Source organism: Gymnodraco acuticeps, unplaced genomic scaffold, assembly GCF_902827175.1.
Source record: "Gymnodraco acuticeps unplaced genomic scaffold, fGymAcu1.1, whole genome shotgun sequence".
Taxonomy (NCBI): domain Eukaryota; kingdom Metazoa; phylum Chordata; class Actinopteri; order Perciformes; family Bathydraconidae; genus Gymnodraco; species Gymnodraco acuticeps.
Genome location: NW_022990590.1, coordinates 1 through 144,179, shown reverse-complemented (window position 1 = coordinate 144,179; position 144,179 = coordinate 1). Strand labels below are relative to the sequence as shown.

The window sequence follows — 144,179 nt, the reverse complement described above, 5'->3', positions numbered from 1 at the left end:
ATGTATAATTTATTCTTATCAATGAGAGCTGAGACTTGTGACCTGAGCCGCAGGTCAGGCCCAATCGAGTTAGGGCAGAGAATCTAATCTTTACTCTACAAAAACAATCACTTGCAATGCTACTATTAAGTTAGCTGCTAAGTGGTAAACATAGGACAGCATTTTGCTAAAGAGGCAATTTTTTCCTCTGAATGCGACCAAAACCAGTCAAAATTAGACTCAAATGTACGAGGTAGAGACAAACAGGACCAAATTAATGCTTATGTTGCTCCATATTTATTTGATGTTTAACGAAGTTTTCTATCAAGGTCATTATAAACTTCACAAGCTGTTAATACGTAATTGTTCCGTTTACAAAATCAGTTATTGAAAGATTCATTGAAATTAAGGCCAGACAGAGAGGCCCTATTTTGTTAATGTTTTAATATTGTTGTTTTATTGGCTGGAGATTTTATTATTGGAACACAACAAAAGATGAAACAATTTCCCAAATAGATTAATTAATAAAATGATTTAAAGCTGAACATATTTTGACTTTCACATAGAAATCTTATAATTATGACATAAAGTTGGTTAACAATGCAATTGTTACTCTAACCGTATCAGTGAATCCACTTATCACCAGCATACTTAAGATTCATTGGTTTAGACAATATGTTTCCAACAAGTGAAAGACTAGAAGACTTAAGGTCAGACAGTTTTCACGCAGGTATGTTCAACAACACCGACGCCAACGAGCACAAAGCTGAACAGACTCCCCTGACATTTGTATCACCACCACACAGTTCCATTACTGATTTTAACCCACGGCTATTCTTTTAAACAAATATCTCGCTCTATACTTAGCCTTGACATATCTGAGCCTACCACACACAGAGCCATGTTTCCTTTGGCCTCCGCGGTCAACCCATCCAGATCTGCAGAACAGTGAAGCATGTGGCCTGATATTCAGAACAGGAAAAACCTTGAAAGAGTGAGCTCAGTGAAAAACAACCAGCAGACAAAACAACACCCAGATAACGGTAACTACACTCACAGTTGCAATAACAGTCACAAAAACAGGAATCAACCTCTTTTGGCTCTCTGTTGACCTTACATTTACTTTGTTTTCTTATAATCTTGCCATTGACAGACTTCTTATTCATAAAATGCCACTCAGACATACCTTTAATTCTTTAAATTGGCCAGACTTGATGCTATATGTTCAAGTCAAATCCACCAAAGCTTGAAAACTACAAAAGAGTTTGACTTGATCTTCAAACAACATCCCTTAACACCGTTAAAGAAATTGCCTGTGATGTCAAATAAGCTGAGAGAAACTCCATTAGTCTGCATGGAAGATAAAAATGTCAATGCCAAGTTTGAGTGTTGTTTTGCAGCGTGGCCAGAGCACGTTCCTCTATCAAGCTGTTTCCTTTAGATATCATGGAGTGGAAGTTTTGGCCTTGGTGCTGTGATGACTAGACTGACAGCACACACACACACACACACACACAACACACACACACACACACACACACACACAACACACCACACACACACACACACACACACACACACACACACCACACACACACACACACACAACACACACACACACACAACACACACACACACACACCCACACACACACACACACACACACACACACACACACACACACACACACACACTTTCCCTGGTCTGTTTTGACAGACAAAATACTCCACACACACAACACACTTTCACTCTGTGTTTTTCCTAGATCAGACGTTCTAAAAGGGGTCCCTACTGTACGGCGGCAGCATAGACAGAGAACGTATCCATATTAGGAAAAGAGCTGACGTCCTTATATGGAAAGGCTTCCTCTGTAGTAACAGCCCTGTCTGCTGGCTCCTCTCTCACATTCCTCCTGCTCCAGGTTTCTCTGGGAGTTTTTCATTTCCGATTCGCTGGCTGAAGAAGGAGCAGGGCCGCCTTTCATAAGAGTCTCGCCTGGTGTGTGATCCCCCTTATGCAAAAAATACACAAACCTCCGTCTAGCCCCTTTCCTGCAATCCTCCACTCTGGGGTTTGATGTAGTAAAATAAGCCTGGCCAGGGACAGGGCACACCTGGCCTTTTTAAGTTCGTCATAGACTAAACCTCATTAGGCAGGTGACAAGCCAGAGAACATAGTCTTTGTTCCCGTAATATCTGCCCCTCATGCTTCCATGGGCCGCACTTTCACTTAAGTCGACTCAGGATTTTTAATCATCATTTGTCCTGACTAAGACCCCTGGACAAAAAAACACCCAAGTAAAATCCCCAAGCTTTTGTTTTCAACCGAATCCTCCTTTTAGGTAAAGCAGTCTTATGCTGAATTCAACAAAGATCCATTATGGGAAGAGCCATTACCTGAGAACGTTTTCTTTGTCCCTGAATACCTGCCCTGCATACCTTGGCAGGTCACTCAGCTCAGGTAGCGCAGGAAACAGACCATTAGGATCATCTTGTCAGATTAACTGCAGAAATGAACGACAGACATAGCAAATATTATTTCAACCATTTGCTAAATCCATTAGGTTAAGTGTCATATGACTTGTATCATTTATAAGTATCTGGATGAAGAAGGTACATATTGTAATAGCTCTGCTACTTTAGTCTTCTCCTCCACTACATTTCACAGGCAGATATTATACTCTTTTACTACACTACATTTATAAAGATTAGGATTTCACTTAAAAGAGATAAGCCATATCATGCAAATCATTCTAAAAATATGAATGGATGGTTCCCAACCTTTTTTGCCCTGTATTAAAGAGATATGTCTGCTATAGTTCAGATGCTGAGATATAAACAATTGTTTGAATGACCCAATATTTCCAAAATAAGCAAAAAGAAGAATGAAATGTTTACAAACTGTGTATCAGAACCTTGTTTTTTCATCTTTCCCACTCAAAAGATCATCTCCCGACCCCTTGGACTTATCTTATGACCCTCAGGGGGGCCTCAAGCCCTAGATTGGGAAATACTTTACTGTACACACTGTAGTTACAACTAGCTCCACCTGGACCATTTACAACCACTTTGCATTGCATTGACTTAAAAGTATTAACAATCGTACTGTGTATACAGTCACTAAGGCCAAAAACAAGTATTATTATAGGACTTCTAATAAACAGTATTTTTTACATTATTGTATAGCTGTTACTTCATTAACAGGTTGAGATGCTTCTTATCTTATCTGTATATCCTATACTCCTGCTGCACAAGAGATCATAATGTGCTCATAATGTGTTTTAATATTTAGTGCTTAAAGCTGCAGTTCAGCCACTGATGTCAGTACACAAAAATGCCAAGGCGGTGTCCAAGATGTTACCACAGGAGTACAGAAGACAAACTAACAGGAGGTAGGCAGCGGGAGCCAAGCACCTTGTTAGATAAGTAGCTCAAGTTAATGAGTCAAATGAACTTCCTTTCCCTAACAGCATGCTGCTAATGTATTAAAGTCTGTGTGCCTTTGAAGCTGAGGAATGCTGTAGTGGGCTTACAGTGTTAACCACTCATCACACATCAAGCATTTTTATTTATCCGTCTCATGTGGATGCATCTTTAAGACTTTTTTTTTTTTACTTTTCTTCTTTCATTCAAAGCTTTTTGTGCCTTCACTTTTGAACTGAGCTGAAAAAAAATGTTCTTCATCTTTTTTTGAAATTAATATTTATAGGTACCGGCTGTCTGTTTGTGAAGTCAGTCTCCAGGAATTCCCAGTGTGGGGTCCCAGGCCTCTAACCAGACTTAACCTCCCATTCCAGATGAAAGCCCGCTCTGAGAGAGAGACGGTGTTGTTTGGCCGAGCAGCAGAGCCTTGCCTTCAGACAGCAGGAATGTGGGATGTCTGGAGTGGGGGTCAGGAAGCGAGGAAAGAATGCCAAGTATGTCCATGTTTGTCCAGGGCTGGCTCTCCATTCAGCCCCCAGTGACGTGCTACGAGGGCCAGCGAGTATAAAGGGAGCCGGGCTCCGCAGTCAGAACTCAGATCAACTCCTTCTACCGAAGCTAACCTCTAGCTTTCACCAAGAGAAAGAAAAGACTGTGACCGGAGCTGAAGAGAAACTCCACGAGACAACAGATCAACTTGATCAGAAACGGTTTCTACAGCTCAAACTCTGAGACTAACGGAAGACTTTCTCAACGAGACTTAAGGAAAAAATCTATTTCTACAAGGAAGAAAAGATGTCTGCTGGAATGAAGAAAATTATTTTGCTGCCTTTCCTGTGCATCATGCTCTCACACATGGTAAGTCAAAAACACATTGAGAATTACATCTCACTGCTGTTCTTTTTAAACTTTTAATATAGTCTTAAATTGAGTCTTTAAACTCTTTTCATAGTGACAAAAGCCTAATGTTAAAATGACTGTGTGCTGGATGTGAAACTATAACTTTGAAACACTTTGTGGAGATGATATTTAAATAAGTGTATCTGTATGTGTTCAGGCTGCAGGTCAGGAGTGCAGCAACCAGTGCTCGTGCCCCTCCACCCCCCCTCAGTGCCCCCCAGGAGTGAGCCTCGTGCTGGACGGCTGCGGCTGCTGCAGGGTGTGTGCCAAACAGATGGGAGAGCTCTGCACTGAGAAGGACCTCTGTGACCCCCACAAAGGCCTCTACTGTGACTTCGGAGCCCCCATCAATAGACGCATCGGAGTGTGCACAGGTGAGCCATTGACATTTGTTTTTCTGCGTCGCCCCGCTGTAGATCATTATCTCTCCTTTAATGTTTGAACCGAATCATGACCTTTCCCTTGTCGTTTACCCCTAACAGCTCGAGATGGAGCCACCTGTGTGTTCGGAGGCATGGTGTTCAAGAGCGGAGAGTCTTTCCAGAGCAGCTGCAAGTACCAGTGTACCTGTCTGGATGGAGCTGTGGGGTGCGTCCCACTTTGCGCAATGGACATCCGCCTGCCAAGCCCCGACTGCCCCATGCCAAGACGCGTCAAGGTGCCCGGGAAGTGCTGCGAGGAATGGGAGTGTGATTCTCCCAACAGACACAGCTTCATGGGCTCTGCTTTGGCCTGTAAGTTCTCTTTTGAGCACCCGAAAGTATAGTTCATTCAATGGACTTGACATAAAGAGGAGGCATTGCAGATGATGTTTCTAATCCAGTGTTTGCTCCTGTGTTTACAGCTTACAGAGAGGAAGAGACCTATGGCCCCGACCTCTCCATGATGAGGGAGAACTGCCTGGTTCAGACTACTGAATGGAGCGCATGCTCTAAGACTTGCGGCCTTGGGGTCTCCACCAGGGTCACCAATGATAACCGTGAATGCCGCCTGGAGAAACAGAGCCGGTTGTGTATGGTGCGACCATGCGAGTCACAGCTGGAGCAGAGCATTAGGGTGAGTTTTTGTTCGACAGCACTGCTTTCAAAACCTCAACAGAGTCAAAGTGAAATGGCAAATACTCAAAGAATGCTTAACTAAGTTGTGTTCCCTCTTCTTTTCCTCCTACAGAAAGGGAAAAAGTGCATCCGTACTCCCAGACTCTCCAAGCCCATGAAGTTTGAGATCTCCGGCTGCACCACCACCAAGTCCTACAGGCCAAAGTTCTGCGGCGTGTGCCTGGACGGCCGCTGCTGCACCCCCCACAGAACCACCACCCTGCCCATGGAGTTCAAATGCCCAGATGGACAGTTCATGAAGAAGCACATGATGTTCATCAAGTCCTGCGCCTGCCACCACAACTGCCCAGGCGAGAACGACATCTTTGAGTCTATGTACTACAAGAAGATGATGGGAGACATGGCATGAGCCACTTAAAGAACGACCGCAGCTTATGACTTGAAAAACAAAACTCCATCTCATTTTGCAGCTCATTATATATGTCTATGTTTTATTTTCTCATTGTAAAAGTAGTCCAGACACTTGTCGAAGTGTCGGTGTGTTTTGTACGGCTGGCGCACATCAGCCCATAGACTCAGACAGAGGGTTGCATAGCAGCTCCGAGAGATTCCTGCACTATAACTTCTATTTTTGACAAACCTACTGTCAGGTTGCTGCCCATTCCCCTTGAAACCCCTTTAACAGACCCGTCCTTTTTACTGTATTTTGTATATCTTATCTAAACCATGACCTCCTCTCTAAATGAGGTGTCTAATAACTCCCCCCACCCTAAGAGCCCAGACCAGACCTGGAAACTCTAAGCAGCTGTAGACCACAGCAGGCCAGTGTTCCCCTGAGCAAACAGGTCTGAATGTGTCCTGTGTGTGTGTGTGTGTGTGTGTGTGTTTTGTGTGTGTGTGTGTGTGTGTGTGTGTGTGTGTGTGTGTGTGTGTGTGTGTGTGTGTGCGCGTGTGTGTTGTGTGTTTTTGTCTGTTAGCACAGGCCTGAATGTCGGCCTTGTCTGCGCTGTTCACCTTGCTCCAGAGTAGAGGAAAGGTCAGAGATCCGACCAGCATGTGGATGAGAAAGCAAGCAGCGTGCTGAGTTTAAGGTTAGATAAGGAACACAGTGGGCTTTGCCATGGCACTGAGAAAAAAAGAAAAAAAAGACGACTGTTACCGATTCAGGTCAGAAGAAGGTAACCAAGTGTCTACTTTGCACCACAAATAGAGAAAAGACTGGAAGAATTGTTATTTCATTCCTTTTTTATTGTTGATGTGTAAATAATGTTTATATTTGTACAGTTTAAGTTAATTTAAAATCAACATTTGTTCTGTGCTTCCAAATGTATCAATAGTGTATTTTTTACAATTTTATTGAGAAGTGTGACAAAACTGTTACATGTTTCACTTTGTAGCTGGAAATAAAACGTTATATATTTTTATACAAATGTGTTCTCCGATCTTTCTGTCTTCAGCTTTGACACACATCTCCTCTTTGGTCCATTGGATGTGTTACAAATCATTTCAAACTAAGCATTAAAGGTAAATGCATCACATCACAACGATCTGCATAACTAGAACCTTTTAATGTTTCATATTTAAGTGCTAGTATGAATTATGAATGAATGAACTAACTGATGTTAGTATCACTCTCAAGTATTAGCATATGAGTTCATCAGCAGGGAGTTTTCCTTATGATGAAGCATACAGATGGTTTTATTGCCACCACAGGAGTTACATTTGTTGGGTTGTTGTTCCACTTTCAACTAAGTTCATTTATTTTATTGTAATGCATTATTCAGTAAATAAAAACATTATAAAACACAAAGAAAACATACATGATGCACAAGATCGGTGGCTGTTGAAATTAACCTTTATATGTTAGCTAAACTAAAAGAGGGTTCTTATAATGTATTAGCCTATGCTTGATGCAAGGGTTTCATACTTTTCCAAAAGTAAACTAGTAATTGCATGATTTTAAGTTATTAATAAGAAAAATTAAAATGTTCAAGAGAGACTGTGGTGGCCTTTAAGATGTCCCTCGCTGACAGCACTCACCTTTGGAAAAGAGCATCGAGACTGTGTAATGTCGCCATCTGGTGCCCTTTTCAACGTGCTGTCATGGACTTCTTTAAATACGATTTTCAGCTTGTTTTGATATCCATTACATAAATATTAATAAGGAGTAGACCTTTACAGCCTTACATAAATCTCGCTGTTCCACAGTTGTAATAGTTGGTTAAACAATATTTATATAATATGTCTAACAATGTCAATCCTAGCTTCTCTACCCATCTTTTAAATGTTTGCTCATGTTAATCATGAATAAATACTACCTTTTAATTGATGTGATTTGTTAGCTGTGCCATAGCATATCATGAAGGAAAACCATTTTTAGATTTGCACATATGTGTTAGGTTAGTACATATTGTCCATGGACACAGTTCCTAACAGCTTTCAGTCTGCAGCAGCTATATTTATTTAAGCTGCCAGAGCAAGCAGAACTTTCTTTTGCATTTCCTCCTCCGCCCACACTCTATTCTTGTCTCTCCTCAATCCATTTTTACTTCTGCTGAAGAGCTCTCAAAATGTTGCCGTCCAAATGCAGAGATTATTTTTAATACCGCACTGTGAGTCCAAATGCTGGCTCTTTCTGCTTAATAGTAGCAACCAATGAATCATTTAACACTGACGCTAAAACTAAAGGTTAAATGATGTTGTCTTTAATGTTCTGCATGTACAGTATAAACAGTGATGATTCATACTCTCAGCGTCTTCGCCCACAAAAAATGAGATGTGCTGTGTGAGTAAGAAATACAGTATATTATTATGTTAAACAATTTCATTTAATTGGTCTTTACTGTTTTCTCTTTATTTTTGTGATGCAAGTGACGCCAAAAACGTACATTTCAACAGTTAAACAATCCATTGAGATACCTAGACGGTTGTAAATGGGTTAGAAAGCAGAGTTTATTGCAATAACTCTTTTGCAATTATTTATTTCGTTTAAAAAAACGCATTAAAAGGAATGAACAAAACAGAGATTTCAAGATAAACTATTCAATTTATTGGTTTTCTTACATAAATGAATTACAGTTCATCATCTGCTAAAAATGTTCACTTATTGCCTTGGCATGATTAGAGTAATCTGTATCTGTAATAAGTAAGCATCTACATATCTGTCCCCCATTAGTAGGTACGCATCCCAAAAAGAGCTCTGTACATGTATACATGCCGCTACTGTACAACCTCACCTTGTCTGTGTGTTTCAACCTGCATATGCCTCAACACAAATCCAATTGCAGTGTTAAAATCATTTTGAAGCAGGCGAGATACATATGCAAAAAAAAGAGAGAGCTGATTGTCAAAGAAAAGGGAGAAACATGTTGTCAATCTACTGACAGAGGGGTTTTTCCTTCAGGAGCTTTGAAGTGTGCTCTGAATATTTGTTATGCATGTGTTAGAACGCACAGAACTTGTGCATCTGTTTGTTTTTTAGTATGCAAGTCTTACTGCTATGTGCATCTACTGTATGATAATCTATGCGAGGGAAAGGAGGACACAGAGGAGGCCGCAGCTGTGGGCAAGTGGGCATCCTCTGGAACAATAGCGAAAGATAACCAATTATTGTCACACTCAAACGCTCTATCTGTGTAAAACAGGCAGCCGATGAAGCGGAGGAGGACGAGGGGGCAGAGGAGGTTGCGATGTCAACTTTTTTTTAAACCAATCTCTCATCTCAGCCTCGCCGCATCTCATGGAGTTTCTGGGCAACATTTTCCAGCTCTGACTCGATGGCTGCCAGGCTTTCAATCTCTGGCTCCTGCCGAAATAATGAGGGGAGAGCAGGACAAATATTTTTAGAGTGCAAACAATCATGTATTTTCTTTAACAAAAGCACTAAAAGTATTTAGACACAATCAGCTGCATTTCATTTGCTGTTTTGACTGTTAGCAAGAACACCATATCACCCGAATCGCCTCCTTTAGCCTCATACTATTGCAACACATATGTAACAGTTGGTGGCTAGTAAAACAAGCCCAATGAATAGCAGGATTAAAACTTGCTGTCAAGCAGCGGCTGCGCCATTTTGTATGTTTATGGGATTTAAACTGTAGGAGATATTCTGCTTCATTATTTGTTTGTCAGTTAATCACAGCAACCTTATCAGTGTTTGGGCTTGAGCTAGCAAACCAGCTACATGCGGCTACAACAATTGCTAGTCAGCCATGTAGAAAATCTAATCTTAAATAAAGTAAAATTAACAAAACAGTTTAACGACTTGGGAAATATGTTTATTTGCTTTCTAGACAAAAGTCAAGTGAGATGATAGAATCCACTCTCATATCTGTAGGCTAACTTTCAAGCTAGCTCAAGAAGCTGTTAGCTTAGCTTAATTTAATGACTGGGAACAAGGGGAAAGAGCTAGCTTGTCTTTGTCCAAAACCCCTATAACTTCAAATTAAGTTTTCTAACTTGATATTCAATAAATTAAATCTAGTTGTTTAATCTGTAGAAAATGTTAAAAAAGTGCAGATTTACAAAGTATTTATCAGCCTGACTATGTGTTACCAGTTAACAAGAAAAACAAGATATACCATGTTAAAATATTAGCATAAGCGTGAAAACAGTTACAGTTTGCTACGCTTTGACAGAGCCATCTGTTTCTGTCTTTTAGCTAAATTAAGCTAACTTGCTGCTGTCAGTAGCTTTACATTCACTACACACAGTAAAGTGGAATCAATCTTCTTATCTAACTCGCAGGAAGAAAGCAAACCAATTTGTTTCCCAACAAGTTGAACTCTATTAATTTTAGCTGCTTGACAGAGCCCTAACACTTGTAAGGAGATAAAGGGGTGGATTGCACACCTCTGTCTTCCGGCTGCCGCTCCCCTCCTCCTCCAGCCCCCTCCTCTCCTCAGGTGTCCTTCTAGCGATCATCTGCAGCTCCTTCTCCTCTGGAGTCCTCATGGGTGTTTCTCTTCTTCTCCTCCTCTTCATTCCGTGAGCTCTTGCGAGTGATGTGGCACCTCTGTTCTGTGTTGAGCTCCTTTCCGACTGCTTTCTTCCTTAACGCCAAAGCCTTGCCCCTCTTGGCCCATCGCTTCAGGCCCCCCTCCTTCTTCATCTCTCTTTCATCCTCTTCCTGTTTCTTCTCTGGTGCAAATCTCTTGACATCGTCCCATTCTTCTTCAACAAAGGTCTTCTCTTTGATTTGAATCTGGGAGTATCTCCATTTTCACCAGATCCAGCACCTGAATATGAAAATAAATAATGTTTTTTTTTGTACTGTGACACTTCACTACAGCAGGCTCATACTCTCCAGTCTCCAACATCAGCAAGATTCCACTTCTCCTAATGAAATATGTCTTGCCAGCTGGCAGCTCTGCCCCCCAACACTGATGGCTGTGCTTTATGAGAACTAAAAGCATGGCTGGAGCATATAGATGACTTGGCAGAGGCTCACTTTTAGAGAAAAGGTATTTCATTGTATGTTGCCATTTTAGCTCAGAGAAGAATAATCCCTCTGTTAATCTGTTGAAAGGTCTGGAGATTAAAACCACATCTTGATTTCAGTCTCGACACAAGGATAGAGAGTATGGTTAAGTAATCCAGCTGTAACTAGCTCATTTGAATTCTGGGACATGCAGACTTTTAATCATCTCTGTTGGTGTGCTGTCAGTTTGCCAGCCTGTCGGCCCCCTCCCCTGTCAGGGGGCTGATTTCATCATGCAGATGGAAGCACTTCCATCAATCACACAGTCCTGTGGAGGCAGGCGGTTTCAACTACAAAGCTTTGCACTCTCCCTATCTAAAGAATCTGCTATCTGCCTTTGGTCAACTTTTTTTGCATATTTTAATTAGCTTGGATGTCATTATTCTTGACATAAAAACACAAGATTTGAATGGAAGTGAAAACATCAAGATCTAAATATTCATGTTTCCTGACATTTCTCATTTACATTTTTTTGTTTCTTTCATTCCAACAGAAATGATCTGCAAACATTAGAGAGGCATACAGTGAGTAAAGAGGACATGTCTACGTGCCTTTCTTCTGCTTAATCACGTGTTCCTCCTCTGAATTCGCTCTCTTCTCTTCTTCCTCTTCTTCCTCCTCCCTCTTCTCAGCCTTGCCCTCAGTGGACTCATCCTCAGACTCGGAGGCGTGACTTCCTGGGCTCTCGTTCTTTTCCCTCTTCTCTTTCACCTCTCCAGCGACGTGATTGTCCTCCTGTGACTCTCCATTTCCCCGGCTGTCCTCCTTTTCTTCCTCTCTGTCTCCATTTCCATCCCTCTTCTTCTGGGACAGGATGGATCGTTCGCCTGGGCCTCCTAAAGCCTCCAACATGGATCGATCTGAAAATGGGGGGGGGGGGGGGTTAATTTACTAAAGAACATTGATTTCCCCGTGATGGTAACGGAACAGTTTATTGACGATGCCACTTCCTGTCGTACCTTTCAAATCTGTGTGCTTTCACTTAATGGAGTGGGTTAAATTATAACTGCACAAATGAACTGATTATGTAATAATAGATAGAAAAATGCCAATTTTGATGTTCCAGCCTCTTAAATGTTAACATTTGTTTTGTATTATTGTAAAATAAATGTTGCCCAAATGAAACAACTTGAAGACCTCATCTTGGGCTCTGGGAATTAGTAATGGCCTCTTTTGTTCTCAACAAATAATCAAAAGGTTAATCAACAATGCAAAACATTACAGTAATATCACCTTAACTAATATAAGCCGCTGACGCTATCTGACACTGTGTGAGTTAGTGGCAATGAAAAGCCTTCGTTATACATTACAAAAATGGATCACAATGTAATATAGGTATTACCTTTTTTTCTGTTTTCATCGTTAAGCTCAGATGTTTGTGACAATGACAAGATAACATTATACGCCTTTTTGATTAGTAGCTACTTGTTCTAATGGAGCTTAGGAAGAATTGATGGTATTGTCTCTCCGGATATCTGCAACACTTGGCAACTGACAAAACAATCTTGATGGATAAATACTACTGTCCCTTCAAGGCTCGCTGTCAGAAAACCAACAGGATCAGGGATGGTGAACCTTATTAGTCATTGCTGTACTTTGCTACTCGTCCACTGTGTGCTTTACAGGTAGTATGCCACTAAGTAAACAAAAAGCCATGTGTTGTCAGGTGGAAGCACCTCAGGGTTGTTCTGATTCTTTCAACAGAGAGCATCAGCAAAGTTCAAATGAACCTCAGCATATCTCCTCTGTTTGTCAGCCCTGCTTTGCTGGCAATATACAATAGGAAATAATGAAAGTGATGCATCATTGTTGACAGCTGGTGCACTTTTAAATGCTGATAAGAGATCACCCTGAAAATGTAAGTGACTGAAATGAAAAGAAAGCGTAATGAGTCTGAACCTATGCAGAAACTCACCAGCTAAATCATCCGCAGTCTGAGGAGACGGTGTGGCTGGTTCAGCTGTAGCATCTCTCTGCAACAGAGCTCTCTCCTGACCACCTAGAATTCAAATGAGTTATTGAAGCGTCCTGTTTTCCACATGTAAACAAGCACCCGAACAGACGCGCTGTGTGATGTTTGACTCACCCCGAACAGCGATCTCCTGCAGCTCCTTCAGAAAGTTATGATGTCGTAGAATGGAAACAAGCCTGTCATCTGCGTAGAACACATACATACGGAGATACGCATCAAAACGCGGGCAAATGAGTGGTGTGATGTCCCACTTTGGAAAGAAAGAACAGCTAAGGGGTGAAACAGAGGTACGTGTCGTTCCCCTTCACTTATTCAAAGGACTCAGCAACTTGCTTCAGAGGTTCGTCACTGTTAATTGCCCACAAATGTACTGCTTTCAAAGCAAGAGCACAATGAGTCATTCGGCCCACGGAGACTCCCTGAGAGAAGCAGCAGTGAGCATTGGACTTTTTTGCTGACCCCCAAACGGCACTGCACACAAGCACAAAAGAGACGACTACTGTACAGCGCTGTGCTCTGATAACAGAATCTGCGATCTGATTTCTCGATCACTTTGACTCCCCCTTTCCTCCCCCTTTCCTCTTGGCATCCCTCCGGTGGAGTATTGTTTCCCGCTCTCAGTTACAAAGATTGGTGAGTAATGCTGCCATTGATTTTTTACAACAAGGGCAGCATGAAGGTAATTCACCGGCTATGCAACTGAATACTTAACTCAGTGCTAGAGACCCTGCTGCATTCAAGGGAGAGGGGGTTTTATACCCGGCAGCCATCGCATCAATCCATTAACCTTATGATGTGAGCGGCATGCTCTCCATGAAACATAATAAAGATGGTCTATGGTTAACATAAAGCTGTACACATACATCACCTTCCTTTATAGATACAATAAGTAACATTGACTACATGCCAATGTCTTGGTAGGCTGCAGGATGTTGAAGGTTTACATAACAGCACTGCATTACTGTAATACATGGATACAATAAGAATGACTTGGATTGGATGTGTAATCTAATGTTTATGTATTTCAGCAGTTTCTTGAAAATGGAACAAAATAGAAAGTGGATGACATCATCTTCTGGTGTATCAGTGGGATATAGCTGAAACGTTTTCATTTTTGTGTCACATGAATAGACACATCGACATAACACTTGATATCAAGGAAACCATGTCTGTTCCTTGTCTTTCAGGGCTGGCCCCTTGTCATAAATTCAAAAGTCATATTTAAAGGTTAATGAATATTGTTGGTTGAGTGAACATGTATTGGATATGTATGGAGGCCGAGAACAGTTGTGTTCAGATCACAAGTACATTATTATCTTGAAGTATCAACGCTTGTTTTCATGTAACTGGAGTGAAAACTAAAGATTTCTCAAGAAAGCTATTTATTCATCACGAGAACACAACTTTTGGTATCTGAAGATTGAGGACTAATTATGGAGAGCTTGAAAATAAGTGTCAAGTTCACGACTGTTAGCGAAGTTACATAACTGAACAGTACATCCAGGCATAAATGTGTAATTTAGTTTTCTCCTAAAATGACATGGACAGATCTGAATGTGATCATTTGCTGAAAGACAAAAACAAATCTGTGTTTGACCTTGACAGTGTCATGCGTTGATCAATAATCGCTACTACTTGATTATAGTCCTTTTCTCAAGATTAGAAATGTATTGGCTTGTGATCTCTGTGTGATCTCTTGTGATTTCTTTAATGGAAGTTTAGAAAAGCACTTATTCAACTAATTTTCTATTAACATTCATTACAATTAATAACATTAACATTATCAAACTGAGATAAATACAGTGTCTGTCCTCTGGGTGTGGCTCACCTGTCTTCAGCGTGGTCAAACACTCCTGACTGACAGGTTCGGGGCGGGGTCTCGAGAGGACATCTGCCAACGCCTCCACAATGCATTTCATCACCTGCAGACACACACAGAAACAAAATGACTTCAAAACCTTTTTCTGTGACAATCTGAAATGTCTGATATGCTGCGAATGAAGGATTCTCCTTTTTTTTTAAAAAGTCCTCCACTTGGTGATACGGGAATACATCTCCATGTGCTGAACAGTTTGAATGCTGATCTTCAACCACTAATTAAAATAAGGGAAACTCTCAGAAGGATGATCAAAATAATTCCAACTCCCATTCTGCTTTTAATGTCAAGCCACTGGCTAGATCATATGTTCACTCGTTCATGCTATTCAAAGCTCGCTGTCTTTGAATGTCCCTCAGCCAACTCCCATCCCTCTCTTTTACACATCGTCCATATCTCACCTTCATTCTCTTGTCTCTCTAAACCTCTTCTAGAAACTGCCTCTCTCCCTCCATCAAGATGTGAAATCGCCCTCCATTTCTCTCAGAATGAATGTTTAATGTGGTTATACTGAAATTGCCTCCAGCACAAAATATAGTTAAGTGAGTTAAATTGCCTGAATTAAGTATTCATAATCCCAGATTGCCTTTTGAATGCTGCTAGTAGTCCCACTATGACAAAGAAGCACATTTAATTCACTGCGAAAACACCTTTATCAAAAATAATAATAATGTTGATGATGATCACAAAATCTTTACCTTCACGTCCTCATTCTCCAGCTGACTTGGAGTCACTGGCAATGACAGAACTGCAAAGAAAAGGAGGAACATATGAATCATGATTTGTTATAATGCCCGAAGCTATTCCCACTGTTACTAAAACACAGTGACAGCAGGGGACTCAATGTGCCAAAAGGTGCAGGTGCATTCACTCCAGCTTCCGCCGCAATTAAAGACGTGCGTCGCTGTCCTTGGTGCTGAACCAGTCCGTCTCTAATGCAGGAAAAAGAAACCTACACCTACAGAATGATGTCACTTAACGTCAATGAGCATTTCCTTACCGCAGCTTGACAGTAGAGTCAAAACGAACAGTCCTCTCCCGATCATGTTTGGAAACGAGGTGCATGAAGCTCTCCAGGAATATGAAAGAAGCGAAGCTTATATCAGAAGGTTTGATTTTAACCCCTCTAAAAACACTCGGTAGGTTTTTACGGACGCATCCTGAACTAAAGCCACTTTTCTGTATTTCTGGAGAGCTAAATATCCTGCAGCAGCATCTGAGAGCCGGCAGCCTCTTCTCTCTCTCCACCGACGACTCGCCGCAACAGCTCCCGCTTTTATAGCACGGTGTGGAGAGCGGAAGTGACGTCATCCCGAGGCAAATGATCCGTATCGTACCTGCTGGTTTTACCTACATGTTTGTCAGGGCGTTTACAGGACTTATCAACTATGGAAGTATTCACACTGCTAGTTTCTAAAATCAGTTTTTCTTTTCTTTATGAATGTTGTTCCACTATACTGCAGTCAGTGACCCATTGCATCATTGGAAAATGCCCTTAATCTGATATACATGTAGCGGAACATTTTTAGAAATATAATGTATATTAAATGCAGAGGACCATCTCTTTGGAAAACAGCCTACTTTCATCTCTTTAATATCATTGTTAAAAAATCTGAAAAACGCTTTCATTAGTGAAACAATTACTAATCAAAGTATACTTTATTAATCCCAGGGGGAAATAAGGTTCCTGACAGTTGCTCCATGTAAGAAAAGATAAACAAATATGTATATAATCATAAGAAGTAAAAATATTGAACACAATTCCTTTAAGACACTGGGACACAGCGTCTCAGTCGTTTTAGTGCAACTTCACATAAGCCAGGATATGATCCTTTTTCTTTAAAAAAAATATTTTAACGATTGTTAATATCTATTTTTTGGCTTTCAACCTCTCCTGCACAACTACAGACACTTTTCATTCTTTTTGTTTAATGTGTAGTGTCTTTTTGAATACATGATGTAGGCCTACATGTTCAAGTAAAATGAAAATGATATGTTTGAATTTATTTTACAATTGATGACGTTGCAGTCTTCATTATGTCGTTTTTCCATGCAGGACAAAGCCCTATCATCACACTGTGTTTGCTGATCATGTCTCCTGGCTGCCTGAATGTGTTGCTAGGTGACGGTTTATTAAAAAGGATTGCTGTCTTCACTGTAACTGTTCCTGCTCTGACCATGTGAGCTATTGGCTTGAATACAGAAGTGCCATGAAAAGCAGCATTTACCCTTCTTATCAGAGACAAATGGGAACAGGATTCAAACTTTGTGACATAATAGACTAGATGCAGGATATATGTTGCTATAACTACGTGTTGTAATTGATGAATAGCACTTAATGGATTAGATGAAGTGAAATATATTTTTGCGCACCATTAAGAAATGATCAAATCATCATGACTTCATGGGATTAGTTAAAGGGAAACTATAAACACATGTTCTTATTCTTACATTAGTCCTATGGCCTTACACTGTCCAAAATTAATAGCAAACATGAACACTAAAAATATTAAATATCAAATCCGGTATATTTTCTGTTTCACAACTTAGAACACGTTTAAAGAAAAAACCTAATTTAGGTTATTTATTTTATGAAAAACAACACAGTCCCATATTCATTGTCTATGAAGCAGCTCTGGACTTGAGACAGTTGCTCATATTCACAAGTTCACTTTCTTAGGCCTCGTAAATAACTCATGTACCTATCAACTTAGGTAAATGTTAACTATGTTTGTATATGTACATGTATGCGGAACTGCAGGACGGAGTCCAGAACAAATGTCCTTACGGGGACAATAAAGTATATCGTATCGTATAACTTCCTCAATGTTTCAAATCCTCTAGAAGTTTGAAAGCATGTCTCAGAATGTGTTCATCAGGCGTTGTAATATTTGTATGTACAAATGGGGATTATGATTAGATTTGAGAACTATTGCTAGAGAGTTCTATTTTGCCATACTGTTTTGTCACGCCTCCATCTTAGTCGCTTGGAATTTAAAGATTATTGTATGAAGTCATTATATATGATTCATAACGTAATGATTATCATTGATTTGATTGTGTATTCCTTAAGCATGTCTAGTTATAGTGTTAAAGAGGACATATTATGTTCTTTTCAATGTTATTCAGCTTCATATGTGTATGTTGTGCCTCTACTGTGACATGTCTCCATGCTTTAATGTTCAAAAAGCTCTTTATTTTTCTCATACTGCCTGTGCTGCTGCACCTCTTTTCACCCTCTGTCTGAAACCAGAGCCCAGTCTGCTCTGATTGACACTCCAAAAAGCACAACAGGGCCCGTTGAAGTATTATTAAATGGCCTGTTTAAATTAATCAAATGTATACTAATAGTGCATAATTAAGGTTGATGTTTCTCATTTAAAGGTCTGTCTTCATAAACAGATTAGTTGTACTACCAACCTGTGGAGCATCCTAAATGGTTTGCTCTCTTTTTACCTCATACGCAGCGAGTCCCAGGTGTACTTAGATCTATGAGGTCATTTTCTCTTTTGTTACTGACACATTCATTAAAACCCTGACAGACAAAGAGGTTTCCAGGGTGAGCGTAAGACTGTTTGTTGTTTCACATTTCCTCCTGCGGCGTCCACTGAGATCCCAGAGATCTCATTACGCTTTCAAAGAGACAATAAAAGGACAATTTGCATCAGTTCTATATTTGTCTCGCATAAACCAGCGACGGCTTTGTTTAAACATGGAGAGGGTTTTTCTTTGAATGCAGTCATAATCAAATCCACCAGCTACGTGAATGGACTGAAATGGATCCAAAGGTAGAAATTAGAAAACAACATATTGTAAAAGGGTTCACTCAATAAATTGAAACACATGTCTCCTATTCAAAGTGAACGTCCAAAAGGTTTTCCCTGCTTTATGAGAGACATATTTATCTTAGAAAAACGTCCCATTCTGTTCTTTACATCTCAACCCGACCATGCCGAGTACACACAGCCTGCTTTTCATTTCCATTCAAGAGCTTGATTATCATTTCTGAGCAAACCTGAGCGGAGCTTAATATAGCTTCCACCTGCCCGCGTAGTCATACTCTTCAATACATAGTAAACCGCACGCTCTCTACCAGAAACACGATGAATAGAGATCTAATCTGTAGAAGGTGATGGCACACAGATACGCTGAATGGTCGTGGTTGTGTGCAGATGAACAGCAATGACTCACCATAAGGTAGTCTGTAGGACATTCAGTGTTTCTGTTCAGTGGGGTGGATTACCTGGCCTCTTGGAGTGCTCAGCACATTATAATGCAGGACAGAGCAGTGGAAGTGGGCCAGCAGCAGCCTGGAGATCTGAGGGGACGATGTGTCTCAAACACAACATGAACTGTTTAAGCAATGGAAGACGAGGTACTTAGCTTCAGTAAAATAATGAATATAAAAATGTAAACAAGAAAAAATCCAGAATTTATCTTTACTACAAAAATATCACAAGCCCAAATGTAGCTTGAGTATCACAAGTTCATCTTTTCACTATACAGAACAATTCCCCTTTTAATTGCATTTAAGGATATGTTACCTAATATGTAGAAGACATTTGAACTACTTTAGATAAAATGATGACTTGTAAGGAAGACAATATAAACAATATATTTTTAATTAATAAGCTTTTTCATATATCATATTCACAAGAGATGGATGCATTTTGTCATTTTGTCTGAAATTACAACCCTTTTATTTGCAATTCAACAAGAGTAAACAGAACAAGCTCTGTTAATATAAGAACAATGTATCTGAGAAATGTCATTCTAAAAGAATTCACAATTCCTACAAAAAAAACACTTTCAAAAACATTTTGGTCAAAATCTGATTAGTTTAATGTTTTATTCATTTCATTTCATTTCAAACCTTTATTTAGACCAGTGTTTCTCAAACTTTTTCATACCAAGGACCACTTAACCAATAAAAAAACACTCGCGGACCACCTAACTCCACAAATATCCCAAAACACATCGTTTTTTACAAATTGCCTGAAAATTGTACAAACAAGTGGCAACATGTGTGATGAAGGTGTTTATCTGGGCTATATCATGCAATCGAAAGTGAAACTTAAGCTCGTTCCATTGCGGAGATATTCCCGCGAGAGTGCGAAAAACTTAAATACATTTATTTATTTCAAATGTGAAATTTTACCAATATACTCACGGACCACTAGGGGGCGCTCACGGACCACCAGTGGTCCGCGGACCACACTTTGAGAAGCACTGATTTAGACAGATAGGTCCCTTGAGATCACGGATCTCTTTTACAAGGGAGACCTGCATCAATTTAGTTCCACATGAAACATAAAAACAACATAAAAACAAACAATAGAGGACATCATATTTACCAACACTTACAAACACCCATAGTGTCAAAAAGCATCTCGTGCAGACGTGCCTTAAAAACATTCAGAGAAATAAAATTGCTCAAATTCAATTTGGACTGTAGGCTGTTCCAAGCAAGTGGAGCTGCGCACATAAAAGCTGGCTTACCTAAAACAGTCCTTACCCTTGGTACATCTAACAAGACTACATCCTGCGATCTCAGACAATAGCTGCTTGCAACTTTCTGCTTTACCAGAGAACAGATGTAATACGGGAGTTTGCCCATTAATGAATGTACAAACTTCACAAAATGTTCATCTACATGCTTCTTTACAAAATCTGCAACTTATATTAAGTGATACAGTGTATTCAAAGCAACTACTATCCAGACCTTTGCTTAAAAATACACCTAGAGTTTATTATTCCATTGAGGGGAAAACTGAAGACCACCCCATCCCCTCAGTTAGTGTGTTTGGACTGATAAATCATATAGAATATCAAATATGTTTTTCTTCCAGCAACAGATCCATCCAAAGAAAGCTTCTCACCTACAACAGTCTCAACCTGCCTATAAAATATAATAATATTCAGTATTCAGTTGCAAAGTCTGGCTGACCAACTCTACTTTGCATATGTATCTCTCTGAAACCCCAACAGCAACCAACGCAGCACGGGCAGGCTGGAAAACAGTCCAGAAAAGTGAAAGCTACATAACCGGGAGACATGCCAGAGCCGTGAGGAGCAGCAGGAGGAGGAGGAGGAGGAGGGGGAGGGCTGCCTGCGAGAGAGTGGCAGACTGCAGGGGGGGGGTGACCGGAGCTGGCTGCCAGCGGCCGGGTGAAGATGTACGGGTGCTCCTGCAGAAGGGACATGGAGATAAGGGGATTGTTAGCATTTATGGCTCTTCATTTTCTGCCTGAACATCTCGCTAAATGTGTCACAACTTAAAAGATGGATCTTACTTAACAGTCTACTACAATTCAAAATGATGCCGTTGTGTTTGAGTCCTCCAGATTTGTTCACAAAATCTCAGTGGCTATGCGTTTATCTTGATATGGTATGAATTGTGTACTTGCTAGGAATTAGATTATATTCAACTTTATTAGATTAGATTCAACTTTATTGTCATTGCACAGAGTACAAGTACTAAGACAACAAAATGTAGTTTACATCCAACCAGAAGTGCGAATGATGGTGCTAAAGAGAAAGATATCTTATCCAAATCCATTTATGTAAATGTATTTATGACACATTCCCCAGTGTATTATACGGACATCTATCTGGGTTGTGACCACTAGTTATTTTTACTTTTGCCCCATTTGGATTTAATTATTTATCTTGTATTATTATTTTCATTTTAACCCGCCCCCCACCATTTTCTTAATCATTTTTTTCTTTCTTATTATATAATTGCTGCTTTAATTTCTAGTGCATATCCTAAATCTCCACAAAAGTTGGCCACGAATAAATAAATCAACTTGCTGCATTGTGAGGCAGCTGCGTTCAGGGACTGCTCTGAACTGATTTCCTTGGTGTATTTCAAATATTCGGACAAATATGTCAGTCATTGGAGGACACACAGAAGACAGAAAATAAACAAACATTATGTAATCACAGAGAAATATTTCAGCAGAAACTCCTAGAAAATAAAATGGATATAAAATCTTAACCAGTAACTATCCTGAATAACTGAAATGTTGACTTTAATTAAATGTATTATGTCAACAGATTCCACATTACTGTATTTGGTGGTTATTTGGAAGCATTTTTCAATTTAAACTTAACGTTAATGCTTTCAACTAACCTAATGCAGTTATGTGAAATCTGTTGACATAATACATTCAATTAAAGTCAACATTTCCTTTTTTTCAGTGATCCTGAAAAGGTTTCGGACCTCTGCAAGATTATTTTCATTCTTTACTTTCATGAAGACATCTAGGTAATTATTTCTCAATAAAACACATTATGAAATAAAAAGAATCCTCAATATCTTAGGAAAAAACACAGATTTTATTCTGCCTTACCATGGGAGGACAGATGAGACTGATGGGGTCGGAGAAGCTGCTCACCATCATCTTTCCCCCCTCTGGCTGAAACTGGAAAGCAGAACACAGAGACGAGGATAAAACAAACATTTAATCTTGAAATATTTAATAACTTTGATGCAAAAATACTCATTTAAAATGTCCTTCATTTCTATTTGCCTGTGATCTAGAGTTTCTATTAGAATATTCATTATGTTCCATCCTTTTGTGTCATTTCTTTACACCTCCTGAATTGCAATGGAGGTGATGGTTGACCTTTGACCTCCTGTCTCGTTAAAAACAAGCAATGTGACTACATTGTTCACCATGTTGTTCCACAGTCCCTTCGCCAGCTCTTCGTGTCCCTTAATGGTGAAGTGAAAGCAGTCGTGAGTGAAGAAGGTCATATCGATCTTCCCGTTCTGTGCAGAGACAAAACAAACGCTGTTGGATCTTCTCATGTTTACAAAGCAGCTGTCACACTTCATTAATTAGTCAATAATTAATGTGCGATTTCACACTAATTCATCTCCTCGGATTTCATTCAGAGTGAGGGTGGATTACCGGGAGGCGGGGGGGGTCAGCGTGTTTCAGAAAGGGCTGAAGAACCACGGCGAAGTCGTCCCTGAAGAACCGGTCACTGAACAGCAGCAACTCAAGCCTCTTCTGTGGAATAAAGCACAATAAAACTCAATGTATCCTCTATTTTACATAACAACAGCAATTCCTTCCAGAGGGTTATTAACTGGCCCTACCAGTTTGTTCATTACGGTGTTTTATTCAAATAGGAATTTCCCAAAATCAATCCTGATCTTGCAGGATGGTTAATAATTATTTAAAATGTTGTACCTGGAACTCCAGATTGACTTCTACCAGCTCCCGTAGCTCCTCAGACCGGGCTGCTGGCTCTATCAGGCACGAGCAGAAAGACCTACAGCGGAATAAAAATACAAAAGGAGCATCGGACAACTGAGTGAAATTGTATTAATAAGAGCATACATTCTAGAGGTATGGCCAATAACCTGTTTTGTAAGGTTGCATTGACGTTGACCTGTTAACACCAAAATGTAATCATCTTATTCTTAAATTAAGGCAGATCTTTGTGTGAATTTGAAGCAATCGCTCAACATTTTGGTAGCAAATCCAAGGCTACTGTAACCAAAACAGGAAAATATATTTTTAAACAATGACATTACAAATAAATAGTGCGCTACATGGTTCAGTTAAAATGGGCCGAACAAGGCTGGTCTGCACAAGTCCATTCTCAGTGTATGTCTACTGCAGGGATCCACTGCCAACAGTAACTTCATATACAGTACAACAAGTTGTTTATAGGACCATGATGGCTGCTTAGCTAATTATGTTTTCAATGAATTCTCATTGTTGGACCTGAACTCAGGCTGAAAAAGAGCACTCGTAAATATTCCCTTTTCCTCAGGTGAATCGGAAAACAGAGTAAAGGTCAAACATCATACTTAAAGGTCCCCTATTATACTCTTTGTCAAGAATATCTCTCAGATATACACAAAACATGTCTCTGAAGTTTTGGCTCGAAATACCAAACAGATCATGCATTACAGCATCCCATAAACCCCTCTGTTTCAGCCCTGTTTTAAAAGTGCCGATTGTGTCATTTTAAATGCTGGCCACGCCCCTCTGAGAGATGATTGGTTTATGATATGGGAGGCGTGTGGTGCAGTGGGTTGTGCGTTGGTGTTCGGATCAGGGGGTCACAGGTTCAAACCCCACTGCAGTCAGCATGTCGTTGTGTCCCTGGGCAAGACACTTCACCCCAAATTGCTCCTGTGGGGATTGCCCACAGTATTGAGTATGTCATTCGCTCTGCATAAAAGCGTCTAACAAGTGACATGTAATGTAATGTAATTTAATGTTTAAAAAAACACAATGGTGCTCTAGTTCAGGAGAAGATTCAGGTGATAAGGGCCGCTTTCACACCAAATACTTTGCCGTACTTAGTGCCCCCATGGAACTAAGTACAGATCACATTCACACCGGAATAAGTTCCCTGAGGGAAGATTACGCAAATGAAGCCGCTGACGTCACTTCTTCTGCTTCTGCTTTGGGTTTACTGGCAGGCCGCAAACAACTTCACGGCGTATACTGCCACCCGAAGTCCCCGGCCGGAAGTCCCCGGCCGGAAGTCCCCGGAGTTAGGGACTACTGAAGCCTTCCGAGTAAATCGCCAGAACGCCAACACCTCCTCATCACTCCACCGCTCCCATGTTTTTTTTTGTGTTGCCATAAGTTATTCTCTCTCCGCGGGGCTAATGCTAATAATGCTAATGCCAGCAAATACAATGGTGGCTTCACAAAACTTTTCAGAGTTTTACGGGGCGTGGTTTGCAATTCGCCCAGCCAATCTAAATTGGTACTTTTTTCTCCCCGGGATAGTACCACCTCTCTAGCAGGCACTAACAATGGGGGTAAAAGTCCTCGGAACTAAGTACTCTTTTTGGTGTGAACGCAAAATTCCAGGCACTAACGGAACTAAACGGGCAAAGTACGGGGACAAGTACTCCGGTGTGAACGCGCCTAAGGTCAGCGGATGGTGATTGGCTAATGGTTGCACAACCCAAAAAAAACATAGTGACATCACAAAGTGGCCACAATCTGATCAGCTCATTTTCAGACAGGCCTTTATATAGATGGATCCGGACAAAAAGAGAGATAATATTTGTTCCTATAGGTGACAAGTAACAATAAGTAACAATACAAACCAAACATGTTTTGAACAGAGAGGGGGGGGGGGGGGATTAAAATATTCCTGTTACGAATGAGTGGCTCACCTTTGGAGCCGGCACCCCGGGGTGGGCTTCTGCACCTCCCTCAGGGTCTGCATGGGCAGGATCTGAACCACATTGACGATCATACGAGGAACCTGAAGCTCAACATGGAGGAGAAAACCACGCTGCACTGAAATCTGACTAAACTCTCATTAACAACTAATGTGTAACAATATATTCTTTCACTTTACCTCATTCATGAGCATTTCCAAGGATACGGTGATATAGTGAATGAAGTTATCCACTGAAAATAGAGCCTAGAGAGAACATCGCAGGTGTTCATTATGAACATTTTTCCTTATTTAAAAAGACATTGATCTGTTGAACTAAACTTATTGAAAAGAAGGCGGACCTTATCTTTACAGTAATCACAGATGTCATTCATGCCCATGAGGATGGTCAACAGCTTCCAGTCCTCCTCGAAGTTCAGACCCTGGAGAAAAAGATAACGGAGGGGTTAGAGAGAACATTTGGTGAATATAAAACAGGTTCAGGGACAGCATTTTGCCGCAGGGCTTTTATAACCTGATTTATTAACTCTTTCATTGCTTGGTTGTTACATTTTAGAAGAAAACAGGCAAATACTGCACCTCATAACCTCTCAGGGTGTCGATCAAATGTCTCGTCTGACTGGGAAGGTTGCTATATGAAGACAGAACATACTATGTGTCTAAGCATTATGATCAATAATGAATAAGAATGAAAACAGGAGGATGATGAGTCATTACAAGGTGTTGTGTCCCGTCACAGCCAGGTTGAAGCCTGTCTCGCTGATATGAGCCTGCATGCCGTGGACCGTCTTCCCCGGAGCGGCACCCAGCAGGGTGGGGTTGAACAGCTTGAGGATGTCTAAAAATCAGAAGTGGAAAAGATAAATGTAAAGACAATGTAATATGGAACATGTACAAAACAATGATGTAAAGAGATATTGAAATGTACGGAAGCTCAGAGAGGCAAGTGAGCAAAAGAAAGTTCTGGGGATCAGTTTTTCCACGTCTGATTTAAATTGGTCCTTCTTCATGGTGTTTATTACTTAAAGCTAGGGTGGATTCTGAGCAAATGGTGGTTATTTTACAGATATCAACTAATTAATTAAATGCTTCTACAAGAACACGTTAAAAGAAAAATGTGGTTTTTGCAATCTCAAAAAATTTAAATATTTTCCAATTGGATTTGTCAGGTTTTTTTTCAGAGTAACATTTTTCATGAGAGGCCTGAACGATGAAGCCGGTTCAACATAACCTGGATATGTTTGAGTTAGCCGGTTGGCCTAATCCAGGCATCCTCAAACTACGGACTCCGGTCCGGATCCGGACCGAACCAGCACTGTCTCCGGACTCTGAGCAAATTATACTTTTCATATGTATGATCTCTCTGTATTATATGTGAGACATCGCCACAACGCATTCGCAACGAGTCAAAATTCTCCGCTATGTCCACTGCAAACAGCGCTCTGCATGTCTGACTGTTCCACTGTGTTCCACCTGTGTGTGTCAACGCTTTGGTCCAATCACATTCAGCATCCAGTCAGCGTTTTTTTCCCCCAAACAATCTGCGAATCAGAGGCACAGTAGGGCGGGTCTTCGCGGAATGCGGGTGGGAAAAATGTGTGTGTCTCTTTCAACCTGTCTAAGTCAGAGCGAGAATTAAAACAAAAACAAAAAAAATTCAGAGCGAGAGTTAACAGCTAATCTAGTTCCATCTGTACTGTAGCTAGTAGCCTAGTTTCACCTACCAGGGTGGCAACTGACACCCTAAAAATAGGCCTTGCCACCCCAGCTGCCACCCCAGTTGGCAGCTTTGTTTTGAAAGAAAAGTTGTGGCTCATCGGACATTTATGAGAGAAAGTCTCTAATGTCCGAGTGCAAGTGAATGCAGCACAAGATGCACGTCATGTAACCCCTCCCCCGGTCCTGGCGCGAGCGTGGACATACGATTTGGCGGCGATTTCATTTTTAACTGGACGGCGCAAAACGAGAAGCATTCGGACCCAAGCGCTGAAGGAATGAGGTATTTGCGGTCTGACAGAGAAGAGACTGTCAGTATGGCTGTACTCAGCATTGAATCAAAACGCACTAAAGCTGTTGATCTGAATACGTTTGTGAGGCGTTTTGCTGAACAAGATGGTAATCGCCGCATTCAGCTGTAATAGACATGCCAACTTGATGCTCTGCTCACGGGTGAGCATACACAACTATTAAGATGATGACCTTACGTGTGTAAATATATTGTTTTCTTTGAGGGGGTCTGCCCCCAAAAAACTGTTTTAAGTCCTGAGAAAGTCAAATAAGACGGTGTTTAAAACTACACTGCCCAGACAAAAAAAAGTAACCACTTTGATTGAACTAGGCCAGTAGGTAAGGACTTTCCACTGGATAATAACTGAGTATAAAAGAATGCATGACTGAAGTGATGGAGACCATGTTGAAGGCAAACAAAAAGAGGAAATAACAGGTCAAATCAAGCAAATCCCCTCTCAGATTGCACAGCAACCAGAAGAACATAAATACTGGCTGGTGATTTGATTCATCAGCTTTGTGATGGAATAAAAAATGCACAGTGCATTTCCTTAGCTGTGGGTGAGTCCACTGACACCACTGACAATGCTCAGTTGCTGGTGTTTGTGAGTTTTTATGATGAGGCAAAGGGGGAGTTTGTTGAAGATGTGTTGGGCCTGACGAACCTCAGTGGACACACAAGGGGGCATACATTTATAAAGCAATAATGGGAATGCTGAATGAAAGAGGGTGCAGCTGCCTTTATTCCTAACTGTGCAGCTCTTACTCTGCGACTCTGAGGGGTCAAGCACAGAAACAATAACAATGAAAACTGCTGCATACAGATTATTTTTGTTTTTGCAACCTCGTGTTAAGAATCTTGTTGCAATTGTTTAAAAGTTTGAATGACCGTAATAAACGGACCTTTGTCTTATTGAAACATTTATTTTGGACCTTTAAGATTTGTATTTGAGTACCCCTGGCCTAATCCAAAACATACACGCTCTCGCTAGGCGGTCATACGACGCGGGTTATCAAGTGGATCGCTCAAGCCAGCCGTGTCCTATCTAGTTAGGTGCGCGTTCACATGAAAGGGGTGGTATTTGGAGCATTCGACCAATCACAAACATGGACAAGCGTACTGACAGCGCAGCGTCATACTTCCTGAATGAAAAGTAATTATAATATTAGACAAATACGAAGAAGTTAAACTTTAAACATCCATGACTTAAACACTTTATCCAGGATAAAAGCCTCATAGCTGCACCTGCAAGGTGAATACAGCTGGTAAAAGAAAAAGTGATTGAATGCGTACATTAACAGGTTTATGATATCACTGCCCCGTCCAAGACACGAGTGGATCTGACCTGTTAGACCCCAAGCCTGTTTTTCAGGTCTCAGGCTCGAAAAAGACCTTTCCAGAACAAATGACCATAACTACACTTCTAAAAGGGGAAAATTAATAATCTTTTTTCTCAAAGTAATGATAAACCTGTGTGTTGGATGTAGAAGAGTCAGAATCAATATAGATGTTTTTTATTTTAAAGAAAATTCAGATTGAACATAGTAAAAAACTGTAATTTATACTGTCCGTCCAAAAATAATCTTTTACTTATAGTGAAGACTACCCTTGGATGATGGGTTAGTAGACTAAAAGCTTTAGGAATCCAAAGTACAACATATAATAAGTACCCTGTATCAAGATTGATGCAAAACAAGTGAGATTTGACCTTTTTAGAGAGGTTTAGCAAAACAAACTCCACCTCTGGGGCCATTTGGGTGGAAATGGGCGATTTTGCCGTTTCTCTGGAACCCATTGGTCGATTTTGGTGATTGACATCTCTTTTGAACCGCTAGAGCCAATGGAATCGAGGGAAAGTTCCACATACACACACAGGTTACCAAATCAGGAGTGAGAGTGACGCGTAGCCAAAACCGGAGCTGCAACACACTCTGGTGGCTACCATTAGCAGCTACGTTTTTTTTCTCCGATTTTTGCATAAAAATTGAATTATGGATTATCAATACTTTTTTCAAAGTGACAGACACATTGGATTAACCTATGGATTAACCTTCACTCGTGTTTTTTCTCGTTTTAATGCCATTGAACACGACTTTTGATCAGAATAACAGCTAAAGTGAGCATATATCTGTGTTTTGCTACCTAAAGCTACGTTGTGTGTTGTCTGTATTTGCTTCCCCTGTCACGAGTTCTGATCGCTCAGTGATGATTCTTATACTTCTATAATCTGTGGAGTCTCAGGATGTTATCTAAGCTTGTTTGTGCAGATCCAATAAGTATATCGATCGGTATAGCTAGAGTTCTGTGCTAACGGCGTTAAGATTATTTCGCACAGGGCTAATTCAGAGGCTCAGCGTTAGCCTTGTGTTTTTTTTTTTCAAAGAAAATAAAAAAATCATCAGCTAGCGGAGTTTCTTCCCGTTACATGGATATGAAACATTCATAGTTTATTAAATCTTAAGAAGCCCTCAGACACTGTTGCTTGCAGATGTTGTGGTTTCGGACCCGCCGAAGTGTCCGTGGGGTCTAAGAGGCTAATTTGACTTGAGTGTTTCGTCAACTTAATGTGTTGCTTAAAATAATACTTCTGCATACAGGATGTGACACTGTGAGTGTTGCATGGCCAGATACGGCTCAAGAAGCTGACTCAGATAAGGAAATATATACATTATGATATGATATGATGTGATATGAATGATAATGAGACATCGACTTCTGCACTCACAGTGCCGCGGACTGTAGGCTATACGTAATGTTACTATGATCCGGTTACTTGTGTTGTGGCAGATATTTAAGTAAGCTTTCTTAACGTTTATGTTATATTAGTCAGATTGCTCTGAAAGTGGGAGGTGATATTCTATTCATTTTCACGTTCACACAGTCGGTGATTTTTGCCGGCCGTCTTTCCTGCAACGGCAGTTTAAACTGTATTTCCTTTCTCCTGTAATATGACTTGATCGCTTTAAACTCTGCAAAATGAGCTCTGATTGGTCAGCAGGCGGTGCTTTCACTGAGTTGATCTCTTAGCCTGCAACCTAACCTGCTCCGGACCAGGTTAGCCGCTCAGCATAAGTTACCATGGAGATCTAGCCCGCTAAAAAGAGAACCAGCGTTGTAGGACCGGAAACCCCAAGTTCGGAGCGTGCTTTGAGATCAGCTGCTGGGCTGCAGCGGGGAGAAGAGGGGGAGAAAAAGAGATCTCCGTCCTCCGTGTTTTATTCTTATAGAAGTAAGAAGAGAAGTAACGGGGCAGAACCCTCCTTTTTACGCAGCGGTCCAGACATAGATATCAAACGGCGACACATATTCAGTTGCCAGTTACTTTGGCATTAGGGCAGGGATATCTAGATACTTTCCAAGGTTTGACATAATGAATTGTGCTACTTTTAAAGCAAGCAACGATGTTTTCAAATCGGTAATCAATAAGCTCCTCAAAAACGCTATCTAAGCAGTTCCTGCCATTACTACGTTAGTTCAAACAGTAACAACGGACTATTTTTCTTACATATGATTATATAGAGTCATTATTCATTTGTTTTAAAGCAGGAGGCGCAAACGCTTGCCTCGGGGAGGGAGAAAAAGAGCCACAGCGGAGAATAAACAGAAGGGCAACCATGGCAACTATGCAAGGGAAGTCTTCTTCACTGCTTTTGTGGCAGACTACAGCGCCACTTACAGGCCTGGCATATGTACTACAGCGTCTCCAGCGCTTTCGAGCGGCAATGGCCGGCCGTGGCCCAATCTCTCATTCCCCTGATGAGTGGAGAATTGACCACTAAGCAGAGCACCACTTTTGTGACGTAGAAAAAAATTCAAATCTGGATCACTCTGTATCAGATCCGTTACAGCCCCTTTTTTTTTTTTTTTAGAGATTTGGGTATAGAGGAAAAGAGAGAGGGTTGTATTTTCTGACACTTGGGGACACATATTCATGTATAAAAGACGTACAAGAGTGCATTTTGCATGATAGGTCCCCTTTAAAATAGGACCAAAGGAAGAAAAATAACCCTAGCAACATTTGCTCTCCACATGGTGTACTGATTTTGCTTTTTTTATTAAATGTTTTAAACCTTAGCACAAAAAATATTTATTTGTATCAGATTTAGAAATTGGATCATCAGAACGTTTTTCTTCCTTGCCTTTAAGGGCTTCTGTAGGTTATTGTTGATTAAAACATCTTACTTGCCAAAGTAATGACAGACTCAAATGACCCAAAGCCTCCAATGCTGAAAAATGCAGAAATATCAAATTAGTACCGAAATGACTTTGGTCCCTATATAATACTGGCTTTGTTATCTGAAGAAATAATCTTACAGTAAAACACAATTTAATATAGAAAAAAAGATCACATGAATATTAATTATATATGCTGGCACAGCAGGGTCAAGAGATCCATTATAATATTTTTATACAACACTTCTGTCACCTCCACGACACATGGCGAAACTCTATAGGAATCCCCAGTACAGTGGTGGCGTTTGCTCCGATGGCCGTCTGAAAAGGAAAGACACGACACCTGAGGGAAATACGCTCAGGACCCCTAAGAACATTTGGAAACCTTGATTATGTTTGAGTTTTGAGGAGGTTTTCCTGTCTGTAAACATGTCCTTAATATGGATAGCTGACATTGAACAATTTATTAGTTGTGATTATAAATACTTATCATATTACTTGTACTGGATTTCAATCGCAGCTGAAGCGAAAATCAACAAATACCACCTACTGTCAGTGAATCCCCCAGGGCAGCAATGGCTTTGATATCTGCCGCCTTCACAAACTCAACTAGAAAGGAAGATGAAAGAGAATATATTAATATACAATTTTAATTTAATTGATTTGGATTTGACCTTGACTGACCTGAGGAGGGGACAGAGGGAGAAGGGCTCATGTCCGGACACTGGAACACAGGATGTTTGAAACTCACCGGTCGAGTTTTCTCTGGGAACTCCTGAGAGAGACAACTCATCAATGTCAGATCTAAACCTTTGAATCCATCTTTTTTTTTCAGAAATGCATCTTACAAAATGTCAGTATAGGAACACAGCCTTGAGATGGAAGTTGATTATCCTGTTTTTTTAGGCCCCGCCCACACGGAGACGAAACGGGTGTTATCCGCTATAGTTCTTTATCGCATGAATGGTTCGTCCACATGAGGCCATAACGGAACAGCGGAAACGGAGCCCTCAAACACACAGCACTGTGTGTACGCCCTAAACGATCATAGCCCCACCTCTCCCGCTCACCCACGCGTCATTGCTGATGTGTTTCGGCAACAACAATGGCAGATCACAGGGTTGCGTTCGTGCAGTGGCACCCAAGGCCCCAGGAAGTGCGCCGGACTCAGATGAAAATATTCGTGGTGGCCTAACGGCGGTACTACACTTGCGTTTGGTTGCCAGGTCCGGAAACACTTTTTCCCATTGACTTACATGGGGAAAGAGTGGTCTGTAAATCGTTGGATAATTTTTTTTAAACTAAACTACCCAGTATGAACACTTGTATTGCCCTTATTAAAATCATTTGTTCCTCAAGTTGTAAAAATGTGCTAATAACGTTATTCTGAGAGTTATTTCCCTCTGCATTATGAACGCGCATCTAACCCACGGGACCGCGCCGCCCAGCATGTTCATGTTACGTGTTCAGCACTACATGCGCTTATCTTTACCCATGGATGCACAATAAGAACGGACCCATATCGCCTTACTGCCAGCCCACGGAGTTGTAATAATGGATATATTGCACATGTTTGCTGTAATTCATAATTTGTAAAATATTATACTACATGGGCTGTATGATGTAAATCTTGTATTAAATAAAGTTAATATTACCGACGTAGATTAACGTCCCTGTAGCTTCTTATTGCACTTGCAATATACCATTAAAGGAGTTGAACGTTGCTGTTTGCTATTACTATAATACCACGCAGGGATAAGCCAGAGTTTACAACCTTTGCATGTGGGCACAACACGTTTTGATCCAGATTAATTAGCTATACCATATGATATCGCCCGAGGAAGTCGTCATACTTATACATATATAAATAAAGATATACAGTGGGGCAAAAAAGTATTTAGTCAGCCACCAATTGTGCAAGTTCTCCCACTTAAAAAGATGAGAGAGGCCTGTAATTTTCATCCTAGGTATACCTCAACTATGAGAGACAAAATGAGAAGAAAAAAAAAAATCCAGAAAATCACATTGTCTGATTTTTAAAGAATTTATTTGCAAATTATGGTGGAAAATAAGTATTTGGTCAATAACAAAAGTTCATATCAATACTTTGTTATATACCCTTTGTTGGCAATGCCAATGACAGAGGTCAAACGTTTTCTGTAAGTCTTCACAAGGTTTTCACACACTGTTGCTGGTATTTTGGCCCATTCCTCCATGCAGATCTCCTCTAGAGCAGTGATGTTTTGGGGCTGTCGCTGGGCAACACGGACTTTCAACTCCCTCCAAAGATTTTCTATGGGGTTGAGATCTGGAGACTGGCTAGGCCACTCCAGGACCTTGAAATGCTTCTTACGAAGCCACTCCTTCGTTGCCCGGGCGGTGTGTTTAGGATCATTGTCATGCTGAAAGACTCAGCCACGTTTCATTTTCAATGCCCTTGCTGATGGAAGGAGGTTGTCACTCAAAATATCATGATACATGGCCCCATTTATTCTTTCCTTTACACCAGTGGTCCCCAAACTAAGGCCCGCGGGCCGGGTACGGCCCGCCTCCACATTTGGCCCGGCCCCCTGAACAATACCAGAGACGCATTATGATTTTTATTTTTATTTTTTTCAGTCTGGCCACGCGAATCCTAGACTAGCCCCTGTCAAAATGTTGTGACCTGCTCTATCGAAATCAGTCGCATTGACCCGAAGACACCTTTTGAGTTGTATACACTGTTGGAAAGAGGATATTCCTAGCTTTCTAATGATATCAGGCTTGTTTTTGTACTTCAAATATTAAGCGAAATATGTCACATTATATAATGACTGTCACCGAGTCATCATTTTGAGAAAAAGGCCTTCAAAGTTGTCTCTTCTCTGGAATCCATCGATCTGATTGATTATTAGCGGAGCAAATGATCAAAATACTACCGAGGGAAGATATTTTCGTTTGGAGGGGAAGCTCGCGAGTGTGTGTGTATTGATTGATTGATTGATTGATTGAAAAGTTTATTAACAGCTTGTATATTGGGTACAGTACATGTACAGCTCAAAACATACAATTGTTAAGGGGATGCAGACCAGAGAAAGACTTTCGTCTTGTTTACATCAGTATACGTGTGTGTGTGAGTGTGTGTGCTTGTGTAATTTTGCGTTTGTGTGTATTGTGTTTGTTTCCCGGGGAAAACACTCACGAGAAACACCGGCTGTTGTTATGCCTGCCGTTCTCCGCTTATAATTATGCCGAAGCTTCAAAGTTGTATTTATCATCTGAATTTGCCGAAACAAGTTTAATATTCTGAAAGCCAAGACTTTGTTTAATTGAAATCAGATGAAAACAAACTGTAACGGACCCTGCAGTGTTATCTATGATTACTATACTCTTACATTCATAATTTCAGCGGAGTGAGGGGGGGGGGGGGGGCGGCGCTGCGGAAGAGCAGATTGTGAGTGAGAAATAAATAAATTGGAAATTAAAGTTTCATATTCTGAAAGCCAAGACTTTGTTTGTTTAAAATCAAACAAAACACCCGAACCCCGAAAAAATAGTTTTTTTTACGTAAATCCACGTTTATTTTGAGAGATTCTGCTCTGACAACTAAGCTAAACTTTTACCTGTTAAGATTGTGCAAGGCACAACAGAAAGTTACAGTAATTTTCAATGGACTTTTTTTCTGTGAAGAACCCAGAGAGGGTTATTTGGTTATTATTTATTTCATAAATAGTGTTATTTATTTCATTAATAGTGTTATTATTTATTTCCTGACTTTTTTTCTGTGAAGATCCCGGAAAGGGTTATTAATATTTGGTTATGTGTGGCTTTCTAGAAAACAATAAATGGTTACGTTTAGACACCCATGCGATCGTCACACTTTTTCTGTTACAAACTGACCCGGCCTCCATCAGAGAAGGGAAAAGTTATGTGGCCCTCACAGGAAAAAGTTTGGGGACCCCTGCTTTACACGGATCAGTCGTCCTGGTCCCTTTGCAGAAAAACAGACCCAAAGCATGATGTTTCCACCCCCATGTTTCACAGTAGGTATGGTGTTCTTTGGATGCAACTCAGCATTCTTTCTCCTCCAAACACGTCTCGTTGAGTTTTTACCAAAAAGTTCTATTTTGGTTTCATCTGACCATATGACATTCTCCCAATCCTCTTCTGGATCATCTAAATGCTCTCTAGCAAACTTCAGACGGGCCTGGACATGTACTGGCTTAAGCAGGGGGACACGTCTGGCATTGCAGGATTTGAGTCCCTGGCGGCGTAGTGTGTTACTGATGGTAGCCTTTGTTACTTTGGTCCCAGCTCTCTGCAGGTCATTGACTAGGTCCCCCCGTGTGGTTCTGGGATTTTTGCTCACCGTTCTTGTGATCATTTTGACCCCACGGGGTGAGATCTTGCGTGGAGCCCCAGATCGAGGGAGATTATCAGTGGTCTTGTATGTCTTCTATTTTCTAATAATTGCTCCCACAGTTGATTTCTTCACACCAAGCTGCTTACCGATTGCAGATTCAGTCTTCCCAGCCTGGTGCAGGTCTACAATTTTGTTTCTGGTGGCCTTTGACAGCTCTTTGGTCTTGGCCATAGTGGAGTTTGGAGTGTGACTGTTTGAGGTTGTGGACAGGTGTCTTTTATACTGATAACGAGTTCAAACAAGTGCCATTAATACAGTTAACAAGTGGAGGACAGAGGAGGCTCTTAAAGAATAAGTTACAGGTCTGTGAGAGCCAGAAATCTTGTTTGTTTGTAGGTGACCAAATACTTATCATGGTGGCACCGCGGAGAATAACCAGAAGGGCAACCAGGCAACCATGCTCGGGGGGTCTTATTCGCTGCTTTTGGTGTATTTTGTGGCGGAAGTACGCCACTTACAGGCCCGGCATATGTACTACAGCGTCTCCAGCGAGTCGAACGGTCTCGTGTGGACGGACAGGTTTCTTGTGCCGTTTCCGTGTAGACGGAAGACTTTTGTGATATCGACTTCGGTTCGTTTTTCGTCTCCGTGTGGACTGGGCCTTAATCTTCTTTATTTCTCCATTAAAGATGCTCTATTATCCTACATTAGTACTTCTGCAACACACATCACTACTAACACTCTTGCTTCTATAGGCTAGCGCTCCAACACATTGTATAGGCTAAGGGGCAGATCCCTTTAAGTGGTTGACCAATCACAGCAGAGCCAGCCTGCTAACAGTGATCAAAGCAGACTTGGTTCTGGTTTCAGACAATTCTTTCACACACAGTGACGTCACGAGCTACCCACAATGCAACACGCACCATATATATATCTATAAATACGCCATTTTCCTGGAGGTGCAAATATCCTGGAAGTGCAAATATAAACAGCAAGCTAACGTAGCCACGCAGAGCGCACTAGTTTTTTTTTCTGAATTAACGACCGAAGAAATCGCTGCATGTCTTCGGATTACATCTCTGGACTTGAGGGGTGTGCTTTAGGTTGTTACCAGCGTAAACTAGAGCTGTGTGGGTTGTCGGATTGCCCATACAGACTGCCTGCAGATGTATGGAAAACCGACAGTGGCCTTCGTCGATTTTGGCAGCATCTACGTCTAATTTCTGGAAACACCAGGTGAATACCCCACTTGTCACAATAATATTATCATGCCATTGCATATATGTGGTATTTTAGAGTTGACTAGATATTGATTAAGGCAATAGACTATGGTATTCAGTACAGGAAGCTTAGCAACACCTAGACGGTGTACGGCTGCTTGCACCTCGCGTAAAACGGCGGATACCGGAAGTACGGTGTCGCGCTCGGCCCAATACCCGTATGTGTGTGTGAAAGAATGGGTGAACACATTTGAACATGAAAGCATGTAAACATGTCACAGTCAGTGCTTGAATTGGAATGAAAAAGGTGCCAGTACTCTAAAATCAGCAACTTTTTCAAGTCAATTTTATATATACAGCCCACAAACAAGAATTTGGCTACTATAATGCTGGTGGGTTTGTCTCTTTACTACTGTATATTTTAGAAAGGTTCACTGTACTTAACATTTTTTGTGATAGGCAGCAGATATGGCTAAAGCTCAGTAAGGTCAATATTAACTGAAAATATAGCAATCAAAGTCTAGATCTTCTGCTGAAGACACATGAAGCAGAGACCTTTCAGGTGAGAGCCCCTCTGGTGGTGTTCAACATTAATGACAAGGAAACAAAGCTCTGGTCAGAAGCATTTTTTATAAAAAGCTTTAACAAAATTAAGTATTTCTGTACATTTTGAATGCAATCTAACTTTCCAACTCAGAAAACGAAAAACGAAAAAGTGCCAAAAGTCTTCTCACATGGCTGAGCTGCTTTGCAATATACTTCACCACTGAAGAATACAAATATGTATAAAGTAAACTATGATGCAATCTAACTTTCCAACTCAGAAAAATGATCAAGAGCATGAACAAAGAACATGTAAAAACAAATGCAAAATTTGCACAATCTAAAATGAGAAACTGTAACTGCAAGTAACAAAGTCTGAGCCATGGTAAAGAGTTACATTGAACGCCAAGCTGATCAGATAACTCCCTGGTTGGTCTGAAGTCCTTCTATCTCCAGGATCTGTACAAATCGGCACATTATGCCAAAAGTCTTCTCACTGGGTGAGCTGCTTTGCAATATACTTCACATTGTTAGAAAAGGCTCCAGAAGGCCTTGGGGACATCAGTATCAGGGGCTGGAGCTGGACAGGCTCTTTCATCAGCACTTCTCCTTCCCTTTGCCAGCCAGGACCTCACATATTGTTCCGGATTGAACTGTCCTAGTGATGGTCCATTACATTGAATGAAAACCAGGCTGGACAGTCGGCTGACAGAGAGAGCATTCCTTTTTGCAGTAAGGATATCGTTCATGCAGCTGAATGCCCGCTCACACTCACTAGTGGAGACAGCGATGGTTCGGACTGCTTTCAGTAGAGGCTCCATGGCAGCAGGTGTACGGGATGCCCTGGTTTCCTTGTATTCGCGAAAGCCCTGAACAGTCTCTCTTCTGTCCACTTTCAGCACTTCGCACAAACGTAGCACCTCTACGTCCCCATACTGTACGTCTAACTCTTCTTCAGGCCAACTTCCAGGATGGATAACTTTCATGTCCTGGATTAGCTGATTGTCCCGGGCCTCCCGGCCATGTAATGGGATTTCTCTTGTGCTGACATGAGAGGAGGTTGTGGAAGTCATTCTGTGTCTCAGATTCTCTACCATACTGCGGAAAAACTGACCTGCATGAATCTGTACAAGCCTGCCATTCTCACGCAGGGCAACACCCTTGAAGGACTTCTCAGCTAGAGCTGTATGAACTGTAGTCATGTGTGGGCCAGGCATGGTGACCATGGATTCAAAAACTCGTATTTCTCGAGTTAAGAGCCTATCTGCTGTAGGCAGTGTCATCTCTCTTTTTTGGAGTTGCCGAGAGAGGTCGCTGAGCTCTGTGAGCGCATCGTACATCAGTCCCAGATTGCTGACAAACGTTGCAGATGTGAGCACATCATCCAGGCCCTTGTACTTTGCTCTGTCTCTGGAATCCCTGCTCGTGTCGTTTGCAGCATTTGTGAAGTGATCATGAAGCACTCGGTAGTTTTCCCAGACTGCTCTGACGCTCCTTTCACTTGAAGCCACCCAGCGGATGGACAAAACACGCCCTATCACCAGGAGACGCTGTCCGACTGCTTGCGCACACTGCGCTAACTGCCTCTGATTTTTGGGGGAGGCATGGAACAAGGAATAGAGTTTGTCAAAAAAGATCTGGAAATGATTGAGCCCTGAGACCTCCTTGACCACATCCCCAACTGCCAGCTCTAGACGATGATTGGAGCAGTGCCACACAAACAGGCTTGGGAATTTACTACACAACTGGGTAGCAACGCCTGTTCTCTTCCCTAGCATGACTGAAGCCCCATCACATGCAAAAGAAACGAAACACTGACCTAAAAAGTCCTCGTTAAAATCTCTTCCAAGACACTCCATTAACGCCTTTGTGATGTCATCAGCCGTTGTTCCATCCAACTCGATCAGCTCCCAAAAAAACGTTTCGGGCTCAGCATCAGCTAATGCTGAGCGTAGACACACAACAAGCACCGTTTTACTACTAATAGTGGTAGATTCATTGACCAAAACACAGAGTTTTCTTTGGTTTTCTGTAATGTCTTTTGCCATTTTTTTCTTCAGCTCATGAGCTATGTGGTCGATGATTTCGCCACAGGTTTTATTGGAGTGCAAAACCCTGCCCACGTTCAGCCCATTCAGTTTCTGTACATTCAAATCAATTGGCATGTCTGTGAATGGCCGGCTATGTTTGCCAATTTTATATGCCGTTCGAAAAACTCTGATAGTGGTGTCTAATTCAGATTTATGCATAGACTGCACTTGATGTTGAATAGTTTCACGTGAAGCAGATGTAAGGATGTCAGCAGCTTTTACATGGGCTTGTGATTCTTTATGTTCTTTGATTTTTTTTCTCAGGCTAGCTTGTTGTTTGCCCTTGTCAACACCGAAATGAGACACTGCACACTCACCCCATTCAGTTGACAGTTTCAGTCTTTGTCCAGTGTGTATTCCCAAAGATTTGACATCTCTGCATATCCGACATCCTAGCTTCTTATCTTTAAGAAGGAGCCATGCATTGGTCTTGCAAAAATATTGCACCTTGTCCGTTGTCCAGCAGTCAGGTGCATCGCTTTGCCCGGTGTTGGTGGTGGCAGTTGAGCCAGCAGCAGCTAACGTTAGAGGCTCTGGAGGAGGCGGCGGAGCTAGTGCTAATGCTAATGCACTAGAACTTGGAGCAGGAGGATCAACCAAAGAAAGCTCCCCATCAGACACAATTTCCAACACAGGCACAGCATTCTCTGTATTTGAAGTTTCTTCCGGCGACAACCGGTGTCTTTTTGCACTTTTATTAATCCACGCTAACATTTTAGAAATGCTAATTTGTGACGTGACTTGCTTTCCTTCTCTCGGGGGCGTGCCTGCTCTGTTCTATCACTCTACATAGCCACCCACTGGGTGGGAGTTGCGCTGCATAAACACAACACACGTGCATCTAGGTATGTAAATTGTAAAGCATTAAAACATGGTTTTACTAACAGTTTTCAGTATGTTGTTACTTCGGCATTATTATTATTATTATTATTTTGAAACGTGTATTACTATTAAATCACGGTCAAATAGGTTAATTTTGACATAGTCGTTTCCACCACAGTATTTACATGGAGAAGATACGCCCCGCCCCCTCTCCAGCACGTTCTGTTTGAATGACAGGAGTAAACAGCTGACAGCCGCTGTGAAACTCCAGCGGTTAGAGCGATGAGAATGTCCGTTCGGCACCTCATGACGCATCTACTGAGTACCGGGCGGCTGTATATATATATATGGATGTATAATAAGAACGGCGGGAGAGTGTTGAGTACTGGCACGGTGCATGAGTACCGGAGTACCGCCAGCATGCCGGTACTGAGCAAGAAGTGCCGGTACTCCATGGGTCAGAACCAGAAGTGCCGGTACTGCGTACCAGTGAGTACCGGCCCAATTCCAGCACTGTGACTCACAGTGGAGGCAAAACACACAAATATGAACCTGAAAATGAGCAGAACATGGACCCTTTAACTTGTTGATACCTACGTTATGTTTTCACAGTGTGTGCGCATTCTCAACATGCCTGCTGGTCCGTGTGGTAAGGTCAGTTTTTATAAAATGATAACCTGCCTCTTGTGTGTATATATAAATTTAACGGGTAACCACTTTTTACATTTAGCTTTTGTTGTTTCCATTTTGTCCAATTGTCTTTTGAAAAGCATTTTGGTCACAGTGAGTGGGTGTTCCAAAATAAAAACAGCAACACAATTATAGACTGCCATGAGAAAAATACATATACAATACTTTTGTATCATTATCCGGTGTTTGACCGTGACACATTAACATGTTCAGTGCTGCGACCTGGTGAACACAGTACCTTGTTGAGGGCCTCTTGGCTGTAGTGTCGTATCCCCTCCTCATACTCCCACCACCAGTCGTTGCCTTAAGAGATAAACATCTTTTACTAATCCAAACTGTTCAACTAGCCTAATAAGCCAGTTCTTAACACATGTTCATTGTTTAAACTGTCATTTACAGCAGAAAAAAAGTATTTTTTAGAAAGCATGTCGGTGTTTACTTATATAAATGTATTTTTTACAATATTATGCACACTATAAACACTGTCTATTAACAGGCCCTGTTTTAGAGGCAGTTCAATGGTAAATAGGCACACTGCCCTCCTGCTTGTTCTAGAATTTACCTTTGACACAGCAGGACATGATCATACATGTTGCCACGGCAATCCAAAGCCGCTCCATAGTGCGTACGGACCAGTCAATGGGTTCCCCCTACACACTGCACAATGTGATGCTCAGCAGTACAGTCACTTTGACCCCCACCCTCTAAAGCTGAGTGACAAGCTGGGGGTCCACTGAGAGCCAACTATCAACGTCAGCAAAACAAAACCCAACACAAAATAACAACATTTCATAGGTTTTCCATAAAGTTTGTGAAGAACTTATCTTTTATACCAAACAATAAAGAAAACATTCACATCCATTAAATATCCATATATCATTTATTAATTTCTTTATAAACTTGTATTTGTGATGGTAAAAATGCAGTCTTGTCGACAAATTGAGAACTGTGTGTAGTATCTATGTTCGGAATCATTTCTCATCATGGTCCCTTTTTTACTTCATGCAGACATATGGGCGGATCACCTCTCAATAACCAACAACAAGCACGTACTGTGGAGCTGAACACATGGACTAAACTAAACTGAAAGAAAACTGCATGTGGCAAAATTAGAAGTCCCTCATGTTGTTTGGATAAATACTGTACGGCCTAAACCATGGCTTCATCTCTCAGAGTCCATCTGAGCTGAAAAGTGTAGGCAGAAATCCAACTTGGACTTTTGGTGAGGGGGTGGAATATTCTCACAAGTTATGTAACCAAACACACAGAAAAAAAAGTATCCACAAACAATTCAGAGTTTGAGGCGCTGCTTTCTTTAAGGCTGCTCCAATTTCTGCTAGTTAATTCTTAATAAACTAAAAAGAAGGCGGAAACGGGTTGAGAGAAATCATTGATATGACGACTACTAGAATGAAAATAAAGCCTGTTGATTAAATAAAATAGTAATTCATTTCATTTCACTGTGTAGATCATATTTCATTTGTTTTTTTATTCTTTTAAATATTTAAAAAGCCTATGTTCTATGATTTCACTCCCCAAAAAGACTCATTCATTTTGATCTGCATCTAGGATGAGGATTAAGCAGCTTCTCCTTCTTTGTATCTGCCATTTTGTAACACACTTCAACCCGTGTGCTCAGTATTAAATCATCTATCCTGCACAGATATCCTATCCATTAAAGTACACTGCTTTAGAGGTTACTCGCTCTCATTCTAATGATAATCACATGGCTTTAAAACATTTGAGCACATTATGTTAAATACATTTTCCTTTCTTCTTATTGCAGGTGTAAAAAGGTAATGACCCGACATATCAACTAAACAAATAACCCATTATTGCGATGCAAATTGGTTCACTCTGATAAAGAGTGGCTAAAATGAAAATGTTCAGACGACACATGCAAAAACGTTCTTTACCAACTAGCAAATAAAAATGATCTGAATTGACATTTTCCTGCCTGATATTTTTTTTCTAAATTAGGATTGAGGCAGTTCCGCTGAGTGTGATTTCCTCCAACAAAAAAAACAAAAAAAATGGGAAAGTGCGAAGAAACTAACGCACATTTTAGATTCCAACTATTTTGATTAGTCCAAACGTCCTTTGATCTGGCAACCAAAGAGCTGTTTGTCATGGTGAGAGCACAGGTGCTTCTTCTGGCAGTGTCCTGAGTCACAGACTAGCAAGTCCCAAGTCTGTGTTATCCTCCCCCAGCACTCTGTTCTGTCCAGAAACACCCCCGCTGTCTCTCTTCAGCACAGGACCAGCTCATTTTAAAAGGAGAGAGGGAGATGTGGGACTGCAGAGCTCAGCAGTCACTATCTGTCAGCTGTGGAGCGAAGAGAGGCGCTGAGGCTAGCAGGTATTCAGCTAGTGAGCGCCATCTGCTCCACGGAGAGTCTCTCACTGCCCTCGCTCCGGCTGGCCTCCTCTCACTGCTGCTCCTCCTGCTCCTCCTGGGCCGGGCCCTGGGCGTCCCCCTGGGCGTCCCCCTGGTCCTGGGGCTCGGCCTGGGGTTGCGATGGCTCTTGAGGGGGTCTGGGAGGAGGCGGGGGCGCAGGGGCGGGGGCAGGGGGACGAGGGGGAACTATGATTTGGTGCTGGCGCTGCCTGTAGGCGATGACCGTGCCCAACAGCAGGGCGATGACCGTCATGAGGTAGAGGTCCCACTCGGGGCCCAGCAGCTGGTCCAGGTCCACCTCAGTGATCAGCTCCTTTAACTGACAGGGGGAGAGGGAGGACAAAGACATTTCATTTCCCTCTAAGGAAGTGGCTTTTAACTCGGTTGCATTAACATTAAGGGTTTATTTTTAAAAAGCCAAATTGTCCCAGCTCCAGCGTGAGTACTCACATTAAGATCACTCACATTGAGATCCTGCAGGTACTGCAGAGTGTAAACCAGGCCCAGCTTGCACAGAGCCATGAACACCGGGACCTGAGCATCAGGACTGGCTTCAGCCGCCATGTCGTAGAAACGCTTGGCTAAATGGATGTCCTGCAAAACAACAAGAAACAATTCTCATCATCAATTTCTTTCTAGTATATTTGACAGCATGCAGAGATGTTTTTGTAACTTTTCTATTAGGGAAAATTGAAATGGTATGGTCAAAGAAAAAAATGGACCAATCAATAACACACATTTCCTCAAAAGCTGCACCAAGAGAAAAGGACCTTCTTGTTGTAAAATACTAAAGAACTTCAGCATTGACAACATAATGTGTGTGTTGGTGTGTGTGCATGTATGTGTCTCGCTGGGATGTTATGGTGTGTTCTGCTGTATGGAAATTTGACTGGAAAAATCTGATTTCTGAGACAGACCAGACATGAACAATAATGTGATGAGTGATTATGAGTCAACCATTGAAAACCATCTGATGTGTTAGAGTCCCAGTGCGGCTCTGTTCCCACCTGTTTGATGCCCAGCCCCTTCTCATGCATGTACCCCAGGTTAAACATGGCCTGGGCGCTGTGCTGCTGCTCGGAGGCCAGCCTGTAGTGGATGACCGCCGTCTCATAGTCCACGTCCGTCCCGTAGCCGTAGAAATGGTAGTCTCCTAGTTTTATCCTCGCCACAGTGTAACCTGGGAATGAGAATTGTTTTTTTTAGCAGCCAGGTTCAACTCCTTTTTGTAATGTTAACCAATTATACATGGATTCCAAACTTTGTGAGTGTGTGTGTGTGTGTGTGTGTGTGTGTGTGTGTGTGTGTGTGTGTGTGTGTGTGTGTACTCACCTTGTGCCGCAGCTCGGGTCCAGTGGAGCAAAGCACGAGGGTAGGTCTCATTCTCAGTGAAGATCCTCACACCTTCTGTGCGTTACAATTCATAGAAATAAGAAAGGTTAGGATGTTGTTGCTTCTCCCATAGTTGTTGGCGTGGCAACTGTTTTAGGGAGTTTGCATGATGAAAAACACACAATTTGCCCCAAAATTGGTTTCACTAAAGCAATGTTGCTGCTGCATACCAAGAAGCTAACCAACTCTGATTGTTTAAAGAATGTTTGCTTATAGAAACGTTTTTTAAACTGTTTGAGAATCAGAATTCTATATTTACTCTGGAGGAAATTGGTTTTCATAAAACATAATTCATTGTTATAATAAAATGTTTGATGAATAAGAGAATGTGCAATAAAAAATTAAATAAAGATATATATAAACAAAGGGAGTTCAAGTAAAAATGTGCACATTGTACTACAATACATAACCTGTTTTTTACACTATATATAGTAGTGTCTTATTAAGATATTAATGCTGAATGAACAGTTTAAAATGATTTTGCTGCTAGTGCCAATCTATTGACTTGCGCCTTATGCACATATCATGGGATTTGAACTAAAACACAATTCCTTTCCTTCCTGCCATGATACCAATGTCCTGCTCTCTCTTACTCTGGTCCAGGATGAAGGCCACGTTGCTCTGGGCGACCTCGTAGCCCTGCTCAGCCAGCAGCAGGTACTGCACCAGCGCGGCGTCCGGCTCTCCCTCCTTAAAGCTGCCGTAGGCCGACATGAGACGCTCTGACCAGCGGCCGCGCTCACACACGTTCTTGAAGAGCTGCAACAGAGATACACACACGTGGTATGACACAACAAAAATCGGGGTCTAAGCAACAGCGGAGTCACATCCAACAGAGAGTATATATAATTATAATCACCTCCACAGCTGTGTGGCAGGAGCGCATCACTCCGGTACCGGTGGCGTGCATCTGGGCCAGGTTGTAGAAGGCCAGGATGTGACCCGCCTGGGAGGCCAGGTTGAAGAATTTAAGCGCCTGCTTGTAGTCACGCTTCACACCAATGCCATCTGAGGAACGACAGGAAGAGGAGGATTAAAAACAGTGGATCAAATGAAAGTGTATATCATAAGAAGAAATTCAAGAGAAAGAGATCGAGGGCCGCCAAATAGAAACTGGTTATTCAATCTTCAGATGCAGTTCAATATTTACAGCAAGCAGACGCTATGAAGAGGCCGTGACACATTGTGTACCACAAACACAAGTAAGCACTCACTGTAATACATGGTGCCCAGCTGCAGCTGTCCGTCCACCCAGCCCTGCTCTGCTGCCTTCTGGAAGTACTTCAGGGCCAGCTCATAGTTCTGAAGACACACATCACACACACTTTCAAACATCTCTGATTTTAGCAAGAGGGAGTAGCTTCCAGGTGAGCAACACAGAGTAAAGGCTTAGAATCAAAAGTGCATAATAAACGTAGACATGATTTAGAAAAGGATTGTATTGTGTAAAGTTGCTTACCACCGGTACACCTCTTCCATATAGGTAGGCCATGCCTAAGCCACTCTGTCCCACTGGATTACCCTGGATTTGAAAAGAAATGTAAAAAAGCACGAGTTAATTAAAAAGGAATGCATCCAAGATATTAATGATAGTGAATCACAACTGAATAACATATCAGCTAAGAGTTCAAAGGAACAGAAACCCGTTTTCTCTTGAATAATAACTGTCATTATAACGCTCATACAAACACTAAAAGGGTACATTTTTGATGGTGTATTGAGGCCATTCAAAGGTAAAGAAATAATAATTAAAACTGCGGTCACAGAAGTGCGCGCAGTGAGGGTCGCCGGTCGTCCCGGCGTCAAGCAGAAGCGCGCGAGTCCTCCCAAATGAGCCGTTTCTCATTTCTATAATGTTCGCGTCCCAGACTCCCAGGTCCTCCGGCAGCAACCCGGAAACGGATGTCGGCGGGCCGTCTCGAAGGAAAACAAATTTCTCTAAAGGCTCGTCAAGGATCGATTATCGAGGAGGCTGTCTGGAGGAGGCGTAACCGAGGATACACTGATTTAGAGGAGAGAGGAGTGTCTCTGGAGGAGCTATAACCGAGGGTACACTGATTTAGAGGAGAGAGGAGTGTCTCTGGAGGAGCTATAACCGAGGGTACACTGATTTAGAGGAGAGAGGAGTGTCTCTGGAGGAGCTATAACCGAGGGTACACTGGAGTATTCTCCTGAGACGATTTCAGCCAACAGTGATGTTTAAAAGAGGCGTGACGCATGGCTGGACTTATGTCAACGAAGCACAGCTCTGCAAACTGTTCCTGTTGTGATTATAAGTTATTTAAGATGATCAAATGTGCATCAGACTTTCTGCCCTTTAACGTTTGTTTACTCACTAATCACATGTCCCCTGGATTTTAGGCTATTTATTATACAACTGCTTTCATTGTGAGGCGATGTTTACAGTAAGAACAGCTGCTGAGGTCAGTGCAGAAAGCAGAACAGTGTGTATAACATATATCGCTCAATAATATATGTACCAGGCCTACATTTCACACTTTATTTGTAGGCTTTAGGAGATATCTACAAATAAACAGTAGGGTTAGGGAGTGTATAGGTGTCTGTTGTAATGAATATGCCGCCAGCAAAGGGCGTTGTTGGACCTATTTTGTTCACATTATATAAGCTTCCGTTAGGCAATATTATAAGGAATCATTCTGTAAACTTTCATTGTTATGCGGATGATACTCAACTATATTTATCAATCAAGCCTGATGAAATTAATCATCTAAATAAAATTCAAGACTGCCTTAAGGACATAAAAACGTGGATGACCTTAAACTTTTTGATGTTAAGCACGACCAAAACTGAAGTTATTGTACTTGGCCCGAAGAATCTACGAAACAAATTATCTAAGGATATACTTACTATGGATGGCATTAGTTTGGCCTCCAGTGAGACTGTAAGGAATCTTGGTGTTATATTTGATCAGGATTTATCCTTTAACGCCCACATAAAATCAATTTCAAGGACCGCCTACTTCCATCTACGTAACATTGCAAAAATCAGGCATATCTTGCCTCAAAACGATGCAGAGAAACTAGTCCATGCATTTGTTACTTCAAGGCTGGATTATTGTAACTCCTTATTATCAAGGTGTACCAAGAAGTCAGTCAAGTCGCTTCAGCTGATTCAAAATGCTGCAGCTCGTGTACTAACCAGAGTTAGGAAAAGGGACCACATTACTCCTGTTCTGGCTGCCTTACACTGGCTCCCTATAGAACACAGGATAGAATTTAAAATTCTTCTTCTCGCCTACAAAGCCCTTAATGGGCAGGCGCCATCTTACCTTAAATAACTCATTATACCCTACTGTCCTACTAGGGCATTGCGTTCCAAGAATGCAGGGTTGTTGGTTGTTCCTAAAGTCTCTAAAAGTACAATGGGAGCCAGAGCCTTTTCTTATCAAGCTCCACATTTGTGGAATCAGCTTCCAGTTTGTGTTCGGGCGGCAGACACCCTATCCGTTTTTAAGAGTGCGCTTAAGACCTTCCTTTTTGATAAAGCTTATAGTTAGGGCTGATTAGATTCAGCCCCTAGTTTTGCTGATATAGGCTTAGTTTGTCGGGGGACATCTTACTTCTTCCTTCTCTCTGTCTATACCTGTGTATTCTCATGTTCCGATTAACCCAGCTTCCCCAAATTTCTTTCTTTTTGGTGTCTATATACGCCGGGATCCGGAGTCATAGATGATCCTGCGGTCCTGTGTCCTGCATCGCGAGCCCTGGATCTTGAGTCGTGGCTGTGGTCCTGGATCATAGGTCCTGGATGGATATCCTCGTGGATTAATCTTCCTATTATACACACATGCATTTCCAAACATTTGGACTACCTATGTTGCAAATGTATTATCTTTTCAATTTACACACGGCATCTATTGCACGTCTGTCCGTCCTGGGAGAGGGATCCCTCCTCTGTTGCTCTCCCTGAGGTTTCTCCCATTTTTCCCTTTAAAACTGTGGGTTTTCTCCGGAAGTTTTTCCTTGTACGATGTGAGGGTCTAAGGACAGAGGGTGTCGTATTGTCATACTGATATTCTGTACAAACTGTGAAGACCACTGAGACAAATGTAACATTTGTGATATTGGGCTATATAAATAAACATTGATTGATTGGACTAACAGTAGGTGAGTGTGTGTGTGTGTGTGTGTGTGTGGGAGTTGATGTGCCAGACAGACAGGCATGTCTCAGTAGCTTATCTGACATATAAATGGTCAAAAATTCTACATTCTCCGTTAGCCTACGAGCTCCCCGTTCGAGCGAAGGACTATTCCTTCTCAATGTAGCATGACATTGGATATGCGCTGGAATTTTTCCAAACATTTCCCTAGGAGGAGTTTGCAAAAATGTGCTTAAAATGCATGAAAAAGTCACATATTTGAAAATTGCCGAGTTTTTGGGGGGCGGGTCTAATGGAAGGCAATTTGAAATATGTCCAGATTCATAAGAGCAATGTGTATACAGCTTTTCGTGAATATCGGAAAACTATATGCGAGTAGTTTGGAGTAATTTGGAGTAATTTGTGGCATGTAAATCGTCAAAAATGGAACATTCTCCGTTAGCTTACGAGCTACTCGTTTGAGCGATCAACTATTCCTTCGCAATTTAGCATCACATTGGATATGGGCTGAACTTGTGCTGGATAGGAATTTTTTCGATCATCTCCCTAAGAGGAGTTTGCGAAAATGTGCTTAATTAAAATGGCCGACTTCTTGGGGGGCGGGGCTAATGGAAGCTAATTAGTAATATGTCCGCAATTCCATGAGGAATGTCTTTGCCAACATTTGTGAAGTTCTGAGAAACTATATGTGACTACCACACAATAGGGGGCGCTAGTGAGCAGTTTTTTTGAAGAATTACGTTTTCTTTTTACATTCTTGAAAAGGTCGTGGGCTGTGACGTGTGTCCCAAGTTTTTCGTCCGAAGCTCATTTTATGCTTTCGCAATTTAAAAAGTGTATAGGCCACGCCCACATTCTGCATTTGTTGTGACCCTTTTAATCTCAGTTTGTCCCCAGAGTATGTCTAAAAAAAAATTAAAAAAATTCGTCCATCCGTTCTTGAGTTATAAATTGGTGATGTTTTTGGCACCCCCTATAGTCCAAAATGAAAATGATTTGGTGTGCCTATTCCCCAAGACAGACTGAACCTATCCATCAAAATCTGTGATGTTTGGATACATTGTTGATGAGTTATGAGCATTTCTTTCTAAGCCCCGCCTTTTTGCGAGTACGTTTTGATTAATGGCGGCAATATTTATCGTCTGAACATGCTCATTTTCTACGGTAATGTGTCTGACCCTCCAACGATGCTGTATACGAAGTTTGGTGTGGAAAAACAAGAAATGTAAATGTAAGTGAATATTTCTCTGTTTTGAAAATTATGCTAATTAAAAAAAAGTGTGCAACATTTCAGGAGTTACGGTGCGACATTGTAAATTTAGCAGGTTGGAATATTTAACCCATTGACTCCAGAATATCACATTTTTCACCGGTCCTGGTGTCCGTGCAAAAGTGTACAAATAAGCATTGCAATATGGAATAAGAATAATAAGAATAATACCTAGGATAACAATAGGTTCCTTGCACTTCGTGCAAGGACAGCGTTGGGTCCTAGCGCTCCGTGCTCGGGCCCTAATAATTCAGAGCTTAGATCGTGTAAATTCAAGATTAAAATCTTAAAGTTACGAGTAAAGAACTTGGATGTTAACCGAGATTCCATTGATACATTTATGAGAAGAAACGGAGAATTTGAAGTGAAAGAATATTCTCTGAAATTCTGTTTACACATTCATAAGAATAAAACTAGGAAATAAGTTCGTATTTTTTTAAAGAAACCGAATTGCTTTCCATGCAAAGTAGCATCAGCCTAATTACAACCCGATTTTAGGAAAAACCACCATTGTTTCAAGTGTCTTATACTTTACATTTTTCTTTCTGCAACATTAATCTCTCATTATTCAAGATTTCTTTCTCTTTAAATGTCAAGTCCATTTTTGTTTATTTCTTCAATTTTGGTTTCGCTACAATGGTGGTGTAAATGACCCAGTTCAGATTAACATAGCAGCGTGAGTGCTCACCAGGTCAGAGGCCTTCTTAAAGTACTGCAGGGCTGTCTCGTTGTTCTGATGGAGATACTCGCTGCCTTCAGAGTACATCTGAAAAGGACACAAGGAGGGACAGATTAAATACAAATGCACTGCACCGCCCTCTAATAAACAGAAATGCCAAATCATCTCAGCAATATTTATGTTGGATTGAATATCTTGGGCTGCATCTCTCTGCTCTCCGACTCGCTGACTCGCTCTTATTCAGAATTGGAGACTTATTCATAATGTTTGCAAACTCAGAAGTGAAACAGATTGGTATAGAGAGGCGATTTTGGACAAGCTGAAGTTTGTGTTGTTATGGTAAAGAAACAATGTTGAGCTTGCTTGTCAGTGTAAAAGAAAACAACTGTAACTAAGCTGTCATTACAAACTCGTAAATCAACCCATCACCCTCCCACAGGCTGATAGAGACACAGATCTCACCCACCTTGCCGAGGAAAGCCATAGCGTGTGTATTCCCTGCATTTGCAGCCTGTGTGAAGTAGTCGTACGCCCTCTGTTGGAGAGGAGGCATCAGAAATACATTAAACGGTGCAAAAACAACAAGAACAATAAATTATGTTTTTATTATTTTATGTACCTGATGATTCTGTTCTACTCCGCGTCCTCCATGCAGGTGTAGCTGACCTAACCCCACCTATCAGGGGACACAAAGCACTTGGTTAACTTGTAAGTGAAACATGATTAGTTACATAGATGTGAAAATCCCATTTCAGATTGACCATTAACATTCACACAATGACGCCTCGTTTTTCCCAATTAAATATATGTAATATGGGTTTCAAATATGTATATTCTGACCAAATATTAACTTTCTTCATGACCAATATCAACTGCTGCCCAGCTTCCTTACCATGAGATAAATTCACTGTCAGAAGACACTCCGAGACCAGGTCAAAGTTAGAATTTAAATATACAAAATACAAGGCTACACAATGAGGCTCCGCATTGCACAGTTACATTTCTTTATCTGAAGTTCTAGAAATGGCTTCAGATGTATTGATCGTTTCTTCTCAACAACTAACCCCGATACGACCACTACATTTGATTCAGATCCCTGCATTGCATTGAACAAACACTCATTGGTGATACGATAGTTTACCTGAGCCTGCACGTCTCCTTTCTCAGCTAGAAACTGATAGTACTGGATCAGGTCCTCCTCCAACATCCCGCTGGTGGACCCCGGGTTCTCCACCTCATCCAGCAGCCGGATCCTCTGCACCGCCGAGCCCCCCGTCAGAGACACGTCACTGGCCACTGGAGGCGGGGAGGGGGAGAAGAGGAGGCAGGTGGAATAGAAAGAGTGATGAGCCCAGGAAGAGACGTCACACCTGAATATCTTATTATATCATTGGATTAGATGCTCACCTTGATTTGCCACCAGCCTGTAGTGTGTCAGTGCTGACTCACAGCTCTGAGGAACACCTACACCTCCCCAGTATCTGTATCCCTAAGGACAAGATAAAAGGAATGTCATTTTACCATACTTAGGAAATAACGACAATGAGTCCTTGCTCCACTTAGAAAATAAACTCACCAGGATCATATGGGCTACCAAGTTTCCACCCAGAGCGCCGAAAGTGTAGTAAACCAGGGCCTGGCACACAGAGAATGTAGGAAATATGTGAGGAATGGTTAGAAATTGAGCAATTGTATTACATTATTTTACAGTTTTGTCCAAAGTAGACGGATCAGTTATACAGATTCTAAAGTACCTTAGCCTGACTGGAATTAACTCCAAGTCCTGCTGCGTACAGAAAGCCAAGAGCCTGTGGAAAGGTAAACAGAGCACCATGTTACACAGCTGACTGAGGTCAAAATGGCTTGCAATATCTTTTCCAAGTGACACCTTAACATGTTTATGCGAGATCTTTACCGTCTGGGCTTTAGGCGAGCCTTCTATGGCGAGCTTCTCAAACATTTCTCTGGCCATGGTGACGTTTTGGCTCAGGTAGTCTCCAAACAACATGGCGTACCCCACCTTCTCCATGGCTTTCTGGTGGCCTTTATCCGCTATCTTCAGCAGCTTCTCGTACAATCTGAAAGAGCGGATGTAGAAGCAGAGGTGGTGTGAGTAAAGGCAGATTGACACAGGCATAATACAAATCGTGTGTACATTAACAGAACCATGATGAGATCTTAAGCAAACAAGGATGTGCCGGGCTAAGTCTCGTGCTAATAAAGCACACATAAAACAGGTATGGCCTAAACAACTCCTATAGTGTTGTTTCAACTTGAATTATTTCATAACACCATTTATTATACACATATCCAAATGTTTGTACACAAATATAGACTATATGAAAAGAGAATATTCAAAAGCTTGACAAAAGCAATAGAAACTCACTCTTTCTTCTGGGTCCTCCTGGTGGTGGCGTTGAGCATGCGCAGCACCGTCAGGTACTGCTCATCCGTCTCCTCCACCTGCAGTCGCTGCTGCGCCTCCTCCTCCGCTGAGGGAACACAAGAGAAGCCAATGAAGAATGCAGATTACAAATAAATACGTTTTCAAGTCTTTGGTAGTGAAGAGGGCAATAGTCATTCAGAAAATGAAACCAAAGAAGGTTCTTAAAGGCTTTTCATTTGATGAGGAAATAAATATTAGTAAACAGTTCTAAATATTTATTTTCATTGGGACTTCAAAATACCGGCTATCATTTGGGATATAGCAGCTAAGGTATTAGGTTCACTTACTCTCACAGAATCCCCACTTCTTCTCATAGTCATAGTGGTACTTGGTGGCGCACCACAGCCGCCCATCCCCCCGTCCGTCAGTGGTACAGTCCGAGTACTCCTTGTCCATGAAGCGGAAGGGGAAGATGCAGGGCTCTCCATGGGATGTACCACCATTCACCACAGGAACTGTATGAACAAAATATAAAATGACATGTAAGAAAAAGACAAAATAACTGGATGTTTTATGAAAACATGTAAACATTTATTAAAAATATAACCCTGTGGGGTACATTTGAAATATTATAAATGATTGTTTTAACCAGGATTGCATGTCACATCTCAAATATTGTTGTTGGCCTAGGAATCTCTGTACTGTATAAATCATTAACAAATAATTCAAGGTAACTGCTTTTTTGGGCATATAAAGACCATTACCAAGAGGTGGGTAGCTGGGTATAACTTTATCAAGCCTTCTTTTCTCAACATAAAAATATTGTTATAACAAACCACCCATTTCTCTGGATAAAGGCTTTGGATGGCAGGGTTTGCCCTTCTGCCCCATCTGCCATATACAAATGTTTATGGCAGATATGCATGGTTTGTGCGACAGACATTGGAAGTGTGAGAGGATTTAGACTATAAAACAAGAATGAAACAAGAGGGAAATCCCCCAATGCAAATTGTCCTGTGTTTTTAGAAACATACTATAATAATAATAATAATCAAGATACTCAAATAGACTATGCTGTGATATCCAATACAATGCTCTGTATATACACCTTTTCTCCCCCCTCCTCCTGTGTGTCTGTTTGTTTTATTTAGTTTGAAATAGTTTGTATTGAGTGCAAATAAAACTCATAATTGTAAAAAAAAACACAAATACTGTTACCATGTCTGCTGTGCTTATTTTAATTCCATGAAACAATAATTGGAGATGAATAGATTCAAATGAATCAAACAAAGTCTGTTAATGCTAATAACTGCAGGTAAATGCCCATCTTACAAGCTCATTCGTTTATGTGTGTGAGATGCTAGCAGGAAGCTGACAAACAATCCCCAGGTAAAATGATGTAACTGTCTGCAAGAGGAGCCACAGGTGCGAGGCGCTGTTAATTTCTCAGGGGGTTTAACCGTGTATCCAATCTGCCTCTGCGCTGGAAACCACACACACACACACACACACACACACACACACACGCACTTCGGCTCAGAGTCAGCAAAAGTGAAACAGGTCAACATTCACAATACTCAACAACTCTTCATCCGTAAAAACAGATTCTTATTATAACTATGGGAAGCCTTAAAGGATAGACAACAAAAAACCTGCTTTAAAAGCATCAAAAATAATAATAAATGTATTTTAGTATGTATCCTGTCCTTTTTATACCTGCAACTGCATGTTGAAAGGTCTCAAAGCTGCTCCACTATTCCATCTGTTCCTTGCTTTAAATGGACAGGCAAAAACCACTACTCAAAAGCCGGTGAGCTAACAGTGACAGAAGAAATGCCAGCTCATGTCTCGCACAGACATTTCAAAAGCCAAGAAAAACATACCATCGCCAAGAACAAGAGCATGTGTTCGGTAGTTAAAATACAGAGGTTCAAATTCAGTTCACAACATTCAGGGTAGCACGTTTAAAAAACACAACTACTTATTGTCATTATATTGACCTATTGCAATATGAAACACGAATTTGGGGCTATTAAATGTTTTGCATCATTATTATCAATGACATTTATAAAATATATATTAAATGATTATGGTCTGTAGAATATAGTTTATATTTAGCCTTTAACAAATATTGTACTTCCTGCAATCTGAATATTGCACTTTTATTTTGATCAAAAATCCATTCGTTGTGCAGCCCTACAACAAATTGCACTCAACATTAAGCCATGTTTAAGCATTCTGCATACTTGGTTGAACTGAGTGCAAAGCTAACTACTAAAGCTCTGTTGCTGCACCTAATGAAGCATTTAGAGTTTATCGTTTAAGATACATTTTCAGTCCTTACTCTCTTTGGGTTTCTCCTCAACAGGAGGAGGCTGCTCAGGCAGGTCCTCCTTCTCCTCTCCCTCAAGTCCTTCCTCAGGTGACGGTTTCTCCTCTTCTGGCTGCGAGATTTCATGACGAGAGGTCACAGAGGCACCGGCCACAACCTCCCCTGCCAGGCGGACGTCTTCCTCTTCACCGTCTGGGTCATGGTAAGACTGGAGAGATGACCGAGATGTTATTATAAAGGAAACCGGAAATGCAGGTTGTGTACAGGTTCTGATACTGCAGTCGTGGATGGTTGTGTTACAGAACAATTGATGTACAGGTAATTTGCTAACTTAACATTTACTGAAAGTTATTTCTGGTAAACTTGTTGAATATGTATTGAATCGGCTTAAGTTGATATACTTGATGGCAACTCCTTAGAAATATTACAGGTAATATTTGCTTGCAACTGTAGAAGTTAATCTGTACACACATATTAATATGTTGTAATTGTATACAAAGTTAGCCCCCTTTTCCTCGTCCTTTAATGTACCAGGATATCCATGTAGCTATGATGGTTTTTTACACTAAAAATGTCATAAGCTCTTATTACGGCCTCAAGTGTTTCTCCTTTACATTGTTAACATATGCAAGTGACAGTTCTAAGACTTTTACATTATCAAGGGAAGATAATAATAGATTATGTGCAGATTTCAATCTTAAGGTTTTTTTTGGATGCAGATTAAACAGTGAAAAATACCAGTTTTCTGATGGTTGAAAAGACTAAAAGAAGAATCTTTTTTCAGCAATACAATTGTATTCACAACACCACAAGTTGTTGTTGTTTATCTTTTTCAATTAATTGTTTGTTTCAGTTGCGTAATTGCCAGGTCATATTCACATAACCCTAACAAATGAGAAACAGATCACTGGATTTCAAAGCTGCTTAACAGAAGCACACTCCAACAACATACAGATTAGGGCTGCACGATATATCGTGTCGTGACGATAATCGCGATATTCACATCGCAGGACGTGCGATTTTTTTTTATTATTATTTTTTATATATATATATTTTTAGGATGTGCGATATTAAGTAGGCAAATTAACTCAAACACGTCATGTTACAATTATTTTTGCTGCTTGCTACAAAAGGAAAACTCGCGCGGCTCATGTCAGCGGTACTTGAGTGAGTGACATGCAGGCTCTGCATGCACAGCAAACCACAATCAAATCTCCAAAGCAAACGGACCCGGTGATTAAAGGTAAAAACACTGAATAAAGTAGTTTCATGTGTTTCTCCAGGGCAGTTCGGCGCTGCTAACCGAGCTAGCTCAGCTTGTTGCTCTGATAACTTAAGATCCAGACATCCATGACTAAAATCCTTCATCCGGTTAAATATTGTTGAAAAAAATACTAATTGTATATTATTAAAGTTCAAGAAAGGATGGTTTGTGAAAAAAAACATTAAAAAACGGTCTTTTCTTCAATTCCTGTATGTTTTCATATCGCAATATATATCGCAGGGGGGAAAAAATCGCAATGTCAGTTTTTTCCAATATCGTGCAGCCCTAATACAGATGTACCCGTGTTTTGTTTTGTACTGTGTTAATTGGTAATTATGTGATGAAAGAATATATTGTGTCTTATCTCCAAATGTTTCGAAGAGTTGGAGACACAGGTATATATTAAAATGCAATTGTACCAAAGTGTGATTAGTAGAAGTACTCTGGAAATGTTCCCAAGCATTTAGTTAACACCTAAGTTAAGTATATTTAAAATATATATTTAGGTAGTAGTTCGGATAGTCTTGAATCAATCCATTGCTGTAGTCTAAACATCTCTCAGTATCAACATAACCTTTGCAATTATATCAACAGTTGTTTGCATCACATACAACAGAAACATATTCATTGACCCCCAGGGTTTGATGAGGATCATTATAAAATAGCTTATGACATACCTTTAGTTCTGGCCCGTCGTTCCCCTGTTGCTCTTCATCTGAAAGGTATTAATAAGGGAGAGTAAACACAGTGTAAACTTGAGATGGATGAATCTGTTAGCTAAAAATAAACAGCAGCTTGAAACAGTTGAAGAAACGTAGACACTTCTGTCTGCGCACATATTAAACAGTTGAATGTCACACTTACCAGCTGTTATTCCTTTGACGAAGACTATCAGCAGAATGGTGAACAAATACAAGGTTCTTGCCGTCTTAAAATACCTTTTATAGCCCATTGTTGTTGATGTCGACAAGCTAACGCTCTGCTAGCTGTAGCTGCTGCTACTTCTATCGCCAAACATTTACAGTTGGGTCACACTATAATATTCAGCTTAAATAAACTCTCCGACGCTCAACAAAACGGAACCGTGTTGTCTTGATATAAACCCTAGTTGACTTTAGCTCCTGTGGCTGTCAAACAAGCTAACAGATTTCGATGCAACTTGCGCTAGCAGAGTTGTAACTGACGTTTAACGTTAGCTAGCTAACACGCTAGTGTTACATAGCCACACGAAAGACCAACCAAACAGCGCAATATTATGAATGAGACGCAACTCCTTAGTGTAATAAATGGTTTCCTACTACCTCTCGGTACTCTCAATCATCCAAGTTTTACAGCGACATGCAAGGCTTTTTATTTATATTAACCAGATACTACTTAGCTACCCATGTTAAGCTCCTACTACTGATCGAGACTTCCTATTCCCTCATTTGGACCAATCACAGCGCGTTCCGTTTGACAGTAGCCAATGAGCGGTCACCTACGCTGTATCAGCGAATCAGGTGCGTACACAATTTAGTTTCCAGTTGATGGGTTTGTCCGGTTTGTCCACGACACCAATACAGGTTAAGAAGATAATCACAAGTGCATACACTGTACAGTGAATCCGCATGTAAAGCATGTGTATTATTTTGTTGCAGAAAGGCAATTTTGAAAAAGGACCTGAATTGTTTATTTCCAAGTGTCATATTTGGTTTGTGTGTTGTTTCGAGTCAACAAAATGAGACAAGTACCGTAACAAGTGGGTTAGCAATCGTAAAAAAACTGATAGGTAAAATGTAATCTCTAAACTAATTGTGATATATTACTATATTACATTTAAGCTGTATGATTGCTCTCCTCAAACCACCGTATGAGTAGGCTCATGCCTATGTTTATCCACCTCAAGCATGAGAATAACATCAGACTAGGGCCATTCATTCTCACAGGAAATTAGCATGGCTCTCTACTGGTGGAGAAAGGGAAGTTAATGTAAGGAGGTATGCACATTTAACAGTGGAAATAATTGAGTTAATATGAAACGCAGAAATGTGTTAAATTGAAACACGAAAAATACATTCAAAGTATTTTGCACACATAAACACAAGCAGATGTGTTAATGAATAACTACATGTTTATTTACAGGCTGCTTTAGTGGTCATTCCAGAGGCAGTAATAAGACATTATTATTTGAATAACATTCACAGTAAACAAGATAATACAAGGCAGGGAGATGACACATTATTTGTACCCCACAGCTTTCCACAAGAGAAATATAAGTCATGTTTGACTTTATGGTGCAGATATGATCCTCCAGAGGCAAGGAGAAATCACACAGAATAGGGTTGCATTTATATTGAAAGCCAAGAGAAGCACAGCTATATGCCAAAAAGATAAAACGGAGAGATTTTCCATTCCCGTATTAATACAACCGTTTCCAGAGTATAGAGCAAAAACACGAAACAACTTAAGACAGGAAATGTAGTGTTCTTGAACTGTTCATGTGAAAGTGTATAATTAAAGAAGGCCATTTATACAGTCGGCTATTCATTCCTTTAAAATGATCAAGTCTTTGGTACAAAACTTGAAAGGCAATTGACGAATTTCATGTAAGCAAACACAGAAGCTATCATACATACAAATGTGTTTTTTCACATTTGTACACTGGCAAGTAGCAGTTTTGGATGATGGCTCACACATTAACACACTCAAACATCAACGTTTCAAAAGATGTAATGTACACCAATGTTAATGTACTAAAAAAAAGGTGATGTTGTCAATGCGTGCCCTGGTTAACCGTCAGAAACAACATCATTATGAAAGGTTTTGGAGTCACTGTTTGGCCCCCTCCCTCACTTCTAACTTACAGTACAGTAGTAATTCATCACTTTTCCACTCGATGACGATCCCATCCAGCTTATGACCCTTTAATATACACACATTCACTTTAATGTTCATCCCAACTAGTTACAGTGAAGTGCTTGGATATATTCACATTCAATTATGTAACCATACATTAAAATGTCAGGGCTTTAATATAAATAAATTAAAAGCCAATGTTATCAAATTAGTTATTCATAAAAAAACATGTCATTATGTTACGTAATTGAATCACGATTAAATACATTTTTTATATTTTTTTATTGTCCCAATCTATATTATTCCAGAATATTATTGCAGGCACAACAAAGTGATTAGTGGCAATAAATCACAGTATAAAACTGCAATACTCACAAGTATCACATAATATTAGGAATCACGGTGTGGCCCAAGTGCTGGGACGACCTGGGTGAAATAATGTATTTCCACCAAAAAGAAAAACAGTGGCTTTCAGGCCTCCATAGATGAAATGTATTAAAAAACAAGTGGTTTTCTTTAACCTGGACCACTCTCTGCTACTGTAGGCTTATGGTACCTGAATCCAAAAATGCCAACATGTAGCATAAGGCAGCGAGGAGACAACTGGGAAAGTCTGTGATATTCTAAATCGAAGCACATCATTTTCTTTTTCTTGTCTGAATATGTGGTCAACAAGCAATTCAACATTGACATTGGACTACTCATTGCTCTACTCAAACCAATAAGATGAAAGCATGCAACCACTTGCGTTTAAAAAATGAACACGTTGCTACATGCAAATGTTCTAAGTAGTCTCAAAACCAGCAGAAACCACAGAGAACCAGGTGGTGTCTCCTCTAAAAAGGACCCAGTGGTGAACATTTGGTGCAGTCCATTCTCCAGCAGGGCATGATGGTAAGAGTTATCTGTGCACAGCTCTGATGACCCATTCTGCAGTAGGGTTCAGCTCGAAGAGGTCTTTCATGTATGTTTCTCCATCCAGACATCGCTCCTCTGAGGGGACAACAGCCAGAGAGGAGGGGGGGCAGAGAGAGACACATAATGGAGTTACAACAATGATTGATTACTGCACTTGTCTCATACCTTTACACTCATAACAGGAAGTACGTTTTTCCTCAATCAGGCCTGCCTCGTGGCTCACTAGCAAGGTTATTAGCAGAGAATACTAATGATTGACATTGTAATATATTCGTTTGTAGCAGGAGCTAGACTTACTGATGTTTCCACCAATCTCATAGAGACACAGCTCTTCTTGTTCCACTGCCACTGAACTGCAGGGAAGAAGAAAGAAAAAGCGAGAAAGAGAAAGAGCTAAAAGGTAGAACAGGCATTTTTTTTAGGGGTGGTGTTGAATAAATTCCCTTACTGTATATTATTTTGCCATTTTTTTTATTTAAGTGATCGAAAAAGGGAAACCAACCTGCCAGAATTTGAAAAAATACAGTCCCCCACAATGTTGCGAATAGTTTAAACTGATGCTACTGTAGCTACTGCCTTAAGCAACTGAAAGGCTAAACTTATAGCAACAGTCATTTTCTGTATTTGTAAGTCTTTGCTGATATTGTCAGACTCTTTTTATTTTAGTCAGTCTTACTTTTTAGTCAGCAAACAAAAGGAGCTCTCTTAAATGAGCTGTGATTGGCCAAAGTCTACCTTTTTTTAAAGAGGATTCTATACATCTCTCAGACCAACACAATTCCAATATGCTCAAATCAAAAGGTTATTATACTGCCTACCCCAGATTTAAGGCAACATGAAGAGAGGTCAGGCCTCATATTGATAAGATAAAGTACCGTGTGTGTTGGTACAGTGCTGCATGTAGACATTACCTGTCCTGGCTGAGGAGCGTGTTAAAACATCAGCAGCCTGCAACTCTCCAGTAAAGCTGAACTTGCCATGGACACTTTATTGAACTGTGGAGCTTGAACTCGAATAAATCCCTGTGAGCTCTCCTGGTTGGAAATACCGACGGAGACAACAGAGAGGGAGACAGATAAACATACAGTCCATTATGTGTCATGAAACACGTTTAAAAGGAAACATTGTGGACTCATTACACACACACACACACACACACCCCACACACACACACACACGACACACACCACACACACACACAACACACACAAACAACACACACAACCCACACACACACCACAACACACCACACACACACACCTACACACACACACACACACACACACACACACACACACACACACAACACACACACACACACACACACAACACCACACACCCACACACACACCACACCACACACACACACACACACACACCACACACACACACACTTCACTGCAAGAATGAGGAACTAGGACATTCCTGCTCTGCTGTTTAACAAACTGCAGACTCGGTTTGGTCTAAAAGCACTTAGCTGAGAATGACAAGTGTTTCCCGTGGTTAATCACTATCCCACTATATTGTTAAGGGAGAACAGCAATTGTATTAATTGCTAGGATACGTAAATGTCCCCTCTGTGGGACTAATAAAGGTATTCTGATCCACAAGAAGCGACTGTGGAAGCAAAAAAAAATCGAATGTGTTCTCATTACTATTATATACGTCCACGTAAAATAAATATACTGTATATATAGTTATTGTCAGTTTGTTTGCTCTTAATGCCAACATGTTGCACTAACAGACTGTAGAAAGGATTGCACCAAGAGAACAAAATACCCACATATCATTCCTACATTTCACCACTAGATGTCACTGTTTCTCCACAGGCTATTGAGAAATAGTTCTGCTTTAGTCAGAGTCTGGTTTAAATAGTTTCCTACCATTTCAATTGAACTTCAATTACATTTTATAGCACTGCCATACGTGGTCAAAAAACATGGCCGTCCTGAAAAGTGTTTCGCTTCATTAACATTGTTGACATTGACTCCTTTTTGTAGAACTAGATTCCAGGCTGCAAATGTTTCTGACTCTACAGCATTGGCAAGTCCAAAAGTAAAACTGCATTTTTTATAAAATAGATGAAATTATTTCAGAAATTCACTTGTGTTGTTTTTATATAAGGAAATACTTTAAAAAAGGCACACAAGAGAAGATCTCATTTGTGTTGAAGAGCCCTCTGACATCAATTGTAAAGCACCATGAAGTACACTTATATGAACACAATAAAAAAAAAGTTGTATCTGGGAAACCTCTGTATGTAAAAGAAATGTGGTACAATCAAAATTAAAACATTTAGAGAAACCTTTGCTGTGGCTCTGAAACCTTCACTGGTTCTAATGTATTCCCACTGACCTCTACATGACCCCTACATTTAAACTCCTACCTCAGGAACAGCCTTCTCTGGTGGTTTGTCTGTGGTCATCTTCTTCAGCAGCTTCCTCACGGCTCTCTCTTTGTATTGTTTCCGATGACTTTCCATGTTCTGTTGTCTGACCTGGGTCATAATGAACTTTGGGATCTGGAGATAAGACACAGTGAACAGGAGATCTTATAACCTTGTTACACACTGACCCATCCTCCACACAAATATATATAATATAATGTCATTTTTTGAATGCTTACTGTCCACAGAAGATTCTGGTATCGAATCAGCAGCCGGACGATGTGAGCTATGCTGGTTGCCATGGAGAACTCCTGCTGTTCAGTCACCTTGGAACGGAAGCCTTTGAACATGAAGATGTTGGGCGCCATGACGACAGAGACATTGTTGAGAGTCATTTTATTCTTGTCCTGGTGGTCGATCACACGGTGGAAAAACTCCACTAATGCCTAGGGGGAAGCAAACACAATCCATTTGACAAATATAATTATCAAAGGGTTTTGATTTGTATTTACTGAAGGGAAACACGAGTGTGTATTTACCTTCAAAGTGTCCCGGTTGGCCTCAGGTAACAAAAGGATGAGCAGATTCAAAGCCTGCAGCTGCTGCTTCTTAGTGGGGAACTCTACAAACACACAAACACAAACACAAACACACACACACACACACACACACACACACACACACACACACACACACGGAAGGGTTTAATGCAGGTTAATGTGGGAGTAAATCAAGCAGAATACTTCATGAACAGATGCCACACGTACTGTTGACGGCAAAAAAAGCGTTTAGGTACTCCACAGTCAGCAGAGGGAGGGGTAACTCCCTGATGAACAGCTTCAAAAGGCTGGCGGCATCGTGCTGCTTTAACTGCTGCCATGGAAACGTCCCGTCGTAGAAAGACGTCTCGAACTCCTGGCACAGCAACTGGATTTGGGACAGAAACACACAGGAAAGCTTTTTTTTATTACATTATCACTAAAACGTACATATTATAGACAGGCTTTTCAGTATGAATCATTTGTAAACATACTTTTTAGTCACTCACTTTATCGTATTAAAGTTGTAAAATGTTAATCTATACGACTGTTATTTCATAAAATGATTTACTTTCCTTGTAAAATGTTTTTACGTTTTTTATAAATCATAAAAAAAAATCTGATTAGGTTCTAACATATTATTCTATTTTATTGTTTAATTTACTTTGCTGCTATTAAGTTGTAATTGTTTTATTATGTAGTACTATTACTGATTGAATTGCCTTTTAATACATTTTTATATTTGGTATTGTCTCATGCATTTGTCTCAGACTGTTATATTGTTTAAGCCTCTCCTGTTTTCAAAAGTCTAAGTCTTGTTCTTTCTTATCTTATTATAACAGCTATCTGTTAAGCCCATTTTACTACCACTTGGATGAAGTATGAAGGTGTAATACTAATAAAATGTGATTATTGATTGATGCTATTGCTAATGCTATTGCCACACCTACCAATCTTAGCATGTTACAGTGTCTGTAGTGATGGTGTTAAAATGCTTAAACAAACCTTGACTCTCGTGGCTGCTCCAGGGATCCGTAGCAGCCCCTCTGTGTCCAACCCTTCCTCCTCTATATGATTAATGAGCTAGGAATAAGAAAGAGGGATACACAGGTTAAACATCACAAGCAGAAAAAGTCAGTTCCATATTTGTTAGGTTCAGGTTGCATTGTGGGTAGTGTAAATTGATTCATTGACATATCCCTGTTGAATAATCAATGACTGTTTCCCCTCATCATAGCTGTAATGGTGAATCGTCCTCATCTCAGACTGATGTGATTGACTGATGGACTCACCCTCTGCAGTATTAATGGCACTTTGGTCCCAGGAGCCCGTCTGTGGTCTTGTTCCAATAAAGTGACAAGAGGAACACCAAACAGGCCACTCTCTGCACACAAACAAGCACAAATATTTAGTAAAACAGTCGTACATTGCATGTTTACCTGGAATAAATAGCTATTTGTAATTCATTTTAGCTCTTTTTAATGACTTTGTCTTTCCATATATCCCTTTATGTGTGTCCATAAATACTTTACATGTGTGTGTGTTCACTTTGTATGTCTTCGTTTGTGTCTCTCTGCAGGTCAGAGTGTGTCAATACAGTTCGTATGTGTGTGTGTTTACCTTTAGTTTTAACTTTGACAGCTTTGTCTGCCTTCAGGTCGATCCCAGCAGTATCGAACAGGGCAGTCGACTCCACGAGCACCAGCCTGCGCACCTGACAGAACGTTACAGAGAGAGAACAAATATTTATAAACTCTTATTGGGCAATTTGTCCCAGAAAGGCATTATCATATAATAAATATAAATCATGATATTTTGGTTATTAATTTACTAGGACAAGCATTGCGGCCATGAAGCAAGGACATGGGAACAGTCAAATACACCAAAACTTAATTCATGACGATCGACAATAAACCAAAAATGTGGAAGAATTTAGCTTTACACCAAAGAAAAATGTAAGAAAACGGAACAAGATTTAGCCGAACAACAGATGTAAAATAACACATTTTAAACTATTATTTAATAAATGTTCTAATCTAACTAAAAAAACATATTTCAAAAAAGGGGCTATGGACTGTGAACTAAACCATTGAATGAAAGATGATCATTGAAACATTGCAATTAGTTTAGTTAATTATTGCATCCACACATCATTTCCCTCACTAACCTTTTTCATATCCAGAGGAGACAGATCTCCTATTCTGGTCTGACCTGTTTTATCTCGGAGCAACTTAAAGTTCTGCAGAGGAAAAATAAAAAGAGAGAGGGAGACAGAAGGGCGTCAGTGACTGTGGGAGAAAATATTAAAAAGTAAACACTCTGCCAAATTAATTTACAACTGTATTTCTTTCCATATGAAGGTTGAATGAAGGCTGAACACATGGGACAGTGGACAGCTTCAACCAGCAGATGGCAGTACAGACCAACACTCAATGCCAGCTTTTATTAGAATGAACAAATACACTTTATCACACCTAAAAGTGCAAAGTGAGCATTAACAAAATCCTTATCTCTGGAAATCATTGACTCACAACATTAAATATTACATGATATAATCACTATTATTACCCTGCCCTAAATGCAATTCAAAATTGACCTTTCTATCATTGCGCATTCAATCAGTGCACGCAGTTGATTTATTGTGACTTCCCCATTGGCTGATTGTATCAGCAAAGACACACAGCTGAGGAAGTGAATTGGCACTTAGCCTTCAGTTATTGTGTGTGTACAGGTGTGTGACTCACTGGTAGTTTGTCATCAGGTGAGTTTGGGCTAGCGGTGACCTTTGCCCTTTGGTGGTTGTCCCTGTAAGTGAGCGCCTGCTCGGAAAACGCCACTTCAACGTTCAGTTCTGTCTCCGTTTCTGCAGTTAGACATGCATAAAAAGAATAAAACATACGACCACACAAGTAGTCCAGTACAAAAGTGCTTGTGTTGTAAAGTTGTGTTTACACAGAAAGGCAATTACATGTGTTTTTCTGTAGAAATGCCAGTCACTGCAGCACAAAGAGGTGTTTTTTCTGCACCTATAACCTCTTCATGGCAAATGAATCAGACTTTTGCCCCCACGTTTGAAAAGGGATGTACTTGTATAGTTAAACATTACAATATTATGTAGAAAAGTCTCTCATTCTGATGCTGTGTAGCTTTGACATTGAGAAAATAAAGCAACATTGTATTGCCATATGTTTCCAGTTAATCGTTTTATTCCATTTGTATAGTAGCTACAATATTAGCACTTCAATGTTAAATGTGCAAACGAAGAAAGAGGCAAAAAGTTAATTGTTTTTATTGTATGATACTTAATCATGTTTCATCTTTTATAAGATAGTATTTCTAACATTAGTTACAAGGCAGACGTGTATTTGGGCCTCAGCTTGTCTTTCTCCATGGTGACTACTGAACACGTGTGTCTTTAGTCATTTGTTGCACCTACCAGCTGAAGTGATATCTTTTTGTCCGTTCTCACTTTCCCCCTTCAGCTCAATGGGCTCTTCATGCTGAAACAAACACAGAGACACATTAGCACACAGTGTAATGTTAAAACAGTGACAGATTTACAACGAGCTCCCCCTCCTTTTGTACATTTTTTTCACGTTACATATTATCTTGTCTGTTAATTAGTGGACAAACTGTCTGTTCTAGTGAAAACATGTGTGCAAGACTCTTCAAAACGGTTTATTATGCTGACCGGAGTAGTATGGAGTTTCAGTACTTTGAGTTCTACCTAAATCAATACATGCGTTTTTCATTCATTGAATATCAAAGCAGTGTCTGGTATAATGAAGGGACTTGATTTTGAGGTAAGAAAGAGGTATTAGTTGGTGTAAAAATAGATTTGCAATGTGTTACTGATTATCACGAGACAGTAGAAGTAAGAAAAAAGCAACATGTAGCAAAGTTGTGAACACTTCCTCTGTGGTAACAACAAGGGAAATATATAAAGTGTGTGTTGTGGTGTGATGCTTCCAACTCATGCTATCAAAGGGGGAAGAGATCATAAAAGGAAAAAACTGTATCAACTTCATTCTTTCCGAAACCATCTGGTTAGCTAAACTAAGCACAAAGTCTAATCTTATTGTGTTATTAAGTGAGTTTCAGAGGTGGTAGTAGGTGGATTGTGTTACTTTGGACAGGCTAGCTGTTTCCAGACTTGATTTAATTTATACATATAAAAAAGAGAGGGCAAGAATTAAAGAAAAAATGTATCATCATTGAAATGACATAAGAAAAACATGAAGATATACCTTATTAAATATCAAGTCATAGAACATAGCAATACATATCAGCAACTAATAAATGATTGCTAACCATGAATGCTTTGCTGGGCTAACTGGCCGCTGGCTTTAGCTTCATATTTAACACGAGTGGTATCAATTTGTCATCTTAATCTCAATGGAGAAAAGTGTAGGAATATTTCTTGAATGAGGTCTTCAAATGTTTGTAACATAGATTTAAATGTTTGATGAAACACACTTAAAGTTATTAAAACCAGTGACACAGTTTACAGCTGAACACCTGTTCATGGCATTTTTTAGTTCCTATTATTAAAATGGTGTTATGTGTGTGCTTGGCCTCACCTTTTCAGGAGGTCTGAATATATCTCTAACATCAGGAACGTGTTGCCGGTTTCGTCGCCGTAGCAACGTCTGCTGTAGTGTTGTCACACGGCGCTCTACTGCTGCCGCCTGCGATCTGGTGAGCGTGGACAGAAACACGGCACTGTCTTCTTCCTGTCAATCAAAAACAAATCTGATGAGTGAATCGCCTTAATATCTACACAGAATATCTAATGTCTTTTGTCAGGTTATGCTCACTGAAAGATGTGAACTGCAAATATGAAACTCTGACTCAACCTGGACTAACTATTTGAATAAGGGAAAGATGATTGACACCTGATCGGCCGCTAGTGAGTCATCAAACAGCCGCGCTAGCCCCGCCTCCGTAAGCCACGCCTCCTCCTGTTCGCCTTCTGGAAGAGAAAATTAGAGGAAGATAACAACAAAAACGAATTGTTTTATTTAGTTCCTGAGATGGGATATCACAATTGTGTTTCTTAAATGCAAAAGTAAAGGCAAACGTTTTTATTTATTTAACAATTGTACAGGTGCAGGAAAGGGAAAGGTGTAACCGCAAACAGAGCGAGACACACATACCATACAGGAAGAGTGTGTTTGCTCCAGAGAACAATAGTCTTCATAAACAAGCTAAATAACACTCGGATATATACACACGAATAGCATTGCTCTTATGCAAGGAGATGAAGAGCTAGTATTTTTTGATAAACAGCTTTTTAAATGTAATAAAAGTCACTCCGGATCACTCTGGTCCAAAACATGTGGCACTTAAATTAGAGGATTTAATAAAATGGATTGTGATAAAAAAACATAAGCTAATACATTTCCTTATCTGGGAAAAAAAACTAAAAACATAATGAGACCTTCATGCTACTGTATTTAAAATATATATTTTTTTTTTTAAATGTTAAGAAGTACCATATATATTATATAAGTAAGTGGGGGACTTTTCACACTTATGGGTGCCCAGAGGCCCTTTGGCTCAAAATCCACAGGTCTGGAACCACACACATGCCCAAACTAGCCTGTGATCAAAACCTGCCAATATATCATCTGTTCTGTAAGTAGACTGCTCCAAATCAGGAACAAAACACATGAGGTTTAATGACTGTCTGTGCTGAAACGGGGAAACATATGTCCCTTTCAGGTCTATCCATGGACACGGCGTATCCTACCCTCAGGAATTTGCTGCTGCTCTTCCTCTGGCACTTCCCCTTCTCCTTCTGCGTCTCCCCTCCCTGCTCCTCCTCCCGAGCTGGTGATATTCTCCACCTCCTTCCAATAGTCGTCCATCTCCAGCTCGTCCAGAGAGTCCTACCAGACGTGTGAAGAGACATGCATGATATGACAATTTGAACATTTAGTTTCAAGTTCCCATTCGCGTTTCATATCTTGTTTTTGTCCTTAACAGAAGAAAGGTCAGATATGAAGCACAGACGTAAAACAAAAATCCGCAGTCTAAACATGTCGTTATAACTGGGTGTACACCTTCTCTCATTTATACACAAAACACGCACATTTTACATAAAACATTTTTAACAGACTTTGGAGCTCTTCCAAAAAAGCATTTCAGTTAGGTTGATTTGTTGGGTTGTTACCGAGTGTATATGCTGGCTGCTATGCACTGCTCATTCCTTAAGAAATCACAAGTGAAGCCACCCAACCCAAGAGCTGTAAATTACTGAAAAATATGAGGGCCAAATAAACCCTTTCTAAATAGTTACGCACCACACTGTAACAGAGTTAAGTAAAAGTAACCAGTACAATGTTCTAGAAGAAAGATGGCGCTGTGGATGGCTGCCGTGTCTCTAGTTCCTCTCCAACTTTTCGTTTTATTTCAGTGTTTGCTTACACTTTGGTGTGTACTTTTAACTTTGGCTACCTGTTGTTGTGGCTGCTGTACCTGAGCGGCGCAGAAGGAAGACATCTTTAGAATTTATTGAATTTATTATCATAATAGTGAATTATACAATATTTAACCTTACATTCTGTTTCTTTCACCTGCACTATTTAATTAAAATGTATCGTACTCTGTTCATTTGCATTATTTTAATTTGTGTAATATTATTATTATTGTTATTTTGTTGTCTTAGGTCCTTTATATAATACGTTGCACTGTTGGAGATGCTCCGGACCTAAGATTTTCATTGCCATAACAACACTGTAGCTACTTTGCACATGATCATAAAATCCTTGAATCTATTCAGCTTACTAAAATACAAGCATTATCATGTATGAAAGTCATACAATATATAGAGTGCTAAAATGGATTAATAATGGGTGTAGAAAAGGCCCCAAAGTTATAGTTATCGATATATATATTATTATACAGAGTTGATACCTGTTCAATTGTGCCTTCATAGTGGGGAGGGGCTAACCCACGTGGTTTGGATGACGTCACACATCAGAGGGTAATGTGCGTCAGTAGTTGCAGGAAAGTTAGGCCGTCTTAAGTTTCGTATTGTGTGCGTAAATGAACGAAAACCACACACACACACAGACAAATATCTGTATGTCTGCCTAAATAAGTAAAGAAGTCAAACCTCATCGTAGCTCCTCATTTCCTCTATTCTGGACCTTTGGCCTTAAGTGGTGTTCTGGCCGACACACCTGGGTGAACCTAGTGATAGACACAAAACTAGTGCCAACACTGAGTTATCTCTAACTCTCCACTACATTGATGGTCCTTCGAGCCGGATTCACAAGGTTTACGTCAGAGATGGAACCATTACCAGGGTATGAGGCCTATGGTGCACGCCCTAGAAGGCAAACCCGCCTTCCAACGCGATATGCAGACTATGATGTGGATCATCTAGGATACATTAGTCAGAGATACCGACAGGAAGAAGAGACTTCTCATCTGGAGGGTAAGGCCAGGATGACCCCCCTCACCTCCCCCAATGACTCTCCCCCACCAAGGCACCTCAACAGGCGTGATGCTAATTTCCAGGAGATGGACTTTAGCTATGGGGCTGGCAGCCAGCAGCTGTTTCCAGAAAGAGAGCCGAGGGATCGGTTTCGAGAATACTCTACTCACCTGCCTACATCACTGCACTACAGACCTCCGCGTGAGGATGACAGAGTAGAGCTGGAGAATATTCGTCAAGAAAGGTTTCTACTTCAGCAGACACAGCAACGTATGTCATCAGATATAGATGAGCTCAAAGCACTGCGAGCAGACATGAGACAGTTGGTGGATACTGTCCGTAACCTTCAGACCCCATCACTACATGGCAACAAGCCAGAGTTAACGGTGATGCAGCCACCGGCACCGTTTGTAGGCGAACCCAATAGTGAGGATGAGGATGATTGGCCTGCACCACCACCATGGCCTGACCCAGTAAGTGGAGAGTTACTGCCTGGCGACTATATAACGCCTCATCACCCCAACGGGAGACCAGATGAGCTTCCACCGAAGGAAGAAGTAGTTCCAGCCCCAGTGACTCAGCCGTCTGTGGGTCAGCAACATGTACAGCACTCAGCACATGGTGCCCTTCCTGCTACGCGGTCATGGGAGAACTACGCTGATTATTCAACTCCCTGGTACCAGCCTGCTAAGCTGTCAACGCGACCACCCAGTTTGGCAACAAATGAGCCCAAGTACCAAATGTATGGTGGTCACAGGAGTGAGCATAGCAGTAACCCAGTTCCCCCACCGCAGCCTCATCCACATAGGTCATGGACACAGCCACTGCCCTCCAGACCTGCCCTCATACCAGAGCCAGGTTACCATGGACCACGCCCAACAATCCGCAACTTCTCAAGTCGAGACCCAAGTGAGTTTGCACGGCTCAAGATCTCCTTGGAGAACCTCCTACCGCCCAGTGCAACAGAGCTGTTCAAGTATCAGGTGTTGGTGGATCACCTGCAACTAGAAGAAGCCAGGTTAATAGCAGATGCTTACCTCAACTCTCCAACGCCCTTCTCAGACACTATGGCTGCCCTGAACGATAAGTTTGGCCAACCACATCAGATAGCGCTGAAGCGTATTGCTGCTGTGATGGACTCACCGGACATTAAGCGGGGAGACGTTGCTGCCTTCGAGAAGTTTGCTCTTCAGATCCAGTCATTAGTGGGAATGCTGAGAACCATAGGGTCTGAGGGAGAAGTGGAGCTACAGTGTGGTTCACATGTTGCTCGTCTGCTGAGTAAGCTGCCGCCTGAACAGAGAGCAGATTTCCGCCGCTGCATGTTCCGTCAGGGCTCAAGAACTCACAACCTTATAGATGTCGCAGAGTGGCTGAAATATGAGTCCTGGTGCCAGGACTCCGAAGGACAGTTAGCTGTGAAGGGATCGTGGGAGTCATCATCCAGACCTGAGGGCCGGCAGGGCAAGCACCACACCACTGTGCTCCATGGTGCCAAGGACACTTGGAAGAAACCAGACTCTCAAGTTCCAGGTAACTCCTTCAAAGGGAACAAGAGTAAGCCATACTGTCCATACTGTAATAATGAGGACCACTACCTCAGTCAGTGTACAGCAGTAACCAAGCTGAACAAAGAACAGCTGACAGCATGGATAAGAACCAATAAGAGGTGTTGGCGCTGTGCACGGCCGCACCAGGCAGCGCAGTGCAACTTAAAGAAGACTTGTGGCCTCTGCCAAGGGAAACATCTCCAGGTGCTGCATGATGTGAACTTGAGGCCACCTAAGGAGACAGACTCAACACCAACCTCGCAGAACCATGGCATGAGGGCCACGACTGAGGTACTGTACCTGGACAGACCCGCTGAAGGCAGTCAAGTCCTTCTGAAAGTCGTCAAAGTCCGCATCCATTATAAGGATCGATTCATCAACACCTATGCCATACTGGATGACGGTTCAGAGAGAACTATGCTGCTGCCAGAGGCTGTAGAGAAGTTAGGTGTGCAAGGGACCCCAGAGGACTTGCCATTACGCACAATCAGACAGGATGTGCAGACCCTTCGCGGTGCATCAGTCTCCTTCTCCATTTCCTCTCCTGCTAAACCGAAGACCAGGTTCAAGATTACAGGTGCTTTCACCACTGCTCACATTGGACTAGCAGATCATGCCTACCCTATGGAGCAACTCCGGGAGAAGTATAAGCACCTCATTGGCCTTCCCATCCGGACCCTCACAAATGTCAAGCCTCTGCTTCTCCTTGGAAGTGACCACCCACATCTCGTCACCCCCATTGAACCAGTCAGGTTGGGCCCAAAAGGAGGTCCGGCTGCCATTCACACGAGGCTAGGCTGGGCGCTGCGAGGCCCAGCCAGTGTTGTCTATCATCTCGCACAACCACAGCAGTGCCTTTTCACATCAGTATCACCACAAGTGAGCGAGCTGATGAAGCATGTCGAGATGTTGTGGCAGTTCGACACTCTTCCTTTCAGAAGCGAGAAACTAGTCACACGTTCGAGGGAGGACCAAGAGGCCATCGGTACCCTGGAGAACAAAACCATCAGAGTACAGGTTAACGACATACTCCGTTACGCCACCCCGCTGTTACGCCGGAAAGACATGCCACTCCTTCAAGCTACTAAAGAAGCCGTCATACACAGTCTACGGAATATAGAAAGGAGATTGGCCAAGACCCCTATGCAGGCTGAAGCCTACAAAGTGGAGATGGAAAAGTTGATCAAGGCAGGCTCTGTCATCAAGTGTGACCCTGAAGTACCAGCAGAGGAAGGTCGTGAGTCGTGGTACATTCCTCACCACATGGTAAGCCATAATGGCAAGAACAGACTGGTGTTCAACTGCTCATTTCAGTATCGAGGGCAAAATCTCAATGACTATCTGTTGCCTGGGCCGACCTTAGGAGCATCTCTCCTGGCAGTCCTGCTACGCTTCCGAGAACATGCAGTAGCAATCAGTGGAGATATCAAGGGCATGTTCCACCAGGTTCGACTCCTCCCAGAAGATCGAGACCTGCTCAAATTTGTTTGGCGAGACAGCAGTCAAGATCCTCCTGCGGTGTACGAGTGGCAAGTGTTACCTTCTGGAACGACGTGTAGCCCCTGCTGTGCTACGTTTGCCCTTCAGCGCCACGTCATCGACCATAGTCAGCCAGATGAAGAGGTGAGGAGCTCAGTCGAGAAGTGCTTTTATGTAGACAACTGCCTACAGAGCGTGCCCACCATTGCTGAGGCGAGGCACCTGGTAGACAAGTTACGAGCCATCCTAGCATCTGCAGGCTTCGAGCTGCGTCAATGGGCCAGCAATCAACCAGAGGTCATCAGTCACCTTCCAGAAGAGAGTCGCTCTACCAGTGTTGAGCTATGGCTGGCTCAGAACAAGACAGATGTCCCAGAATCCACTCTAGGACTGAGCTGGCTCTTCCAAAAGGATATCCTGGGCTACAAGCATTGTCCCGTGGATTATGGTGAAATCACGATGCGCAACATCTACAAAGTGCTGGCAAGTCAGTACGACCCCCTAGGGTTCATCTTACCCTACACAACCAGGGCAAAAATACTCGTCAAGCACCTATGGGATAAACATCGTGGATGGGATGACCCGCTGCTACCTCAAGAGCTTCTACGGCAGTGGAAAGTCTGGGAGGGAGAACTACAAGTCCTGCCTCAGGTCAACCTGCCCCGGCCATACCTACCAAAGGAAGTGGACATCTCCGCTCTACAGAGAGAGGTGCACATATTCTGTGACGCTTCGGAAGAAGCTTACGGCTCGGTGGCGTACCTTCGAACTACTGACCGACATGGTGTTGTGTACGTGTCGTTCCTGATGGCCCGCTCCAGAGTTGCTCCTAAGCGCTTCCACTCCATGCCCCGACTGGAACTCTGTGCTGCACTCACTGGTGCACAGCTGTCGCAGGTTCTGGCAAGGGAACTCACCATCAACATCGACCGGACGATCTTGTGGTCTGATTCCACAACAGTGTTGACGTGGTTGAAGTCCGAGTCCTGCCGGTTCAAGGTCTTCGTTGGCGCCCGCGTAGCTGAGATACAAGAGCTGACAGACAGGAAGGACTGGAGGTACATGGATTCCGCAAGGAACTCAGCAGATGACGTGACACGTGGTAAGAAGCTGAAGGAGCTCATAGAGACCAATAGATGGAGCCAGGGACCCCCCTTTCTCCTGCTGAGTCCAGACTCGTGGCCAGAGGATCCAGCCGTTCACCAAACAGAAGATGCCTCAGAGCTGCGCAAGTCTACTTTCTGTGGAGTCACCACAGTAGCATCAAGTCAGCCTATTGCAGACCCCAGTCATCCCAACTCCTGGAAGGAGTTGCTGGAGGTGACAGTGCTGGAGCTGCCAAACCCAACGACCCCCCTACTGCTGAAGACTTCCGTCAAGCTGAGCGGTTGATCCTCCAGAGGGTTCAGAGGGATAGCTTCCCACAAGAGTGCAGCCTACTGAAAGCTGGTAAGCCAGTTCTTCGAAGCAGTCGACTCCTCACTCTGTCTCCGGAGTTAGATGAGAGTGGAGAACTCATCCATGTTGGAGGAAGATTACGTCGGGAAGAAGACCTGGAACTGACAGCTCTTCACCCTATTATCCTAGACCCAGGTCATTGGATGACTAAGCTTCTGATCCAAGACTTTGACAGCCGTTTACACCATCCCGGCCCAGAGAGGGTGTTCGCTGAGTTACGACGCTCCTTCTGGATCTTGAGAGGGCGTGAGGCAGTTCGGCGCTACCAGCACTCCTGTGCTGACTGTCAGCGATGGAGGGCCAAACCAGCGGTACCCAAGATGGCTGACCTTCCAGCTTTTCTACGGGCATGGACTGCTTTGGGCCTTTCCAGGTCAAGGTGGGTCGACGCTTAGAGAAGAGATGGGGAATCATCTTCAAGTGCCTCACCACCAGAGCGGTGTACTTGGACCTCCTTACCGCCATTAGTTATGATGCCTTCCTGATGGCCCTTCGTCGGTTTATTGCCCGCAGAGGTACACCTGCAGAGCTGTTCTCGGACCAGGGGACAAACTTCAAAGGAGGTGAGAGAGAACTAAATGAGGCCTTCAAGAACATGGCTCCCGACCTACAGCAGATTCTTGCGCCACAGAAGATTGCCTTTCACTTTAACCCCCCAGCAGCTCCCCATTTTGGAGGTGTGTGGGAGAGAGAGATACGCTCGGTTAAGAGTGCCCTGTATGCCACGGTCGGTGCTCAACCGGTCCCAGAAGAAGTGCTTAGCACTGTACTCACTGAGGTGGAGGGGATCCTCAACAGTAAGCCATTGGGTTATGTGTCTTCAGATGCCAGCGACCCAGATCCAGTGACTCCTAATGTTCTTCTGATGGGGCGGCCAGATGGTTCACTACCCCAGGTAGTCTATCCGGAGAGCGAGCTCATAAGTCGCCGCCGTTGGAAACACTCCCAAGTTCTGGCTGACCACTTCTGGGCTCGATTCATGAGGCTCTACTTGCCAAGTCTTCAAGCTCGTCAGAAGTGGCAAGCTACACCTGCCAACATCAAAGAGGACGCCGTGGTGATGATCGCTGATCCGCATCTTCCAAGAGCCCTATGGCCCATAGGGACAGTTGTCAAGACGCATCCAAGCAGCGACGGACATATAAGGTCTGCCGACGTGAAGGTCAAGGAGAGAGTCTACACCCGACCAGTTGCCAGACTGGTGGTCCTCCCTGCACTTCCATCTGGAGAAGATGAGGACAGTTCTACTCCTGCCATCACATCCAAGCCTTAGAACTTTGTTTCCTTTATTGATGAGCAAATGTATTATATACATTTGGGGGCGGCTGTAGAAAAGGCCCCAAAGTTATAGTTATCGATATATATATATATTATTTTATTATACAGAGTTGATACCTGTTAAATTGTGCCTTCATAGTGGGGAGGGGCTAACCCACGTGGTTTGGATGACGTCACACATCAGAGGGTAATGTGCGTCAGTAGTTGCAGGAAAGTTAGGCCGTCTTAAGTTTCGTATTGTGTGCGTAAATGAACGAAAACCACACACACACACACACACACAGACAAATATCTGTATGTCTGCCTAAATAAGTAAAGAAGTCAATCCTCATCGTAGCTCCTCATTTCCTCTATTCTGGACCTTTGGCCTTAAGTGGTGTTCTGGCCGACACACCTGGGTGAACCTAGTGATAGACACAAAACTAGTGCCAACACTGAGTTATCTAACTCTCCACTACAATGGGACTATAATATTAGTTTGAAGGTTTAATGATGCCGAAATAAGCCCTGAGATTGTGCATTTCGTTATTGAGGGTTATCAGCCATTTTAAAATGACATACAATAGCAGTGTAACTTTCCCACAATCCAAACTTTGAGAAAATATCACAGCAGAATATCATCAGAATGTCACATGTGAGGGTATACTTACTGTAGCAACAACCAACTCTGGGAAATACGTTGCCAAGTCACTAAATGAACGATTCTCCCGTGCGGCCTACCTGAGAGTTGCTGCGCAGACATGGTGTTCGTGGCCTGGGCCTGGGACTGTGTCGGGGGCTGGAGCCGGGCTTTGGGCTGAAGGAGGGCTGAGACCTGGGGCTGGAGGCAGCACTGGGGTTGAGTAGTGACGGTGGGTCAGTAGTGGAGGTTTTTGTCCCACCTTCGGTAGCAGAAGGCCCGGATTCATCTGCTAGATGTGTGTTCTGGTTCTGTTGAACAGTGTAGTGGCCAGTCCTACGAGTACAACAGAGGGACAGAGAGAAGGGAATCAGGGAGTTAAAAACATACAAAATCTGGTGATCTGTAGGAACAAGTCTCCAAACCTGGCCAACATGCTCCAACAAAACTACTAATCTTGATTTAGAAGAACGTGTTGCCCAAGGTTTCACTTACAGCTGTGCACTTAGCCCCTTGTTTACCAGTGACGTTATGAGTTATAAGTTGCCTCATAACAGCATGGATCATAAACATATTATATTGGATTATAAATGTAAGATTGTGTAAGAAGAACAAGCTGGATTGTGCTCTATGAAGAGGTTTGTATGGGGCAGACACATTTCCGAGATATTGGCTGTTCAAAATCCCATATTTTTCTACCAGATATGGCGTTAAATTGAGTATTTAGCGTGTTTCTGTGTATGAGTATCTTAATGGGTGATTTTGAACACACTCATCATTTTTTTCCTCGTAAACAGTCAGTGTGTCAACCGAGATAGCAGTGTGTTGAATTCCCAGCCAGACAGCTAATGAGGAAACTGCAGGGACTAAGAATAGCAGCCTCACACAGCCAGCTCAGCTCAGCTTACACTTAACTCCTGTTGGTTAGCTTAGGCTAGCATAGCCTAGCTGATACAGCATGAAGCATTAGTGCTAATTATAGTTAGGATGACTACCCAGCTCTAATCATTGAAACTGTTTACCATACACACTCTCTGAGGTGTGAATCAGCCGGTCATATAATAACCATTACACAACTTAATGATAGTGTGGGTGAATCATACTAGAATTACGCAAAGACTACAAATAGTGATATAGTATTTTAAAAGTCCAGCCCTTAATTGTTTTAATATGGTGGTCATCTAGAATTCTTACTGATGCACCTCAGGATTTCACCACTACTGATTTTGTTCTGTTTCGTTATTTTCCTTTTGTGTAGCTCAATGGACTAATCAAAGCTAATTTTATATGATATAATCTGAAGAAGTGCTAACAAAGAAATGTGTCAAAATGATACTACAATATCATATCACACTGCAATACCTCATGGCATTTTGAGGTGTTTTACACAATATTAACACCAAAAGAAGTGCCGGTACAATATGATGTAAATCTGTTGGTAAATCATAATAATGTGTGTTTTAATATGGCTCTCATCCTTGTGGCTTTGCAGATGTCCGACTGAATGTCTCCTTTGTTGTGACAGGAAGTAACATCTGACACAGCACATTCTGTGTGTCTCCCCCACTTGAGGATAAAGAGCTATTATGGGGTGAGAAGCTACAGTTAGTTCAACTGACTGAGGATGCAGCTGCATACAATAAATCTGTGCTTACTGTCAACACATATCACTTTAGCGGCACCTATCAAAACTCAGCTGAATGTGTGTTAGTGGGGCTGTTCAAAACGTTTAGTTGACAACCGTAGTGTAAGGGAATTTGATTATATAATAGTTAAATAAATGCATCAACCAGATACTTTGAGTAATATTAAGGAAACATGACTTGAAGCATATACTGTAAGCCACCACATGAACACCAATGTGACACAGTTCAAGATTGAATATGTCAATAAGGTATTTGTCAGACACCATTGGTCCAGTTTTTTAAAACACCAGATGTTGTGACATGATTTGGAGTGTTTTAAAAAAAATACAGACTGGCTTAAAAGTAAATAAAAAGTGAAATGTACCACTGATCAGAAATAAATGCCTGATTTGTGGGAGGTCTACATTTACATAAATCGGGTGAATGTTTCAAAAAGATGTCTCTATTTGGCACGTAGGCAGATCATTACTAGGAAATGAGTGCAATTCAGACAAGAATATATATGCATTTGATAACTCTTGGTGAATGGACATGGAATCAGGGCATGGAATAGTCCACTACTCTCAAAAGAACAATCAATTTAATTAAAGTATTCTTACTGAGATGAAAGGATAAACTGTAAATGAACGTGTGGGGCTAACAGGGAAGTCAGGCTGACCAGCATCGAGTTGATGTTCTATATTCATTAATTTGGAGTTATGAGCAGGACTGAAGGTTCACGCTGAGCTGAGACTGCATACCACAGCAGACTTCCTGACACACACACACTTTGTGTACTTACTTAAAAAGCCATACAAAAACACAGGTAAATATAGACATACAGACACACATTTTGATCTGGTACAACAATTGACCTCCACCTACACTTCCTTCCATCAATCTCTTTTCTTTCCCACCTCCGTCTTCCTCCTCCTCCGTTTCCTTGCATCCTACACTCGTCTGGGTCTTGTCGTGCCTTTCCGTTTCCTTTCTCCTTGGTGCTTTGGATTTCCTGTCTGCTTTCTTCCTGTGTTCCTATGTAACTATCATGATGGTTCCATATCCTCTATGGTGCTACTCCTGCTATCTGACCCCTCACTCGGTTTAGAAGAATAGCACACTCAGCACGTACTGCATGTTCATGGCCTTATCCATTCTGGCCAATTTAAATGTTTTCACTTGTGAGAAATGTCAAAAATGTCCTTGTTTTCTAATACACTGGAGAAGATTTGTTTAACTTGGAAGCAGATTTGCAGCTGGCAGACACACATGAAGTCCAGGCAGATTAATCATTAACCTTCACCCAGAGCTACAGTATGAAGGACGATTTGACTAAACCATAAATCAGAGATATGCAAACACATACACACACAGACATTCGTTTTTCAGTATTGGGAGTTTAAATGAATAAAGTGAATCAGAGGTTTATTTGTTCATCTACAATATAAGAATATGTTAACATGTGTGTACCAGCGTGAACCCCAATGTTAATTATCTATGTATTAACACCAGTGTTTGGACTAACGCGTTACAAGTAACGCGTTACTATAACGCCGTTATTGTTGGCAGTAACTAGCAGTGGCGTTTTCTCCCGGAGGCCAAGGGAAGCCAGGCTTCCCCTGTTTTTTCGGATTGTAGTTATAATTTAAATAAATAAATACAAACACTTTGTTTTGTTTCGATAATTCTCCTTTGCTGTGTGTTGCTGCCGGCCCGTCTCTCCCCCATTCTCATTGAGTATTTTACAAAGAGTGAAACAAACAGCGCCCCTCTAGATGTTATGGTGAAACAGTAGATTGCACTCACTGTTGCGAGAGGAGGCCAGCCGAATCTAGCTTCCCTTGGTGAAAAAAAATGGAGGGATTGACCAATCAGATGAGGCCCACGTGATGCCCCTGCCAACCTGTGATTGGTCAGGGCCATGCCAAGGGAAGCTAGCCGCCTCTTGCTTCCCTTCAGAGGCGGCTGGCGGCTGGCGATTTGATTGGACACTGCCATCCAATCAAATCACATCAACATCAGTTTTAATACTGTAACTGTCATCACCGCCGTTAGAAATTATCAAGCAAATGAAGTATTATGGAGGGTGGAGATTTGGCGTACTTAATCAAACATAACTTTACTAAACTTCCGCTACAGCAGCAACTACAAATTAAATCAGATGACAGGCCAATGCCCGCACTCGAGCTGTGTGTACACAGAGGGAAAAGGGAGAGAATCGGACGTTCAATGAGGACAATTATGTCCGCACGGAGTGGCTAACTGGAAGCGCTAAACTTCAGCGTCTAATTTGCTGGACATGTCTTCTTTTTGACAAGGATTCGTGCTCCCTGAACAATCCTTGGGCAACTTCAGGATTCATCGACCTTGCCAACCTGTCACGGGCAATTGAGAGGCACGGTAAATCCAAAAATCACATAGATTGTGTGATTGTCTGCATACATTAATAAGTAAAATGCTTAAATTAATAAGGAGAGAGTTTCAGCTGGAGAGTGCGTGCGGACCTTTCGGTTAGATAACAGGCGTGTGCAAGTCCTGCATCTGTGTGATACAAATGTGTGTCAAATGATACCGGGCGCTGTAATCACTCATCTGGTTACGTTATTGACCACCCCCCGACCCAAAAAATGGGCTTCCCCTACATTTTTCCCCACGCCACGCTACTGGTAACTAGTACTCTAACGCATTACTTTTTTTATTCAGTAACTCAGTTACCGTTACGACATGGTGCGTTACTCCGTTAGTTTTTTGTATATAGTCAACAGCCAGGCGAACAGAGATGAGAACTGTACTTAAGTACAGTACTTGAGTAAATGTACTTAGATACTTCCTGTGTCACATGCGGAGACGGGCTGTGGGCGTGTTTGTGTTGTTTACTAACAAGACTGTCATGGCGGCGGCGGAGCTCAAGTCTAGTTTCTTCACCTGGAGATATTCTCACTATTTAACTTTCTGTTAAATGTAAGTTGTGTCTTGGCGGGTCAAAGATCCTATCTACTGCCCAAACCAGTAATTCAAATCTCTTAAAACATCTGCAAAAACAACATGCTGGGACGAAGCTAGTAGCTAAGACCACAGAGACTCAGCCGACGCCACTCCACCTCCACCTAAGCAACAGCGGCTGGATTTTAACCGAGGGACTGCTAGCCAGGGAAAAGTCGATAAAGCCATTGCACGGTATGTTGTAGAACACATGCAGGCTATTGCTACAGTGGAGTCACCCGCTTTCAGAGAGCTAGTTAGCATGATAGCATGTCCGGGCGGCACAGGGCGTATGGGACGGAACACTTTTTCCAACTACCTGGAGAAAGAATATACAAAAATGGAAAGCCAGCTAATATCGATGCAATCCAGATTGCATATAATGCATGTCAAGTTGATCAACAGATTGTATTATTCTCCAATGCAATGACAGTACTGAAATGAAGGCTATAAGGGTATTAATGGGAGACCTTTCTTCAAGTAACGGAAACGTTACTTCTCACAGTAACGCATTACTTTTGGGTTTAAGTAACTAGTAAAGTAACCGAGTTACTTTTGAAATGAAGTAACTAGTAATGGTAACTAGTTACTGGTTTTCAGTAACTAGCACAACACTGATTAACACTGACCTTACATTTGTTCTAATTTTAGCCCCGATAGAGACATGGCTCTAAAGATGGCGATGTTTATCTGACGTATGTTGAACACGGTAAACATGCTAAACATTTACATTTTAGCATTGTCAATATGTAAGGATGTTGCTATGCTAGCATGCTAGCATCTGTGTCTAATTATACCCTGACAGAACTGCTAGCATGACTGTCAAATCTTGGTCTCTTCCAGGATGGTTTACAAAGTGTAGTTTGGTGACAGTTTGGACAAAGTGGTTATATTTTCATTTTGGTTAGCTAGCTTGTCAACTGGATTATGGAAAAACTATGGGACAGGGATTCATGTAACTTGGTGGAAAGATGTAGCATTAGTCAAAGAAGAACCTATGGAATTTTCGAGCAAAGCTGAATACAAGACGGGTAGGGAAATTGTTTTTCACTTTTGTCGACATTGCAATATAGGCCATTAGGCTCAGGTTTGAGCTCTGAAGTGTCCTTTTAGTTGTAAATATATTGGCTATTACACATCTGTCTGATACACTACAAAGGTCCAAAGCCGACAAGAAATAGAAGTAGCTATTAATATTGACATATAATCAGGGGTGCACATAACTTTTTTGCCCTGGTTCTCAAAGGAGCACCTGGAGATGTTGCTTGGTGCTCATCCTTAAAATGAAATAAATAAACCGGTCTTTATTTGTCAGACACACGGCACAGAACACACAGAGGTGAACACAGAACACACATGCAGAGGCGAACACAGAACACACATGCAGAGGCGAACACAAGACAACATTAGCACGACCAGTAATCCTACAAGCTGTCATCACTACCCTCCTGACTGTTCTCCTCACTGTCTTCCTCTGTCAGACATGGTAGCTGATGATGTAGGCCTACTTCTTTCTCTCTGGTTGAGTCTGCGATTAGCTGCTTGCATCCACAAGTCAACAGCTGGTTTTGGGTTGAAAGTCCAGTTTTAAAAGGATATGTTTGGTTACTGTCCTATAGTATACATTGGAATGATTTCAAACCTGTTTATCCCAATAATTATAAAGGAGTGCCTTGAAAATATGTGTTTACATAAATTGTGACCAAACCGTTTGAACTTAGACTAAAGTGAACTATCTAAACACTCAGAGTCCTTTACCTCACTGAGCTATCACTCACTATCAGTCTCTCGGTCTGACTGGAGAGGACTCTCCCTCCACATCATTGTAGAAACATCTTCTTCTTATATCCGCAGCTAGCACCAGATTATAATAACAACAGCGCCGGTACCGGTGCACCCTCCCTCTCTCCCTCGCATTTTGGCTGTGAGCTGCGGGCGCCAGACAAGCCAACAACATCCCCCATTTTCATCACTTACAGCTAGTGATGGTGAGATGAAGCCTTATGAAGCTTTGAAGCTTTCCAGCCAATTGGTTCGCAAAAGGGTTCATCTCATGAGGCTTCATCATGGGCTTCATTTGAACACAAACCCCCCTGTTGGTCAAAGTGTGTACAACAGGCAGATTGGACATCTCAACAGTGTGCTCTATCTCATACCGAGTTCCCAATGAGTAAAGCCTTAGAATAACTCTAAACAACGAACATTAAATCATATCTTCATGTTAACAATATTGTATTTATTCCAGTTTAATGATTGTGATTGAAAAGCCTAAGGAGGCTGGTACACATTGCAAAGACGGATTTGTATTCCTTAATAATATTCATAAACTTAACCATGTTGTCGCCTGAGAAAGGCTAAACCATATCAAAGAATACATTTATTAATTATCTCATTTAGCTGTAGCTTTTATAAACAACAAAAAATACGTATTGTTCAGTCGTTGAACCAGAGACCCTGCGATCATGAGTCAACTGCTTTCCAGCTGAGCCACAGCACACACACTGAATCTCCCTGAAAACACTGCAACTTATTTATTCCTGTATTTATTCATGTTTTTATTCCTACATTTATTTATGCTTGTATCTATTTATACTTATGACATGTTCCGACCTCTATATAAGTGAGGGTCTGAGCTCTCTTGATTCCATCGTGTCACCGGGCCCAGGTACAGGAGGGGTAATATGGTTCTTATTATACATCCATGGGTATTATGAGCGTTGTGGTTCAACGGTTCAACCGATCTGAATGGCTTCCTGAAGCAGTCACGTGGTATCGACAGGCAGCGAGGCTTCATTTGTCATCGATGACGTCACTGGCCCAAAACGATACAAGCCTCGATACATGCTTCACAAAAAGCTTCGGGGATTACTCGACACACGCTCCGAAGCCTCGGCGCAATACGTAACATCACTACTTACAGCGCCCATCGTACAGGGCAAATGAAACGTGTAACCGGGGTGAAAAGGGTGTTACATTTACTTAATTATGAATGTTGTTACATCAAGGCCGAAAATTAGGATGAGCACCAACAGTCAAAAATGTTTTTTTCCCTCCCAGAACTACCGGCGCAGCGCCTCCAAAGATCTGGCGCCCTAGGCGAAAATCAACGCCAGTGCGACGGGCCGGCCCTGAGTTCATATGCAACTCGCAAATATCTTTCTCTGTCAGTGAATTGGACATGGAGATATTCCAACCCAGTCTCACGGCATTTCGTGTTATAGTCACGAAATTAATTTAATCTATTGATTCGTGTTCACCAACACGATTTTCGTATTTTTTTCGTGTCACAGAACGATTTGAAAAGCAATGTATTTCTATTGGTAGTATGTTTCGTGCCTGCAACACGTCTTTTTGTCAGATCGGGTCTTGGAAGACCAGAAGCTGTGTGGTTCATAAAAACATTTTCTTATTCAATATCTTACCCTAAGCCTAACCCTTTTATTTTAAATTGTATAATGTCCGAGTTTTTTTGCCGTCCACGAGGAAAAGAAATGGGGGGCCTCAGAATACTGAGATCTGTATTTGTTGTCATCTTTTTTTCCTTCTAATTTGTAATTATTTACTTTGCTTTTAAAATCGTTCTGTGTGACACGAAAAAAAAAAATGGCAAAATCGTGTTGGTGAACACGAATCAATAGATTAATTTTGTGACTATAACACGAAATGCCGTGAGACTGTGTTGGATATTCGTGTGTGGTTTAGGACTCCGACCATCACAGCTTTCAAATGCAGAAAACACCCACAATAATGCAAACAAATGATGCAAAGCTTTACAAACAGTAGTACACGTGAGCAGGCTCTCTGACACACTCACAGCGGTCAGGCGAGCTGCCCTTGTTAGTAAAACAAACACATTCTCACTCTGGCACACTTTCAGAGAAAACATGCCAAAATGCCACGGTTGTTTGTGCGATTGTTCTACTCGTTGTACCGCACACCTTTTATCACCTGCTCAGAGCTGTCCATATAGAAATAATGTGTGTGTGGACATGTGTGTGTGGAGAGAAAAACACCTTGTAAAAGTCAATCCCACACTACAGAGGACAAACAGTTATAGAAGAAACGGTATCAGACAACAAAGAGCAAGTTCAGCGCTGATGACTTCAATATGAGTCAAGATCTGAGGAAGTGAACTATTTTTACCCCACATGGCATGAGACCAAGCTCCCGACTAAACTATACAATATAAAGAAGAGACCATTCCGCATGTTTAGCACTATATGTGTTCTACTAATATCACCATTATATTTGACTTAAGTCACATTTTGAATGAATGTAATGATGATGAGCCTGTGTGAAGAACATGCACTCTGTCATGTACAGTGTGTGTCCGTCTGTCCTCAGCTAACCTTGTACACTAGAAGGCTTATGAGCCTAATATTGAATTCATGTCATTTTAAGACAGTTTGCTTAAGGAGCCCTTGTAGTGTCGGTGATTCACATGTTTTTAAAAAAAAAAACATAATTCCTTTGAATTATACTGTCACTGAATGTTGACTCCTACTTGCTCTTAACAGCGACTGATCAACATCGACTTCGGTTGCAAAATAAATTCCGCAAACAGGCTAGCCTAAAAACAAGCCTTACCTCGTCTATTGCAGGCAACACTACAGTATGGCCTATGATGACATGGCAACAAATTGACATCCAATCATATGCAACCATCTCCATTTTGGATATCTTCGCTGGCACCTTGACTGTGCCTTACAAAGAGTCATATGAGAAGATTGATACAACAACATTGTGCTGTATAGTAAATATGAAGCTAGAGTAAGCATCTGGTTAGCCTAGCTTAGCATGAAGACTTTAAACAAGGGGAAACTGCGACAGGTACAAAAAAGTGATCTAGTTAACATTATAGCTTTAAAAAATATCAGTATGTGACGAACAAGTAGCTTCATCAGTCAAGTGAGTGCGAGTTGTATCAATCTCTCTCAGCAAAAAAGCACATAAGAGCATGTCCAAGAATATAAAAAATAGGGTTTAAAAAAGGCAGCTAGTACTTCTTCAACCACTGCAGATGGAGGAGGTGGGAAACTAGATTTATGTTTATGATTTGGCACCTACACAAAGTGAACAATGGGCAGCTGAGGCATATTTTGTAGCCAACATAAAAAAGGAAAAGAGGATGAGAATTGTGATATTGTGAGTGTGTGTGTGTGTGTGTGTGTGTGTGTGTGTGTGTTATTCCCATTCAGATCAACAGGTGCCAGCTGCCCTGTGGAAAACAGAGAGGGCCTCTGTTCCGCCTCTCTCAGTCACTGATCTCAGCACAAGTCATCTCCTTTAGTTCTGATTAATCTGAATGTGTATTTGTATGAATCTTTCTGCCTCGGCGTCTGTCAGGAGCCATTTATCTGCTTTTTTGTAACAGCCTCTGTTTCTCTGGACTATAATATCCTTCAAGTCATTTGTGTTCACTCATGCTTGTCTGATGTGTAGTAATCTCTCTCTCCTTCTCTTCCTTTCTGCAGATGTCATTTCCTGTGCTGCATTGCCTTGCTGCTGTGGGGTCAGGCCGTCTGTAGCATTACGCAGAGGATTAATCCAAACCATGTGTTTCCACTGACTAAGTCACACAACATAGATGCCAGGGGAAGTGCTGGTTCCTACACAACTAAAAGGAAACACAGCAGGAACGTGCTTCCCTTTAGCTAAAAGCTTAACCTCTCATTCTCAGAAGAGCTAGGCATTCATGTTCAAGACTCCCAGCTGACACGTAACCTTAGGCTCCTTAGGTCAGATGTCCACTGCTGGTCAAAATACCTAAAGTTTTCTCTGTGTGTCTCTGTCTCTCATTCCCTGACTAGGGGAAACAATGACTACAAACCGAAGCTCCACGTCAACCTAGACAGGACACACACACTGTGCTGTGGGAGGTGAGACAAAGGCAAGCTGTAACATGATGCTGTTTTTTTTCTAGTTAGCTGGACAAGCCATCTGGAAAACACACACTGTATACACACATATACACATTGGGCCAGGTGTGTACATCTGAATGCCACCTGGACACCCGCTCTATGGGTTGTTTACTTTCACCACACCACAGTTGTTGACAGCAGTTGTTTACTGATGTAAACATGTACTGGACACACACACCCTGGCCTGGATGGATAAACAAGCGTGCACTGTTATAAATAAAACACTGGAGCTGTACAGTTGTTTCCATGCGAGTTCCCCTTCAGGGTTTCCTCTGAATAAATGGAGACAGCTGACAAATGAAGATGCTTCTGTAGTAGTTTAGGGTTCACTGAAAGGTTTGCAGAGTGAACACCACATCATTATTTAACACCTTCAGGGGATTTAAATAAAATGTGTCTGAAAGCACTCTCCACCTCCATTACATAAACACCAAAACAGGATGAATAGTGTTTATTGCTCCATTTGAGTTAGAGATACTCAAATGGCCCAACACCTTGTAAAGACACTTAAAGAAATACTTCACCAACATAAAGATAATTTGTATATCAAATACTTACTAATCGAGAATCAAATGCTCACAAATGAATAAAAACTCTGGTGGATAGAAGTAAATGGGGGCTATATTTATTAACGGAAAAAATATCAAACTCTCACCCAACTTGTGCAATATAATCACATTTATATTTAAAAATCAAATGCATAACTTATTTCTAAACACATGCATTTTCACTAAATGTAGCTAAAACACTACATACACAAGGTTAATTAGTCAGGTTTGTGGCAAAAAATGTCAGTTTAAGGTTTAAGTATTCCTTAAATATTGCTTTACACATTCAATTTACAATAAAAAGTAACAAATCCTCATGTTAGAAGCTGAGAATCATCTCATATTTGGCATTCTTGAGTGAGATATGACTTGTAAATAAGTAATGTAATACTCCATTGCTGTAGAAACTTTCAACGAATGTGTATGATCAACACCGATGTAGAACAGAGTTGTTTTTTTTTAATAGCACAGTGCAGAAAAGGGGTTATCTGAACTTCACCTACAGTGGTGTAAAAGTTGTTAGATAGGCTAGCTATGATAGTCTAAACAAGTCAAGGCTGATCTGCTGATTAGGAAAGTGGTAAAGGAAAAACATAACCCAAGGCCAAGGGCGGAGTTGACTTGACCCCATCATGGAAAAATTGTGCAAAGTTGTAATTAGGTTTTGCTTTGAAGTAACAGCAGGGTTCAGGTCAGCCTTAAGAATGCAGTTAACACACTGAAAGGAGACGAATTGTATTCATTAAGACTTTTCTGCACAGTTGAAAACTGAGGAAAAACACTTTCACTGCGACCTTTGCCCACTTGCTCTCACACTCTCACACAGACGTATTGCCACTGGCCTCACTTTAAAGCGCTATTTTCTAACGACACACACACATTATTTCGTCGCACCTGGGCATGGCGGGCTCGTGGACCTGTACGGGCGGACAGGTGACGGGGGCACGCGGTCCAATTTTCGGCAACAGTTCTGCGTTGCTGTGGTAACCCGTTAAAACCACTCCCTGGGACTCCTGCTGCTGTCGACTCATGTTTCTCCTGCCTTTTTTCTTCTTTCTTCTTCCACTGCTTTACACACAGCTGACGTCCACTCACTCACTCACTGATAAGTCGTCTATCTATCTGTCATTGTTTTTGCATTGCTGGACTGTTATGTTGCCGAGTCATTATTCTGACATCAAACTCTCCCTCTGCTTCTCGTCTTTCCTTCTCCGTAACTTCTGTGAGGGGCGTGGTTACAGATACAGCGCTTCACAGGGATTGGTTTAAACCGCAGGATTTTGTATTGGTCGTGGCGCCCCCTCCTGCTCAAAACATGTACCAGCTACTTCCTGGTGCAATGCTTTAATTATGGCTATTAGAAATAAGTATTGTGGTGGGTATTTACATAAAAAAAACGTACTTATACATAATGCACCTATTTATTAGTTAACACATCAGCGTTTCATTAATACACATCTTTGGAACTATACCTACTTAGCCTACAATGCATATTCTTACTTTGTACTTTAACCATACGCACATCTCTTGAAAAACCACTAACTGCACAGTTCCTTCATAATAATAATATTCATATCTTCATTGTAATTCTATTATATATATGTTTATTTATTTTTGAAATACTTGCTTGGATGTTTACAATCGTTTTTCTTATCATGTTTATGTGACGCACTGAAACACCAAAGAAATAAAGCAGATTCTGATTAAGACACCCCTTAAAAAGCTTTACCATACACATCCTTCCCCCTTTTTGGGTATGTCAAGTAGCATACAGCTAAAAGAAACAATAACATTTATAAGGCAAAACATAGTAATGTGTACGTGTAATCTGAACTCTAAATGTCGGCTTCTGGTTTCAAAGTAGTACAATTACAACGTGAAACATGACAAGGTCCAGGTGGTTGTTTAAAATATTGTCATTATTGCATCATAGTTCATGAGTTTGCAATAGGTTCACCTGCAACAGGATAAAGTACTGGTAACTACAGCTGTCATGTAAATGCAGTGTAAATAAAAACTCATGTCAAACGTGTTTTACTTGCCCATAACGTATGTTCTTTTATTATGCACCTCCCTTTTTTTGAAAACCATAGCTCTGAATAAACATACAAATGTCATAGTGTTTAACAATGTGTTGCTGAAAATTGACAATTATTATGGCATGGAACAAATACCAATCTTTGTAAGAATCTAAACACCAAAACAGTAACATTAATCTAAATGGGAGAGCAGCCATACACACAGAAATTAAAATGATTTTGAACCCACTGTCTAATTTCTCACCTGAGATGAAGGTAGTAGGCCAGTCTGGAGACCATCCTGTCCTCCTGTGTCTGCAACTAGTCCTACAGTCTTTTAGAGAGCATGACCTGTAAAAGTAAAACACATTTGTATTCATCAATAGTTATGCTTTTCTAGTGTTGGGAAAAAATGAGTTTACTATCCATGTGTTGTACTTTGATTTCAGGATGTATATTATAATTAAATCAGTCAATATGATAGGAAAGCCACTTGTCATTACAGGAAAAAGGGACTAATGATCGATTTAACAAAGGGAAAGATGAAGTGTTTAGGTAGAGTTCCCGCAACAGCTCTATTGGCCATATGCTGGGAGATAATGGTAAAACAATCCCACACTGGGACAAGACTGGGATTAGCCAAAGAGGTCAATGAGATTGTTCTGCTCCTCCATCTGCCCCTCCGCCCGTCTGATCCCCCGCTACTCCGTCTGTCTAGCCACTACAAATCACTAGTTTCCCTCTGACACTGAGACTCATATTGCTGCCTCACACAATATGGCAGCATGTTGTGAGGCTGGATGAGGGAAGTTAATGAGGACAACAATATGCCACCACAAAGGCAGGGGGGGGTTACTGACTAACCCTGGTTTGGAATATCTTCAAGCGTCATAATTAAACAATGAACACATTTATTTTTGTAATGGTTACATTTCCAAATAAACAAGAGATACATATATTTCCATTAGTTTAACCTACTTGATCATTTGTCTTGCAATAATCAAAAAGGTTTTTCAGCCATTATGTAAATGCAGGGATTCTGTATACCTTTTGAAGAGGAAAGGTATGCATTCAGGTGAATGCAATCACCAATCACTGTGACTGCAGCCAGCATTACATCACTAAGAAAGCCAATGATTGTTGTTCCTTAAAACGCAATATACTTTTAGCTGCAGTGTATCAAGACATTGCAAATAATGATAATGATGTTAAAAACATATTTCTTTAAATTGCTGATAGGACGTCAAATATCTAACATCTAAATTAGTTTTGGGGGATTTGTATCAATACCACCATGAGATTTCACCAGTTGAGTACTTACATCTTATTTTATAAGATTGAAGAACAATCTTATAAAATATGTGCTGATTTGAACACATTTCAAAAAGTGGATGAAACCAGGTTCCATATATCTGGTTCATTTTGTTGATACATAAGAATCAAAAGGTTTTTACAGAGGGAATTTTGGATGCCTCTTTGCATAACTCTATAAATCAGAAAAAGTCAACAGCCATATAAAATGTCATGTTTTTAGTAATACAATATTACGTAATGACTATTCAAATTATATATGAACACACACTGGTCTCTGATGCATTTGGTTTTCCTCAAGGAAGTATACTGACACTCTAGAAATACATGTTGACTGTTTATTTTTAACAGAAGCAAAAGAAGAAGTACTAAAATATTAGTTATATTATTATCAACATATACTTTAAGTCGGTATTAGGTAAGCATTGATGTCAATTTAATGTTGCTGCTGGTAAAGTTGGAGCTAATTTCAATTACCTCAAATACTTCGTTGCATCCATTATACATATTATTATATTTGTATTTAATATTATGTATTATAAATCTGAATTTTCAAAGTAACTAACGTAGTGGAGTAAAAATGACATTTACTTCTGATCTGTAATAAAGTAGAAGCATCAAGTAACATGAAATGAATTAATCCAGTAAGTTATAAGTACATTGAAATTGTAAGTACAGTACCTGAGTAAATGTAGTTACTTTTTAACATTGGGAACAGAGCACCTACCTCATGTGCACTGCTTTAGCTCTCCTTACATCCTTGTTTTGGTAGCATCTCCTTAATTCCTGAGTATGTGCTGAGTATTTGCACACGGCACACCACTAGCCCATAGTGTCAAGGGGGCGTTACCTATGCTAATAATAAACATGGCCACGCCCCTCTAATTCAGGATTTAGTATTCATCATTAAGCACACCTGGGTAAAAACCGGTAAAAACAGATTAAAATCTACAGCAGAACGGAAAATTAAGTTAAAATATGAGGGATATTTAGGAGAATATTTCCTTATGTGGCCCAATGTGTCGTAAAAATAAACACCTAAATATGAATCTGGATCGTTTTTTTCCTAGGGTAAAATAAAATGTAACATGGGAGTAAAACTGCCCAAAATCTTAAAATTGACTAGTAAATAATACAAACAAAATGTACCTTTAGTGTCTTGTCTAAAATGTACTTTTTAAAAAAGTTTTATATTTTATGTATGCAGCATGACATCAAGTCAAATTCCTCGTACGAACCTACCTGGCAATAAACCCGTTTCTGTTTCAAATTGATATTGATGATCAGGTGGCCGTTCTGCAGGCAGATTGGCCAAGAGCGCCCCCTGGTGTTTATTGGTGCAATCAACAATTAGTAACCTTTAATAGATATGCAAAATATGTCTAAGAATCTTGCACTGTATCATATTACTGTCTGTTCTGTTTTTGTCATCTAACAAAACTGAAAACATTTCAATGTGTTCATGCCCTCAAATATTTTCAGCTAAAAAAAAAATGGTGGTTTCACATAGAATCCATTCCTTTTTCACCACATATACAAAAAAATGTACACTGACAATCATACTTTCTTTACAAATGAGGTCATTTATTTCAAACTAATTCAGAACAACACAAAAACATTATATAGAAACAGTACAATTGATCATGAACACACTATTTCCAACGAATCTCAAATAGGCAAGATATCTTGAAAAAAGGGACTTGATTTTGTCATCATTACCACCTTAAGAGAGATCAGACTCCATGCACATATTTAACACCTCAGCAAATAGTATTTATTAACAGAATCTAATGAGGTAGCATCTTTTTGCAAACATTCAGCCATTCAAGATTCAAGATGTTCACGAAAATGTTCTTCCAGCCTTCATAATGAATCGAGGGGAAAGTAAATTATATTAAGGATATACTCAAACAAAACATTGAGCTACATTATATCAACAAATCTTTGAAGAAATCTAAAGAATTTCACTTATTATTTGAGAGGAAATGAAGGAGGCATCTGAACCAGATTAGTTCCTTTTGTAACATTGGACAAACACAAAAAGGTATCACTTTCAGAATTCACAATACTGGAGAGGATTTGCTTGAAGTGTGTCCTTTACATCTGCAACACAGACATTTGACATATCAAATCCATCCCTTCAAAAATAAACAAACACAATGTGGATCTAAGTTTCATCTGAGCACTTAAAAGAAGACAGTCAAAAATGATTGGTCTAATGATACTTCAACGGTTGCTAAGAATCATGGAGGCTGTAGTTGAGCATTGCAGACAAATACAATTGGGTCAATTGATTAAGAGATTAAGTAGACTGAATACATATTGATGACCTCAGAGAAGAAAGGAGTTATTACCTTTTCCTCATCTTTGATTCTTCATCCCTTCAACTTTCTGAACATCTTGGAGTACATTTCTCTCTGTTTGTCCAAGCTTTCTTTATAGCACCTAAAAAAAACAAAAAAACCTTTTATACATATCTTATGGAGTGATTTATAGGCCTAGGGTAGCATGGCCATTTTAAACTAAAACATCAAATATGCTATACAATAGTCACATGTGAAGACATTTTTTAAAAGCCAAACCTTTAATGAAAGTATAAGATTTATACGTTTATTTTACCTTGAGACAAATGCAAATTGTGGGTCCTTCTAAACTTACATTGCCACTTTCCTCAGCAGGTTGTTGATGTCAGTGTCAAAGGGTTTCTTTGCCTGAGCGGATATGAGGCAGTGCTGGGCGCTGTCGTACTCGTGCAGCTCCAGATACGCCTGATGGCAATAACAAAAGTTTGAATATCGAATTTAGAGCGAAAACAACTTGCCAACTGGTGAGAACTGTGGCTCAAGGTGCCTAAAATGTGCAAATGTATAGTTAAATCTTAGAGAAAATGTACAAAATGTTCTTTATTCAACATAATCTTAATACAAGGGGATTGGGAATCTATTGTGTCTGCTTCTGACATCATCCCTATTTTTCAACTCCTCTGTGATTCTTTTACATTCAATATCAGGAGCGTTAAAGACCCCTACAGCTTGTGAGGATTTCTATCTGATGGTTTTGAGAACAAAAAGGCGCCGTCTGACCTGTCCGCTGCGGAAAAGAGCCTTTGTGTTGGAGGAGTCTATCTCCAAGGCTTTGTTGCTGTACTTCAGGGCTTTGTTCGGTCTTTCCAGACGGAGCTCAGTGAGGGAGAGGTTCAGATAGAGAGGAAGAAGTGCTTTCTTGATGTTCCCCTTCTCTTCATCGCTCTGTGTTTTCCTGTTCCCAAGCAGCGTTGTCCCCTGTTGACAGAAAACACAGAATACCTTACAAAATACAATCTTACTTTAACAAATATACAAAAAACAAAGGCAATGACTTCCTTGAAAATAGACGTACCTGTTTATAGCGGTCTTTGGCGTTGAAATGGCGACTCTGGTTGAAGCAACGGTTGCCAAAGCTGCGTACTGTGTTGACAACCTCGAGGAGCATAGACAGAGGAACCGTGTTCTGCTCCTCCTGGAGACAAAAGAGAAAGGAAAAGTAGCCAATAATACAAACAGAACATCTACAAAGCATTTTTTTCTCTTATTCTGCATTGTGAAAAGAACAGTGGCTGATATTGAAAAGGATACATTTCAGGGTGCTGATACATACATTAGTCAACTAAAATATAAAGAAATATTCTCTTGTATGACATAAGCACAGTGGCTTGAAAATGTCTTGTGGGATTTTTGACCTTGCAACAACAAGACACCAGAAGTTTTCCTACCGGGCTCATTGCGATGAAGTCATCCACTTGTCCCGAGTCGAGAAAGTCGAGGATATGAACCTCGTACAGAATCACTGCAGCAGCAGGGACGAGCGGAGGACAGCCCATGTCCCCGTAGGCGTACTTAGGCTGGAGGAGAAATCGAGAAAACTCTCCTTTCCTCATGGTCATCAGACCCAGCTCCAGTCCCGCCAGCGTCACATCTGTTTAAGATCATTTCAGAAATGATTATTCTTTTTTTTATTAAGGAGAACTCTATTGAACCTGCACAAAAATCACTGACCTTTCCCTAACTTCATCATCCGGGGGTACTTGAGGTTTGTGGTGGTTTCAAAAGGCTGGTCAGAATATTCCAGGAAACCAGAGTAATGGGCTGTTGAAGAAGTAGAGTTTGCGGCAGGGTGAAATAATTCAGCAAACTGTGCCAGAAATGTTATAACAAATTTGTATTTGTACCTATTACTGAAGCATTTTCAGGAACAGGAGGGCCATCTCCAGGTTGGATCACCTCTTTCAGGATGCCTTGATCTCCCAATACATCACTCATCTGCTGGCGAAGCTGCTCAAACGGACTCTACAAATGGCAAGCAAAGCCCTGAAATATCTCAACACTGTAACAATTTCATCTGTGTGTGAAATCACTGTTAAGAATAACATGAGCTAAAGTCTATATCTTTTTTTAAGCATGTATGCAACTGTGCTACAATTCAGAATCTGAATATCTGCACTAGTTGAACAAATATATAATATAATATAAAGTATACATGTAGTATTTTACTTTGCAGTATTCAACTGGTACACAACATGTATAATTGCATGCACGTGTCCATTTAAAATTAGGCCTATTTTGCATCCATGACATGTATCCTTTCAGACTAGTAGAAAGGAAACATCCAAAATACACATTTACAGTAGGCCATATCTATATTCTACACGATGACTATTTGCTTCTGTAAATGTTTCCTCAATTGTAAAAGTTAGCAACAGATAATGCATTGTTTCATGATAATGTTTGTGTGTGAATTATTGTATTACCCTATACACCTGTGAGTGTCCCCCAATCACACGTTAGCCTCTTTTAAAGTAATCGTGAACTGTTTCAACAAAAACTATAATATTTTTGTATTAACTTTAGGAAAGAATGACGCTTATTAAACTCAAGATAAAGACCAATACTTAAAATACCGGGCGGCAGTAACGTGAATTGTGGCTCTCACTCACTTGGACAGCTAGTTGGCTAACGCTAGCCATGCTAACCAACGCTAGCCGTGCTAAACCTCCTCAACGTGATAACTTACCGTGGAGTGTGTCCTCCGTAGCCGCTCTTCAGCGCTTATTAACCTCCGGATACTGGACACTAACCCGTTTCGTCCTGACATTCAGTCGGTTGGTGGGTTACGCTAACAGAGCTAGCTTTATTTAGTAGATAAAAGGTGGCTTTGAAGGTAAATGTAGTGTGTAAATTGTTTTGGCGCTCAGGTTTGGGGCACCGGTAGAAGGCGGGGTTTGACTTTGATAACAAACGAGACTCAACAATTAGTGGGCAGCACAGAGGGCCAACAACTGTCACTGCTTCCCTCTATTCCTTTTTTTTATTAATGTTTTCAAATATGATATTTTACATTACATGTTAGACGCTTTTATCCAAAGCGACTTACATACTCAATACTGTGCAGGGCAATCCCCACAGGAGCAATTTGGGGTGAAGTGTCTTGCCCAGGGACACAACAACATGCTGACTGCAGTGGGGTTTGAACCTGTGACCCCCTGATCCGAACACCAACACACACCCACTGCACCACACGCCTCCCTGTAGCACAGAGGGCCAACAACTGTCACTGCTTCCCTGTATTCCACCAGCAAGTAATGCAAGATACGAACATGCCATTTAAAAAAAAAGTATGATGCTTCAAAAAATATTTATTTTACTTTCGGTTGGCAAATTATTTTCCTTGACCATTACAGTTTAAGGTATTTTCTTCACAATTCACATTCATAATATCCAGATAAGACATATTATGGATTATGGTTAAGAGGGGTTTGTACAACATTTGTTATGAATCAATGTGCAGCACAATAATCTGCTACATATTCTCCAAATATTTTCCAGTTGTATATTTGAGCATTTTCAAAATATGTCGTGCCGAGCTATGGAGACTTTTTACCAAGGCAAGGACCACCTTGGCCAGGGCTCTTCTAGTTTTCTTTATGTATACAGACACAAACACACACAAATCATGTTGCTTAAAGTATTTAATGTAAATCCAATTTTATGTAGTATACAATCATCATTTCAATACAGGTAATACTTTTCATTATCAGCATAAAACACTATAAACCTACACTCCAAACATCTGGCATATGACACATGAATATAACACAAAAATGAAAACTGTTAAATTAAAGGTAGGGTATGTAAGTTTGAGAAACCGGCTCGAGATCGCTAGAATTTGAAAATACACGACCGGATTTTTTTGTACCTTGGTCATATTTTTTACAGAATGCTACAGGTGTCATTTCTTATATGGCCTTGAGATAATATTATAGTAGGAGGTATGTAAAGAAACAATACAAAACAATATTTAAACTGTACAGAATATGCTTTAGAAAACAGACAAAGTTGGGCCATTTGTACAAGGAGGGATGTGACTATTAGCTATAAACAAAGTTATTTGAAGAGAAAGAGAAATGTTATTTGTGGTTGCTTTATATTCTCGATAGATATACCGTAGTTGCTCTTGCTAATGTTAGCATAAACATAGCACACATCTTTGATCAGTTTACCCACTGGGATGTATCAGGAGCTGAGATTAAGCAGTAAGCCATTTAAAAGCTTTCCTCATTGTGTTCATTAGAAGTTCTGCAGTTCAGCTGGGTAGACCAAGTTGCTCCTGAAGAGTTTATAGGCTGTGAGCTGTCCTGCAAATATCATCATCACCAGGCCTGAACCTGCACGAAGAGGGATTACATGAATTAGAAAAACAGATCAATCAGAGGTATCTATGGCGGCCAGCAGCTGTCCTTAAAAAGAAGAAGAAGAAAGTGGTAACCTTACCCAGAGCTATCCACCAGTGCTCAGCTGAAGGGAAGTCTGACATCACTGCGGGAACATAGAAACTACGTGTTAAATGTAAAAAAACATACTACACATTATCCTTATAGCTACAGGTGAAAAAATTATACAAGTTCAGCTATTTTGCTCTATTAAGTTCAGCATTTTAAAAAGTCAATATTCTGCTAGATATCTTTCAATATTGGCTAAATAGCTCTCAGAAATATATGCTGTTACTGTAACTCTTAGACACAAATGGATAGTGCCTGTGTGAGTGCCAATACATTTCTGAAGCACTGACACCATTTCCAGTTACATAACCAGGCCCCCAATCCTATCAGCTGTTTTTGCTTGCTTGTGTGTGTGTGTGTGTGTGTGTGTGTGTGTGTGTGTGTGTGTGTGTGTGTGTGTGTGTGTGTGTGTGTGTGTGTGTGTGTGTGTGTGTGTGTGTGTGTGTGTGTGTTTTATTACCTGCTACCGTCATCGCGACATGCAGCAGTGTGACAGTTATGGCATAATCCCAAACCCACTCCTCTACAATCCATGCGAATACCAGGCCTCCCAAAATATAGGTCACTTCTGTGGAGATAACACCGACTGCAGGGAGGAAGAGAGGAAACAACACATGCCGTTTTGAATTTCTAATCTGCTTTAGAATCACCCATTGTTATAGCACAGGTTTTACCAATCAACATTATACATTAATAATGGCTTTTTTCTTTTTAAAGTTCCCCAGTGAGCCAGCATGAAATATACCAGGACCGATGAATAGTGACACTTTGTCTGGCGCAAGTTAGGTAAGAAGAAAAATGGGATGCAGAGACAGTGACCCACAGCCAAAAGGCATTTCAAGTCATATTCATTTTGGCCCATGGCCCACCTTTAAGTTTTAATTTTGGCTCACTAAGGGAGAAAGTGTATGCTTCATATTTCCTAGCTAATCACATTATCCATATTTAAACCATTAATATCCCTTACAAGCTTTTAGGCCGCTTTTCAATATCTGTAGATACAGTATAATCCTGCAGGGAACCTCAGCCTTATATGTAGAAGTAAAAAGTAGTATAACATTTAAATACTAAATAAAGTAGCACCTTTAAAATAGAAGTACTGGAGTGAACCTACATTGCACCAAAGCTACTCACCGAGGTATTTGGGGCTCTGCCATGACGGTTGTGTTGTATAGTCAAAGGGAGCCAACAAGCTGTTGATCTCATGAGCCCTGGAGACACAGCAGGAGATGATAAACATGCAAAATCCACTTTGGTTCTTATTCATTCTGTTTGAAATGTACTTTCTCTTAGGAGCAAAAGGCCAAGGCTTCACTATGAGTTGCAGTTTGTGTACCTGAGCAGTCCTATGCAGAGACTGACCACGACGTAGTAGAGAGAGTAGAAGCACACCATGCACATCAACAGATTCTGCAGGACGACCTGAGGAGACGGAGAAAGAGGAAATGGGAATAAATAATTCAGATTTGTCCTGTTGGGCTGGGGCTTTCAATATCACATGAAACCGGCTTTGTTTTTTTAAAGTAGCAGGATCCCTGTAGTTTAAAGATTTTCTTTCGGAGGGAGGGTGAGGAACGGACAGTCTCTTTAAGTATCCTTCAATTATTGATATTGAAAAATACTATTTACTGGTTTTTTCTGCGACCATCTTTACATATTTATATAATATTTCCCGCATTTGACAGCTAAAAAAGCGAGAGCCTTTAATCAATGGGTGGGAGAAATGCAATGTCCTATATCAACCTTTCTTCAAATAAACAAGGTAACAACAGAGAAAACAAGACTATGAGAAAATACCTTGACATTATGTCAGGGATTTGAATTTGACAAGAAAGCTCTATATTTGGAGATGTTTACTTTAACATGGTTATTTTGTGCATTCTGTGTCTCCCAAAGCTATACAAATCCATTTTCCTCTTTCCCTTCATCGCTGATGAGAGTACAGTCAGACAGCAGCAGCCTGCCTGCTAAAGCCTAGTTTTATTCATTTATGATTAACTGCAGCCTCTACAGGAGATATGCTACAGGAACTCCTGAGAGGAGAGATAAAAGACCTTTTCCTCCCCGCTGACATTCCTGCTGTCAAACACAGGTGTAAGTGATCAGATTATTAACAATAATCTCTGGCACCTGGTTAATGAAGTGGAGTCATCGTTAATCTGATTAGTTACACCTGAGCGCTGATAAGATTAATAACTTTCACTACAAATCTCTTCACTCAGGTATTTTTCCACAGGCCCTGAAAACTGCAGTCATTAAACCGCTCTTAAAAAAGAATAATCTAGATGCTTCAGTAATGAACAATTACAGGCCCATATCAAACCTGCCATTTCTAGGTAAAATCATTGAAAAAGTTGTTTTTCAACAGTTGAGTAATTTCTTGCATTTAAATAACTGTTTCGATGTGTTCCAGTCAGGCTTTCGTCCAAACCACAGCACTGAGACTGCTCTTGTAAAGGTCTTTAATGACATCCACTTAAACACAGACAGTGGCAGAACTTCAGTGTTAGTATTATTAGATCTCAGTGCTGCGTTTGACACTGTTGACCACAGCATATTACTAGACCGACTGGAAAACTGGGTGGGACTTTCGGAAACAGTTCTGAATTGGTTTGAATCCTACTTAAAGGACAGAAACAACTTTGTTTCTATAGGTAAATACACATCTGAGTTGACAAATATGACATGTGGGGTTCCTCAAGGCTCCATCTTGGGGCCTCTTCTCTTTAACATCTACATGCTACCACTGGCTCAGATAATGAAAAACAACAAAATAAGTTACCATAGCTATGCAGATGACACACAAATTTACGTAACAATTTCACCAGGAGACTATGCTCCAATTCAAACACTGAGTAAGTGCATTGAACAAATCAATGACTGGATGTGTCAGAACTTTCTCCAATTAAACAAAGATAAAACTGAGGTAATGGTTTTTGGAGCCAAGTCAGAACGTATAAAAGTTAGCGCTGAGCTTCAGTCTGCAATGTTCAAAACAACAGATAAAGCCAGAAATCTAGGTGTAGTCATGGACTCTGACCTGAGTTTCAACAGTCACATTAAAACTGTTACTAAATCAGCCTACTATCACCTAAAGAATATATCTAGGATTAAAAGACTAATGTCACAGCAGGATTTGGAAAAACTTGTCCATGCTTTTATCTTCAGTAGACTCGACTACTGCAATGGTGTCTTCACAGGTCTCACTAAAAAATCTATTAGGAAGCTGCAGCTGATTCAGAACGCTGCTGCTCGAGTCCTCACTAACACTAAGAAAGTGGATCACATCACTCCTGTTCTGAAGTCTTTACACTGGCTTGCTGTGTGTCAAAGAATAGATTTCAAAATACTGCTGCTGGTTTATAAAGCTTTGAATGGTTTAGGCCCAAAATACATTTCTGACCTCCTGCTAAATTATGAACCATCCAGATCTCTCAGGTCTTCAGGGACTGGTCAGCTTTCTGTCCCCAGAGTCAGAACTAAACATGGTAAAGCAGCGTTCAGTTATTATGCTCCAAATATCTGGAACAAACTCCCAGAAACCTGCAGGTCCGCTACAACTCTGACTACTTTTAAATCCAGGCTGAAGACTTTTCTTTTTGTCGCTGCTTTTAATTGAACTATTCATATCTTAGACTGCACTGTAACTTTTATCCATGTACTTTTTTCTTTTAATGTTTAATTGACTGCACTGTAACTTTTATCCATGTATTTTTTCTTTTAATGTTTATTTTATTAGCTTTTCTTTTTAATGACTGATTTTAAATGCCATTTTCTTAATCTCTTTCATTTTTTGTAAAGCACTTTGAATTGCCTTGTGTTGAAAAGTGCTATATAAATAAACTTGCCTTGCCTTGCCTTACATTGGAGTAAAGTTGTGTGATTATCCTACTGATAAACTGTCAGCTACTTTTTATTGAATTATTAATCCTTCAGTCTATAAAATGACTAAGAAAAAGGGAAAGACCAAGGACCTTTTTCTTTCCCCTCTCTAAAGTGTTCTAATTTCCACACAATGCAACCACTTGTAAAACTCCAATTATACTCCCGATATTGTCCTTTTTTAAATGTTTCATATTTTTTGGTATATAAATGTTTGTTGTACAATTCATTTATTTCATATATATCGTTTATAATATATATATATATTGTATATTAAATGTTTTTTACATATACTTTAATACGTTTAAACATTGGCTTTTCTTCCAATGTATAACTGTTACAGTGTTTGTTTATGCACCAAAACACAAACCTTCTTGGCAATAAACCAAAAAATCCAATTCTTATAATGACTGTAATATCCTACAAAATGTTCAAAGCACAAAGATATTCCATTGACAGTATAGCCCTATAAAACAGAAAACAGCTGCATATCCTCGTGCCTTTGTGGATGTATACATATGACATTTATGATATTTATGTTCCAGAAGGTGAATCCTGCCTTCCTGTAGAGCTTCATGTCTGCAACAAAAAGCTGCCATTGCTATGTTTCAGTCCGCAGTGTGCTTGGTCCGGAGCGTGAGACAGTAACAAGCTCAACAAGCACAGGGGATCATTCTTATATCTATTAGTGGACATCTAATTTATGGGGCCACAGTGCGTTAAAGGTGAGGTCAATCTAATCCAACACCTATACACTATTCCAGCATGAACGTATAAAAAGAAATGGAGTGGGAGGTTAAATCTGGAGGGATTATTTGTGAGGTGTTGAGTTCGCATATCCACAATGTCTCTCTAATTGCAGACTCCACTTTTAACTGTGTAAGGTTCATCCTCCTCTTTGCTTCCCCCTAATTTACTCCATGTTACCCTCCATATTAAAAATTAGCAGCAGTGAGAAGTGGAGTGGGATAAAAGAGCATGCAAATGTATTAGGATAATTCCAGTGAGTGTTGTGACACTGTAAGAGTCATTTAATCGTGGCCCACATTTCATTTTCTGACCCACCTAAACCACGTGGTCAGACAGGTCAGAAAAGTAGCTGAGCTCATGCTAATTCCCTCAGAGTCAGCTAAACACCTCGGCTAGCCCCGGTTTGTTTTTCAACTCCAGACTAGACTGATCTCCAGACTAAAATTAAAATGCAATAGAAACCAGCTTTTAGATTTCCCCCAAACTGACTTTTGGTTGATTACACAATAGATTAGCATGCTTAAAACAGGTAAACAGCAGTCTAATGACATTAAAACATATAATAATCAGATTTTTTAAATTATAACTCTAATGATAAAATAACAGTGAAAAAAGCTGGGATATAACTGTAAATTATGAAAAAAGCAGTTGATTATTAGCACCAATTTTCACTTAAAAGGCATGTTGTAAACACCTCACTGTGCACCGAGCCAGCTAACACACACTCCTTAATCCTCGCTATCCTAACACACTCTCCCACATCCTACAATGTCCTTACCCAGGTATCACTGGGTGTGGTCTTGAGGGAGAGGGGTCCATGGCGTTTGATGAGTGTGAATCCAAAACAACGACAGCAGTAGTCCAACAACATGAATGGCTGCTGCTCTACATGAGAGCATGAAGTGTGTTTGTGTGTGTGAGGAAGCATGTTATGGAGGAGGGAGGATTAGAAGAAATGGGATTACTACTAAGAAGAGTACTAAGAGTAAATCCTAAAAAGGGATAAAGGTGAACATACTCCAGTATATATCCAGTATATCCAAGTGGCACACATACATAAAAGCCCAAAGAAGGAAGTTGAATTTGAAGTTAAATACATAAAGGAAGTGCTATAGACATAATTGGATTATGGTATTAGTCAATTTATTTACCTGTTTTTGTACATACCTTTAGGTAGCTCCCTCATCCCTCCATTATGTTCTGCTGGTTCCTTATTTCACTTTCCTTACTTCCTGTTTTTCTACAATCCTCTTTTGTTCTTCTTCAGTTTTCCTCTTAAGTTCATCAAGTATCATTCCTTCATTGGTATTGCTACTCCTTACAAAACAAAAAAAGTATGAAGAAGAAGAAGAACAATACATGGGTTTGTTAATTGATGGACAGATTAATCAGCAACTCATTTAATAAATTAAGGATTATTTAAATCAAGCTTAATTCAAGCTTTTTAAAACAGGACCTGCTGCTTTTCTTTGTCTTGTTTGATAAGTACGTATCTTTTGGTTTGTTCTGATACAAAAATAAACCATTTCAATATGTCTCTTTGACTTTGGGAAATTTCTATTTTCCATCACCTTCCAATCAAAACAAGTATTGATAATGTTGATAATTGTTAGTTTCAACCACAGCACGAGTACATTTTTCCCATTGAAATCAACTGACTGAGCTCGAGATAGCAACGCTGACAACATACGCCTACAACATGACCGTTATCTTTTTATTTCAAATACTTTTTCTTCACTAATGTTTACCTGTGATTCGTCCTGGATGTCCAGCTTTGGAAAGATCTGCAAAAAAACATCAAGAGACGAAATGAGTGTAGTCTGGTAGTTTTTAGTATCAACACTAGATGGCAGCATAGCCTCAAATGCACAGGGAGAACTGTATCCACCAATGAAGAGGCAACACCAGAACAAGCAATGATTAAAGCACAGCACTAGCAGATACAAACAAGATACTTCCTTGTTATTAAAATGGATTCAAAAGATGTATTTATCATATGCATACAAAGCTACAGCGTAGTTGTTGGTAATTAAATCTTAAGATCTTGCAACAATGCAACACACAATACTGTATACGTAACTTAAAAAGAGAAAGACAAAAAAAGTGCAATAAAATAGTGCAACAAAAACCCAATGGTGCAAATAAGTTGCAGGAAAAGGAAGATGTACAAATATTTAATATTACAAGACAAACAGCAACAGTAGAATAAATACTGTATACTGTGGTAAAACCTACATTTTAAAAAACGTTTTCATTTGAACACACTATAGATCATCATTATAATACAGATAACAGAGACAAAAGGGAGAAAGGACCACTGGCTGTGGCGATGGAGAGAGTAATGCAGAAATGACGACAGTTCAACATCCTCAGAAATAACCCAAGAAGAAAACTCTTCATTCAACTCTTCAGCGTCACCACCTGCGTAAGTCTGTGTGTTTGTGGTAAAGCACATGCACATGGGCCTTTGTGTAAGAATGGGGTTGACTTGGCTGCCACGGTAACCTGCATCATTGTAACCATAGTGATAGAGAGCAGGGGGGGTTGGGAGGGGGGCGCATGTAAAGCAAGGTAGGCGTCATACCTATTCATCCCAGTGTGTGTGAGTGTGTGTGTGTGTGTGTGTGTGTGTGTGTGTGTGTGTGTGTGTGTGTGTGTGTGTGTGTGTGTGTGTGTGTGTGTGTGTGTGTGTGTGTGTGGTGCACTTTATTACTGTAAGGCTTTGTTTTTTTATATTAATAGATGTTTGTTCTGACTCAAAAATAGGACTGATAATTGCATGTATGATTCATTTGTTTTTTTGGATTAAAAGTCTTTAATTATCCTGCAATGTGTTGCACTTGTTTAGCTCTACAGTGTTGTTCCTTGCTCTGTGGAAGTGCTGTGATGAAGACATACAATCACAAATCAGCTTCATCAGCTGGGATTAAAGGAATTGTTTAAAATGTGTTCTCATAAAAGGGGACACGTGTTCATTTTCAGGTTCATATTTGTATTTTTTGCCTCTACTGTGACTGTTTACATGATTTAATGTTCAAAAAGCTCTTTATTTGTCTACCTCTTTTCACCCTCTGTCTGAAACCAGAGCCCGGTCTGCTCTGATTGGTTAGCTGGCCGGCTCTGTTGTGATTGGTCAACCGCTTAGAGATGATCCACAAAAACCTATATAACAAACTACAGGAAAGGGAAACCCCCAATTTATTTTATTTAAATAAGGATAAAGAACAGTTTCCCCCCAAATTACTAACATTTCAGAGGATGTTTGCCTTTAAATGTGAAGTTCAGATCAGTGATCCAAAAATGTGATCCTAAAAGCCTTTCCCCAGCCCAATACAGAGGGAAGTGGTTAGATACAGAACAGTGGGAAGTTTAAAGGCAATATAGAAGGATTTCAAGGCACTTGTGAATTATTAAACCCATACTAAACCTCAAACAGGCCTTTTTTTAAAGGAGCACAGTGACGATAAAACAAACTGTTACTCTGGTAGCGTGTTTTTATACAGCGAATGAAACATTTAGATATATATCAAGCATGAGGAGTTATGGAAAATGGCACTACCAGAGACATTTTAACAGCATGCTCCTGGGCTAGAGGGAGTGTTTACACCCCATGAGTGAGTTTAAACAGTATGTGTCGTATCCACAGCAGCAGGGAAACACGATGTTTGCATGCTCTTCTCCTGATCTGTTTTTGAATTATTTTGAAAATCAATTGGACACACATTATGCTCATGGGAACACTGAGGCTCATTGATCTACATGTCGACATGTGCGTCTAAGAATGGAGAGGCTCCAATCCATCAGTCAGCCTGTGTGTGTGTGCAGGGAACAAATATTGACGTCACACAAACACACAGTTTGACGCATCATAATACACAGCGTTCACTAGGAGGAAAGGGAGGCTGGTTTGCTTGACAACTTGGAGAAAGAAAAAGACAGAAAGAAAGAAAGGAAATAAATAATTTTAAAAAAGACAAAAATGTTTGCCTCGCTGCTGTATGCCATGTAGTCAAAACTCAGTTATTTATCCAATTAGAGATTGTATCTAAGTGTCCTTATAAGCAAATCAATTATTGAGATGGCAAAAAACTGCATCGTTTTGTGAGGTCACATTGACCTTGACCTTTCACTCCCAAAATACTTGAGTCCAAGTGAACGAAATTCAATCCTTTAAAGCAATCATAAGATATCTCTTTCACAAGAATGGGACGGATGTACCTAAAAACATGGGGGTGGCATAACAAGTAATTTATGTTAAAGACCTCCCTTTGGGTTTTGTGGTTACGTGATGGACATGTACAAATAAACACAGCTTTTGTCTGACAATTTTAAGAACAAATGATGAATGAGGGATGATGAAAAATAGAGCATTTTGCGGAGCCAATCCAATTCTCTATTTGTCCCACCTTCTTACAAGTAATTTACCAATCACTGAGCCTGAAATAGCCATTACATGTTTCTGTTGGCTTTCACAAGCCTCACTCACTGTCATCATCCATTGAAATACTCTCATTAAAATTATATAAATGTTCAAAAAGCAGATTCCTACATCCTCCTTTTGCCTGGTCTAATCCCCATCCCCCCATTTCCTGTCCTCCTTAACTTTCCAAAGAATCAAATGTTCCTTTAATTATCGAGCTACAATAAGTATGGGCCAACTCAAAAAGTAAACTCTGTAAATCCCATAATCCCAAAAAGGCCTGTAAACAACAAATGGCATACTGTAGTCAACAAAGTAGGGCCTTGTTTTTCCTCTCCTTATTCTACCACACTCTCTCCACATTACTGCGCCCCTTGTGTTGTTTATCGCTGCCCATCGACAGAAACAGTGTTTTCATTTCGATCTATGATGGAATGTAAATACAGTAACTCCTGACTGACTTCTGCACCGGGGACTTCAACCCTGAATCAATTTAGTTTGAGTTTTGGAGCATGTTTATATCCAAAAGAAGCAAATGCTTGAGGAGCCCAATAGGTGTATTTTTAGTGTGTGTGTGTGTGTGTGTGTGTGTGTGTGTGTGTGTGTGTGTGTGTGTGTGTGTGTGTGTGTGTGTGTGTGTGTGTGCTCATGTGTGTGCAGAGAGGTTGTTATAATTAGAGTAAAGGTTAGAGTTCGGGTCAGACGTCTTGCGGTTTAATGTCGGGAATGACACCCGAGGACCAACACCATGATGATTGTGAACAAATGTGTGCAGCTGTACCACTCTGCCCTCTGCTTTCTAAAATGTATTTCTGGCTAACTTAATCTCTGCCATCTGAACAAATAATGGTATTTCTGTGTGTGTGTGTGTATTTCTTTTTCTCTCTCTCTCTCTCTCAACCACACTTTACAATGTGCCCAAATGTCTGTCTTATATTCCCCTCACCTCTCCCCAGCTAGTATATTTTCATTGAATCAGCTCCAGCATTTAAATACAGGAAATGACACGCATGCCAACATCTGCAACATTTTTGCACGCCCCCCACTCTCTCTTGTGTTTCAGAGGGGAGACAGAACAGCTTAAAAATGTTGAACAAAACCCTCCCGCTCTGTGTGTGTTGATAATGTCTAACCTCTGGGCATTTCATATATATCTCGCATGAACACACTCTCAGTTGTCAGACACTCAAAACACACTTTCTTTAAAGGGGACCTATCATGCAAAATGCACTCTTGTACGTCTTTTATACATGAATATGTGTCCCTGGTGTGTCAGGGAACTCACCAAGTGTCAGAAAATACAACCCTCTCTCTTTTCCTCTATATCCAAATCTCTAAAAAAGGGGCTGTAACGGATCTGATACAGACTGATCCAGATTTGAATTATTTTCTATGTCACAAAAGGGGTGCTCCATTTAGTGGTCAATTCTCCACCTATCAGGGGAATGAGAGGTTGGGCCACGGCCGGCCATTGCCGCTCGAAAGCGCTGGAGACGCTGTAGTACATATGCCAGGCCTGTAAGTGGCGCTGTAGTCTGCCACAAAAGCAGCGAAGAAGACTTCCCTTGCATGGTTGCCATGGTTGCCCTTCTGTTTATTCTCCGCTGTGGCTCTTTTTCTCCCTCCCCGAGGCAAGCGTTTGCGCCTCCTGCTTTAAAACAAATGAATAATGACTCTGTATAATCATATGTAAGAAAAATCATGCCGAAAAATCATGCCGGAAAAAATGCCGGAAAATCATGCCGATCTAGATCCCTCCGCTTCGCTTCGGGCTCCTGATCAGCCTGTCGGTGTTCTTTTCCCCATAATGACCGCGTCGCTGCACATTATCCCGCTTATTACATGGCCACATTCTCAACAAAGTAACAACATGACTCCCAATATTAATTGAAATGCTTTTATGGATTTAGAAAATGATTTTATTTATTTAAAAAATAGTTGTATGTATTGATTTAAATTGACATGCATCCGCTAAGAAAAGTAGTCCGTTGTTACTGTTTGAACTAACGCAACGGCAGGAACTGCTTCGATAGCGTTTTTGAGGAGCTTTTTGATTACAGATTTGAAAACATCGCTGCTTGCTTTAGAAGTAGCACAATTCATTATGTCAAACCTTGGAAAGTATCTAGATATCCCTGCCCTAATGCCAAAGTAACTGCCAACTGAATATGTGTCGCCGTTTGATGTCTATGTCTGGACCGCTGCATAAAAAGGAGGATTTCTGCCCCATTACTTCTCTTCTTACTTCTATAAGAATAAAACACGGTGGAGATATCTCTTTTTCTCCCCCTCTTCTCCCATCTGCAGCCCAGCAGCTGATCTCAAAGCATGCTCCCCTCTCCTACAGGGGGGCGTGGTCAGCTGCAGCTCACAGAATCAGCCCCCTGCAAAAACAGGGCTGGAAAGAGCATATATAGCGAAATTAGGCATGGCTAAAATGCAGGATCTGTTTGGTATTTTGAAAAAAAAACTATATTTGTATACTTTATATAGGTATGGCCCTACAATATATTGTTCAAATATAGCATGATATGTCCCCTTTAAATTATAGCTGCAGCAAATTCCTCTCTGTGTTTTCCTGAGCTTTGCATACTGATACTGTAATACTGCTCCCACATACAGTAAATGCATTTAACATCACAAGCTGGTCCTTTTCCCTCCCTGCTGAGCACCACCTCTTCTGTGTTTCTTTAAACCAGTCCTCCCCTTATCGTCTGCGCCCTGCACATGCAAGAATCGCGTGGCACAGTGCCTTGTTTCCATACATAAAATACACACACGCATTCACAGCACGCAAAAACCAGACAACCTCGTCTTTCTCTCTCCCTCGCTCGCTCTCTTTCTCCCCCCTCTCTCTCTCTTTTACACGCGTCTCAGTGAAAGCCTCTCACATTCCCACGAGCAGCGCGCTTTAAAGGAATTGGATGAAGCTTCCGCGTCTCTCTCTCTCCGGCTCAGAGGAATAAAAACATTCCAGTTTCCTCTACTAAACGATTTTCTTCAAACGCAACAACTTGCAGCTGAGATTTTCTGAACATAGTAGATCTCTTTCCCTCTCTTTATACTCGTTTTTGGACGCAAATATCGGGAAAGCACGAGTTTTACGCGTAAAAGCCAGAAAGGGACTTCACATCAGCAGCTTTGGGATTCATTTTGCCTAAATTAAACATTGGATATTTTTTCTCTATGGGAATTCAAAAATGAGCTTTTGCGACTTTAAAATCGGGGGAATGTTTTTTTTCCTCGAGTCGTAATAAGGAGCGTAGGCTACTCGTTGAGCACACGTTTTCTCCGGAAACAGCGTTTCCGCGTCAACAGCTTAGACTCTTTGAAAGCTCCCAAACCGAATTGGACTCTACTCCTTACTCCAAACCTGCACACGAGCTCCTGTCAGCTGAATTTTCTCCGGCATGGCATTTCAGTGGAAGTAGCTTTCAAAGTGGAAGATGGCTTTGTCCTCCCCTCAGGTTCCAGCCTAATCCCCCCTCCGTGCCTAATGGCACAGTGACACACTCAGCTGTTAGCAAAGGTAAGAACTGAGCTGAGTTTGACTTCCAAAACTATCGAACACTCCACACTGACAGCCCTACACTCCATCTTTGTATTGCCATCCATATTTAATGAAATGTTGTTAAATATTTGATGAATGAGGAAGTTCAACATCAGATAGTATCTATAGTTGTTGATGTTTAAAGCTTTAATTGCATCTAAAATAGTTCAGCATATTAAAAGCTCATGTGAGGATTTTTATTGTGGGCTTTAATTCATTGAAGCAAGGTTGAGATGACTTTTAAAAAAAAATACAATTTAACTTCAAAGTAGCCCAAAATGCTGAGATGTCAATATTTCTGTCCTTAAAGATAGTTTAAAGGTCATCATTAAAGTGTAAAAAGTATATTTTGCTGCACCCTCCACACTTTTTTAAGACTTTTCTCTCTGGTTAGAGGATGACTTTGTGTTTAATGTTTTTCCCATGAAAAGAATTTAAACAATTGTGAAATTACTTCGTCTTTCTCCGTCACCAACTCATCCAGAAACTGATGGGAACAATACGTCTCTTACATTACTGTAGTACATTTTACAAGTACCTTGTTAGTGTTTCCCCATCACACACTTCTGATTGAAACATGTTTGGCGTGGTGTCACAAAATCCTGCTTGTAGGTATGCTCAGATTTAAGGTGATCGTAATAAACATAGGTGTCACATACAGCGTGCTGCAGAGTGGTCAAACATCAAACAAGTAACAAAGAGAAAAGACTGAGTGGAGGGAGGCTCTGCTTTTATTCTCCTCAGTGTGATTTATATGTGGATGAATTAGGAGTAACGGTCTCCTGAGAGCTGTTTGAGGAACGAGGGGTGACTTACTGAGCCAAAAGGCTCTTTGGAAGGCATCTATCTCTGCCAAACGCAGAAATACATCTGGGTTTAATTTGAGAATCATTAAGAAGTCAGGCGACATAACAGCTAATCCACCGTCACATATATCAAGCAAGTGGATAATCCTGTTTGAATACCCCTCAGGAGGGCTCCTTTCAATTGTCACCCCAAAGACTCAGAAATGTTCCAAACACCACCTGATAGTAGGGATATTTTTCTCAGCTGTTTTTTGTAGCTAGTCCAATTCCTGTGGGAAAAATCCTTATTAGGCTACATGTTATCATATTTGGCAAACTTTAACATGTCTGGACATTTTAGTTTTATCTTTAGTATTTGAGTTTAGTTTTACTTAGTTTAAAACACTTCAGTCAATCTATTCTAGCCAAAATATCACAATAGCCCTTTTGCTGTCATTTTTATTATTATTAATTTATGTAAATTACCCCTAGTTCTCCTGACTCTGCTCACTGTGCTGTAGTCCCGAACTGCTGAATAAAAAAATAAAAATAAACTGTCTTTACTGCTTCAAATCACAAAATATAAACATTTTATACACTATTTATTCTCTTATTTTCTTGTCAACAATGCTATAAATGAGCCGTCTTGTTTTGGTCAGTGGTAAAAAGATTGTAGTCATATTTCACCTATGATATGAAAAATCCCTGATAATCAGTGATGCAAATTAGTCGCTTTTCGGCGCCTCCCGCGTTTTTAACGCTGATTTGGTTGATCTGTGTAATTCGTGGAGAACCGAAGAGTTTTCGTTTTGGCGGGGGGGGGGTTGGAGTCCGTCAGTCAGACTGTCCTGACGGACTCCAAACCCCGGGCTCACTTCAGAAAAGAAGAAGAAATCTAGACCGCAAAATAATTAAACAAGCGAGTGCCTGTTTTTCGTGGCCAAGTACAGGTTCCTTGAACACAACACGAGCGTAACGTGTCTTCACGTGGTTATGTCTCGTCTGAAAGGAGTGCTGACGGAGAGCACCGGAACGCCGCTCCAGCTCTTCAAATATTGCAGTACCCATAAGGAGCCGTACCGTACACATGCCGCAGTTTCTGCGTGGCTGTGTCTTTAGTTGTAAGCATACAGTCTATGGTTGTAAGCACAGTGGCGATCTGTTGTTATTAGCATCTGGTTAGCTAGCTATGCTAACGAATTTAAAGAGTGTTTCTACAACCAGGTGGAAGAGATGAGAGGCTCAAATAACCTCAGCTCAGTGAGGTTAAGGTTATGATCATTAGGCTTATAGTTATTAATGAGACATTAGAGACTAAATGAAAAACAGGTATAAAATACTATATGACAGTAACAAAAAAGTAAAAAAATAACAAGAATAGAGTTTAAAAGGGGAGTGATTTGTAAAATATCCCAAAAGAAAAATCTGCTTACAGTTCTGTTTCATATGGGTGTTGAAAGATGTATCCATAGATCTCTTCATTTTGCTCTCAGAGTGCACCAGATTGATGCTTTTAACTTCAATATTTTTAAAAAAATCTTCCCGGGGGTTATAGGTCCCCCCCCCCCACTTAAATCATGTTCACATGGATAGGATACTAAATACATTTGCACACATCTTGTGTCCATATCTTTCTGTTTTGGTGGTGGAGTCATGGTGAGATATCTGGAAGTTGCTTTTTCTTTGCACAGCATGGACGAAAGGCCAAATGAATGGGCTGTGATTTTAGTTTTTTTAAGCAGAGGTTGAGTTCAATCATTTGTACGGCCCTCGGAGGATGTTGTAAAAATTGAAAGGAAAAAGGTTCCCTACCGCTGCTGTAAATAATAATAAAAACCCTTGATTTATAACTTAACATCTCTGTCTCCTATTGATCTGAGTATATTATAAAGAATAGCCAGTTAATTGAAGCATTATAGCACAGGCCGTTGTCAGATGGTATATTACGCTGTTTTTTTTCTGCTTCGAATAGTTCTCTCTTTTTTCCACCATACCTGTGTTTGCATCACTGGATAATAAGAGTTCATCTATGAGAACCCCATCTGAGAAATATTTGTGTGGTTTATCTAACTTAAAAAATTTCCGCCGAGAATACTCTGATGGAAGAACAGCTGTTCTTGGAATTATTCTGTAATCTTCAGAGAGTGGGCCTCCCCCACAAAAAGTCCCAGAGACTCGCACCTCAGGATGAGTGTGGGTCACTGACTTAAAACTGGGAATGTGAAGGGAAACAGTGAGTCATTTGGCAAGAATCAACAGGGGATAATTCCAGTACACACGCACGCACACACGCGCACACACACGCATACCATGTAAACATCACTTCAGGGGACATTACATTGACTTACATGCAGACTTATCCTAATCTTAACCATAACCAACACATGCCTAACCCTAACCCTTACCCTAACCCTAATCCTAAACCTAACCAAGTCTTCACCCTAAAATTGATGATTCCCCTCATGGGGACCTCCAATTTGTCCCCATAAGGGCGGCGAGTCCCCACACGTGACTGTGTAAACAGATTTAGGTCCCCACAAGTATAGTAATGCTAGGCCACACACACACCACACACACACACACACACACACCACACACACACACACACACACACACACACACACACACACACACACACACACACACCACACACACACACACACACACACACACACACACACACACACACACACACACACACACCACACACACACACACACACACACACACACACACACACACACACACACACACACACACCTGGCAATAGCATCTGTTGATTCAATTCAAAACGTAATTAAATTGAGTAGAGCTGGATTCATCACAGGAGGCAATGACACTGATTCAGTGTGAAGGATGCGAGATTTGAAATAACCAAAACACTATGTATCATCGGAAATAAAAAACAAACAAGATGGTGAAGAGGGTGCAGGATTTGACATTTGAGTGCTTGCATCAGAAAATGTGCCGCTTAAAGGTCAGCGAGAAAACCCAAAGTGACATATTCTCCAGACAGATGACTCACTGTTGACCGTGTGAGTCTGTAGGAGTGAAGTAATGCACCAACACACGCTATCTGTTAATCTTTTACTCTCTCCTCTGGGACACAATTTTCCTTTTTCTTCTTTCCTGTGTGATTTGGAGATCAAGTAAAAATGGAGATGAAACACTTTTTCAATCCCAAAAACAGGCTTCAGTGAGTGAACTGTATCAGGCTCAGGCAGAGGTCTGATATTGCTCAGCCAAAACAAAGCATAAAGGTATTAATTTTGAACTCTAGACGACATTGTGACGCTACAAAACAAGATGGTGAACATTGTGAACAACCCACTCACTGTATAATATGTTAGCTGCAATGTCAAAGCAGAAAAAGAGAGTAGAAAAAAAAACATTTTATCATGATATATCACAAAAGGCCACAGGTGTTTTCACTTTGGTCTGATTAGCCAATCAGAACTGTGTGTGAGTGTGTGTGTGTGTGTGGTGTGTGTGTGTGTGTGTGTGTGTGTGTGTGTGTGTGTGTGTGTGTGTGTGTGTGTGTGTGTGTGTGTGTGTGTGTGTTAGCTGACAACTTCCACATTTTCCTATGCTGTGTTGCACTCGTTACGTAGATATCTGATGACATCATATAACTCCGGGCATAGTTTCAACTTGCCAAGAGATCTAATGGCATCTTCGTGTAATTACTGTTTTCTAATTTGTTAATCAAGTCAACATCCATTGTGATTACGGCTGGGAGAGTTGGGACTTATCTAAAGCCAGAACAAGCATCTACATGTGGCTGCTAAATCAGCTGAAGTCCATCATGTGAACGCAATGAAATCAAACAGTAACTGAAAACAGCAGATACGGATTTATTTTAGGGTTTAGTGAAAAAATCTTGTGGATATGCTTTTTCCATGTTTCAAGTAGTAGACTGTAGTTTCCAATAATACCAGGTTTAACTATAAAACCTCTTTTTATCTGTAATGCTACTTTAAAGGGGCCCTATTATACTAATTTTGAGATTCAGATTTGTATTTGTGTCCATGCTTTAGTGTTCAAAAAGGTCAGGTATGAAACCAAAGCCAAGTCGGCTCTGATTGGTTAGCTGGCTCTGTCATTATTGCTCAACCGCTTAGAGATGTCCCACCCCTTGGTTAATCACATACAATGTGTTAGAGCGCTAGCAATTGTTACATAGTGATGTCACTATGATTCGGGAGTTAACAAAGGAATCGAGGTGTTTCAAGCGAGTGTGTGGTAGAAAAAAACTCCCTTTGGATGGAACTTTGTGATTTTAACGCTTACAGACCATTTACATGCACCAAAGATAAATAACACACGACAGGAAAGGGGAAACCCAAAAAGCATAATAAGGCCCCTTTAAGTTAGCAATAACTTTAAAAAAAAAATTTGATTAAACACTAAATACACAAACAAATTAACTTAACATACAACAATTTGATGTGTCTAAAAGTTGTGGCCTGATGAACAAAATGATTGAAATAAGAAATCAAAACCTTGGCACAGGCTGAAAAACACCACTGCAAACTCCTGGGTTCAATCTAAGATGGTGGTTCCTCCTCATATATTTCCAGTTGTTTATAGGCGCACGCTGGTTATGTCCTTTGCCTATTTCAAAGCAAACAGTGAATAACAACTAGGGACCAACAGTTACATATGTGTTGGGATCATCCAGCCATAACACATCAGTTCCTGCATCAGTTCCACCTAAATTAAGTGTGGTAAGCTTTGTGTCACATCACATCTCCCTGTGAAGCCTTTCCTCTCACATGCTGTGAAGCAGAAAACCTGATCTTTGAAGGATCATAGTCTTTCATGTGGCGGTCCATTATTTACTACAATTCCTGTTTCACTTTAGATTTGTAGTAACCATTTTACAATGCCACGCTTGAATTTTACTGGCCAGTCTCTAGGCAGCTTTTGGTTTGAGTTTATATTAATTCAACAGCAAATCTGGTGAAATGAAAACTTCCTGCGACCATCCCTCACAGGACATTTTTTTTGTAGTTGTGTAATTGCATAACGTTGAGTTTTAACTACTCCTCCATTAGTGTTAAATGAAGCTGTGTAGGAATTCTGATCAATACAGTATCGATATTATATCAGTATCGTGATAAGGGACTGAATATTGGATACTGTAACATGTCATTAGTGTTGTCTTTTCCTAGTTGAATGGGCTACAGTACAGCAAAGTGAATGCGTACATATTTTGACATGTTAAACCCTACAATATTGCAGCATTATCAATATCAGGGTATTTGGTGGTATATGTTATTTCACTTTTTGATAACAGTTATTCAACTCTGCTGCCAAAAAGCATCCTATTTGCCAGCTTATTTGACTAAAAATTCAAACCTGGCAGGCACAAAAAGCCAACATGGACATTATAAAAGGGATCACATGAACCTGTTCCATTATAACCCTGAGCTGATTGTAACCGCATTTCCTCCCGGCACCCATTAGTGAAAGTAATTCATGTAATATAAGTGTACACAATTTGTAGTTAATGGGCTTAAACATGAACAACGGTATAATCCTTTAACAAAGGCATAGAACGAGTGTCCTTCAAAAGTTAGATCACCATCCTATCCTATATTATACAAGAATTTACTTTTCTATCATTCATTTCACTTGACTTAAGATGAAGTTGTCCAGCTTGGTTTCAAGATTTGACTTACATACAGGGGAAACAAATGACATTTTACATAATTTATTCTCATACAAAAAATCAGTCTATGAAAATCAACCTGATTCCATTCAAAATGATTGTGATCGAAAGTGGCGTAGGTGTTCATGCAAATGAAATCACTTAAGTGTGATCGTGGCATTACAATGCTTGACAGTCTCTTCAGAATTTCAAGTTGAAAGCGGTGTCAAGAGCAGGTTGTACAAAGATTGGATATTGTTCATTGTATTTTCGCTCTTACTCAGGCAGTCTTTGCAAAAACTGATGAAAGTTCTGTTGTCGAATTTGGTAAATACTGTAGTCGTGTTGTCTTCAGGGAAGCCTTCCTGTTTGACTCTTAGCTCCACGATATCATGGCGGGTGACCTTAACAGCAGCAGCAGGGGAGATAGGCTGTTGTCTCCATTCAAATACAGCTCAGGTAAAAAAACAAACAGTACCAGCACGTTGTTGTGGTTTTTTTTCATTTATTAGAGCAATTTGGACTATGTAAACCTCCCTAGAGAGGTTTATGACACAGAAACAAATTGTACCTATAATGGTAGACATAATGAACATTTTCTCTCCCAAGCCTTGCTCCTGGAACATTCCTCTCTTTACATTTCTCCTTCCAGCTTTCCTTCTTCCTCTATGTGTCCATGTTAGATGCCTTTCTCCATGACGTGTTAGCATACAGTTCACTGAGGTGAGTCATTGGAGACAAACTTTTCTCAGCGTGCTTCTAGAGTCAGAAAAGTCTCTGGAGTTTGTTCCTTTACTCTTTTTCTTCCCCCTCAGGCTGTCATCCCTTTACTTACATTTATCTTATTTCTACTACCACATGTCCTGTTCTCGTGCCTCTTCCACACTCTTCGTCGTTTTCTCTCTTCAGCTCAAATCACATAAACAAGATGTAATTAACACCCCGAACTCGATGCCAATTATGAGTGCAATTTTATTTTTATATTTTTAGCAAGCCCCTTTTGTGTCAAACTCTCCGTTTCTCACTTCCTCCTTGGTGTCTTCCTTTCACCACCTCCTTTCTCTTCCCATTTCATCTCACTTCCCAACCCCCAATTCTACTCCAGCATCCTTAGTTGCCTCTTCATTTCCTCCCCCACTCAATCATGCCTCTTTGAAAGTGACAGGGGAAGAGGACTGAAATCATTTCAACTTATGCGCTGTGACACAATACCCAAAATAAAAAAATAATCCAGAGGTCACCTGAGAAATGCTTTCGTTAAAAGGATTTACTGTAATTATGTTACACCTGTCATTCCTATGCACACAGCTGGTTGTTGCTATAGAAACGTGCCACCTAGCAGCAGAACACGTAGTTGCTATAGGGACAATACATCACGTGCCGTCTCCTATAGATGATATTGATGATATAGATAATATCACGATGTAAAGAGGGAAAAATCTTCTCAGAAAAGCACATTTAAAAAATGCGTTCGAGTTTAAATAACTCCAGTTACAAAATAGATTCTCCCTGAGGGATGACATTTATATGAAATTGTTTCTGTAGTTTTCTTGCCTTGCTGCGATTGTGCAAAGACAAACAGCAGGAATAATTTAGTCGAGTAGTTTCAGTATTAGGGTTATCATTAGGAGGCTAATTCACGATTCATTAAGCACTAATATAGGAAACCGATTAATAAGGCGATGAAGTGGAAAATGGCATGCATAATTCAGACGTTGTATGTGACAGGAGGTGGACACATTAATATTCATACAGTCTGTGAATTCACACCAATAATGCTGCAGAATACATGGATAATTTCACTCCAAGACACACTGAAGGATTTCTTCTTCTGCATATTCTGTATGCAAAGAAGAGGTTTCCATGCACAGCCCCACTGATTGGACGCTTGGTGTTGAGGATGGTAACTGAATATTAATGTGTGGTTTCATGTGGCCATCGCTCACTCTCCACAGCGTTGTGTCGGAGCCCAAGTGGTTTCTCATTAGGCCGCCGTTGTGTCTGTTTCAGCAGCGTTTCGGTCGCTGTGCTTGTTTTTTTTCACTCCTTCCTTGTTAAAATGACAGATGCACTTGGCTTGTTTTCCACTTCTGTCTTGTCATCACTGGCAGGAAAAGCACTATCCTTTATTGTCAGGCCTTTCAATTCACTCCACTTTGTCCCCTTTGAAGTTACAACTTTTTGTCCATTTGAGCTTTTTGTACAAGCTTTCAATTTCATGTCACTTGTCAGATGTCATGTCATGTTACTTACTAAAAAAGTACTTTAACATCCCTTTTTATCTCCATCTTTGTCCACCCTCCATTTCTACTGCTGGTCTGTTTTGTCTCCTTTACTCTATCCTTCCCCTGTACTCCCATCCATCCATTTTTTGTGTCTCTGTTAACGGAGGAAATCTCCCCCCCTGCTCTTAAAACATTGTGTGGGTTCACATTTGACGCTAACCAAGGAGTGAGAGGAATCGAGAGCGGGAGAGAGTCAGAGGGAGTGCAGAAAAAACCCGAGAAGCGAGGCTTGTTGTGTTTGTCCTTGTGTGATTCACCATCTGTGGTGAAGCACTTTCCTACAGCAGTGTTACCAATGCGATGATTGACATGTAAAATACATGAAGATGTGAGAAGGAGGATAGAGCGTAGAGGACGTCTTGTCCTTTGTGTGATTCACGGTTACTTTGATTACTGAATATCTTTTTCTCACTCTGAATCTTTATTGCCTTGATGTATGTGGAAGAAAAGGAAAGGAAGGGAATTAGAAAGAGGATAGTGACCAAATAGGGGACATTTCGAATTAGAGACGGATTAAAATGGATCTAAGGGGACAGAAGATCGGGGGGGGGGGGGGGAGGAATACAAACAGAGAGACGTGAGAAAGTTGGCTGGAGTGGAGGTAAAGAAAATTATTCAGGGACACAACCAGAATGCATTAGCACACAGACTGAGGGATGAGATGATCAGATAGTGTGTTCTTGGAGAAAGAAAGGGACAGAGAGCGACGTGGAAGCAAGGACAAAGAGGGGGAAATTATACAAATTGAAAGACGAAGGTCATGGGTTTTTATCCTATTATGGACGCGGTTATCAACACAAAAATGCACACGACACAGAAAACCAATATTAAAACCGAAGAAACATTGAAGCAATCCTGAAAAATGAATGATAATAACCAACAATATTCCAGTTGTATTGAAAATAACACGTCACTAATGGCCACGATTGCTCTTATTTTGTGTTTAGGGTGCGCTACCTGTGATAATAATAGACAATGGCAAAAGCCTTCAACGTACTATGGAGTGGGATTTACTGCTCTGCAAGAGTTAAGAAACGTTTGGTAGCTCCACCTCGAGTTGACTTTCTTATTTCTCAGGAAATTATAAAAATAATTTGGGAAATTGAAGAGAGTTATGGTCATAGAACTATGTCTTTAGCTTACTAAGTAAAATGTGAAAATGTTCTAAATATGTTTAACATGTTCTTGGTGGCGATTCAAACAATCTTACAAGTTTGCACTGCTGCTCACTGGTGATTTTACTTGTTGATATGTAAAACCTCTGTTGGGGATCAATGTGGTGACATGTAGTTTTACATTTTTCACCCAAAATGTTAAAGTTAAAGAAATGAAGAAGGAACATGGCACCCAACCCATTGGCAGCAATGAAGTCATTCTACCCAGATCTGAAGAAGTATTCTTTTAAAATTGCCATCCACCACCGGTATTCAACATTACATATAGTCGTTTAATCCTCTTAGAGCTAAACAGGACAATGCTAATGTTCATGTGAGCCCAGATTAACAGGAATTTAAAAACAAATGAAGACTCCTGGAATAATAACTATGAATAGACATCCAAGCAGCTGGTGAGCAGAGGGACTATGATTCATTTTCATATTATGGCATGAATGCTGCACTGTAATTCCAATTGTATAACTGCAACACCAACGTAAATAGCGACAATAATGCCAAGAAAGAAAATATAATTTGCATTTAACTGTCCAAGAATAAAAAAACACAAGCCAAGTGTGTTCCTCTCCCTGTCTGTTTGAGTTCTATTATTATACCTCTTATCCTGTTTACTTAATTTCTCTCTCATAAACACAGGAAGTATGCAGCAAGCAAAAATCATGCAGGGGTAACTGTATGACAATACACAGTATGCACTCACAGACAAACACACACACGCATCCCCCTGCCGATGTTGTCCTTAAGGCTGACAGCTAACAATTGGTGTGTGTGTATGTTTGTGTGCATACCGTACATCTGTAAATGGAATTTCATGAACTCGTAAAGACGCTGACACAAGTCTGACACACTTTGCCTAAAAAGGTGTGTAAATAATAAACTGTCATCTGCAGCTTTTCAAAAGTCACTGTTGTATGAGACAAGCCTCCAGCTCTATTTGTTTAAAAGAAGACAAAAAGCTGCGCAGTTGTGAGAGATGCTGCACTCTGAATATTAATGGTCTTAAACCTCCTATATTCAAAGCATCTGGGAGACTTTGGCTGTGTGGAAATACATGTGTGCATCCCTTGAGCGGTTTTAAATATGGTTGCAGATAGTATTTTTATTTAATGCTAATATATCTGCATAATGTACCTATATCAAACGGTTGTAAAAACCATTCTTTCACATATTTATTTTTTAGTGTTTGCTAAATGACTAGTTTTCTTCCGATGTGTTTCTATAGGTTAAGAATGGCAGCAGCAGGTGTGCTAACTGGATTGGCTAAGCTAAAACGGCAAGACTCCGCCCGCTCTCATAACCGGAACTTACATGCAACGCCAGGCCAGGGAAATGCCCCAGAAGCTGCCCCCAGGTAATTGTATTGATTTTCCTCTGCTTATGTTTTGTATAAATGGTCATATATTGTCTCCAAAAACTACAAATTCTGTTCTCTTTCCATACGTCTCATTAGAAAGCGGAAACGACGCACTGATGTTGTCATAGTACGCGGCAGGCTACGCCTCTACTCTGCCTCCGGATTTTTCCTCATTCTTGGACTGGTCGTATTATCCGTAGGGATCGCCATGGCGACGCTGGGTTACTGGCCGCACCATAGAAACATTCCCTCGGAAAGATCGGCAACTGGAAGAGGAGCTAAAACGTCTGCAACAGGGGAAGGAAATGCAGCCAAGATCCCCTTCACAGATGAGGACGTGGCTAATTCCAGCAAGGGTCAAATTGTTCCAGGTAAATGAACAATGGGATGAAAGTCAACCAGGGTTGTTAAGTTACATTGGCATTGACAAAGAAGTAGATCTAGTCACTATGACATCACCCATTGGTTTGAGGACGGTCTTGAGCTTTGAGTTTATAATTCTGGCCATCGCCATCTGGTTCTATGAAACCAGAAGTTACACAAGAGGTTGAAGCCAAGTACAACCAAATGCTGAACAAGACCTTTCTCAGGAGACTAAAATGTTACTTTCATTAAATTATTATACAGGTTTAAAATGAATAAAGTTATAATAGTGAAACACAGACAACACTCAAACCAGGCAACCTGACCAGCCCTGAAGCATATCCAGCTTTATCATCGATTTGGACTTTAAATTGGACTATATATATATACAAAATATATATTATGAGGAAGACTTGAAACTGTTGATTGGGACCATTACATAATTCGCAAACTGTGTTTAATGTAAAAAAGAGGGCAGTTTTCTTGTAGACTTCTACACAATCATACTTCAGACAATAAGACAATCCAATGACCAGCCGCTGTTGCCAATAAAGGGATTGCAGGTGTAAGACCATCTTCCAATGAATTTAGTTTTCAGACCTGAAAGTTGAAGCTAGATTCTGAAGGTTGATTTGTCCTAAAAGGAGTCAGTGCCCATCGATTGTGTCTCTTAGGGTGCATTCACACCTAATAGTCCGCTTCTCTGGTGCGCACCAGACCAGTTTGTTACATCGTTTCATTTTTCAGAAGGTTCGGTTTGCGTTCACACGGGCAAAACTCAAACGGACTATAAACTTTAAACACAAGTCATGTGTACGGAAATGCTGTTCAACCATTGGTCAGACATTTTAAGGGGGTAAAAACGTGAATCCCGGCAATTTCTACCAGAGCCTCCGCCATGGAGCATCGGCACTTTCGGCAGGTTATTCTCATGCTGCTGTTAATCTGGAGATCAACAGACACTAGCGGCCCGCGCATATGATTATATAATCAGACAACGTCCGTTCAAAAACATTATAACACATATAATGAGACGTTCTGCAGTAAGGAGGGGCGTTTCACCGACGATAGGTGTTCTTAATTTTATGTAGGTGACGGAGCATTTTTACTTTACACGACACTGTTCAACACTTCATTCTGCTTCACTCAACTAAACAACCGCGGATGTTTTGAAAGACTCTTTCGCTAAAGATTTTTTGAAGACATCCGCGTTCTTGTTACACGTAAATACTACGCTTCCTATGTTTTGGTGCGGACTGCGTTCACACCAGTAATGAACCGCTCCAGAGTTCGCAAGCAAGCGCTCCGAGACCACCTATTTTAGCGGACCAGAGTCCGGTTGTTTAGTTCACTTACATGTAAGAGGTCTCGGACTGTGTTCACACCGACCCAAATGAACCGCACCAAGCGGCTAAACGCACCAGGGTTCGATTCAACCGGACTATAAAAGGCTGGTGTGAACGCACCCTAAGTACTTCATTTGTTCTGCTCCATGGCTTATAAATCAACATTCCTCATATTTAATAGCTCATACCTTCAATGTGTTTTGCATGTAGGTACGCCCTCTAAGCAGATCGCAGGTGCTCTGGCACGGTTCCTGGAACAGCACCGTCACTCTGAGCGGATGAAGATGTTCGGGCCATTCACAATGGGCATTGGGATTTTCATCTTTATCTGTGCTAATGCCATTCTTCATGAAAACAGAGATAGAGAAACTAAGGTAAGACTGAAATCCCACTTGGACATGCATCAGTGTCTACCAGACACTAGTGTCTACTGCCGGAGAAATGTAATACTAGAGTTGCCAGTGGATTTATTTAAGGTCGACATGCCGAAGGCCAAAAGTACTGGGATACATAAACACAGAACTGATATTGCCTTCCAAGTTGCGAAACAGTGATTTGTTCCGAAATTGCTTCTTCACAGGTTACGAGGGACAATGTCAAACAGGTGTTTAAATTCAGCAACATGAGTCAATAGAAAATGAAGCCAATATTCCTCCCCGATTTGGTGTTCTCATTTCAGCTCTTCCTGCACTCTACAAACTGAGGGGCATGCACAGTGCAGCCATCATCTCTACATAACTCACATGCAAATCATATTTCAGCGAACCTCATTCCCTCTATCTGCAATTCTCCCCTGATCACATTTGTTCTACTCTTATGCCCTCTCTCCCTCCTTCCTTGATTCCATTAATCCTATCCTTCTGCCTTCCCCTCTTCCAGGTAATACATGAGAGTATTTCAAGGTCACAGACCTCCAACCAACAAATTCAAACCATAAAATGATATAATCAAATATTAAACATATTCTTAGGTAATCCCAAAATAATTCTTTCTGCTTCTACTGATGACATATTTTCTCTTCTGCACTAGATAATCCACATGAGAGACATGTACTCCACCGTCATTGACATCCATCGCCTCAGGCAGAAAGAGCAGAAGCAACACCATCACAGCAACAGCGCCTTTGGAAGGGAAGTTGGGGATCTTCGGGCATTTGGAGCTGATAACGCAGGACGATTGGGCAGTAACTCCCTCCTGGCGTTCTCCAATCGGTCCGGCGGGTCGGCCGAAGAGGAGGAGGTGCTGCTAGGGGACGAGGAGTCTCACCGACACGGGGGGCAGGCTAAACTGGATTGTAGCTTTGCGGGGCTGTTGGCACCGCTCTACAAGGATCGCTCTTACCGCGGCCCGGGGCTCGGGAGGGCTCACTCGGACGCGGTACGCCACCAGTGGTCGGTGGATGGAGATGGGGAGAAAGGAGGACACCATGCACGCTCCATTGTCTCCTCCTCTCTCTCTGCATTTAATCTACCGGTTATAAAACTCAACAACTGTGTAATTGACGAACCGGAGATGGAGGCGATCACTGAGGAAGAGAGAGGAAGAGAGCGGAGGGACGGAGAGAGGTTGAAGCCTCTGAGCTCCATGGAGTCTTTGGTGGTTCCTGTACCATCTGTTGCCAAGGCCTCCAAACCGCCGGGCTTACACCGGAGTAACTCGGCCTCCTCTTCCTCCCACTGTTCCTCCGTCTCCTCTTGCTCCCTCTCCCCCGCCCCCTCCTCTACCTCAGGCTGCTGGCTCTCCCCGGGAGCAGCAAAGAGCGACTTTGGCTCCAACTCCTCCTTGCACATGGTCGGCAGCCACTCCAAATCTCTGGATCTGGAGCGCGGGCCGAGCATGCTCAGCGTTCACCCGGAGCAGCGGAAACACCCCAGCTGGCCCCGCCTCGACCGTAGCAACAGCTGCCGTAGCAACGGGGGCAACCACCTAAGCAGTAAAGGCTACACACGGCTGGAGGACAGGGAGGACCAAGGCGAGCGGCTGTTAGATGCGGCTGTGAGGCGCGACTACAGCAAGCGGGACAAGCTGCTAATGATATCCAGGTCGCATAATAATCTGAGTTTTGAGCGTGACGACTTTAACAGCAGTACGCTGAAGAGGGGCAGCTCCGAGACTCGGTTCTGAAGAGGCTGAACTGAAGGTTGCCGGTCTTGTTCTGTAAACGGCTCTCCAGACTGTTTGAGAGTACAGTGCGCTTGTGTCAGGGGGAAACTGATGAGTTTAACAGCTGGACCCGGGAAAGAGTAAACTCAAATGTGGTTTAAAGGACACTTTTTGGAAAGCATGGGGTGATGGACCATCTTGAAAAATCAAAGGTTCAGGCCTCGGCTGAATGCCTGCTGTGCCAGGTTAGAGGTGCTGTTCTGTATCTGACCCTGACCTGTGACTTCCCTGGAAAGAGATGCTCCCTACAGGGATCATTACAATGATTTACATAACATTAAAATTCTACTTTATAAAAGTGCAGTTCTAAAATGTATTTCAACAGGTTCTCAACCCTGAGACTTCCCTGCTGTTTCATTATAAACAGGTTTTGGAAAATGCTTTTCGTTAAGTGTTACAAGGTTTCATTCAAGGACATGCTGAAAGCGCTTCGAGCTGGTTTCTTTCCCAGCAGGTGGCTGTGACGCAAAGATAAATCTTTTATAACAAAGATCTAGGCACAAACTGCAAAATTCTCAGGAGCAGTTTATTATCAGAAAGAAGAGAATCAGAGACATACAATTTGTTTTAATGATATTTGCTTGTAGGAAACCTTTGAAAACAAAACTACAAAGAGCTTCATATGGTTGTATAGACTGATGGCATATTCAACTGATAGTAATTGTGTTAACATTACAAAGACCATGATTGACTGCAGTGACAATGTCCAAAACACATAGATATAGTGGTGAAGTATTTGTTTTAAAGGTGTTGTTTGTTTGCTAGAGATCCACATAGGTCGGACAAAACCAGTTGCTAAAACGTCAATAAGCTACAGCCAAGATAAGTTATATCAAGATGCTATAAAATACAATAACAGAGTCCATGTTGTTCTGCAGTCACAATGTTGCTGCCCTATCCCCGTGAACTTCAGCAAAGTGTAATGTCCGCTACTGAAAACTACAAGTAACAATCTTTGTCTTTGGCTGTGCTACAGGCATATTGACTTTTTTTCATGTATTGACTTCACTCAGGATATGCATTGTATTATCCATGTGTTGTTCATTTCCGTAGACCTATCCACAAACTTATTCAGTATTAGAGGAAGTCCTAATATGTGAATACTAATAAACTAGAAGACAGCCAAAATGATGATAAATCAGGGCTGTAACTAATGTTTATTTTCAATGATATTCTATGAAATGATGACAAATAATAATCACATCTTAGGAATTCCAGTTTGATAAATGACTTAGCCTAATGAAGAGAATAGCGATTGGCTCTTTACTTTTGGAAAAAACTATATTTTAGACAGATATCAGTTTAAAAGAGTGTATCAGACTGCCATTGCATTCCAGCAATCAGTAAATCAATGCATTTATCTTGTGCTATCTGTAAATCCGTCAAGCTTTAAAATTAAAGTCCAACCGAGCTTAAGTAACATTTTCTTGTCTGTTACAGAATACATATCTGCTCTTTATCAACAACCCACATCTAGCTTAGTTTCGTAGCTTCCCTAAAAAACATTTAAACGTACATCTTGTCCTTGCTGAAAGGGCAGCCGGACAAAGATTCACTGCTAATAAGTTTGCAGGCAAGAAAGCTTGAGCTTCTCTGCTTTGGTTGGACTTTAAAATGTGAGCCAAACTGTTTTCCGCTACAGCCCCACGTGTTGCTTTTATATTTATTTATTTTCTCTGGGATGATATTAACCATGTGCTAATGATTGCAGTTTGGAATTCAGGAATTCAGCTACTGAGCAACATAGTAATAATGTCTCAGCATATTTTGTTATAAACATGTGTGTCGTCCAGAACTGAATATCTGAAGACATTGCTGTTTCTATCTTCAGTATGTGAACTTTTATGATGCCTAATACATTTGACCAGATTAGTCCATGTACTTCAAACATTCTCTGTGCTACCTTAAATGCAACACATTTTGAATGATGAAACATCCACATCGATGGAGCCCTTTGGTGTGAAGGAATCTTACCAGAGTATTTCATATACTGGTTCCAAAGCAGTTTATTGGTAAATGTTTAAAATAAATTGTATTTTCACTGAAAGGTGTTTTTATGTGTTCAACCAAGACTGATTCCTACGCAAGGATTCACATATAGGAGCTACACTTAGGGGTCAGTTAGAGGCAACAGCATCTAGTGGGTATATGAACACACACACACTTCCTTTCTCTTTCTTCGTCCCCTGCATACAAAATAATAAGCAAAGGTCTGGATGAGTCATCCTGAATTATCATATGCTCCACAGCTGTTTGAACAACAAACACACACAAACTCATACATACATATTCTTCCTCAAATGCAAATATAGAAGCACTAAACAACGGGAGGCTGCCTTCCTCCTTTGTTAAAGAGGGCACATATGATAATACTAACGCTTCCTGAAGGCAAGAAACATTTTTAGGCAGCAGAGATGGATGATGTCACATCCAGTTACCCTTTAGCAGGTCCAGTAAATTAAATATTTGAGGTTGAAAATGTTCTTTCCTCGCTTTGCTTTACATTTTATAAAATATAGGCTGATCTTTGGCAAATATTAAAGTCGCCTTTAGTATTTTACCCAGTTTATTTTCAATCACATAATGTTGTGAGTGTCTTGTTGCCAGGAAATATGGATACAACATTGCCCTTGTGTCTCTTCAGCAATGAATTCACTATCATAAAAACCCAGATAATTATAACCCTATAGACCTCCAAGTTTTCATCGCCCTTTTCCCCCCTGAATGTTTAATCAGTCACACTTACCAGGGTGCAGAGGCTCTTGGGATACAAGACTTCCTTTAACTACATTGTCGTTGCTAACTGCCTCTCCTGTTACAACAGATGGCTGAATGATTGAAAAAATGTAATCAAATGTTCCCAATGCTTTCCTGTTGTGCGCCTGGAAATAAATCCAGAGTAGCAAAATGCAAGGGCATTTTTCTCTGTAATCCTTGATGTTTCGACAGGTGGTGGTGCATGCACATTTCAGTTTTCTCTTTCCGGAGGACACATAGCAATAGCTCTGCATCATCTGGGGATTTGTTGGCACCTCCTGGGCTGTCACACACTTCAGCTCGCTGAGGGACCGCGAGTCCTTGTTGGAAAGACTAACAGCTTGGCAATATTCTGCAAATTGACACGACGTGCCTGAGGCAACTGATTTAAATGTTCAAATTTGTCCACTGAAGCAGACCCATCAGTTTTTACGAATCATCTTGAGGGGAATATGTGTACAAAATGTTATGGCAATCCATATAATTGTTTTAGAGACATTTTACTCAAAATCACAAATGTTGACATCATGGTGCCTGTGAGGAAAACTTCTGTGCAGAAAGGATGGAAGCTGGAGCTGCTTTAGTCAAATGCTGATATTTATTAAGATTATAATACGGCCGGAGAATTCACAAGGTATATTCACAACTTCTTTATGAGACACCAAGCAAACTCTGGAGACAAAGGACCACAGCACAGATCTATACATTAAAAGAGGAGGGATCTATATTCCCGCCTTTTCCCTAATCAGTACCAGACATCGGAACAAAGGCACCTTTGTGTTGCAACTTCTCATGTGCCCAAACCCCTCACCCCACAGGAAGTCAGATGACCTCTTGACCTGTCCTCCTGTAGGTTACACTCAGGATCACATTACAGGCAGGAGTATATGTGGTTTAACGAAAAGCATTACTTTGTGATTAACAGTTTTACAGAAAGACTGAGAACCTCTAAATACACAGATCGGATTAAAATATTCTCTCACAGTGCCATTGGAGGAAAAGTCGTGTTAAACAAAGTCATTAGGATTGATTGTCTGGGGGTTTTGAATTGGTCCAGATACATCAAGCAAATGTTGAGACATTTTAATTTTAACCCACTGCATCAGTTAAAGCTTTGACATGTGGGCACTGGACAAATATAAGGGAACCACCAATCCTCTAGGCAGCATTATATCGATACCAAATGTCAATCATCAGATTTAAATTGTCTTCCCCAGAGTCGAGCTTCTGGTTTCGCTAAATATAAAACCGATATTTGTGTCCATGTCTTCAGTGGTCACTGATGAGCTTGTGGCTGAAAGCCAAAGACAGGATATGATATATATCGACACACTGCCTGACACATTGTTGGTTTTGGTCTTTTTATAGGATTGGTTTGCAATCTGACAAACCCAGGATAAAAGCAGTTCTAGTCGTCTTTCTTCTGGTGGATGTCTCTCCAAAAAACAACTTGACTTCTACGCAGTCTTGAACACCTAGGTAGTGTACTGAGCAGGGAAAGCCACCATGGCTGCACACAGAGGCAAGGGTGTCAGATACCAAAAACAGTCAGGCTGCATCACAATCTACAAATAACCTTTCAGTCTGGATTCTGGTTCGAAAGGAACAGAAAACCAAATACTTCAAATCATTGTTTGATGATGAGTTTTGAAATTGATAGTGAAGAAAGGTAAGAGATTGAATGAAACGTCATTGTGGCTCGCACAAAGATGCATACACAAAGAGGCGCCCGAAGATAAAAATGAAACATCACTGAGTCTACCCAGATCCCATATTGATATCCACATCAATGGAAAGGAATGACTTTGAAAAGCTTAGGCACCGGTGAGCCCGCTCTGGTTATGGGAGGCTGAGAGAGGATTGATCTTTGATACATTCTTTCAGCCCATCGGAAATAACAGTTTTATTTAGTCTGCATTTTTCTTTCGCCTGTGTGTTATTTCCTTGTTGTTTTTGCCAGTAATAACAACAGAGGAGATGTGGGCAGTTAACTGAAATAATCAGCAAACAAACAGACTAATTACTATGATACATCTGGAAGGTACATTGAATGGTTTGCATATTAGCAGAGGAGAATGGCTGCCACGAGAGTGTACTGCATTAGCACAGCTGCCACGGGTAATATCAACGCATCGTGGTTTTGGGATCAGCGGCGCTGAATAAGTGATGGAAGTGAGTCAACCAGACAGAAACATATTGGTTTGTCGAGCGATGAACACTCCATTATTCATATTTTCTGATAAGGAAGGAAGGAACAGTCAATGTTTATTTTATCGTACCGGATTTCTTATTACTTTCAACACTGTACTGACAGGAAACTGCCTTACAAATTGGCAGTACTTATTGAAAATTAAATAAGACTCTGTTGAGGAGTTAGTTATTTGTAGTGCTTTTATCAATCACTGTTACACTGCTAGTCTCTCGTGTCAAAGGTCACTTCCTTCCCATACTTAACCACAGGTTCAGCTGACTGAATGCATCCGTTGTTGCTATTAAAATCGCCTCACTGCCATGTTATCTTTATGTCATATTGACCCCAGTCTTTCCTTGTTCCCTAGCATTGAATCCTGGGTAATTAAGCAGAAAACTGAGTCTCCCTGCAGTGTGTGTCACTGGAGCAGTGCTGTGGCGATATCTCCAGTGCGTGTGTTGGTGCGTCTATCCATGTGTTGTGCTCTTGCCATGAGGCAGCAGTGGGGCTGCCAGCCTAGTTGCCATAGCAGCCGAGATGTGCTCTGGACCCCTGCCTGAAGAGTAAACTCACTAACACGTATACACACGCACAAATTGAGCTTTTGAAAATGATATAACCTGTAACAGCTGGGCGTTCAATGGAGGCAAAAAATAATAATCAAAACAGTAGCATAGAGCTGTTATTATGGACTTAATCCAATTGGCTGCTGCTTTCACAGTGATAATGGACAGATCAGGTAAGGTCAACACAATTGATATAGCGCAATTGACCTTTATTTTTCCAAGCTCTGCCGGTGGGGAGTAAAAACGATGTGGCGTACTATATTTATATTTTCTGTTATGTTCTAAATAAAGGCAGGGAAGAGGCCACTTGCTTCCATACATATGCCATCAGTCTTAAGAGGAATGGTTCTGAAAAAGCTTCAGTAGTAAAGAAGGATACACGGCAGACTGAAGTAATAATTTATAGGGAACTGTTTGCCTGGAGCCTCCTTCGACTTGAAGTAACCAGATGCTGGAAGGAAGATGTAATTCGAGATAGCATTCTGCGAAAAAATATAAATCCAAGCTTTCAAGTTCTAAAGCAGGCTTTGACCTTTCCTGTTTTATCTTCAAAGCCTTTTAGTGTCCACACTCATTACATTGTTTTGATTTTATCTGCAGTATTTTAACAACTTTACAACAGAGGGGTGGGATTTATGGTGCAGAACTCCTGACCTTCGTCATTTTGAAATCATTTAACAGAAGGTATTAAACACTGGAGTTAATAGAGCGCTCTATTGATTCAGCAGAGCAATCACAAATATTATTGTACTTGAAAGGGAGTTTAAAAAAATACAAAGCGGGACCTGAACAGTGTCTTTTTCAGTTCAGTGTTGAAAAATGGCACCATCTGAAAGTTCTGTAAAAGATTCAGGGGTATTATGTCATAGTGAATAATATTGCCTAGAGCCTCAAGCAGAGATGAGCAGCAGGGTTCAGAAGTCTTTTTAACTTACCTATACACTTTGTGGACTTGAACTGCCGTTATGACCACACACACACACACACACACACACACACACACACACACACACACACACAACACACACACACACACACACACACACACACACACACACACACACACACACACACACACACACACACACACACACACACACACACACACACACACACACACACACACACACACACACGACTCCTAGTTACGTCGCGAGCTGCGTACATGATTTCGTTCGGCAGCCAAATACCGCAAAAATAATCTGTGACGCGTTTGTCACCCGCGTACCACCCAATACACACCGGCTGTTGTTATGCCTGCTGTGACGTTAAGTTACCGCCTGTAATTATGCCTTTACAAGATTACAAGTTGTATTTATCATCTGAATTTGGCGAAATAAGTTTAATATTCTAAAAACCAAGACTTAGTTTATTTGAAATCAGATGAAAACAAACCGTCACGGACACACACGCTTTCACCCTTCTTATTATACTGAACATCTCTAATCCCTTCGTTGTCTCCCACTAGTATCCTCCTTCCTCTTCTCTGCAAGGACATGATAGTAGAAACTGGCTCCAACATGAGCTGAGAGCAAAGAGGCAGACGGTGTTAATATCGCAAACGCTCTTCAGTGAGTGCTATTCAGACATGGAGAGTGGAGAGAGCAGAGATACATGTTAATGAGAACCTTTATGAGTTCACATTGGTACAAAAGATAAAACTGTCACAGTAATGCCGTCTCGGTTATTTGTTGTTCACATTAGTGCTTTCGGTTGCTTGTATGCTGTTGCTGTGTGTTTGTTTTGGCAAATGATATCATCAATCAAAGAAAACCCATTTACACCTGCTTTTCCAATGTGGATATCTTATATAAGTGTTTCAAGGGGTTTTTGTTTTGCACTTCCATAATGTATAGATAGGAATTATCAAAATCTATGTGAAGAAGATGTCCTGAATCTTAGTCTGTAGTATTAGTTTAGCCACAATCCACATCCTACATTTCCCATAATGCAATACAATAGCATCTTAAGTAAGACCTTCCTCGCATGGTTACAAATGTGAAGTTTTCTAAACCCTGATGACATCATTCTTGTTGTTTTTGAAGTCTTGATAGCTCCACCAGCTTCACATGACACATTATACAACTCTCTAGCACAGGCAGACGACAACTCTTGATGACAAAAATGTTCTTATATAATATACTTTGTATATTAAATCAGTGGAAGTGCCCCTTTTATCTGGGCACAGTATTTTTTTTGGTATTTTGCCTTATTTGATAGCATTGCAGTTCTATGGTATGTGTCTTAAACCCTTCAGGATGCCTCGTTCAGGCTTATTCTCAAAGGCAAATTTGACATTACGTAAATTGTGACTTGAGATGACCAGGGGGAAACAGCTAGCCTAGCCTTTTCTGGAACACAATGTGCCTACCAGTACCTCTAAAGTTTGAAAGAAAACATGTTGTATATTGTTTGTTTATATGGTCTAAAAATCGATATGTTCTGCTTTACAGAAGTTCATTTCTGGTACTGAACTATTTCTTGGCTTAAAATGTCTAACTATTCCTGGTTGAAAGGTCACTTGATTCAGTAAAAATCTTCACAAAATTCTTTACGCAGAAACCTAAAAAATATATGTACTTCCGAAACAGCAGTATTTGGTTCTTGGCCTAGGGCGCAAAGAGTCTGCAAGCTCTTCATACCTAATTTGTAAACTGAGATCATATCTCAATGCAGGCATATTCTATATAAGAGAAAGCTTATTTAGAGAGCAGATCATGGATGAGTAAATGGAGAGGCTCACAAACTACGAGGCCTTTCAGCCGATCCAGAGGGGACCACAGATGTATGAGTCTGCACATTCTCATTGGCTTTCTTATTATAAACACATAAAACACATTTTGATCATCCAACAACCTTTTTTTTTTTAGGATTTTTGAGCTAGACATAAATGTTTGGATACAATGAGGTACCGTCTACACATTTAAGCATTTCTCTCAGAAGATTGTTTAAACAAATTCCAGTTTGAATTCAGAAAACATGAGTACAAATATAAAATGAGCGCAGAGAAAAATTGCAAGTAATCTGCTTTGATCAGATGTTGTAATGTTTTTAAGCGATAAAAGGACAGGAGGAGCAGAGACCGGAAGAGAGACTCATGGGAAATTAAGACATTCTGGAGGTTTGTGGATGGATGCATTAATGGGTGGAGAGAAGGCGAGCGTGGGTAGATTGACAGAGAGGTCACACAACTAAAACACTGTGTGTTTTCTGCTTTGTGTGTTTGTGGTGTCCGAGCGGGACCTGTCGGGCTCTTAAGAGTCAGCAAACTAAAAGCTTTTTCTCTCTCTCTCTCACACACACACACACACACACACCTTTATGTCTGCATGTCCTCACTACACACAATATGCTACAGACTGTGGAGTGCAGCACACACACAAACACACACTCTCAGCTGATGTACTAGTCGCTGCGGGAAGATGTTTGGTCTCTGTCCTCATTAATAAACAACAATGCATGCATGAATGATCTAATCAGAGTGTGTGTGTTGGTGTAAATGTGATTGAGAGTTAAAAATAAAATGTCTGTATAATTTAGTGCCTTTTCATGCATCCTATTAAAAGTGTGTATTACTATAATATTTCACACACCCGTACACATATGGATTTAAATGTGGCCTGTGTGTGTTAGAACAAATATTCTGTATCTCTATTATGCTCAAGCACAACTGTGTGTGTGTGTGTGTGTGTGTGTGTGCCCATCTGTGTTACTCCTTGTGTGTCCGTGTGTTAAAACGCCCCCTCCTGTATTTCCTGTCTCTGCAAGCATCATCTGCCTACTCAACCAATCAAGAGGAAGCATCCCACATCCTTCTTAACGAGCCAATTAAATCAGTGCTGGTGAAAGGAGCGACCTCAGGGCACTTACCCTTCTCCTGCTGCTTCTCTCTTCTTCTTTCTCTCTTTAATTGTTATCCCTCCCTCTATCGTTTTCCCATCTGGCTCCCTTGCTGTTCTTCTCGTTCCTCTCGTCCTATTGCCCCCCCCCGTCTCTCTGTTTTACCAGATGTTTCTGGCCTTTCCTCTCCAGCTATTACTCCCTCCTCTATTCTGGCTTTGACCGGCTTAATTGGCTCATCAGTCATCTATCTTGTTTAAAAGCTGTGTTATTGATTGGCAATAGCAGAGACACACACACACATTTTCAAAGTGCTCTTTTATATGATTGAAGTTAAAAGGACTAGTTGGACACAAATGGTTAAAGTTATAGCTGTGCTGATCAATATTCTGAAATAAGTGAAAGATGAAAGAAAGACACGGAGGGCCTGAGGGAATAAACTTCTCCGTCTCTCTTTTTTGTCATTGATGCAGCATCAACACCTCTGACTGCAGAAGAGGGAACAGTCTTAGACAAACTTGGACAGAAGATTGACTCAAAATGGATGCTTCATCACTCCATGTCTGCTCGATGAGTAATTACACATTAATTGGTATCATCAGGACTGTTTGGGCGTAGTTTGATCAGATGTTATTGACAGTCACCAAACAGCTCCGCAACAGTGATTATCTTCTGATTCAAATTTAGCTAAATCCTGCTTAGTGCATAAAAGTCTTTAAATGAGTTGTCTCTGTGACCAAGTTATTCTGAAGTTACAAAGGTTAGTGGCTATTTATCATTCATTAGTTGGCTTTTAAAGTATATCACTTGCCACTGTGTTGGTTAAATAGTGTATTCACTTTTCAACTATGTAAAAAAGGTATGATGGATTAAATGACTTTGAATGTGTCATGTTTCAAATATTAAACAAAAATTCGACCAAAGTTGCTTTGAGGCTAGCTATAAGATCGTTCAAGTCTCTGAAACACCATTCTTGGAGGAAATATTCCCTGATCACAGTGGATGATGGAGCCATCTGTCTAGAGCAGGGATGGGCAAATGGCGGCCCGCGGGCCGCATGCGGCCCCCACCTCCTCTTTTTGCGGCCCTCAGATTAATTTATAAACAACGTAATTACTTGTAGTACTGATACCGTCCACTAGACTCCTAGTTACGTCGCGAGCTGCGTAGATGATTTCAAATACCGCAAAATAATCTGTGACGCATTTGTGTGTATTGTGTTTGTTTCCCGGGGAAACCCTCACAAGAAACACCGGCTGTTGTTATGCCTGCTGTGACGTTAAGTTGCCTCTTGTAATTATGCATTTACAAGCTTAGAAGTTGTTTTTATCATCTGAATTTGGCGAAACAATTTTAATATTCTTAAAACCAAGACTTTGTCTATTTGAAATCAGATGAAAACAAACTGTCACGGACCCTGCCGTGTTATCTATGATTACTTCGCTTTTCATTCATAATTTCAGCGGGAGGGAGGGGGAGTGGTGCTGAGGAACAGCAGGCTGACAGGTGTCTGTGTTGACATTCCCCTTATTGTGGAATAAGGGGAATGCAGAGACAGGCTACAAGTGTTTTAGGTTCAAGTTAGACAACTAATGTCTGGGTTAGTGTTCATGACTTCATGTGTATGTCATCTAATGGTTAATCTCAATGCACACACATTTTCCGTGCTTTCCAATAGTTTAAAAATAGTTGTATTCCACTGTTTAATAACCTGTTCAATACAAACATGCCACTTGTAAAAATGAAATAAAATGTCTGTGAACTGATATTTGTTTAGTGAGCTTATTAGAGGATGTTCCCATTTTTGGGGGATGTTCCCTTTGATTGTAAAATGTCAATGAAGATGTCAGACTTAGTATATTTGTTAATAATTACATACAACACATGGAATTTGTGTGTGTGTGTGTTCCAAGTGAATCTGCGGCCCCCTGGTGGCCAGTACATCAATGATGTGGCCCCCACCACCATCAAAGTTGCCCATCCCTGGTCTAGAGGCATTTCATTGGGTTGAGATCTGATGATTCATTTAATTGTTAAGGCCCTGACACACCAAGCAGTCACCAGAGGACTCGTCGACGTCGGCTGTTGCGTCGCGGTGTTCTCCTGCGTCTTGGCCATGTGTCGCACGGGAACACACCGCAAAGACTTCAGTGCGTGAGTGGCAATAACTCTCCTTACCAGCAGGCGGCGGTAGTGTGTATTCGTCATTAAAAATAGGCAACAACCGGAAGACAGAGAAGAAGAACAGACTACGTGATATAAACAACAACAAATAGTGTGTGCAAACTGCAGCCTGGTTATGATCCACTGCTGTCTGCCCGTCTTTGGTGCTCCACAACTACCCGAAGGGGCAAGTCTCCTGTACCGGGTGTACTGGGTTCGCAGAGAATCCCACTTCTTCCTCAGCTCTTTCTCTGAAGCACACAAATAAACGATGTAAGCATTGTGGCTAGTTAGCATGTCCAATTCATATCTATATGCAGTGCCAAACTGCACAGCTAGCAACAGCTAGTAACAAGATAACAAGGTTGAAATAACAAATTACATTTAACGTTAACGTCACTGTACAAATAAATAAACAATGGCAAACAATAAAAAGCCAACAATATTTGCTAAAGAGCTCCATTGATGAAAAAGATAATCTTACCCGAGAAACCAAGTTGCGTTTCAATCTCTCGCCAGAGTCCGGTTTTCACTACTCGGTTCGCGTACCTTTTCTCTGTGATGTTGTACAGAGCTGGCCTCTCCTGGATCAAGGTGATGAGCAGGTCTTCGTTTGCGTCATTCCAGATCGCCATGATGAGATGAAAATGAATATCAGTCTGTGTGTGCCTTCTTAAATCGTTTGTTTACGTCCCTCACTTCCGTTTCGCTTCTCATGCACTGATTCGCTAGCTGAACAGCCAATCAGAGTGATTGTTTGGTCCGACTGCCAGACCAGACCAGATGCATGGGGACAGGCAGTCCAAATAAGGCGTGTCACGGTCGACGGTGCGGGACACACCAAATTGAGTTTGGGCGACAGGACACGCTTCGTCTCCCGACTTACGAAAACAGCCGAAATCGGCCTGGTGTGTCAGGGCCTTTACACTCAAACCAGTCCCCCTGTGTGCTTTATATGGAAGCATCATTCTGGTTTCTCCTTCAATATGTCACAGGTTTGTACAATATATTAAAGTAAAAAAAAAAGAACTGTTGAAGTCACGCACAATTGAGAACAATTGGCACTCTACGAAACCTGGTTTTCACCATTGAACATGAAAAGAGGCCGAAAAACCATAGTTAGTATGGCAAGATGTTCTCCACCCAACAGATGGGGGAACATGTCTGTAAACAAACCCTCTTAGTAGAAAACATGACGTGGAGCAGTCCATCAGAACAAATAACTCTTCACATGTTGAAGCAGATGGATGAAGAAGACCAAAGCCAGATAAGCTAATACCAAGAAAAACCAAACAACAAACACACAATCTTGGTTTCTGTTCTAACATGCGGGTAGTGGGATGAGAAATTGGCAAAAATAAGAATCTATGACTCCACCATGCTTGTGTGAACATTACAAGCTGGTAGTGATGGTTTAAAGGTGTAAAAATTGGGTTTAACTTACACATACTAGGCCTGGCGATAAAATAAAATATGTTGTCCTTTAGCAGTCAACAGAACATAGACGGTGAAATGTGCCAACAGAAATCTGCAGAAACTGAACAATGCATTTCAAGTCTGACGACAAGGAAGATATCATTTTTGGTTTCATGTATATTAGAAAGCTTTTGTAAAGAGGCTGCGCTGCTCCTTAGACCCAACTGGATCCATGTGTTTTAGGAAAGAAAAGCATGACTCAGGGATCTCTCTGTGTGATTCACATCATTACTCGACTGTACGATGAGTGACGTGATGCCAGAATATTGTCCTAGCTTCTTTAGATCTGGCTGTTCACTAGATTTTAACCTCTATAAATAATCCTATTTTCATGATTATGATCAGCATATGTCAGTGATGTAAAATACTAAATCACAGCTACAAAAGTATGTGTTTGGATAGCACAATATGTGAAAGCATTGGCTTTTTGCTCCGCTGTTGAAGCAAGAAGCCTTCTTCTTCAACAGAATAAGAATGTGAGGCAAGCAGGCCACGTCCCAAATACAGAATAGTTATTTTCTTACAAAGATCAGAGGGACGTTTAATATAACTTGATCAGAGTGTGACGATAATGTCTCCGATCCGTGTGGAAAAAGAAATAATGAATGTGTGATTGAATGTAGCACAGAGTTATAGCTGAGGCCAGGTTTTACTTTGCGCTGACAGAGAAAGGCAGAGGGAGTGAGAGGACAAGACGAGATCGAAATTGTCTCAATCAGCATTAACAGTGAGGGTGGCAGACATAGAGAGAAGCATCAGTCTCCTCGTGTCTCCCATAATGTATGTGCACACACACACACAACCATAAGTGCCTCTAAATGTTAACAGAGAGGTCCTTATAATGAAAGCAGCAATGTCTATAGCTTCCTGAGACATTCGCCTCACATGTTTCTTCAATTATAATTAAGCAGCATTTGTTACCACGGTAACAATAAAATCTACAGGGGAAATAAGCCGCGTTCATCCCAAGTGTTTACAATGGGATGTAATCATGAAAAGTAAACAAAAAACAACTGGTCTGGTAATTTAAATCTACATCAGAGGTGCAGCAAAGCAGAAACAGATGTGGAACAAAAAGCTAAATATAAAACATATAGGGAACAATGTAGATCAGGGATGGGCAAATGGCGGCCCTCAGATTAATTTATAAACAACGTAATTAATTTAAAAAAACGGTATCAGTACTTGTAGTAGACTCCTAGTTACGTCGCGAGCTGGGTACATGATTTCGTTCGGCAGCCAAATACCGCAAAATAATCTGTGTTTGTGTGTATTGTGTTTGTTTCCTGGGGAAACACTCACAAGAAACCCCGGCTGTTGTTATGCCTGCTGTGACGTTAAGTTACCGCTTGTAATTTCCTGCCATTCTAAAGAAAAAAATATAAAAATTCACTAACACATGGGTTACTTTAAAAACCTGTTAAACCCCATGCCCCCGCCCGTGGGGGCCAAAAACAACAATATTCACGAAACTGTGTCTCAGGCATGGCCGTAGAAGCATCCTCAATGTGGGTGGGACAATTTGACGGGGAGTGTGGACAGGTGGTGGACCTAACCTCCTCTAGGGGGTCCGGGGGCATGCTCCCCCGGGAAGATTTTTTTAAATGTTGAAGTTAAATGCATCAATCTAGTGCACTTTGAGAGCAACATTAGGGACTAAATCTATGGATACATCTCTCAACACCCATATGAAACAGATTTACTTTATGCATATTTTACAAATCACTCCCCTAGCTACTATTCCTGAAAAGTTCGGTTTTAACATCAGAACTACAAGTTATTTACACAAAGAAGCTAAACCGGAGGGTTCACTAACATTACCATTACGAAATAAAATAATATATTACTTTAGGGCTAACTAGAAAAAGATACCAGAACTGATGGAGGGCAAATTAAAACATGACTGTTAAGGTTCGGCAAAAGGTAGGACCCAAATGCAGATTAAAAGGGAAGCGGGTTTCAAAACAAAAGCTAGCTTTATTAAAAAAAGCTGATGAACATAAATAACATGGCATGAAACACATAGGTAACACGAGGAAGATACAATACCAAAAACGATCGTGACCAACATGGAGGGAGACAGGAAAAACAATGAACCGACAAGGCACACAGGGGAAGACAAGACTAAATACAGAGAGGGGTAATCACGGGACGAGACACAGCTGGGTAAGGGAGGCAGAAACACAAGGGCAACAGGTAAACACAATGAGACAATCAGACAAAGGAGGAAAAACACAGGAAGGAAAACAAGAGACAGGGAGAAGAGGACAGCAAAACAAAACCCATTACCAGACAGACAAAACTAAAACCGTGACATAACACCAAGATCGTGACAATGACTGACCTGCATGGAGCATTCAGCTAACTGAAGCTGGACTCGGACGTGATACAGCGAAATACACCCCCCGGGTACAAAATAAAAGCTATGCATAAACAAACAAAGGCGGAACCAATTTACATATGAAAAGAATATATCATTTTGGTGAAGTTCACAATAACAGAAAATAAAGGTTTTCAAGTATACAAATAGCCAAAATAAAAAAGTCATAGAGTAGCAATTTCATTTAAAAAAATGTATATCAGTTAGGCTATATTGGCAATAATGGCCTCGGAGAGGGTGAAAAAGAGCCAGAGCGTCCACAGCGGAGAATAAACAGAAGGGCAACCATGGAAACCATGCACGGGAAGTCTTCTTCACTGCTTTTGTGGCAGGACTACAGCGCCACTTACAGGCCCGGCATATGTACTACAGCGTCTCCAGCGCTTTCGAGCGGTCTCGTGTGAACGGACACGTTTCTGGTGCCTATTGCGTGTGGACGGAATACTTTTTTGATATCGATTTCGGTCCGTTTGCGTTATTGTCCTTGTCTGTCTCCAGCCTTAGACCCCATTTACACGGGAACGTTTGCGTTTACGCACCTAATTCGTTTTCAAAAAAGTCTTCCGTTCACACGCATTCGGCTCAGTTAACGTGTCCGTTCACACAAGACCGCTCGACCCGCTGGAAACGCTGTAGTACATATGCTGGGCGTGTAAGTGGCGCTGTTCTTCTGCCACAAAATACACCAAAAGCAGTGGTTCTGTTACGGCCTCGTGTGAACGAACGGGCTATACACGAGAGAAAAGTAGCAGATACAACCCGTTTCGTTTTCGTGTAAACACCGCCTTAGGTTCAAGTTAGACAACTAATGTCTGGGTTAGTGATGACTTCATGTTTATGTCATCTTAATGGTTAATCTCAACCTTCTAAAAGGTCAGTATGAAATACAAGGAAACTGAAAGGACATAAATGTACCAATCCTCCCATGTTTGCTCTCTCTTTCTACAATATTTTGTAGACACACACAATCAAACCACTCTATTTCTACTGGTAAATAAATGCATATTTTATTTGAGATATATGAATTATACACAGAAGCCTATTAAAAACTGAAAAACTTTGTGTGTGTGTGTATTAGGGATGGGAATTTGAAAGCAAATGAATATTCGACCCCCAAAAAAACGGTTAACCGATTAACCAAAATGTAGCTACATATCCTAGAAAAAAAAAAAAAAAAAAAAAAAAAGATTTCATTTTGAAAAATAAATAAATACATGTTCAAATAAGTATAGAAACCAAGTCAAATTTGTCAAATGTATTGAACTGGTGATCACAGTTTCAACAGTTGACAGCTATAGGCCTACAGCTTTCATGCTTAAAACATAACTTGGTTTTTAAATGAAAGAGGGATCACACACGAACAACATAACGGGTTAGGGTAACGTAACCCTATTACAACAGAGATCAACAACCTATAACAGGGCCTATGCACAGAATGCAGCCATTCAATACTCATTCTTGTTTAAGAATATGAGCATGTCTACATGCTCAGGGGAGAGGCGGGTGCGATTCACAATCAGGCCAGCTGTAGATAAGACCCTCTCAGCTGGAATGTTGGCATAAGATGAGGTTTGAGTCTGCGTGATCTGCGTGTAGGGAGGGGCAGCAGCCATATCATTAGCTAGAACTAGCTAGATCTGATGGATTTGGACATAAACGCGAGTGAAGTATAACCGGATGCGAGAGAGAGATCAGCACCTGCAGCTCTGCCTGCTGTGAGGGACCGGTGAGCGGAGCAAAACACACCTTTAGACCTAACACATTTAGCTATGGCACTGTCGTATACATTTAATTATTCCATTTGATAATATGTAAACAACTTAGGCACCCCTCCCAAAAAAAAAAAATTACAATAAAAATATTCATAACTCATATTCGAATACCTGAATAATTTCGAATATTCGATTAATCGTTCCCATCCTGTGTATATGTGCTTTTATTCTGACAACTAAAAGAGTTGTCCCGTTAAGTGTGTCTTCATCCTGTTGCCTTTGCTGGTTTAGTGATCAACGTACTCAATAAGCAGTGTCCAGGTTTAAATCCCAGCAGTGTAAACTACCAAGAAAAGGCGGAAATGCAAGAATAAACCCTGTTTACGTGTTAATAAGTAAAACATATCTCATGCAAATATTAATTTTAAAGACATGTGGTGTACTGTTACCAACAAAACAACAATATACAGTACAATATAATTAAGCAATAGCTCACGACAGGCCGTGGTATATGCTCAGTATATCACAGCTAAGGGGAGTGGTTCGGCCCGAAGCGAAGCGTTTAAAAAGTTGAAGGTTTCCCATCGATTCCTGAAAAGGCTGAATAGTTTAATATTTGAAGTTTCTGTAGCTGAAACTAGGCTGAAGTTATGGAGAGCCAAAGTATTGGCTGAAACTAGAAAATGCATTTCTTGCAGAAAATGCGTGCGAATGCTTTAAACTGTGAACATTTGTGGCTGAATTTAGCTGAAAAAGCTGAATATGTTATTAGCTGAATGGTAGCTGCTTTTAGTTACAAACACCAAGTAAGTGTGTTGCTGAACTTAGCGGAGAAATGCAGAAAAGTGAAATTATTTGAATCAAACTTGTTACAGCTCAAATGCATTGCAATGACTGTTGAAAACTTGAAAGTGAAATGATAAACTGGAAGAGTAGGAAAAATAGTGAAGAAGCTTAATATTTCAAAGAAAAGGTTTTAAAAAGGTATAAACAATAAAAATGTATATTCAATGTCCTGAAATAGCTGAATAATTTAATAGTTGAATGGTTTATAGCTGAGG

At 40.8% G+C, this 144,179-nt stretch overlaps 7 protein-coding genes across 8 annotated transcripts; 2 read left to right on the top strand and 5 right to left on the bottom strand.

Annotated features, from left to right (window-relative positions):
* The first annotated feature begins 4,009 nt into the window (after positions 1–4,009).
* ccn2a (cellular communication network factor 2a) lies at positions 4,010–6,789 on the top strand. The gene is made up of 5 exons (XM_034228628.1): positions 4,010–4,259; positions 4,459–4,675; positions 4,784–5,035; positions 5,146–5,357; positions 5,472–6,789. Exons 1-5 carry the CDS (start codon positions 4,197–4,199, stop codon positions 5,766–5,768), a joined length of 1,041 nt encoding a protein of 346 aa, XP_034084519.1. The 5' UTR covers positions 4,010–4,196; the 3' UTR covers positions 5,769–6,789.
* Positions 6,790–8,191: 1,402 nt separating this feature from the next.
* chga (chromogranin A) lies at positions 8,192–15,945 on the bottom strand. Its single transcript, XM_034228626.1, is given in 10 exon segments — positions 8,192–9,164; positions 10,211–10,312; positions 10,314–10,537; positions 10,540–10,596; positions 11,390–11,698; positions 12,754–12,837; positions 12,925–12,993; positions 14,639–14,732; positions 15,385–15,434; positions 15,687–15,945. Coding segments are annotated over 10 exon segments (1,119 nt in total). The 5' UTR covers positions 15,733–15,945; the 3' UTR covers positions 8,192–9,080.
* Positions 15,946–41,605: 25,660 nt separating this feature from the next.
* Positions 41,606–57,998, bottom strand: sel1l (SEL1L adaptor subunit of ERAD E3 ubiquitin ligase). Of its 2 annotated transcripts, none has more exons than XM_034228699.1 (21): positions 57,450–57,998; positions 57,263–57,300; positions 55,334–55,529; positions 53,337–53,504; positions 52,990–53,095; positions 52,519–52,681; positions 52,358–52,411; positions 52,180–52,239; positions 52,011–52,092; positions 51,745–51,899; positions 51,223–51,279; positions 51,070–51,138; positions 50,613–50,690; positions 45,994–46,056; positions 45,749–45,836; positions 45,394–45,542; positions 45,128–45,293; positions 44,475–44,549; positions 44,150–44,322; positions 43,593–43,736; positions 41,606–43,461 (listed from the first exon to the last, which is right to left on the bottom strand). In XM_034228699.1, exons 1-21 carry the CDS (start codon positions 57,535–57,537, stop codon positions 43,174–43,176), a joined length of 2,460 nt encoding a protein of 819 aa, XP_034084590.1. In that variant the 5' UTR covers positions 57,538–57,998; the 3' UTR covers positions 41,606–43,173. The 2 variants fall into 2 exon arrangements, with proteins under 2 accessions (XP_034084590.1, XP_034084591.1); XM_034228700.1 differs by having other exon boundaries at positions 43,608–43,736.
* A 671-nt stretch (positions 57,999–58,669) lies between these two features.
* arhgap18 (Rho GTPase activating protein 18) lies at positions 58,670–89,388 on the bottom strand. The gene is given in 20 exon segments (XM_034228766.1): positions 58,670–60,413; positions 60,636–60,691; positions 61,250–61,265; positions 61,268–61,310; positions 61,313–61,372; positions 62,725–62,859; positions 62,964–63,170; positions 63,264–63,346; positions 63,492–63,651; positions 64,269–64,346; positions 64,556–64,647; positions 64,884–64,977; positions 65,431–65,502; positions 66,008–66,126; positions 66,700–66,763; positions 67,844–67,996; positions 68,159–68,235; positions 69,016–69,154; positions 77,193–77,427; positions 89,062–89,388. Coding segments are annotated over 20 exon segments (2,112 nt in total). The 5' UTR covers positions 89,199–89,388; the 3' UTR covers positions 58,670–60,321.
* A 3,693-nt stretch (positions 89,389–93,081) lies between these two features.
* Positions 93,082–96,720, bottom strand: fkbp6 (FKBP prolyl isomerase 6). Its single transcript, XM_034228731.1, has 9 exons — positions 96,546–96,720; positions 95,704–95,821; positions 95,531–95,620; positions 95,248–95,450; positions 94,875–94,994; positions 94,580–94,777; positions 94,155–94,264; positions 93,851–93,941; positions 93,082–93,599 (listed from the first exon to the last, which is right to left on the bottom strand). The coding sequence occupies exons 1-8, from the start codon at positions 96,624–96,626 to the stop codon at positions 93,872–93,874; spliced, it is 990 nt and encodes a 329-aa protein (XP_034084622.1). The 5' UTR covers positions 96,627–96,720; the 3' UTR covers positions 93,082–93,599; positions 93,851–93,871.
* Positions 96,721–97,574: 854 nt separating this feature from the next.
* Positions 97,575–105,465, bottom strand: tmem244 (transmembrane protein 244). Its single transcript, XM_034228475.1, has 8 exons — positions 105,402–105,465; positions 104,691–104,726; positions 104,110–104,123; positions 99,647–99,732; positions 99,445–99,521; positions 98,771–98,896; positions 98,303–98,347; positions 97,575–98,196 (listed from the first exon to the last, which is right to left on the bottom strand). The coding sequence occupies exons 1-8, from the start codon at positions 105,463–105,465 to the stop codon at positions 98,099–98,101; spliced, it is 546 nt and encodes a 181-aa protein (XP_034084366.1). The 3' UTR covers positions 97,575–98,098.
* A 4,710-nt stretch (positions 105,466–110,175) lies between these two features.
* tmem200a (transmembrane protein 200A) lies at positions 110,176–128,080 on the top strand. The gene is made up of 5 exons (XM_034228725.1): positions 110,176–110,891; positions 122,030–122,158; positions 122,258–122,532; positions 124,081–124,244; positions 124,900–128,080. Exons 2-5 carry the CDS (start codon positions 122,037–122,039, stop codon positions 125,992–125,994), a joined length of 1,656 nt encoding a protein of 551 aa, XP_034084616.1. The 5' UTR covers positions 110,176–110,891; positions 122,030–122,036; the 3' UTR covers positions 125,995–128,080.
* The last annotated feature ends 16,099 nt before the right edge of the window (positions 128,081–144,179 follow it).

Coding starts and splice junctions, on each gene's coding strand:
- fkbp6 (XM_034228731.1), bottom strand. CDS start 96,626: ATGTCAGGACGAAACGGGTTAGTGTCCAGTATCCGGAGGTTAATAAGC. Junction 95,621..95,703: donor TGAAAATGCTTCAGTAATAG/GTACAAATACAA, acceptor CTTCTTCAACAG/CCCATTACTCTGGTTTCCTG. Junction 94,995..95,247: donor ACTTCATCGCAATGAGCCCG/GTAGGAAAACTT, acceptor TTTTGTCTCCAG/GAGGAGCAGAACACGGTTCC.
- sel1l (XM_034228699.1), bottom strand. CDS start 57,537: ATGGGCTATAAAAGGTATTTTAAGACGGCAAGAACCTTGTATTTGTTC. Junction 53,096..53,336: donor GAAGTGGGGATTCTGTGAGA/GTAAGTGAACCT, acceptor GTGTTCCCTCAG/CGGAGGAGGAGGCGCAGCAG. Junction 43,462..43,592: donor TCAATGTGAGTGATCTTAAT/GTGAGTACTCAC, acceptor TCCCCCTGTCAG/TTAAAGGAGCTGATCACTGA.
- ccn2a (XM_034228628.1), top strand. CDS start 4,197: ATGTCTGCTGGAATGAAGAAAATTATTTTGCTGCCTTTCCTGTGCATC. Junction 4,676..4,783: donor ACGCATCGGAGTGTGCACAG/GTGAGCCATTGA, acceptor TACCCCTAACAG/CTCGAGATGGAGCCACCTGT. Junction 5,358..5,471: donor AGCTGGAGCAGAGCATTAGG/GTGAGTTTTTGT, acceptor TTCCTCCTACAG/AAAGGGAAAAAGTGCATCCG.
- tmem200a (XM_034228725.1), top strand. CDS start 122,037: ATGGCAGCAGCAGGTGTGCTAACTGGATTGGCTAAGCTAAAACGGCAA. Junction 122,533..124,080: donor CAAGGGTCAAATTGTTCCAG/GTAAATGAACAA, acceptor TTTTGCATGTAG/GTACGCCCTCTAAGCAGATC. Junction 124,245..124,899: donor ACAGAGATAGAGAAACTAAG/GTAAGACTGAAA, acceptor CTTCTGCACTAG/ATAATCCACATGAGAGACAT.
- tmem244 (XM_034228475.1), bottom strand. CDS start 105,465: ATGGTTACAATGATGCAGGTTACCGTGGCAGCCAAGTCAACCCCATTC. Junction 99,522..99,646: donor CTCTGCATAGGACTGCTCAG/GTACACAAACTG, acceptor CTGTGTCTCCAG/GGCTCATGAGATCAACAGCT. Junction 98,897..99,444: donor GCAGAGCCCCAAATACCTCG/GTGAGTAGCTTT, acceptor TCCTCCCTGCAG/TCGGTGTTATCTCCACAGAA.